At 43.2% G+C, this 144,179-nt stretch overlaps 1 protein-coding gene and 2 long non-coding RNA genes across 6 annotated transcripts; 2 read left to right on the top strand and 1 right to left on the bottom strand.

The window, feature by feature from the left end:
* Positions 1–22,873: 22,873 nt before the first annotated feature.
* On the bottom strand, positions 22,874–40,230 carry DYNLRB2 (dynein light chain roadblock-type 2; the record flags this gene model as incomplete). The annotated part of the gene is made up of 4 exons (XM_083625845.1): positions 22,874–23,147; positions 23,871–24,038; positions 32,429–32,576; positions 40,030–40,230. 4 exons carry the CDS (start codon positions 40,228–40,230, stop codon positions 23,104–23,106), a joined length of 561 nt encoding a protein of 186 aa, XP_083481971.1. The 3' UTR covers positions 22,874–23,103.
* Positions 40,231–41,815: 1,585 nt separating this feature from the next.
* Positions 41,816–142,848, top strand: LOC310769995. 2 transcript variants are annotated; one of them, XR_014551914.1, is made up of 4 exons: positions 41,816–42,020; positions 94,749–94,870; positions 96,103–96,150; positions 97,252–97,571. It is a non-coding gene; the product is annotated as an uncharacterized lncRNA (long non-coding RNA). The 2 variants fall into 2 exon arrangements; XR_014551913.1 differs by lacking the exons at positions 96,103–96,150; positions 97,252–97,571 and adding an exon at positions 142,691–142,848.
* LOC310769992 lies at positions 105,850–116,566 on the top strand. 3 transcript variants are annotated; one of them, XR_014551907.1, is made up of 4 exons: positions 105,850–106,014; positions 107,597–107,689; positions 114,022–114,575; positions 116,220–116,566. It is a non-coding gene; the product is annotated as an uncharacterized lncRNA (long non-coding RNA). The 3 variants fall into 3 exon arrangements; XR_014551906.1 differs by lacking the exon at positions 107,597–107,689; XR_014551908.1 differs by lacking the exons at positions 105,850–106,014; positions 107,597–107,689 and adding an exon at positions 109,032–109,281.
* Positions 142,849–144,179: the final 1,331 nt, after the last annotated feature.

Raw genomic sequence — 144,179 nt, 5'->3', positions numbered from 1 at the left:
GGTGACTACTTTGCCATATCCTTCTCCTTCCTCTTTATCCAAGGCTATGTTTATTTAATTGAAGTATTCTTACTCTTCAGCTGAAAAAGCCTCTCCTCCTCTTGGAGGGGAAGGATTGTGATCTGGAGCCGTTCCTGTGCTCTGCAGGGGGCGTTCCCACCCCTGCTTGCCATCACCGCTGGCGCGCCGCGCTCCCCGGACAGCCTGCCAATCGAGAAGAAGCTTGGGGCGGGGTTTAGCCGCTCAAATGCGGCCGCGGCAGCTCCTTCCCCTCATTGCGCTGCCGGCTTTCAATGGGTCACCCACCCACCCACCCTTCCCTTTAGTTCATCATTTCGTGCTTGACCTTGCTATGGACCTGTGGTTGGTCGCCTTGGTTGCCCAAGGGGCCTGGTAGGAATTTTTATCCAACTGGCAAATTGGCACCAGCCACTTGGTTTTTCGTCTACCTCGTAGCAAATCATCACAACTTTTAGGTATTGGCGGTTAGGCATTGGAATATGTTGTTGGTGTATGGAAGGGCAGGGTGTGGTCATCGCCTACCCCTTCACTTTATGGGTATTCCGTTAAAGGAATCCGGCGGTCATGGATCCTGTCCCATGCCCTGCTGGTGCTAGGGCCATGGCACAACCCCCGGTGACATCAGGGGTGAGCTTAAAGTTGTATTTGCATCAACAGGCTCCCCCTACTGGTGGTTAACCCTTGTTAGACTCACCCCTTCCTGAGAGGATGGAGTCAAGCTCTGAAGTTTATCCAGTGCGTAAGCCAATACCTCTCACATGCTGTAATCAATAAAGTTGTGGCCTTTTTTAGCCCATTAACCTAATATACTGCGTCCAAGTGTCTTTCTTATCCTCAAGTGGGTGGCGGGTCCTTGAATCACAAGAGCTGGTGACATAGAATCACTGGGTTGAATCTACACTTAGTCACGCTAAGTACAGACACAATGAAATGAGTGGGATGGCTACTGCTTTCAGTGGGTGATATCGAATGCTACTCATGCCCAGGGTATAACCATTGAAATTAATAGAATAGACAATGGGTGTAACTCTGACTATGACTTACATTGGAAATCCCCCAGTGGGTTTACCCTGAGCATAACTAAAACTGCAATCCTACACCCACTGATCTGGGAATAAGCCCCATTGCATTAATTAGGATAAATTGTGAGTAGACATGGATTTGTATTCAGAGCAGACCCACTGAAATTAATGTATCTCATTTATGCCCATCATTTCCATTGTATCTACTCTGAGTAGGGCTAAAATGGCATGCAATCCATAGTTAAGATTGTACCGTGAGCCAATACACATACTAACAACCCTTGTCTGCAGGCATGCAACTGAGAAGACATAATGCAAACTGAAGAAAGGGCAATGAATACAAATTCTGTTTCCCTCCCTACACCATCTGATTCAAATTAAAAGAGATTCCAATTAAGCATTAGAATAAACTTTTTGACAGTAAGAGCTGTTTGACAGTGGAATGGACTACCTTGAAAGCTGGTGAATATTCATTCCTTGGTGGTTTTTAAGTAGTGGTTGGCTGGCCATCTGTCCGCATTGCAGGGGCTTGGATTAGATGACCGTTTAGGTTCCTTCCAGTTCTATGATTTTAAAAACTTCTGTTTTTACTGCTCTGTAAACTGCCCTGAAAGAGAAACATAGCTGATACACTTCCCAAAATAAAATAGTATAAGATTTCAGCTAATTCTTTGGCATATATTTTTTAACTTGTTCCACTTTGGAATGTGTGCTTTTAAATTTTTTGTTATTATTGTTGTTACTGTAAGTCAGAGGAAAGGGGATTTCTCAGGAAAAGAGGCACAGCTTCTCAAGAATTGCTTGCAGCTCAATCTGATGCTGTGATGATGAAATTTCTAGAAACTCCATGACAGAGCTGGAAATTTCAATGCCAGGCTAAGGGCAAATGCTGTGACTATTGTGGTAGTTCCCAAATAAAAATAATAATCCCAGGGCAATGCTGCAGTCTCCCATTTCAATGTTTGGACTGGAAATAGTAATGGTGGTATTATGGACAGATTTTCCCCAAAGTCAATGGACACAAGTCCATTAGGGAGATTGAGCCACTGCCCCACCACCTCCCAGTCTGACCACAACCAGCTGCCACCTACCTGCCTTCTTCCTTGCAACTAGTCCAGGCCATAGCTATCAACGTTTCCCTTTTTTTAAAGGGAAATTCCCTTATTCCGAATAGGATTCCTCACAAGAAAAGGGAAAGGTTGACAGCTATGGCCCCGGCAATGCTCGTCAACTTCCTTTCCTTCCTTAGTCAGAGTGCTGCCCTTGTTGAACAGAGCTACGGTCCTTCCCAATTATTATATCCCCAATTATATTTTAAGGGGAGAGACACTTGACTAAGGACAAGAGCAGAAGTCTCAAGTGAGTCAGCCCGAATATCAGTCAAAGTCAGAAGGCAAGGCAATAGCTCAGTGGTAGAGCATCTGCTTTCCACACAACAAGTCTCTGGCTCCACCCCCAGCATCTCCAGGTGGGGCTGAGAGAGATCATGGTCTGAAACCTCGCAGATGCTGCTGATCAATGTACACAAAGTGAGCTAGATGGACCAACGTTCTGACCCAGTATAACCCAGCTTCCTGAGTTAGGACCAGGAGGCAGAACCAAAGAGCAAGATCACACCCACCCAGGGCCTGCCTGCTCATGAAACAGGATGAAGCAGTCGCCTCAGGTGGTGGCTCTGGATGCCCTGGGAGGGGCAGCAGATCCACCTGTTCTTGTCTCTGCCCACTCCCACTCTTCTTTCTTTCATTCTGATGCTGATATTCACTTCACCCTTTTGTTCTGAGGCCCTTTTGTTCTCCCCCTTCTCATTCCGATGCTGATTTTCACTCCCTGCGCTCACCTCAACTGTCAGGGGGAGCACCATTTTGTGGTTTGCCTCAGGCACCCAAATGCTGGCCTTAAACCCACCAGAGTTCAGGTAGAACTTGTCACTCAAGCATTGCACCCAGATAGCAGGAAGATACTTTCTGCACAGGAAAAGCCAAAAGCCAGCCTGGCAGCTGGAGCTAGTCTAGAGATGGCAGTGATGGATTGCACATGGGGCAGCAATCTAGCCAGATTACTGCTGGCTTCTACGTGGGCGGGGGGGGAGGGGAACCAGCCCTTTTTATGGAGGGAATGTTTACATCAGAATAACAGCAGTTTTATTCTTAAGGTACTTCACCACCTGGAATTTTAGGATAACAAATCACATATTTAACTTTGGCAAGGACCTCCCCCCACCCCAAAAATGACATAAGAGTCTAGCTAAATTGAAGGGCCAGACAGCTTGGCAGCATCTGCAGTCTCTGTCTTAACTATCCCTCCCTTCATCTCTTGTTGCTGCTTGTATCTTTTTCTCTCCCCACCCCCTCAAGCGTAGAAGACTGATGATATCACCCATCTGGTCATCTTCCAATGTAATCTACACACACAGCATTATAGAGAAGGAAGTTCTAGTATGAAATAAGAGGAATCCAGACTTTCACCCCATCTGCTCTATACATTTAAAGCAGGGTCCTACCACTTCAAACAGTCATGGTTTTCCTGAAAGAATCCTGAGAGTTGTAGTTTGGGAGTTACAGTGGTACCTCTAGTTGTGAACGGGATCCATTCCAGAGGCCCGTTCGCAACGTGAAAAGCCCGCAATCTGAAGTGCCGTATCTGTGCAGGTGCGTGGCATGATCTGGCACTTGTGCGCATGCATGAAGCGTGATTTAGCGCTACTGCACATGTGCGAGTGGCGAAACCCAGAAGTAACCCTTTCCAGTACTTCTGGGTCACCGTGGGACGCATCCTGAAAAAATGTAACATGAGGTATGACTGTATTAAGAAACCCTGATTCTCCCCACAGAGCTAAAATTCCCAGAATTCCCTGGGAAGAGGAATTGATAGTTAAACTACTCTGATAATTGTAGCTGTGAGAGGAGTAGGGGGTCTGCTAATAACCTACTAACACCCTTAACAAACTACAATTCCCAGGATTCTTTCAGTGGGACTACTCTATGCATGACTAAGGCCCCATCTACACTATACATTTAAAGTACTCTCATATCACTTTTAACAGTTCTGTTTAAAACAATTCTCAGAATTCCCTGAAAAGAGGAACTGATTGTTAAACCACTCTGAGAACCAATAATCTCACCTTCTTGGGAACATGTTCCTAATACTCCTGACTCTAATACTCCTGACTGATGCTTGCTAGGAAATTTACTTGTGAGACAAGAACATTCGGAGTGTCACAACTAATTACAAAAGCCATGGCCTTGACAAGAGTACACAGTTTTCAGCTTGCAAGGCTTAAAGCTAAACAAGAAAAATAAAGAATGCCAGTAACTATCACAGTAAGATTTTTAGTTACATTGGCTATCCCTCATAAGTACAATTTTAGACCTTTCCTCCAGTTCAATTCAGACTTTTTCATTTATTTTATTTCCCAGTTTTAAAGTATTTTAATCTCCACCATGGGATTTGAGGGATTTATATTTATATTAATGTTTTGGTTTTTGTGTTCTTTATATTTATAAACTGGGCGTTTTGATAGTCATCTCTTAGAACATTGTTGAAAGATGGAATATAAATATCCAGTGTTCATATATAAAATGGAATAAACTGTATGAATAAAGAGGTTCCTATGGGATTGTTTTTCCCTAAGGAATGCTGGCTGAGAGTCAGGCTGGGGCGGGGGGGGGGGGACATGTCTCCTGTAGCCTTCCTAATTTTGCTGGACTCCAACTCCCATCATCCAAGTACAACAAAGCAGCACGGTATATCTGAAAGAGACAAAATTAGGTTGGTAAAGTACTTGAGTTGGTAGTTTTGATCTGTTTTCCAGTAACAATTCTTTTTTGAATCTGCCTTAGTTCAGTAACTAACAGCCACAAAAAGGAGAGTCATTTAAGGGCATGACAAAAGCATTACCTGTCCAAAGATGAAGGTGAAGAAGATGTGGTTTCGGCCAAAAAGAAGGAAGTGTTTTAATATGGTTTGAGCAATTTGTTTTAAGCATGTCATTTTATATAATTGGTGAACATGCTGCCCCTGTATTTGCCCTACATTGTTAATAGTGCTTCATAAATAAGTGTTTAATACAGTGGTGCCTCGCAAGACGAAATTAATCCGTTCTGCGAGTTTCTTCGTCTTGTGGATTTTTTCGTCTTGCGAAGCACGGATGCACCCTGGTACTGTATTATAATGGGATAGCGGGCAAAGCACAAAGCGGGTCGCTCCCCAGCAGGAGGAGTTTCCCCAGCCTGGAGGATCTGTTGCCGGGAATAGGCAAAGACACCCCCTCCCACCTCCCCACGAAAACAGCCCCCCTTCCTCTGTCGCCAAGCCTTGCCGCGTCTTCGCTCCGCCAAACCGCGTCCCACATCAAAGCCCCAGCCCGCTCCTCTCCCTCTCTCTCCACAAGGTGCCAAAGGAAGTTCGAGCCCAGGAACCGAGGGCGGACGCACGAAGCGCCCGGCGCGGACTCTCCCTTGCTCCCCCCGTTACCTTGCGCCACGCCGCCGGGCTCCCCACAGTCTCGGCAGCTGCTCCCGGCTTCTTCCCACCCCCGCAAAGGCACCTTCGCGGTGGCCCAAGCGCAGTGGATGCCTCCTCCTCCTCCTCCTTGGTCCCCCTCCTCCTGCCTTCGCTCAGTTAGGGCAAAAAGGAGCAGCCACGTGGGGAGGGGGAGAGAGAGAGAGAGGCAGAGGTGGCGGCGGCGCAGAGACCCAGCCAGATCCGCTGGATCCCAGCCCACCTGCCTCCTCTGTGCCCTCTCCAGAAGAGGATCCCTCTGGAAAAGGTAGGTCGCTCCCTCGCTCGCTCCCTGCCAGCCCAGTTCCCGCTTCAAAAGGAAACAAACTCGCAAGACGTTTTGTCTTGCGAAGCAAGCCCATAGGGAAATTCGTCTTACGAAGCACCTCAATCCCAGCCCCAACTGTGCACTCTCCCCCGGTAATTTACCTGGGAGGAATAGGCAGAGGCAGAGCTAGGTTCTTCGGCACCTGGAGTGGCGCACTGCACCTGGGGGTATCCGGGGGGGGCTAGGCTTGCATGTTCCTGGGGGGCTAGCCACACACCTGTGACTCTCCCCTAAACCATCGGGGAAAGGGGGGAAGCTGCTCCGCTTTGCCGGCAGCCTTCCCCCTTCGTTTTGACAGCTCGGGCGTCGAGGGAGGCCTGGGAGTCGCGGGCAGGCGGTGCACCAAATGTCACACCCCTCAGGATGACACCTGGGGCAAACCGCCCCCACCACCTACCACCTTGCTCCGCTACTGGTAATAGGACTTCTTTCGGAGAAGACATGGTTAGGATTGTCCTGCTAAGCAGCTGCAACAAACAGATTTCCCCTCCCAATTTTGGTGTTGCAGCAGCCAACCTGGGTGAGACAGAGTGGTGGCCATGCTGGGGCTGTGCAGGGAGTCAGCGGGAGCACCTGAATGGCTTGATCAGTGTCCCTGCACAGGCCCAGACTTGCTGCCCCCTGCTCTCTTCTGGTGCCAGCTAGGTAAGCTGCAGGGATGCGAGTGTTGGGAGGGTGGATTCGCCCCAACACAAGGACAGCTACTGGCTTCAGCCATCCTAAAACATACTGTACTTTTCCATGTATTAGACGAGGGTTTTTTCCTCCAAAATAAAGTAAAAAGTGGGGGGTCGTCGTCTTATACATGGGCGGTGCAGAGTGGGGGACGGACGATTGGTTGCATCCGCAAGCAGGATCTAGTGATTGGGTGGGTGAGTGGTGTCTGCTGCAAGGGCTGCTTTGTATTGGCTGCTGCTTTGTCCATTGGGTGGGCTATTAGCGGATGCGGCAAGGGCTGCTTTGGATTGGCTTTCACTTCAGCAATTTGGCTTGTGTCACTTGCGATTGTGAGCGCTTGCCAGTTGGGTGAGTGATATTCAGTTTGGCATTTCCCCCCACAAATTGCTCAACAACTCTGGTCAATTCCCCCTCCCCCAAAAAACCCAACAACTCTGGTCAATTCCCTCAACAACTTTGTGCCATCTCTCCCCATTTTCTTAAATTTGAGCCCCCTAAGATAGGGGGCGTCTTATACATGGGGGTGACTTAGAGACGGAAACGTACAGTACTTCTTGGGCATAGGGATGAGCACAGCTGCCCTTTGCTAGGCTGCCACAGATATCTCTCCCATCCACTCACTTGTGTTGCACTGAAAATCACGTTGGATTAGAAGCAACCAGGATGGATGAATTAGTCAATTTTGGTTGTTCTCAGTTTCTCATGTTGTCTCTCAGAAGTTCAGTTCTTAGTTTCCACATCAATTTTTGATCTTTTTGTTTGTTTAAGAAAGTCCTTATGCAATTTCATTAGCATTTTTAGTGCAAATTTCACCTGCTGTGCATCTGTTTCTATGAAAATTTGCCTAACGTTCATATCTTTGCAAAGCAGTTTCACCTGATGTAATGCATTTTGTTTGCCATTTTCACTAATATATGCATTTTACGCACACTTTCCCCTTTTTACACGTTGCTTGGCTGAAGAATTGCACTGCAAGATTTGTAGAACTGATAATGTTAAAGGGCAGCTGTGTTTCAGTTCATGTCTCATTTGGGAAAGTGTGCACCCCCCCAAAAAAAAAAATTACTAAGGAGACTGCCAAAATGAACTTAGAGGGATTTCTGAATAAACTGGTGTAGGATTGCACAGGACAAATCAAAGGTCTTGAGAGGTATTCAGGTGAAATGTTTTTCTTGGCTAACACAAACTGTTCGCAAAGAATCAAATTTAATTTGGACACTTGGAAAAGGGTTAAGTAGAATGCTAGGGTGTCTATATTTGCCAGATTATTTTATTATATTAACCTAACAGAGTTTGCCAGAATTCTGCAGATTTAAATCTCAAAGACCTGTCAGATGGGGGTTCTAGGCCTAGCGGATGAAGTTTTAGAGAGATGCTGTAGTTTACTTTTAAGTTGAATTCACAGATAACAGTGTTTGTGTAGCAAAGTTGTGGTTATAATATTGCTGGACTTGTAAAGATGACTAATACTCGGGGGTGGGATACCCTGAGAAGCTGCTAAGATTGGTTTTCTCCAGAAAGTCCCATCAGGAACATAACTATGCCAAAGAGAAGCAAATATATACCATAATCCTCAAATAGACAAATTCTTAACTTTCATTATTGAAATACAGTGGATGCTCGGGCTGCAAATGAGATCCGTGCGGGATGCACGTTCGCAACCCGCATCTGTGTGTCTGTGCATGCGTGGGTTGTGATTCGACGCTTCTGCGCATGCACAAAGCGCTATTTAGCAGTGCTTCCCCCATCGCCAGCCCCAGAGGATGGGGGGCAGCAGGAAGGCGCGCGACGCCTTTCCGCTACTCTCCAACCCGGCTTCGAGGCTGGCGGTGGGGAAAGCAGCGCTTCCCCCATCGCCAGCCCCAGAGGATGGGGGGCAGCAGGGAGGCGCGCGACGCCTTCCCGCTACTCTCCAACCCTCCTGTGGGCTTTTGCGGGAGATGGGGGAATTCCCCCATCTCCTGCAGAAGCAGGCAAAAGCCGCGTGCTCTTTAAAGGGGCTCCGTGGCTTCTGCTGGCTTTTCTAGGAGGTGGGGGAATTCCCCCACCTCGCAGAAAAGCCTGCAAGAGCCGCGCAGCCTTTAAAGAGCGTGCAGCTCTTGGGGGCTTTTCCCCAAGGAGGGAGAAGGGACTGACTGGCCGAGTCAGTCCCTTCTCCCTCCTGCAGGCTTTTGCGGGAGATGGGGGAATTCCCCCACCTCCCGCAAAAGCAGGCAAAAGCTGTGCGCTCTTTAAATGGGCTGCGCGGCTTTGCTGGCTTTTCTAGGAGGTGGGGGAATTCCCCCACCTCGCAAGAAAGCCCGCAGGAGCCGCGCAGCCTTTAAAGAGCGAGCGGCTCTTGGGGGCTTTTCCCCAAGGAGGGAGAAGGGACTGACTGGCCGTTCCAGTCCCTTCTCCCTCCTGGTCGAAAAGCCCGCAGGAGTCACGCGGGGCTCCTGTGGGCTTTTGCGGGAGGTGGGGGAATTCCGCCACCTCCCGCAAAAGCAGGGAGAAGGTCTTGGAGTAGCGCACAGGCTGTGTGCAGCCTGTCCACTGCTCCCAGAGCTGCGGGGGGGGGGGGGGGGGAATCATATTTTTTCCTTGATTTCCACCCCTGAAAACTAGGTGCGCCCTATGGTCCGGTGCGTCCAATCGTGCGAAAAATACGGTAAGTCAGACTGAGAAAAGACTTAATGGAATTGTTTAAGGCCACTGATTTCAATGGGTATACTCTAATTAATGTTGGATAACATCCAAAATGTTTGGCAGATGATTAGACATTTGAGCCTGTAGGGCAGAACTTTTGGCTGTTTAATACATATTAAAGTATTAAATTAATAATAATTAAAGTATTAAATTAATAAAATAAATTAATAATAGTTAAAAGAAGAGCAAAAACAACTCCCTTGAATTTAGAAGCTTTTAAAACCGATTAGCTAAATACTCCTGTTGCTTGTCCTTGATGTCTGGTGGTTTCATCAGTGCTGCTGAGGTAATTATTATTATTTTTTGGCCTTTTGTACACAGAGCAATTGTGGAAATTTCCAGTATAGCAAAAAAATAAATAAAAAAAATACAAGTATCTAAGGTATACAAGTCTTCTATACCTTTACTTGAAAGAAAGTTACTTTTAGAACAATGAGACTTACTTCTGAGGAGACATGTGCAGGTTCATAAAGTGAGCAGAGCCAAAAAAAAAGGGTGGGGGGAATAAGACCATTCAGCACCAAGACAAATGGTAAAAAGTCAGGACCACCAAGAAAACTGTACACTTTACGAAATATATAATTATTTACAAAAATAATAATAGTAGTCGCTTTTTAACACAATGGCCAATCTACAACATATATTGAAGCACATGACTTCTCCCAAATAATCCTGGGAACTGTAATCTGTTAAAGGTGCTGGGACTTCTAAGTCTGTGAGGGGTGAACTACAGTTTCCAGGAAGACACATGTTTTAAATGCATGGTGTAAAAAGATGTATGTTGTGGATGTGACCAATAATAAAATTCCTATATAAAAACACAAATAAATTCAGCTTACATCCTAACTAAAATAAACACACTGGTTGCCAAACAATAACATAAAATGTCTTCTAAATGCAATAACAAGGCACAAAATAGATTGAAAAGCAAAAGAATAAATAACTAAATAGCCCATGGGGGGGATACCACAACCCAGCATTTTCAGTTGCCAAACATAGTTCAACCATATGGTCTTCTTCAGCAGCACATATTGAAAGGCTGGAATATTTATTTGAATTTGGCTGCAAACTGCATTTACATGTGTATTATACTATTGTATCCAGAAGGTTTTTAACATTTTTTTTGAATAATTGCGTATTGTAAAACTTTTACTTTATTATTATTATTTTATTTTATAATTCATGCAGTTGACATTATCACAGTCATCTAAAGGAGCACCATTATTAAGTCATTAAAAGTCCCTAACATGAAATTATTAAATACACCATACAGTTATTTTGTTAGAATAAATATTATAAATAAATAACTATAAACACAATACTTGATAACAACAAGAAAATACTGTTAGGAGTTTGTGGATTGCCTGGATCCCTTTTCTAATTCCTGGACCCTTTTCTAATTCCTGGGTACCGGACACTGGATTTAGCATTTTTAAATCAAGCCAGTCTTGCTTCCTGTCTCCGGAGATTGCCTGGGATGGGCCACTAAGGAGAACAAAAAGAAGGTGATGAGCCATTAGGAATCTGCTAGAGAGAGGGGCCCCTGCTTTGGCTCGGGGTTAGTTAGCAAGACAGAGGCCAGAGTTGGAAGGAGAGTTGTTGTTTAGCATTGAATTTGGCTGTGTTGTGTTCTAGGGGGAAAGGCTTTCAGTCTATAAAATGCAGCAAGCTGGAGCAGAGGGACAGAGGGCCATGGCTGATTTCTGCTGGCATCCAAGGCCGTGGGCGTGGGAGAAGCAAGAACCTCTTGTAATGCTGTGAGCCCCTCCATCATAGGCTCAGGGGTATATATATATATAAATAAACCATATATCATAAAGACACCACAGTCTTGGGTGTGCCTCATTCTAAAATGAAACACAAGCTCTGGGTAAATGCCTGGAACCCCTGGCATCTCACACTGCCTGTGGTGATTGGGGTACTGTGCAACAATACTTTGACTGCTGTCTAACTTGTTTTCCATTTAATTTAAACCTTTCTCTGGGTATATTATTGTTATTTCTTCACAACTGTATAGAACAATCAATTCCCTGGCCTGAAAGAATAATAACAATTATAATGTGCATTTATTCATTTCATTATATATAAAAATGTCTCAAAACACTTTGACGAGAAAACAAAACATAGAACAAAATTCCTAAAGTGCCCCATCTAATGATACCATGAAAAGGATAAATCCTGCCCAACCCCACTAAAAGGGGTGCCCTGCTGGTGCTGCTGCTTTTTATAAGATGGCTTACACTGTAAGTGATATTGACAAATTCATTAGCTGCTTCTGAGTGATATTTGAGTTACACTTGTGCCCAGAGGAGCCCGGATGTAGTAGTGAGAGAGAAAGTTTGTTCGACTTTCAGCGGCCTTCCAAAATGTTTTTGTGACATCATTAGATTTCTTCCCCTCTCTTTCCCATAAAGTACAGAAGGACCCACCATTAGAGAATGAGGATAGGTGTGTGATTAAAGCAGCTGTCTGTGAGCTCAGTTTCCAGATCCTGAGAATATTGAGGATATGACTGAAAACTCTTAGCGAGTCAGTGAAAATTGTTTTCTTTTGCTTGTTGCTGAAAACTAAACAGATTGTGGAGCTAAACACTGTGGGTGGTATTCAGCTATGTTTTACTCAGAGTATACCCATTGAAATCAAGGAATTAATTCCGCTGGGCTTAATGTAAGGAAAACATAGTTGAATCCTGTCTTGCCTTGTACAGAACCAATGGTATAATGACCATTTTAAATAAAGCTTTCCTGAATAGACTTGGATTCCTCATTCCTTCCCAAACACAAACCAAATTGTGCTGAGCAAGAGGAACACAGCCTATTTTTGGCATAACAATGTGCTGCTACTTAGCATCAGATTAGGGTCAATTTACACTAAGTCTGCTTTCAAACTGTTATGTAACTGAGTCAGAGGTAGGTCACTGTGTCCTGTTCTGCATGTACAGAGCTTGCAGATTTTGAAGAGGGGGTGGGTGGGTTAGCGGAACAGGTGGCAGGATGCGGAGTGACCGGGGGAGGGAGCGAAAGGACTGGACCTTGGAGGTCCAAAGTCCAAGCAGTTTCTTGCAATGTGTTTAAAAACCAGGCACCGTGCCATTGGAGAATTAATGGATTTCTACAGTTCATGCAACCCTCTATCATTTCCCTCCAAATAGAATTTTGCTTTAAAAGATCAAAGCAACTCATATTAGCTCAGTCATCCTGGCAATAACTCAGCAAAGCAGGAAAGTATTGTTGGTCCCACCTAATTTTGGAGCTCGCCCAGGTAGCCTGTTTATGGAGCATCCGTCCTGATTTGCTTGCACAAAGCTTGTGCAGAATGCATTTATTTAAATTGTTTTTATACTACAGTGGTACCTCGGGTTACATACGCTTCAGGTTACAGATGCTTCAGGTTACAGACTCCGCTAACCCAGAAATAGTACCTCGGGTTAAGAACTTTGCTTCAGGATGAGAACAGAAATTGTGCTCCGGTGGGGCGGCAGCAGCAGGAGGCCCCATTAGCTAAAGTGGTACCTCGGGTTAAGAACAGTTTCAGGTTAAGAACGGACCTCCAGAACGAATTAAGTACTTAACCCAAGGTACCACTGTACTTCACATTTCCAAAGGAAACTCCAATTGGTTTACAACTAGCATTAAATAATCAAATAGAAGGTAACAAAAACAACAACAACAATTTATTACTTATATTTACTTCCCCAGCCACGCTACAAATGAGAATCGGAGACAAACTCATGTAACATTGCTTGTAGGTTTACAAGAAGTTTTGTAAGGAGGACTATATAAATTATTGTAAAATCATTTAGGAAGGAAATAATTAGGAGACGAAGTTTAAAAGCATTGCCGGTAATTATAATAATAAAATGCAAGATCAGATAACAAATTTGAAAATCACTAGAGAGGATTGACGGAAGTCTCAGGGTATAATAGCCAAAATGAAGATGATGTGATGTGATGTGAAGTTTTGTTTGGAGCAAAAACTAATAAAAATGATTTTTTAAAAAGAGAGAATTGGAGACAAACTCAATGATCCACATTTAAAGCAACAGAAAAAGCAGGTAAATAAAATATTCTCTTAGACATGAATAAATACAAATAGAAAGCAAGCACAATATTATAATAACAATTGTACTTCTAAACATGACTAAACAAAAAAAAGGAAAAGGGAGGTGCACACATAGCTCCTCCCCACAGTTCAGTTCACACAGTGTTATTAAGCAACTTTAGAACATGCAAAAATGTTACAAACCAGACTCTCGCTCAGGGCCAGATTTAGGTTTGATGAGGCCCTCAGCTACTGAAGGTAATGGAGCCCTTTATACGTCCAGCTGTCCTTTGTCAACAACAACTTGTTGCTTTTGTGTGTGTTGAATATATGCTATATAGTAATTTATTGACCTAATAGGTAACTAAAGCCATTTGAACATAACTTATTTGTTTTTTATCTTATATTTTGGAAATGTACATCCAGGTTTTTTTCCTTTATTTTTTTGGGGGGCCCCAAGAGAGTGGGGCCCTAAGCTATAGCTTATTTAGTTTATACGTAAATCCGGCACTGCTCTCACTCAAGGCAGCAAAAAACAAAACAGACACAAGCAATTGCAGTTACCACCCAATCATACATCACTCACTTATTCTATAGGATAATTAAAATTGAAAGTAAAAAATTAAAAGTTTTGCCTTTTCCATGCCTCTACACACTTTTAACTTGTGCTTTTAGACAAAACACCTGCTATTTTCTCCTTATATTTCGGGCTTGTAAATAAATGAAATGCAGACATCCGAAAACCTTGTTATATAGAGCAGTGTTTACCAAGAGCTACTTTATGCTGCCTGTTTGCTACAATTTACCTAGTTGCACCATATGTTGCACACATTTATTATCTTGGTAAGGCGTTGTGATGACATCCATCAACTGCAAAAGTCAAAGCTTTTCTTCTGTTAGTCATTGAGATGATTCAGTAATGCAGCAGCAGAACTGTATTTAAAATTTTGTAAAGACTGAATAGCATCTCTGCAGCAAATGTTAAGGGTTTTGCCGCTTTGAGTTGTATCTGTGTGATAACCAGCCTCAGACAACCGACATGCTTAAGTCTAATGAATGCATGAAGGGGTTAATGCTGTAGAGTAAGCTGCCAGGCTTAGCCTAGCTCACTTCCCTTTACCTTGGGAAGAAATAGCTAATCAAGCCCAGTCCACCCGAGAAGCTCATTGTGTGCAGAGGTGTGAGCTGGTTGTTCCAGATTGGCTGCATGGGTTCTCACAAGCTACTCTTGAGTTGATATACACAGAATTTAGGAACTTTCACCACTTTGTAACTAAGCTACGTTTTCCTGTCTGTGCAACCTTCTGAAGCACATAAATCCTAACCTTTGGAGAGTTTGTAAGTAAACCACTTTTCAATTTACCAAACACGTGCTATTTCCCTATCCCTTTAGATTCCAAGCCTACATCGTGAGATGGGGTTTCATGTCTGCCATATGCAGGAGAGACAGCAAGGAAGCAAAAGCGCAGGAGGTTGGGGTGGAGCTTAGATGTCTAGTGGGAAACCACAAAGTGTATTTTCCATGACTATCTGTTAGTCATAGAAAATACACTATAGGAGTGTCAGAAAGGGTGAGCCAGTTCCAGCAGGAACTGAGCAGGAAGAGCAAACAGTCTCATGTCCATTGTGGGTTTCTGAGGGGCTATTTACTGAAACCTTTCATAAGCACCATAGGTGGTATTTGTGAGCATATTGACTCTGGTGGGTGTCATGATGGTAACCCCTGGTCTTCTCTGCTTCAGCAGCTCCTCTCTGTCAGAGAGGATCTTTTCCACTCTCTGCTTCCTGATCCTTCTAACTATAGATGACAAACATTGAACACAGTCTGTAGGTGACTGTGGAGGCCAATTCTGGATCTCTTCTTGTACTGCATTTCCGAAAGCTTGAAAAGACATTACTCCTCCTTCTTTAAATATCACAAATAAACTGGGCTCACTCTTAAGTTGCCACCAACTTAGACAGCTTTAAAATAAGTTTTAAAAAATCCATGGGGGATAAGGCTATCGCATTGGCTATTGGTCATAATTTGTATGCTGCCTCCAGGATCAGAATACTAGGGAGCCACAGAGGAAGAAGGCCGTTGTCCTTATGTCCTACTAATTGGCTACTTTCAGGAAGTGGATGCTGGCCTAGATGGAGCTTTGGTCTGATCCAGCAGGGCTCTTCTTATGCTTTTGTGATTACGTTGCATGATGCCCATTGTCGTGAATCTCGATCAAGACTTGGGATGCTGCTGCTGTGTGTGGCACTCCTTTGACCGTAAGACACTCCCTTATACTTTGGCTATTTGCCCCAGTGGCACTTGTTTTATTTTATGAAACTACAACCTTGTTTTTTGTATACAAGAGGGCTTGAAAGAACACGCAGAGGCTACAAACATGTTCCTGGACTCCGGGCATTAGTTAGCATTATACTGTAGTCATGGGAACTCTGAATCATTGTTGAAGGATTGTATCTCATGAATAATGCATCCCAAGCTATTCAGTCCGATTTCCTGTATGCTAGAATATTAACAATTTCCTCCACTTGGGATTCATATTTGTCCTTTTCTATATTTAACAGTAGCACAAGTCTTTTATTTATTAGGTGGCATTTGCCTAGTGCCGCCAAGATGCATTTGCTGATGCTTCCTCTTTGTTCTTTAACATATTCAGAGCTTGCTATCGAGATTCCTTACAAAAATGTCCCCGTCTATTAAAGTTATTAATGAAGTGAAACACATTCATATGCATTTCCCTGAGGGGTGTTCACAAAAGAAATCCTCATAAGCAACACAAATAAATGGTGGATTCTAAAGAGCAATATGTAAACATCTGTAATCAGTAGAGGCCACGTCAGGGGAAACTGGAATAAACTATTTTCTGAGTCCTGTGATGCTGAGCGTCAGATTAAGTTTGGTGGCTGGGCTCTAAACTGTTTTGTTTGTGATTGTGTTACATACTTTTGTGATTTTGTACTGTAAACTGCGCTGTGATCCTCAGGTGAAGGGCGGTATATAAATTTAATAAATGAAAATAAATAATAAAAGCTACACTGGTGTAGCAAAAGCCTAGATCACATCATTTGTGAATCTCTCCCCATCCCTAAATCCCTAATCTTGCTCCAACCTTAAAGGGGAAGGAGGGAACTGAGAAAGGCTTTTGCAAGCCTCCTCCCTCTTTCCTTTTAAGCTCCTGATCTTGGACACTTAAAAGGAAGCACGAGGAGGCTCCTTTCTCTTTAGGTTTGGAGCACAAGGGATTTAGACTGCATGGTGGCCCCACCCACCTGTCAAATTTGACCCACGAGACAAATCCTGATAAGGATATGACTAGTGGAGCCAGAAAGGTTTTCCCTCTCCTGGTTTAAATAAAGAAATAACATGTAAACCCCAGCGTAGCCACAATAAGCATGATTGCAGCAGAAAATGCGAAACTGGCCCTCCAGAGTAAACCTTGGCAGTGCAGTGCACAGGATCAAAGTGAGAATCATGGTGTTGAAAAACAAGCTATTGACTCTCTAAATAAATTGAAGAATACATAGCCCACTTACCCCTGAGCAAGTTCAGTTTTCTTTTCACAAGTTTTCTCTGAACTAAGTGGGTTCTGGCTCTCAGCCAACCTGTTAGCCACACCGTTGGTTTGACGGTAATATGCAGAAGTAATTGTTTTCAAAGCTGACAAATGAATTGCCAGCTATTTGATCTAATTGGGTGTAAAAGCGGGCAAGGGTTATGCTTTTAAATGGTCTGAAGTGTTGAATCAGTTAGCAAGAGTCCTGAATAAACAGCTTTGGATCCAAGCTTCAAAGTCTCAGAGTCTAATGACCAAAATTGCATGGCAAGTCTGGTAGCCAAGGGCCAGTTTTCACTAACGAGGGAACCACTGAAACCATTTAGAAGGGAAACCCAAGCTGCTGTCTCACAGTTATTCTGGAAACATGTATTCATGGATGATGCAATCACAGCTTAATTTATGATTACACACCACCCCAACCTGCGGGTGGTGAGAGACTCCAGGGGTTCCAAGTGCTTGCCTAGGGTTTGATTTCCTGAGTTAAGGTCAGCAGAGACTGTATGTATGTTTCCTTTACGCATACAGTTTACACAATATGAACATAGGATGGAGGGGCTCACGGCATTAACAGCCCCAAATATTTTGCTTTTCCTTTTTCCATAGCTTTGGTTTCAGCGCATGTTGTGCATGTCTCTGCCTTTCAAGCTTCTAGCCTGTCTTTTCTAGCTCGCTCTCACACACAACTCTCTAGCTCAGGCTCCTTGGGGCCTATTGTTCTCCATCACTTAGCTGTAGCCATTGTACCCTACCTCATTGTTTTAGATGCTGATCTAAAGTGGCCAGCTAAGATCTTACAAAGAAACTCGTCTAACCCGTTAACCCGCCTAACTCCTCTGCTAGATTCTAACCCTCACCAGATGCAGCATCTCAAGAACTGGAAGGGGCTCAGGGTGTAATCCAAACTGACCCCCTCCCCAAACATGGTGACTGGCAGCACACTAAGGATGGACAAAGATAGCATGCCACGTGGTACTCTCAGCTATGCCAGCTGGGGCTGATGGAAGTCTTGGGCAGAACTCATAAAGCACGGTGGCCACTGTGGCATCCTACAGAAGTTGTTGGACTCCAACTTCCTCTGCTTGAAGCAGCATGGTCAATGTCAGGGATGATGGGAGCTGGAGTCCAAGACCATTTGGATGGCACCAGTTGGCTACCCCATCATAAAGGCTATGACCCACAATGGCTAAATGAAACTTCCTTATCCAGGAGCAGTGTATCTCTGAGTATCAAATGCTGAAGGGGGGCAATAGCAAGGGAAAACTGTGGCTTTCATGCTCTACTCACTGTCTTCCTGGAAGCATGTGCCTGTGCACCACTGGAAACAAAATGGGACTAGATCAGCTTTTTCTCAACTTCAGATCCCCAGACGCTGTTGGACTGCAACTTCAAACTTCTCTGGCCATTGGCCATGCTGCTGGGGCTGGTGGGATTTGGGGTGCAACAACATCTCAAGGACTACTCCTGCAGCACTATAACTGTTAAATTGTGGGTGAACATATCAGACGACACAGCGATTCTTCAGACAGCTCTTGTTTATTCATAGGCCAGAACAGAACTGGGCTGAAGGGTTCAGCCAACCTGCTTATATAGAGCTCAACTACAAAGCAACATTAACAATTTTCTGTAACTATCCAATCACTGAATGTCACTTTCAATTCCTTATTTGCATATGCGGACCTGAGTGAAAACTATCTACAGTATCCCCCTGCTGGCCCAGGGTGAGAACTTCAGTACATAACAATAACAGGGCAGGAATGAGCCCAGGTCAGTCTCAGACCTGTATGCTTCCCTTCCTCTGGCATAGCTGCAAAGAGGAGTTTGGAAGCTTTAACTTTTGTTTTTAATTAGAGTTTAGCATAATGTCCCAATGCTAAACTGTGGTTAATCATCTTCACTCTGATGTTTTGAAACAAGCCTGCTTCAGAACCTTGTTAGAAATTTGCTTGTGTTTGTTTTTTTTAAGCCATAGTTTGGACGAAGACAGCCTGAGACGCTGATAAACCGCTGAAGTCCTGAGGACCATGCCAGAAGAGAGGGAAAGAGGAGTTCACGGCATCCAAGCACAGCACAGCCATTATTTCACATTCTTTTAGGGTTATTGTTTCACCCTATTTGAAGAGTTGTTCTTTCTTCACAGTTTCTGTTATTGAGCAAAGGGGCATATATACACACACTTCATGGAGGTTCCTCTTGCTTCTGGACACAAGAGAGAAAATGCCTTGGGTATTTTCTCTCTCTGCCAAAAAATCTACCTTTGGGGAAACTTACAGAGATTGTACTAAGAGACCAATTACTGGGAAGAGAGCTACTGGGATCAGGAAAACGGGCCATTTGGGAGTTGCTTTTCCTCATACACAGAAGCAGCTTGTTTCTGAGGGAAAATGAGAGGCATCTGGGCACCCAGAGCCAGTAGAATTCTGCTAGGGCTGATGGTGTGATAAGAATAATGATATGTTTTAGTTTAATGACACCGTTCACACATGTTAAAGGCTCATTTTGTTTACTTAATGGTAGCTTTTCCTTGTCACTAGTAAAATAAATGACTAAGGCTTGGTTGTTCCCCCAACTGGGAATGATTCCACAAGAATGAAGAAGGTGGATGAACAGGACCTCAGAGCCTGCTCCAATTGGCCTGCGCTCTCCTTTACCACCAGCAGCCCTGTGATAAAATACAGGGGTGGAAGAAGAATATCAATCTTAAAAAATAAAAATAAAATGCAATGAATTTGGCTGTTCCAACTCAGCAGAGCGCTGCCTGCATCAAACTTCCTCTGGCTTCAGGCACCCACTTATGCTCAAGCTCCTTGTTAAATATATATATATATATATTAAATATATATATGCAAAATAGTTATAATATGTATTTTAAAAGCCAGGCTGCATGCACTACTGTATTTCTGCAGCATAAATTAATATTAATATAGAAGTATCCTTATACAGTATGCATGGGTTACTTCAGGAAACCTGGAGTATATATGCTTACAATATGTGCATATTATAGGTGCACTTTTGCATTATAATTTCACTGTTGTAACTTTTTTCCAGTTTTTTTTTAAAAGAAAAGCTATGCACTTAGAACATGTTTCCAAGACTTGGTGAAACTTGCCAGCTTTTTTGCTGACATGCCTGCTTTTGTCAGGAATATATGGAATATTCAGGCATTGGATGTGAACTCAAAAATACAGATAATTAGGAGATTGGTAAGATAGTGGCAGGTTTTCAGATATGGACAATCAGAATTGCTTGCTAAGCCTTTACTTGGAGAAATTGAAATGGGGTTTGCTCTCCTGGAAGCATTGCTGAATAAGGCTGAAAAATGTTTTGTTTGTGATACATCTTTATGTAGAATACTCTAGGTTTAAGCAGCCAAGCATGTATAGGCAAAATGACAGCAACCTCTTGCTGCTAAGATCCTACGGGGAGACTTATCTATAGCTGAAACAAATAAAGGAGAAAAGCATCCTTAAAACACTAGTCATTGCTTATTCTTAAAAATTATTAGATTTGTTAGTTGCTTTTCTCACAGAGACACAAAGCAATTTATATTAAAACTAATTAATAACATCAAATAAAAATCCAAAAACACAAGTGTACAGATAAAAGGCAGGGCTTACAGATCCTACCTCACTACAAGAGGCCACAATGCCATCCTTCAAATTCAGGGTCAAAAGTCTGATAAAGTGAAGTCTTTTCCCAATGACTAAAAATAGATAAGGATGGCATCAGGTGTACCTCACCAGGAAAGCATTCCACAGGTGGAGGGGGGGCACTACAGAAAAGGCCCAATGTTGTGTTGCTACCCTCTGAAACTCCCACTGAGGGGCAGATGGAGGAGGACCTCTGATGACCATTGCAGGGTCTGAACTGGTTCACATTGAGAGAGATGGCCTTGAGGTATCTGGGGTTCTGAGCTGCATATAGCTTTATACTTACGTTGATGGTAAGAATCCAAAGTTATGTTCTTCTAATTATACCTCCCTGCCCCGATTTTCAGTGAGGGCTTTAGGAAATTACGTTTGGCATGTTTATATTTAACACTTTTACTTTAAAACTCTCAAATAATTAAGATTAGTAGTAGAAGTAAATCGCATTTCTTTAAAAAGATCAGATGTTCCAGAGAGGAAGCAAGGAGCTGGATTTTGCTCCTCTTTGTAGAATTTGCAGCAATTTGTTTAACAAGAATAAGTATGGACAATATTGAACCTGGACTTATTCTATGTACATGTTTGGAGTGTTAAAGCACAATCCTATGCATGCTTACTCAGAAGTAAGTGCATGCAATGGCGTTTACTCTCAGTAAAGTGTTCGTAGGACTGCAACTTTCATCTTACGAAGTATCGGATTTGTGTGGAAGATGTTAGTATATTATGCTGTCTATTTTATATGACCCTGAGATGTCATTACATGTATCTGCATCAGAATTGTTTCTGGAAAATAATAAAAAAATATTGCTACCTAGCAGAAACTAGTTATATGATACATAAAAACTGTGGCATGTGTACATGCTAAAAATGTGGCATGTTCAATAGGATGGCTCTTGTTGAAAGAAACTTTTAGTGTGTGTTTCTGAAATTAAGAGCTTTTAGTAGGTGGGATTTTTTCTTTTTGTAAAGTGAGTTTAAATTATTTAAATCATCAGCTAAGCCTTGAGACCATTTGACTGTGAATTATTATTTTTTCCCTTTCTAATGCTTTATTATGAAAATCACATTTGTTAAGACTTATGCTTAATTGGACTTATGTGGTAACACACATCTAGATCATGCATTTTAATGTCCCCACAAATAAACTGAATGAATTTGAAGTTAGAAGTTGACTTTTTTTCTAAATCAAAATGCAAACATATTTTTTTATGAATGCTGAAATATAATTGAAATGTTTATATTACTAGAAATGAAATATTTATCAAGGGATGAAAACAGAAACTTCAAGGAAGTTGTAGAGATTTCCTAAGTTTGGTGGTGATGATGATGGTGATAATAATAATAATAATAATAATAATAATAATAATAATAATAATATTTATACCCCACCCATCTGGCTGAGTTTCCCTAGCTACTCTGGGCAGCTCCCAGCAGAATATTAAAAACATGATAAAAGAATAAACATTAAAAACTTCCCTAAGAAGTTAGTAAGCATTTAACAGTCCCCACCTTTTAGTTCAATGAAGCCAACCACAGAAATAGCATACCTCAATATTATCTTAAAACATACTGCTTTGCTAAGTGAATGCCTGCAAAGAGATCACATTCTGTCTTGCTGCACATCTCTGTGATGAAACAGAATCTCCCTCTTCAAGCACTTCTGCTTAAGAGATCTTCACTGTGCTCAAATCCTTTGTTTCCCTCCTGCTTCAGTAATGCGCCATACATTCCTTTGAAATAATTCCCTCACTAGGTTCAGAAGTCATGCAGCCTGAACCTGCTTGAGTACTGTTGGAAGTAAGCCCCACTGAGTTCAATACGATAGGCTTGCAGCCTTGCTTTAGAACTTGTGGTCCCTGTCATATTTCTAGTAGTTTGTTTTACATTTCACTTCTATCTGTTTTACATTTCACGTCTATCTGTAAACTACTGATAAATGTTTATTTCATACAGGACAGGCATCCGAAACATTGTGAGCCACTGCACAAAGACTAACTGCAGACATTAATTAATAAGGAAAAGCATATTTAGTTTCTGGAAGTTGCTTTATGTTGTTTTTAATTAGAGCTCTATCAGGGAAAAAAAACCTCACTGGATGCTCTGTCCTTCTAAGGAGCTCACTATATTATTGAATTCACTTACTTTGGGCAGAATCAATCTGAAGTTGGAAAACTTGAGCATATGTTTAACAATCAATCCCACTGAAATCAAAGGGACTTAATAATCCTGTTTAACATCAGTTGAAATGCAACCATTATTTAATTCTGCATTCCCTGCTTCTGATTGTTTACATGAAAATGGCTTTGAGAGCTGTTTTTATGAGATTTCCAGTCATAGCCTTAGCTCTGTGCTTAATTATTTCAAAAGATTTATTTAATTTTAGAACACATGTCCCAATCAATGTTAACACATGCCTTAAGCATTTAAGTTTATTGTTCTTTAAGCAGTTAGACACACATTTTCATTAATTCAGTTACAAATGCAATGCATTCGCACACATGAGAGATTTTAGCTTGCAAACTTCCTGGCAAGTTACTGGAAAAGTTTCTTAGTTGTATGCTATGACATATGTAGTAAATGTTATTTTAAAACTGTAGCACAATTCCCATAAAATAGGTGTGGTTGGTCTATTCACAAGGATTTTGGATAACGATCAGAAGATATTCCTTATCTGTGGAAAAAGATAATAAACAATGAAAGTGGTGGCAAATGCTTACAGCTTGTTCTATTTCAGCTATTCCTTATTTTTACAATATACTTTTAAAAATAGTTTTGTTAGCCAAATATTTTCATAGTTACAATGTTTTGTTGTATTTGGTGTATCCTTTACCCAATATTGATTGTTAACTATTTTGGGGGATTCACCTTGGGCAAAATAATGAATACCACTGCTTGTCCCCACTCAGTAGACAAAATGAAACACTTCAAAAAATAATAATAGCCATTGTTTATCAAATACCATCTTGATGTACAAACACAAGTACTAAAAGCAAATCTGTCCCATGTTAGATTGGTGGTTTGGGAGTCATTTGTCACCAACAGTAAGTAGCTGCAGTTTTATGTGCTAATTGGCCAAATCCAGCTTTGGAAAAATGGTCGTTCCTCACACATAGGAAACAGTCTTATACCAGATCAAACAAATTTCTTGTCTAGCCAAGCACAGCAATCAGCTATAGTCTGGCCTTGCCACACAACATGATAGATAAATTCTGGGCCCTCTCTATTTAAGCAATTAAAGGATCTGAAGGCAAGCACATCCCTTATGCTTTTGTCTTCCTAACTGAAATAGGAAGACAGATGTTTCACAGCAGCATTGGAGTAATGAAAGGGACCTCAAAAGCCACCCACACAGCAGTTGGAGCAGTATTTTCTTTTGGAAGACAAAAGATATTACCTGGGGCAACCATGATTTCATGTTTCTTTGATCTAATCCTGAAAAAGGTTAGATCATTCTGGGGATCGATATCTCTCACTGTGCTTTTTGCTTTCATTGTGAGCTGATGAAGGAGACCCGCGTATTGTACTGTAGTTGAGTTGTCGAGAGTGGTTCTGATTGGGGTGCCTGAAAAGGAAGTCATTTGATGCTTTAAGGACACTTCTGAAAAAGCCATTTTTACTCTGGAGAAAGAACAGCCAATCAGCAACTGTTACAGGTGAGGAGAAACAATTAAACCATAAATGGGAATCCTTTCCCTCCTTTTGCTGCCCTGTACCAGAGACTGGAAAAAAGGAGAAGGGACACCTAGTTGGGAAGTAAGCTGCCACCCCTACTTCATGCATTTCAATGAGGTTTCAGAGACAAAGGTTGTAGACTAAGATTGTCAGGCTGTAATCAAAATGACTTGGGCCAACCCTATGAAAAAGAGTTTTCAAGAGTCTTCTCCATGCAGCTTGATATCCATTTCTGCTTAAACTCAGTGGCGTAGCGTGGGTTTTCAGCACCCGGGGCAAGGCAAGTAATTTGCGCCCCCTAACCCGTGGATTTGCGCCCCCTAACCCGTGGATTTGCCCTAACCCCCAGATGTTGTGCCCGGTGCGGCCGGCCCCCCCTGCACCCCCCACGCTACGCCACTGCTTAAACTGAATAACTATTATCAATGGTTACTAGCCAAAATAGGTATGTTTTACCTCCACTGCCAAAGGATCTAGGAGTCTTGGTTGACCACAAACTTGACATGAGCCAACAGTGTGACGCGGCAGCTAAAAAAGCCAATGCAATTCTGGGCTGCATCAATAGGAGTATAGCATCTAGATCAAGGGAAGTAATAGTGCCACTGTATTCTGCTCTGGTCAGACCTCACCTGGAGTACTGTGTCCAGTTCTGGGCACCACAGTTCAAGAAGGACATTGACAAACTGGAACGTGTCCAGAGGAGGGCAACCAAAATGGTCAAAGGCCTGGAAACGATGCCTTATGAGGAACGGCTAAGGGAGCTGGGCATGTTTAGCCTGGAGAAGAGGAGGTTAAGGGGTGATATGATAGCCATGTTCAAATATATAAAAGGATGTCACATAGAGGAGGGAGAAAGGTTGTTTTCTGCTGCTCCAGAGAAGCGGACACGGAGCAATGGTTCCAAACTACAAGAAAGAAGATTCCACCTAAACATTAGGAAGAACTTCCTGACAGTAAGAGCTGTTCGACAGTGGAACTTGCTGCCAAGGAGTGTGGTGGAGTCTCCTTCTTTGGAGGTCTTTAAGCAGAGGCTTGACAACCATATGTCAGGAGTGCTCTGATGGTGTTTCCTGCTTGGCAGGGGGTTGGACTCGATGGCCCTTGTGGTCTCTTCCAACTCTATGATTCTATGATTCTATGATTCTATGATTAATTATGCCTTTAAATATTAGTTTCTGAGAATCACAACCAGAGAGTGTGCTATTGTACTCAGGTCCTGCTTACAAGCTTCCCACAGGCATCTAGTTGGCTACTGTGAGAAAAGGATGTTGGACTAGAAGGTTCAGTTGCCTGATCCAGCAGGGCTCTTACGCCCTTACGGACCCTCCAAGTGTCTATATTTTCCAGGGACAGTCCAAGATTTTCAGAAGCCATCCCAATTTCTGATTTGATCCCAGAATGTCCCACTTTTCCTTAGGACGTCCCTATTTTCATCGGAGAAATGTTGGAGGGTATGCCCTAATGTTCATTAGGTACAGACATCTTGTTGGGATACTGCCAGGGAGATAAAGTCCATCTGAGCCCCCAAGCTCGGTGCCGGACGATCCATCGACCTCCCGTAGTCACGCAGTACCATCAATTTAGCGACACTAAGCCTCAGGCTTAGTGCACACTCTAACAGCAGAATTCACACAGCAAAAGTTGCACAAGCATGAGAGCATATTTACAGTTTATTTGGCGTTGGTCAGAACAAAGAAAACATGACCGTCTGCTCCGACTGCTCAGGCAAAAAAAACAGCGGAAAACGAAAGGAACAGACAACATAAACATCCTGTGAGACAGGAAACGCGCAGGCTGTTATACAAACATCCTGCTCCCATTTAAGGTGGAACGGAAATATCCTAACATCCTCCCCCTTTCCGTGTAACTTGTAGTACCTGTGGTTCAACCCAATTGCAACCTTTGTACGTAAACCTTAAGTTGTTCTCTGTTAACAACCTTAGACAACAGATCAGCAGGAATTTCATTTCCTGGCATGTAGGACACCTGAATGAGTCCTTTCTGAATACACTCTCTTGCTCGATGTAGCTTAATCTGCAAGTACTTGGTCCTTTGCTTGCAACTCTCCGAGTTCAGCAAAGCCAAACAAGATCTATTGTCTTGATACACTTGTATAGGACATTTCACAGAAACCCCAATGTCCTTAAACAGTTGCATCAACCATTCACAATCCATGAGTGAAAATGACAGAGCATTGAGTTCTGCTTCACAGGAACTTAGGCTAACTGTCGTCTGCTTTTTGCACAACCAGTCAAACAGGTAGTGGTTCTACATGTAGCATACTCCAGAAGTGCTTGTACCATCCGTGGTGTCACTTCCAAAACTAGCATCTGCAAAGATTTCAAGACCTCCAGTCTTCTGACTGGTGAACCTCAGCCTGTAGTGCATAGTCCCTTTCAAATACCGGGCTATGCGCTTCAGAGCTTTCCAATCCTGAACAGTAGGATTGTTAGCATGTCTGCTAAGCAGGTTAGTGCTTACAGCAGTGTCAGGTCTTGAACATCTAGCAATGAAATTCAACTTGCCTAGAATGCATCTGTACAGCGTTGTGTCAGAAAACGCTTCAGCAGTACTGTCTACCTGGTAACCTGTCACCATCGGTGTGTCTGCTGGGTTTGCATCAACCAAATTCAACCTGGTTAATACATCAGCAATTTTCTGTGTTTGGTGTATCAGAAAATTACCTGCTTGGTCCCTCTCCACCTGCAGAGAAAGATAGTTGGAAACCTCACCAAGATCCTTCATGTCAAAGTGCTCCTTCAGCTGAGCTAGGGTGCTTTGGTAGAAAGCCTGATTCTTCCAAAACATCAGAAGATCATCAACAAAACATACAGTTTGTTTTGCCCCTCCTTCTTGACAAACACACACGGATCAGCTTTGCCCTGGTGAAAACCTAGAGAAAGCAACGTTTCAGTGAGTTTTGTGTTCCAACACCTGGCACTCTGCTTGAGACCATATAAGGATTTCCGCAGTTTACAGACCATTCCCTTCTGTATCTGCATCCCGTCAGGTGGAAGCATGTACAGCTCCTCCCCTAAAATCCCGTACAAAAAAGCTGTATTTATGTCATGATGGGAAACATGCAGTTTCTCCTCTGCAGCGATCTTGAGCATTAGCCGAATGCTCTCATATTTGACCGTGGGTGAGTAGGTCTCGTGGTAATCCTGCCCTGGTACCTGTGAAAAACCTCTGGCAACCAATCTGGCTTTGTGTCTGACAACTTTGCCATTTTGGTCTGTCTTGGCCTTGAAGACCCATTTGCTGCCAACCAGTCTTATCCCTGGGACTACCGGTACCAGCTCCCAAGTCTGGTTCCTGTTCAAGGAATCAACTTCAGCTTTCATGGCATTAAGCCAAGGCTCAGCATCTTTTAGAGGTTAATTCCTGGACCTCTTTGAAGCTTGAAGGTTCCCACACCTTCTCTGAGCTACTAAGAACAGCAGTTGCCGTCTTAGCAAACTCATCAGCAAATCTCTTTGGAGGTCTGCCTTTGGTCGCCCTTTCAGACCTGCGAACTAGACGCAAGTCTTCTGGACTCATCTCCTCCTTCTTAGGAGAAAAGTGACCAATGGTGAACAGTGGTTCTTCCAGTTCATTGTCAGACGCATCAGATGGTCTGACTGAGGCCTTTGCGCTCTTGTAGTCTGCTGTGTCATCACTGTCACTGACAGCAGCAGCAGCGCCGCCCACTGAACTGGAATCCGAACTCTGATCATCATCATCATCCTCATCATCATCCTCAGTTTCCTCAGCTTTCTCAGCATGATCTGCTTTCTTCACATCACCTTCATCCTCCTCTGGGTAACTCTGGAAAATTCCCACATTTTCCCCCCACTTAGGATTGTACTCAACACTCCTTGTGAACTTTATGGATTTTGAGTTAGTCATCCATACTCTGTATGCACCTTTTTCGTACCCCATGAACAAACCATGTGCCCCACGCTTCCCAAGCTTGTTGCTTTGTGGGGTGTGTACCCACATGTCAGAACCAAAGATTCTCAAGTGCTTGGTGTTAGGTTTCTTACCAAACATTTTCTCATAGGGAGTGCAGCCAATAGGTGATGACAGTCTGCGATTAAAAGTGTAAACAAAATTCGAGAGAGCCTCCCCCCAAAACTTCTCAGGGAGGTTGGCATCATGCAACAAGGTTTTTATTCCTTGCAGCAACGTTTGATTTGCTCTCTCCGCAAGCCCATTCATCCATGGCGATCTAGGCGTTGACAAGTCATGCTGGATTCCCTTCTCAGTCAGGAAAGCTTCAAACTGCTGAGAAGTGAACTCCCCGCCCCGATCAGTAAACAGACAGCCAATACGTTTACCATGAGCATTCTCCAACCAAGCACAGAATGCCTTGAACCTAGGAAATGCTTGCGATTTCTGCTCGAGCATAAACACATGAATGTACCTGGAAAAAGAATCAATTAGAACCATGAAGTACCTTGCTCCTCCCAAAGAGGGCGCTAGAGGCCCAACCAGGTCTGCGTGAACTAGCTGGTAGGGTTTGGAAGCCTGCCTGCTAGACTCCTTGCCTTTTGGAGCAACCTTCACCTTGTTCTCTGCACAAGATACACATTTCATGTGAAATTTACAAGGTTTGATGTCCAAACCTTCAACCAACTCAGGCATCTTGGCTAGCGCTTGCCAAGAGAGGTGACAAAATCTTCTATGTGCATCGTGAATGCATCCTGCATGAAGAACCTTTTTAGTTTGTGCAACACAACAAGAATCAGCATTAGATATAACAGCATTGTCATCATAAGTTAGACAGAACAAACCATCCAACAACTTTGCATGCAAAATGTCCTCTTTGCCTTTTCTGATGACACAGACAGTCCTCTTGAAGGTAACCTCAAAACCACGCCCATTCAGCTGTGGGACACTAAGCAAATTGTCCGCAGCTCCTGGAACAACAAGTACATCTCTGATGGTAGTATGCAGACTTGCAAGTTTCACAGTCCCAACTCCTGCAGCTTGCAAAGTCCTTCCATCAGCCAGGTGGATCTCTCCATCTTGAGGTGTGAAGGAGATGAACAGATGGCGGTCTTTGGCGATATGGCACGTGCACCCTGAATCCACTATAAACCTCGCCTTGGCCTTCGGTGAAGCAGTGCCAGCAAACAAAACCTTGTTTTCCACTGGCGTGGGCTTTTGCTGCTTGCCCCCCTGCTCCTGGCCATCAGACTTGCCTTTAGCCTTTGGTGAAGCTGTGCCAGCAAACAAAGCCTTGTTTTCCACTGGCGTGGGCCTTTCACCCCCCTTCTGCTCCGGGCCATCTGCAGGCTTTTTCCTTTGTTTATTTCTGGCCTTCCGGCCTCTGCAAAGTTGACCTTGGCTCCCATGGGAAACAGAGCTCTCAGCTGCCGACTCCTTGGCTCCCCCTGGAGGCTGGAATGCTGCCTGGGATGACATCACAGTCAGCTCCCCCTGCAGCTTGCAACCGGTGCCCTCGGCATCCCTGCATTCACTCGCATTCTGGGAAACAGCCAGGACCTCCGATGCAGTCAAACTCTGGGCTGGGATGACTGGCAGATGGGCTATCTTCAAAGCATTCCACATCTGACGTGCAGTCGTGTTGCCAGCTAGCGTAGCAATTTCCTCCAGAGAGACGGACAAGACTATTATGTCGATGGCTTTCGAATTCTGAGCCTCCCATCTCTCTGTCAGAGGAACTGGAGGGGCTTCACTCACAGTATGCCACACTCCAAACTGACGCAGCAAACTCTCACACCACACAGCCCAGGTCTCATAATTGTGGCCATTTAGCTTTGGTGGACACGGAGCAGCTTCAGAGGATTGTAAAAGATCCATCTCAGCTATTTGCTTCAGCCGTGAGCCTTTATGCCTTCAAAAACGGCTTATCTCGGCAGCCCATAAATCACGATGCCTCTGGCTCGGCTCCCAGGCCAATTAGTCTTTGCCGGACATCAAAGACGTAATCCGCGGCAAACAGAAAAGCCTCTTCTTTCGCTTTTCCAACATACCTTTCAGCAGTCTGTCGCTGTCTTACTCTCCTGCAAGTGCCGTGAATCTGGGCCCGAAACCCGTTGTTGGGATACTGCCAGGGAGATAAAGTCCATCTGAGCCCCCAAGCTCGGTGCCGGACGATCCATCGACCTCCCGTAGTCACGCAGTACCATCAATTTAGCGACACTAAGCCTCAGGCTTAGTGCACACTCTAACAGCAGAATTCACACAGCAAAAGTTGCACAAGCATGAGAGCATATTTACAGTTTATTTGGCGTTGGTCAGAACAAAGAAAACATGACCGTCTGCTCCGACTGCTCAGGCAAAAAAAACAGCGGAAAACGAAAGGAACAGACAACATAAACATCCTGTGAGACAGGAAACGCGCAGGCTGTTATACAAACATCCTGCTCCCATTTAAGGTGGAACGGAAATATCCTAACACATCTGGAGATACTGTAAAACCTACTGCTGGGGTAGACACATGAATCTTCCCTCAAGAATCTCAGTATCTGGGGTAACTAGACAAATAGCAGCAAAAATAATAAATGGTCACAGACACTTGAGATCATTACAGTAGTTACATACTGAGTGAAACCCCAACTTCCAGTACATGGGAATGCTGACACCAATTAAACAAACAAACAAACCCGTAATTTTATCCAGTGCTTTTTTTTAATAGAAAAAAGGGTGCTGGTACTCCCCATGAAATTGTTGCAGTAAGTGCCACACTTTTAACATTGGGGGGGGGGGAGGGAAGTGCTGGTACTGTGTACCCTTTAGCACCCCCAGAAAAAAGCACTGATTTTATTCACTGTGTTAAAGTGGCAAAAGTGTCTTTAAAAACAGCATTTGTGAACTTGAAGAAAATGCTGAGGCCTCACACACAAGTCACAAAGTACCCATCAGCCTCTTGATATCAAATAAACTATTCACCCTGATGACTTCTGCAGATTAAAAGAAACCAGTCCTCAGCTTTGAATTCAAACTGTAAATTAGAAGAACCCACTTAGCTTAAAGCAAGATTTCTGCCAGGGTGAAAAACAGCACCAATCCAAGAAAATGTTTCATTAAACACATGAGCCTGCCAGGTGCAAAAGACCACATTCTTTGCTAAAATTAACCCAACTGCAAAAGTATTTTTGTTCAAGACCCCACTGTTACATAATTGCCTCAGGAATTCAGTTTATCTTTTAGTACTCTAACAATATTAAATGCTCGGAGAAGCTGCTGTTGAAAACAACTCCAAACCAAAAAGGCTCAGCTAAAGATTGAAGAATTGAGTAACTCGACCCGGAATGGAAGCATTCTGCTTGTGCACAGTCCTCCTTTCCTCCAGTACGCTACGGCAGAGGTGGGCAGACTGCAAATTTGTGGATGTACTTTGGATTTTACAAAATTCCCAAGTGCACTAACAGGAGACAGATGCTGTGGGGGATGGGTGTAGATTTAGAAAGAAGGAGCAGAACGCCTTCAAATGATGCTTAGCCCATGGATTTCTTTTCAGTACCAGAACTGAGCTCACAATCGTTTCAAGCAAAAATCCATCCCTTGTTTTTCCATTCAGCTTTCTTTATTTCAATAGCCTAATCTGGAAAGGGAAAGCAACTTTTTTGTTGTTGCTATTTTAAAACATTTGGAAGATGGAAACCCTTGCAGATCTACTGCAAATCAACCTACTAACTACCAATAGATCCCAGTCTACCTTCAGCCTATCCCTGGCTTATGATTTTACAAGAATTCAAATAATCATGGAATATGGATTTTTGTTTAATGTCCATATATGAAAATCTGAGGGAAAACCTATTTCTAATTTCATATCTTAATGTAATAAATTTTGGATGAGAATGTGGTATTGAACCTAATAAGCTGATTTATATTGTTTCAGTTCACTGCTCCAGTATTGTCAACTTTGATTGGAAGTCCTATTGATGGAATGCCAAATTGAATAAAACTTGTGAAGCACTGTGCAAGTCAGAAGAGCTCTAACCAGCTACACCATGAATTCAAGTCAGTTTCTGATGCAGAGTAACATAACTGCATAACTCATGGAACTGTCTTTAGTCGTATACCTTATACACTCTTTTTTATTAGCTTAAATATAACAGAAGTTTTTTATTTGCTTCATTGATTTCCAGTTTAACCCAACCAAGCATTCAAATTCATTATCTAGGCTTACCAGAATAAAATATTCCCTTAATTTTATCACCTTTTAAAAAAGGAGATTTCAAATATAAAAAGAAAAATTCCAAAAGGCATCTTTTTGTAAAAAGCGTTGAGTGTACTTTTGAGAACACCCAAAAGGCAGATCTTTACTTTCTGCATTTACGACAATAGTTCCAATAACTCCTTTATGTGACTGGATCCTCTTTAAAGTTTCTTCTACCTCTGCCTGTAAAAGAAGCAAAATCACTGTACAAAATGTGAGCACTAGCCTGTAACATTTTGGCAGCGGCCAAGATTTCTAACCAATTTCTAACCAATTTGGTCTCCAGCTCCAGAACATGGGATAGTATCTAACTAAATCAAAATCAGAGCAGACCCACCGAAATTAATAGAGTTTAAGTTAGTCATAACCATTAATTTCATTGGGTCTACTCTAACATTGGATGCAGCCCAGCAAACTAGCTACTGAATTAACAGCAATGGAGCACTTGTGGAGGGAGTCCTGTTGCAAAACAGCATCTGGAATCATGGAATCATGCTGAAGGCGCTAGGGAACGAAGCGGCTCTGCATTAGTGGGGCAAGTTGGAGGGGACATGCTCTTAGTGAAGCAAGAGTGGTGCTATGTTAAAGGGTAGATGGTAAGATGGAGGCTTAAAATGTCATCTATATTGTTCTTTAAAACCCAGCATTAAGACAGCCACCTGCAGCATCCTCTACTCCCACATATAGTAGTCTGCTCATGTGGGGTTTCCTGCTACCAACACCCTGATAGCAGCAATACTGAGAGCAGAAAGACACATTCAGAGTTGATAAGAAACCAGATGGGTTGGCTCCTTAAAATCCAAGTTAAACTCAAGCTCTTTGGTTGATTTACGCATGCAGGAACCAGCATACCTACTTACACAAAAAACTTATGTTCAGTTTGCTCCTGCTTGCAAAATTTTTTTACATGACTCATAGATAGAAGGATGGGGACCCCCCCCCCCCCGCATTAAGCAATGGTTCCACAAGATTTTGGAGACATTAGTCCTTCAATAAGTAATCCATCAAGTCCAGGTTATATGACACTGTTCTTATTTATAGTTTTCTGAAAGGCTGAATATCAGTTAAGAAAAGTGCCAGCACATTATAAAGCAATAGTACTAATTGTAAAAGTCTTATTCTATTTACAGGAAAAGTGTGTGTGTGTGTGTGTGTGTGTGTGTGTGTGTGTGTGTCCTAAAGTATTTTACAAGTTAAATGCAATAAAAACAGCAAATATCAAAACAATTATGTCAATATTGTCTTTAATATTTTCCCATCTTTTCTCCCAATCCCTTTTCCTTTTCAGTGAGCCTCAGAGCAGGGACTGTCTTATGATTGTTATCTGCAAGCCATGCTGAAAGCCTTATTTGGCTTAAAAGTGTGGCAGGGCAATGAGGGTGGGATATATATCCATATCTATGTATCCTTCTATATATTTATATATCTCTGTGTGCAATATGGATTTTGTTCTATTGTACAAAGTTGATTAAAAGCAAATATAAATCAATTAAATCTATATATTCTCACAATCTGTTCATCCCATTGTAACTATCTCTGCTAGCGTCTACCTGGATCTCATTAGGCACATCACCTTCACCAGCATTCCAACACATTTCTTAGCCACAGAGTATGTACTGGATTCTGCTTCATTGACTATGCAAAAGCCTTTGACTGTGTCGACCACAGAAAACTATGGCAAGTTCTTAAAGAAATGGGAGTGCCTGATCACCTCATCTGTCTCCTGAGAAATCTCTATGTGGGACAAGAAGCTACAGTTAGAACTGGATATGGAACAACTGATTGGTTCAAAATTGGGAAAGGAGTACGACAAGGCTGTATATTGTCTCCCTGGTTATTTAACTTATATGCAGAATTCATCATGCGAAAGGTTGGGCTGGATGAATCCCTAGCCGGAATTAAGATTGCTGGAAGAAATATCAACAACCTCAGATATGCAGATGACACAACCTTGATGGCAGAAAGTGAGGAGGAATTAAAGAACCTTTTATTGAGGGTGAAAGAGGAGAGCGCAAAATATGGTCTGAAGCTCAACATCAAAAAAACGAAGATCATGGCCACTGGGCCCATCACCTCCTGGCAAATAGAAGGGGAAGAAATGGAGGCAGTGAGAGATTTTACTTTCTTGGGCTCCATGATCACTGCAGATGGTGACAGCAGCCACGAAATTAAGAGACGCCTGCTTCTTGGGAGGAAAGCAATGACCAACCTAGACATCTTAAAAACCTACCTAGCAACCTAGCATCTTAAAAAGTAGAGACATCACCTTGCCAACAAAGGTCCGTATAGTTAAAGCTATGGTTTTCCCATTAGTGATTTATGGAAGTGAGAGCTGGACCATAAAGAAGGCTGATTGCCGAAGAATTGATGCTTTTGAATTATGGTGCTGGAGGAGACTCTTGAGAGTCCCATGGACTGCAAGAAGATCAAACCTCTCCATTCTGAAGGAAATCAGCCCTGAGTGCTCACTGGAAGCACAGATCCTGAAGCTGAGGCTCCAATACTTTGGCCACCTCATGAGAAGAGAAGACTCCCTGGAAAAGACCCTGATGTTGGGAAAGATGGAGGGCACAAGGAGAAGGGGACAACAGAGGACGAGATGGTTGGATAGTGTCTTCGAAGCTACAAACATGAGTCTGAACAAACTGCGGGAGGCAGTGGAAGACAGAAGTGCCTGGCGTGCTCTGGTCCATGGGGTCACGAAGAGTCGGACATGACTAAACGACTAAACAACAACAATGTACTGGATCAGGGTGCTTTGCCCCAAATTAGTGTGCAAAAGATTGCAGCTTTAATCACTGTTTTGCTGCTGCCTCTGCTTCTGTGTGCTGTCACATTTAAAATTCATTCACTCTCTCTTTAGCCGTTCACAAATTTTAAAAGGGCAGAAAATGAGTGAAGTGTGTTTATCAGGTATCACATCCAAATAGTGCTTTCTGCATTTTGCATAAAAGGGCAAGTAATTTTAGGGTGTTGTCGGAAAAGCACCTAGGAATATTAATAGATTTATCATGACAGAAGCTTTGGGGAACCATAAACCAACCATACCACTACTAGCAGTTAGTATATTACAGTCAGTGTTATTATATGTGTTTACATCTGGAGGGCCAGATGTAAGATTCTCCTAGCCTTAAGAAATGTACACTAGTTCTCTTGTTTTGCAAGCAAGTTCCGAGTTAAACGTACACGGGGTTTCAGTCTGAGGCTGCAATCCTAAACACACTAAATAGAGAGGAAGGCCTTCTTTGGTAGAGTGGCCAGGTGAAAGCAAAGAGGATGCGGCCCCTGCAGATTTTAATAGCTGAATACCTGAGCAGGTGAAATCCCCTCTTCTACGCAACTATTAAAAGCTGGAGAAGCCCCACCTTCACTGGCGAGGAAGAGGAGTGCGGGGGGAGCACACTGCCCCCGGCAGCGCGATCCCGGCAGGGTGCCATCACAGCTGCCCCCCGCCCATGCTGGCTGCCCCACCCCCGCAGGTGGTGCACCCCACACCCAGGACGCGTGCCCCGCCCCTACAAGCAATAAGAGACTGCTGCATTGGGGCATTTTTAAAATTACCCCCCCCCACACACATGTCAGCACCAAAGGAAGCTGACCACATCTTAAGATACTTAAGATAAAAAGGTAAAGGGACCCCTGACCATTAGGTCCAGTCGTGGCTGACTCTGGGGTTGCGGCGCTCATCTTGCTTTACTGGCCGAGGGAGCCGGCGTACAGCTTCCGGGTCATGTGGCCAGCATGACTAAGCCGCTTCTGGCAGAGCAGAGCAGCACATGGAAACGCCGTTTACCTTCCCGCCAGAGTGGTACCTATTTATCTACTTGTACTTTGACGTGCTTTCGAACTGCTAGGTTGGCAGGAGCAGGGACCGAGCAACGGGAGCTCACCCCATCGCGGGGATTCGAACCGCCGACCTTCTGATACTTCACCTTTACTAAGGAGAATCATAAGGATGATTATGAAAGAGCTTTTGCCATATTTGATGAGCATTTTATTCCCAAGCGTGACATAGTTCATGGAAGTGCTTGTTTCCATTAGAGGGTTCAGAGGCCTTGGGAGCCAGTGGAAACCTTTGTGAGACACCTTATGACATGGTAGAAAACTCTGATTTTGGGGACGAAAAGGAAGATCGCATCAAATACATGGTACTGATAGGCATCCTGGAAAATGGACACTCAGGCTGCAAATGCATTAAACCCTTCATACTACAATAGGAATGGTGAAAAATCAGAATAGAGATCAGAAATCATCAGAAAGTAACCTGGAGGTCTCCAGCAAACATAATGCTAAAAGGAGAAAGTACTCATCCACAGAAAGCACTACTAAGAAACTCTCCAGAGCAGCTTGGAGTAAGTCTCAGACAAGTTCAGACTTTTCTCAGTTCAGGTATACTAGATGTGGGGAAAAACCACAGCCCTGGGGTGAGGTGCCCAGCCTGAAGAACCTGATCTCACAAGTGTAAAAATCTTGGGATACTTTGCAACAGGCTGCCAAACTAAGACAATAACAGAAGTAACAAATGGCAGCCCTGATATACTTTTTCTTGGATCTATTGGTTACGATAATTAAGAGCCAGCATTGAGAGTGGAATCAAACATCTGTGGCAAGCCCATAGACTTTAAAATGGATTCAGGTGCTGATGTGACAGTCATATCAGAAGAAACACATCTTAATCTTGATCCATCTCCTATGAAGATTCTGGAGCAGATCATTAAGCAAACAGTCTGTGAGCACCTATAAAGGAATGCTGTGATCACCAATAGTCAGCATGGATTTCTGAAAAATAAGTCATGTCAGACTAACCTGATCTCGTTTTTTGACAGAATTACAAGCCTGGTAGATGAAGGGAACACAGTGGATGTAGCCTACCTTGATTTCAGCAAGGCATTTGACAAGGTGCCCCATGATATTCTTGTAAAGAAGCTGGTAAAATGCGGTCTTGACTATGCTACCACTCAGTGGATTTGTAACTGGCTGACTGACCGAACCCAAAGGGTGCTCATCAATGGTTCCTCTTCATCCTGGAGAAGAGTGACTAGTGGGGTGCCACAGGGTTCTGTCTTGGGCCCGGTCTTATTCAACATCTTTATCAACGACTTGGATGATGGCTAACACCCCAGAGGACAGGATCACACTTCAAAACGACCTTGACAGATTAGAGAACTGGGCCAAAACAAACAAGATGAATTTTAACAGGGAGAAATGTAAAGTATTGCACTTGGGCAAAAAAAATGAGAGGCACAAATACAAGATGGGTGACACCTGGCTTGAGAGCAGTACATGTGAAAAGGATCTAGGAGTCTTGGTTGACCACAAACTTGACATGAGCCAACAGTGTGACGCAGCAGCTAAAAAAGCCAATGCAATTCTGGGCTGCATCAATAGGAGTATAGCATCTAGATCAAGGGAAGTAATAGTGCCACTGTATTCTGCTCTGGTCAGACCTCACCTGGAGTACTGTGTCCAGTTCTGGGCACCACAGTTCAAGAAGGACACTGAAAAACTGGAACGTGTCCAGAGGAGGGCAACCAAAATGGTCAAAGGCCTGGAAACGATGCCTTATGAAGAACGGCTAAGGGAGCTGGGCATGTTTAGCTTGGAGAAGAGGAGGTTAAGGGGTGATATGATAGCCATGTTCAAATATATAAAAGGATGTCACATAGAGGAGGGAGAAAGGTTGTTTTCTGCTGCTCCAGAGAAGCGGACACGGAGCAATGGATCCAAACTACAAGAAAGAAGATTCCACCTAAACATTAGGAAGAACTTCCTGACAGTAAGAGCTGTTCGACAGTGGAATTTGCTGCCAAGGAGTGTGGTGGAGTCTCCTTCTTTGGAGGTCTTTAAACAGAGGCTTGACAACCATATGTCAGGAGTGCTCTGATGGTGTTTCCTGCTTGGCAGGGGGTTGGACTCGATGGCCCTTGTGGTCTCTTCCAACTCTATGATTCTATGATTCTATGATCATACAATAATAAAATCTTCCATTTCAGTGTGCATATGATTAGAGGATCAAAAGCAAATAGCCTCCTCGACTACAGTGTAGCAACCACAATGGCTTTTGTAAAGAAAGTAGGTAATATTGAAAGAGTGTATGGAGTTCTTGGACTCTTAAAAGGAGACTGTTTATGTTATTTTGAAGGATAATGCAAAACCATATAGCGTATGTTCACCTTAGAAATTCCTGTTTCATTGTACCACAAAGTAGAATATGGAAAGAAGAGAATGGAAGAAGCAGGTGTAATAAAGAATCTTACAGATACTTTTAAAACTGTCACTATTCTACTGGAGTACTAACATTCTTGAATCTGCAAGGCTGTTCTAGTTAAGTTGAACAGTAAGAATGGAAGACTCAGGCCATTGTAAAGAAGTACCTGTCATCCAGATCCTGTGTCATTTAGGCCAATTGAGGAGAATTTATTAGAAATCACAGACATCTACAGTTAATGCCAAAGACAAAACAAATATCAGGAGAGATCCCTTGTGTATGTCTAGACTTGGAATCAGGAGATCTACCTGTTGCAACACAGCCAGAGAGGGAGAAAGATAAACAGCCCAAGAGCCAAGTTGTTGCTTGTTATGGCCAGGTAGTCAGGAAGCCCCTTCTTTTTGTGGACCATTACTAGCCATGCATTTGTTTTATTTCTAAATAGAATTCATATAATAAGGACTGCAAGTAACTGAGGGAAGGAGATTTGACAATGCATTGGCCTAATCATTATGCATTAAGTTTCCCTTCCCGTTCTGAACAGTCAACCTCAGTTTATTTTGCTTTTTAAAGATATAATTTATTTGCATTTAAATTCTGCTTCATAGCCCAGAACGTGGCTTCTGATGCAGCACCCAATAAAAGGAATCATGTTTGACAACAAAGCAAAATGTATGCAACATAATGGGAGTCAACACTTTACAATATAAAAGCAATGATTTCAAAAGCCATGGTTGCTAATATATGCATTTTAACATATAGCATGTTGGAGTGATGTGAACAATGGGTTAAATAGTGTGTGGTCTCATGTCTTGAGTTAATAAATCCCCCACATCTGGATGTTCTGAGATAAGAGATTAGGTGCCCTGGGTTACTATAGCAGCAGAGGAGAGATTGAGTGTATGACTTGCTGACTCATTCACCCTCCCATTGGTTGAGGAATGTAGAGGCGAGTATGATAGTCTCTAGGACAGGGTTTCCACAACTTGGGTTTCCAGGTGTTTTGGGGCCACTGGTCCTGCTAGCTAGGGATGATGGGAGTTGTAGTCCAACAACAGCTAGAGAACCAACTTTGAGAAACGCTGTTCTAGGTCATTGCTTTCATTAAGTCATCTTGTCTTGCCCTGATGCTGTCCTGTTTGCTGTTAGAGTGAAGGAGAAGATCTCCATAAGCCACATGAAGCTCTGCAAGAAAACATTTTAGTCTTCCATGAAGAAGTGAGTACCGGTAATTTCTACCTCAAACTGCATTCATGATCTTAGCGACCATCTTCATAGCATCCTTCCATTTCAGTTGATTGACACAAAGTGATTCTTGGTGGATGATACGATAAATGAAAGGACACTTGATGCCATGTGTTTGAAGCAACCCCACAAGCCCCAAATTTTTACCTGTCCTTGATGATGCACCATCTGTTGCTACAGAACTTAGCTTGATGAAACCTCAGATTTTCTGGAGAATGGCTACAACTTCTTTGCAGATATCTTCTTTTGTCATACCAGAAGAGAAGCTATGCCTAATAGCTCCTCCAAAACAGTGAAATGGCTGGCGATGCCACGAACAAATATTACGAGCTGTGCAGTGCCCGTCACATCAGTGCTTTCGGCAAGGGCAATTGAAAAATATTGTGCGTTCAACAGTTCCTCGTGCAGCATGTCCAATACATTTCGAGATAAAGACTCTATCTGGCGCGACACCATTTGATGTGTCAAGGGCACTGATTAAAAAAGCTTTACTGTTTTTTCCTCCTGAAAGGCTTTGGCCATATTTATAGCACAGAATTTCACAAATTCACCATCGTGAAACGATTTCGTATGTTGCCCTATTGATTCTGCCACAACAGCTTCCTGTCAGTTTGTGAAAGTGTTGCATCTGATGGGTGAATTTCTTTTTGTCACTTCCTTAACAAGGATTTATCTGGCTTCATCTTTGACTTTACTGTACACCCCAAGGCATGATTCATAAAACAATGACAATTGACATTATACAGTTTGGGTACACTGACTAATGACTACCCCCGCAGGCGGCATGCCACACCCCTGCGGGCGGCGCGTCATGCTCCCGGGACGTGCGCCAGCCCCACCCCTGCCTGTTCTCCACCCCCCTGGCGCCGGAGCATGAGCCTCCGCCACTGGCAGTAAGGGTCTTTTTCTGACCTATCCCAGAGTTTTAAAAACAGTTTTAACAGTGGATTAAATCTCAACCTAATCTTTGTTGGCTGATTAATAATGCACATCCCTTTCCCCAAGTTCATTAATAAATGAACTTTCCAAGGTCTGTGTAAAGCTGTAGAGAAAAGAACACTTGTCACCCAGTGGTGGAAGCAGAAAGTGCAGAGAAAATTTAGCATACATACCCAGCATGTCACCCTCTTTTGCATGTTGGATAGAGTTGCATTCTGCATTTACTGTAACTGTTGGAATAAGTTCAAGAGCAGGAGGGTGTTTAGGGCATTTGTGCCTTCTTGCCAGCCAGCTATCCTCAACAAGGGTGCATCTGGAGATTGGTTCCCCCTAACCTATAGTGACCTCTGACAAGCATGGATCACAGATTTGGATTGGAAAGAAGGGCTTTCTTTTTGTGAAGAGGAGAGAAAACTGAAGGGTTGGCCTGGTTTCTTGCATAATGCTTCAGATAGGGAATTGCTAAGCTTTACTGGCCCAATCACTGCTTGTTGAAATCCAGTTTAGGGAGGGAAGCTTAGAGCTCCCTTAGACCTGACATAGCAATTCCTATTGGCGCAGAGCTGCAGAAGCCTCTCTGCTGCCAGCTGCTGGAGTTCCCTCTTGCAACAGACTCCGTTTGTTGCTGCTGCAGGCTCTCTGCTGTCAGCTGCTGGTTGGAGAGTTTCTTATTTGCAACACTCTTAAATTTTGCATCTGAAAGGTGTTTGCATCTGTGAGTAAGGCCTAAGAACACAGACTTCCTTGGCATAGCTGGAGCTTGAGAGAAAGTTGGGACATTGTAGACTAAAATAGATTTCCGTACTGCTCCCTATATTATTGATCTCTTGTTGACCCACTGTTGTTTGTTAGCTGAATAAATATCATTTCTTGCATGTTCCTTAGGAGCTGTTACTCAGACTTGGCGTCCCAGGTTTCCTGGGTAGGGGCTTGAGCCAGAACCTAATATAGTGTCCAACAGACAGGGTACTGGCCTTGTCCATCGAAGACTTGCATATTTATTTTGGCAGATGCTTTTGTGGATTAAAGTCCACTTCATCTCATGCACACTGTGTTATTCTCAGTTGGCTGATACAGTGGTACCTCTGGTTGTGAACGCTTCTGGTTACGCATGCTTTGGGTTACGAGCTCCGCTAACCCGGAAGCAGTTGCTCCTGGTTGCAAACTCTTTCCCAGGATGTGAACGGAAGTCGCATGCCAGAGGCGCGCGTGCAGTGGGAGGCGCCATTAGCAAAAGCGCGCCTCAAGATAACAATGGTTTCAGCTTAAGAACGGACCTCCGGAATGAATTAAGTTCGTAACCAGAGGTACCACTGTACAGTATATACGTGCATGGCTACTGGGGGTGGGGAGTGTAAATGGACACTGAAAAGGGTGTGTGTGGAGAGGAAGTAGAGCCAAAAGCAGAGGCAGCAGTAGCTGTATAACATTTTGATGAAGAGCCAAAGTATAGACTTTAAGTGGAATTGCCTATTAAAAACTGTATGTAAAAACTATGATGTGAAACCAGTTATGATAATGACTTCTTTTGTTCAGCATCTGCATAGAATTTCATTCAATTGCATGAAAAGGAGACAATTAATCTGGACACTGCAAGGCTGACGGAACCAGCAACTATAGAGAAGCTGTGGTAGATCAAAACGGATGCATCTGTGCCATTTCTCTGCAAGCTGCTTGGAGAGACTTTATGATAGACTTTCCCATCTGTGATATGAGGCCTTGGCATCCCGAGGGGGGATAAGATTAGAAGGCAAACAACAGCCATGTAGCCAAAACAAAAGTGAAAGCATAACATATTTTGGCAAGCTAGCGCTGGACGTGGAGAAGAACTCTACACTGCCCTTCCAGGGTGATTATGGTAATTCATGATCTACATCTTATGTGCCCACCTGACTAATGAAATAAGTGCAAATATGGAAAAAGCCACCTCTCTGGTTCAGCTCCTGATCAGTGTAAACGGTACACGGAGAATCATTTTGTTGTTTTAGTTACTGCTTTCATTCTTCGTGGTGGTGGTGGTGGGTGTTTGGTTTTTCTTCCTGCTGTTTGTTTTGATTTGTGTGCTTTGCTCAGCTGAACGAGGGCCTCAAGGTCTGGGCCAACAGCTTTGTATTGGTCACTTTGAACTTTATGCTAAATTAAGTTGCTAAGCAATTTAGGTCTTGTGCTTTACAACTTGATGTGCTGAAGGAAGTTAGGAGGAGACAATGTTAATAATGTTACTTACACGGATTGATTGCTTTGTCAGGCATAATTATTCATGCCATTATTAAACCATGAATTGGTTTGTGCTATTTCTATCACGTTCCTGTAAGTTGTTATATTTGCTGCAAATTCCATAATGCCATCATGCTTTGTGCTCCAATAAATAGATTGCTTTGTTCCAGTTACAAATCTTCCGTCTGTGGTTATTACTGGTTATGTTTACTCTCTGTTCCACCTGGTTGCTACTGAGTATATTCAAACTCTGGTCAAAGGCCACAGTTAATATTGGTATATTAATCAGGACTTGGCATGGTGTGCACTACCCTTGATGGGATCCCTGAATTAATAGAAACTACGTTTCTCCACTTAAAGTATTTTATGGACTTCCTGTCTTCTAATTCAGTCCCATCTGCACCACACAACTAAAGCTGTATCACTTCACTTTAAACAGTCAAAGAATCCTGGGAACTGTAGTTTGCTAAGGGTGCTGGTGGTTGTTAGCAGATCTTCTATTCCTCCCACAGCTACAATTCCCACAGTTTAACAATCAGTCCCTCTTCCCAGGGAATTCTGGGAATTTTAGCTCTGTGAGGAGAATGGGTGTTTCTTAGTAACTCAACATCCTTAAAAACAGCAGCTCTGTGGATACTTTTCAGGGAGTCATGATGGCTAAAGCGGTATCATATAGTATGTATGTGGCCTAGGTATGGCAATTTTCCTGGCTAAGCTTGACCCCTCCATGTGATGTGGTGCCCAGCTCTGGGGTTGCAGCCAACCACTACAAGCTTGTGAGTTGAAAAGGTTCAGAACTCTATTAGCTTTACCTGTTGGTATTCCAGCTGTGTATGTATATGCAGAAGTGGTCCGGCTTCCTGTTTGGACTGGAATACAAGTCCTGTTAAATTTCCTCCCATCTTTTAGCCTGACCTGTATGAATGTAGAATCTTTGAATGCCCTCTCCCTCTGTGTTTCCTGCACCATGTTTTCTGAATGCTGCTGTCCCAAAGCAGTTGTCACTAGCTCCCTGGAGCATCCTTGTTTTCTGAACACACGCAGCATTGTGGAAAGAAAGAACAAAATCTGAATTGCTTCCCCTCATCCTCTAGATGGTGCTACCGTTATGTCACAAGGAGCTGCGTGCGTTTTTGTTTTAAGGAGCGACTCCCTGCCATGCATAACTTGGTCAAAAAACAAACAAGCCAACTATCTTTGTTTGTGTGTCGATGCAACGCTGCGCTTTATTTTCATTCTCTTGTGGCTGCAATTTACAAAAAAGGCCTATGTGGACAATGCACCCAGAGTTAATTAGTGGAAAACTTTTTTTTTTTTAATAGCTCAAGAATTAATTTAGTTTTAAGAAGCGCTTGTTTGGTCAAATTCTCTGCATGTCCCTGGGTGTCTTCCACAAAGGCATCTCTGTGGCGCACCGAGACCTAGAGTGCTGATGAGGGCAGAGGTGAGGCGAGTCGTAGCCGGTGCTTCTGATTAAGTAAAGGCAATAAGCGCCTTAAGACTCCCAGCAGATGCCTCTGCTTTTGTATGCTAATGGAACTTTTATGGACCATTTTCTTTTTTCTTCTGAGAGCAGATGTAAGTATAGGAAAATCACTTCTTTATATCAAGAGCAAATTGATAATAACTGCAACTCGCTTGCAAAGCAGAAACGGCACAGTCCCTTTTTAAACAATCATGGCAATAAGGCTCATGGACGGGTTTGTGGAAATGGATGTTTCATATTCTTATAACTTCCCTCCCAGTTAAGCAGACTTTCCGTAAGGACAATGTTCTTACCCAGCACTTTTCTTTGTTTTAATATCACGAACTTCTCTTTAGGTCTAATCAGTTTGCTCTTCAGTGACATCCTTGCATGCAGAGGTTCAATCCCTGGAGCCTTCAGGTAGAGCAGGGGTGGGGAACTTCCTTTCAGCCAGAGGGCTGTATTCTATTCCCTTCTGTGGGGTGGACATGTGGCAGTGTGGGGTGGGGCCAAAGGCAAAAGTGGGCAGAGCAACAATGGTGAGTGTTACCCTTGCACGGTAGGCGCATAGTGCATGGAGACTGGACTCTCCAGTTAGCGGAGTTCTTATTGGTTCAACACATCACCCCAAGTGCAGTGACCGGCTGGATCCCAGCAGAGTTGCTTATGGGGAGGAGGCTCACTACCCTCCTTGATCGTATGCACCCCGACCAGGCTCTTGAGCAATGGCCATCCTTTTTGGTGCGGGGGTGTGCTGCTCCTGGGGGCTAACCGAGAGGCGAGGTCTGAGTCTGTCCTGACCGTGACAAAGGTTGCTTGCTTGATTAACAGCTGTTGGGAACTTCAAGGTCCCTGCTCTCCCTTCTTATGGTCTTTGTACTGGACCTGGAGACTCCAATAGAGAACATTCCATGTCAAGAAGGAGGGCAAGTGGGCACTCTATCAAATGACAGGGCAGGAATTACAGTGATACCTCGGGTTACATACGCTTCAGGTTACATACGCTTCAGGTTACAGACTCCGCTAATCCAGAAATAGTACCTTGGGTTAAGAACTTTGCTTCAGGATGAGAACAGAAATCATGTTCTGGTGGAGCGGCAGCAGCAGGAGGCCCCATTAGCTAAAGTGGTGCTTCAGGTTAAGAACAGTTTCAGGTTAAGAACCGACCTCCGGAACGAATTAAGTACTTAACCCGAGGTACCACTGTACATGGAGGAATTACACCAGCTTTTTGCTGGTGGTGCTCACTGTATACCTCGCTCTTCCCAGACCTGCTCTCTTTTGTCCTGTATTTTAGAGCTTTATAATTTAGGAAGACTTTGGAAGAACTGGTTGACAAGTCTTGCTGACATATGAGCAGATTTTATTTGCTGCTATTCTCTGCTTCTGGTGTACCAGGGTTTACACTAGCGTAATAAAGTTGGCCAGGATGCCAGAAGGGATACAATTTATGAGCTTTCTCCATTATCTGCACAGCAGGGGGTGTTCAGTAAACAGTGCAAAGGCTGAGCTGAAGCATTCCCTGCTGGTTATTTGCTTTCAGCAATAGGGGTCGCTGTTTGGTGGTAGTACCCAATTGGTTAGCTGCCAGATTCTAGAGCTCCCTTTTAGGTAATTCACAAAATGCAGAGTCCATTCATAAAACACAGTGTACATTCATAAAGCGGTAACGTAAATCTCCATTGCTACATATTGGGTGTATATTTCAGCGGTTGAACGTACAAGTTTATGGCCATGCTGTAATGTAGTGCTTATGCGACTGTGAATGAAAGGTGGCTGGGCTCATTGTCTCGGGGTTTGGGGGGGGGAAAGAGGTGACAAAACTGATTTCCAATAAGTGCCCCCCTGTTTATTTCCATAACAAGTCCTTGAGTCTGTACTCTGAATAGTGACACCAGGGACCTAGAAGGTACAGGGCTTGTCAGTCCAACCCCTGCACAGTCTCATCAGGGCTGACGTTAAGGCAATTGGAGCAATTGGGCCAACTTGGGCCCCGCGGGCCGCTCCTAAGGGGAGCCCTGCACCAGGGCAATCTAGATGGATTTTATTTATATCTATAAGATTTTGCAGATTTTGGCTGTGAACTGGGCCCACTGCTTCAAATTGGGCCCCACTGGCTAGCCCTGAGTCTAATAGTTGCTGGGCCTGAGTTGCCCTGCCCTTGCATGAAGTCTTGGGTTTATAATTTTGGGAGAGGGGAGACTGCCTGCTGGGGAGTGGGCGGGCTGGCGAGGCCCCCTAGATTTAGAGGCCCTAAGCGTCAGCCTACTTATAATAATAATAGTAATAATTTATTATTTGTACCCCGCCCATCTGGCTGGGTTTCCCCAGCCACTCTGGGCGGCTTCCATAGAAAACCAAAAATACACTAAAATACCACAGATTAAAAACTTCCCTGAACTTAGCCTATACATAAATCCAGCATTGGGTCAAGGCGGCGGCTGCCCCTCTGCCACCGCCATTGCTGCAGTATCAACGTCCCGAATGTGTACTATAGTGTTTATTTATTTATTTAGCCACGCCCCCCCAGCTGACCAGATTGGTCGACCCAAGGAGTGATGCAGCCGGGGACTCCCTAATGGCAAGGGGGCTAGCTACACCCCCCACGCAGGGGGGAGAGCTCGTGATGAGCTTGCAAAAAGGAAATGGCTTTTGTGGGCAGGCGCTTGGGGGCTGCAAGAGATTGCTTTTTCAAAATTGTCTGGGGGGCCGTTTGACACCAGCCTGGGGGCCGCAAGCGGCCCCAGGGCCGGACTTTGGACATGCCTGTCCCACAGTGATGCCAAAAGGTTTTTTGTTTCTTCCCCCACCAAACAATTGTTCATTGTTATGTATTACTGACCACTCTATGTGTGTGACCCCCTCCCCCAGACCCTCTCCCAATAAAAATTAAAATGGCCAACTTGCTTTTACACTTTGGCTTTGTGGCCATGGGCCAATGCAGCTATTTACTTGAGGGGAAAAAAGCTTAAGACACACCGGAGCAAAATGCTTTGTCTATCTCCAGCTAGCAGCTTGCTGACCAAATGTTAACGTGATATTGGTGAAGGTGTAAGTCTGGCAAATCCTTTTATCACATTTCAGAAGCCAGTAAGCTCTCAGGTCATTGTGAGCCAGTGTAGCTTTCTCTCTGTTGCTCAGTCTTGCCTCATGTTGCTGCTGTGAGTATGACATTGGCTCTCTTGTGCACATAACGGGGCAGAAGGCTGCCTGGAATTCCTTGGAAGAAAGGCAGGGTAACAATATAAGAATTTCAAAACAGTGGACCGTATACTCCACTTGTGCAGCAGAACTTTCCTCTTCTCTCCCCTGCAGCTGCCCCCTGGCCCCAAATACAATTAAAAGATGGTTGGAGGGCCTTCTGGAGTTGATTTTATGGGTGTGCGAGGAGAGGAAAATGTAGTTTTCTTGCACAAGTGGAACTCCATGTGTGCAGCATTGCATACCGAGCCAGTGTAAAACTTCTCCAGAACTATGAGCCTATGCACTGCATTGAGTTGTTCTGTAAGAAACGTAGTGTGCAGCCTCACCAGTTGAATTCCTCCTTCATATGTCATTTTAACTTAGTGAAGCTCTAAATGCTTTGGCTACCTTCTTTGACTCCTTGACAGCTCACTAACCAAATGCGTTATTCAGTTCAATCCCTCAGCAGCCTGTGGGCTGCGAGGAACCGACGGACGGCACTAAATCTACATGGAAATCTCTGGACATGATGTCAGAATAACATCCCTTTGATGGATCTGGCACTCCATGAGCACTATGCAGGGAAGCGAGTTAATAAATAACTGAAAGCGATGACATCTGAGAGGAACCAGGAACCCGGCCGATAATGCTGTCTTTTTGAGCAGAAATGCCCGGCTTGCTTTCAAGCTGGCCAAGTGCTTTCCTACTGGCTCGGGTACAAAGAGAGGCAAACGAAATCACCACTGGCACACAGGTTCCTAAGTAACGGAAATGTAAATAAGGATGCGTTTCTTTCCAGGCATGATTCATGAGGCTCCTTGCGGAATTTCAAATGGATTCCTGGATGCATTGTCAATAGCCCAGTGATCCATGATGCAGAGAGCCGTTGTTGTCTCCAAGTCTTGAATGCTAAAGGAGGGGAAAGATTGGGACTTCTGAAAGCCTTCGTTCGGCAATGAGTGGATGCCAACTTTTTCATGCCTCTTTTGACTGCTTGACCAGTTTGCCTCTGATCAGGACAGTATCCTTACTAATCCCTTCTTTTTCCTTACTGTTGTGGGGTCTGTTCTTCTTGACATAGTCTGTGGGGAAATTCTCCCCCCCCCCCCGGCGCTTACAGTGCCATCCCAAGCACGTTTACACGTGAGAAGGGGTGGGGGAGAAATCCGGTTAATTTTGCATTTGAAGGTGAGGCTGCCTAATTCATACTTACAGAAAGGCAGCCATCCTTAAAAACTTGCTCTTCTCTGAATTTTGCAATGCAGTTCTCCATCCAGATAATGTGTTCAAAAACATATACAGTGGTACCTCAGGTTACATACGCTTCAGGTTACATACGCTTCAGGTTACAGACTCCGCTAACCCAGAAATAGTGCTTCAGGTTAAGAACTTTGCTTCAGGATGAGAACAGAAATCGGGCTCCGGCGGCGTGGCAGCAGCAGGAGGCCCCATTAGCTAAAAAGTGGTGCTTCAGGTTAAGAACAGTTTCAGGTTAAGAATGGACCTCCGGAACGAATTAAGTACTTAACCTGAGGTACCACTGTATGCTAATAAAAATAAAATACAAAAGTGAATCACATATGGGAATATTGCTAGCAATAAGGTGTTGTGTGTCAGGGACTGGCTGGACACTGAGGAGTGGTGGCTGGATACTGATGAGTGGGCACCGGGAGCAGCGGGGTTGTAGACTGACTTGGAAGAAGGGACCAGTGGAATGGGGGAGCCTGTAACAGCCAGGAGAGGCAGGAGAGCAGCAGGATTGACGAGTGAAGAACCAGATGCAGGAGGAGGGAAACATAGGTCAGGCTGGTGTAGTCAAGGGCTTCCACACTTCCTCCTCGTCCTCCTCCTGCCCCCACCTCTCCTGCTCCACTGTCTCCCAGGACCAGAAGAGGACTGAAGAGGGAGGAGCAGAAACAGGCTACACGAAGGCATAGCCTTCACCTGCTTGCACACAGCTTGGATAGGGGAGATACATGAGCTGAGGTCAGGGGCGGGGCCTCTCTGTTGCGGCAACTGCCTCATTGGATGCTGGGGTAGCTGAGAGATGTAGAACTTGCTTTGCTTTCCAGTAGTTGTGTAGAAGAAAACATTTTCGTGGACGCTGGTTTTTATGTATTTGTTAAAACTGCTTCCCATTTTGAGAGTCCCCTTGCAAAGTGGTGTGCACTCTGCAGCCTTGCTGGATGTCCTTGCTTCAGTTAAATAAAGCCCAGGAGAACGCTGGAAATGGAAGTAGGGGGTATGATCCTTTCTGAGTTAGCCACATGGTTCTGTTAAGGGCATCCATCCCTGAAGATGGCTCAAGTTGGATGGAGGTTTGGCAGTAGCACTACAAGGCCTCATGTTGGATAAATGTCTTTAAGACTGTCCCAGGAATCTTTTTATTTATTTTTTGTTGTCCTTAAGTGGGCGAATCTACGTTTTATACGATCTCACACAAAACATGATGGTCGCAATAAAGCTGTTGCTTGAAATCTTCCCTGATTTCTATTTATTGTGCAAGGTAATGCCAGGGAAGTGGTGGCTTGGTTTTTATTTATTTATTTTTATTTATTTATTTTTTAAAAATGCTGTTGCTTCTGTGGGAGGGTGTTTTCATTATCTGTTGCCAGCCAGCTGCGCTGCCATCTTTATTATGCCAAGATGAATTATTTTGATGATTGGCAATAGGCTCCTTTCTTATAATTTTAAGTTCTTCATTTAGGAATTGTCTGTTCTCTCACCTCATCTACATGAATGCAAATGTAAAGCTTCCCCCCCACCCCCAGTATCCTTCCTGCGAACAGCTGTTGCAAGGGGGTGGGGTGGAGGAAAGCAACAGAAAGCTCAACAACAATTTGATGTTAAAAACTGTTTCCCCCCATTCGGTTAAGTAACTGCATAAAATGTTTCTATTTGTGAAAACTCTATGGAAACATCTCCACTATAGGTGTCATTTGGCAGCATTCATTCTGTTGTCTCAGGTGCAGGCACCAATCCTGATCCCGAGGAGCTGTTGGGAACAGCTAGGATTTGAAGTGGGAGCTTTCATCAAGGGTGTCAACTTGAATAAAATATTGGGGACGGGGGACGGGACATAAGCACTGCCTCACATAATCGATCACAAGACATGGTGCACACACCATTTGAATGGCTGTGCCCATCAATGGGGGGGGGCTATCCCCCTCAAATATTTTATTGTGGGGGTGAAGGGACCTTGGTCCTTAGGAGGTGGCTCCTATGCCTGTGGTGCAATGGGTCAGTGCATCAGAAGGCTGGTGGTGCAATGGCTGTGGGAATCCTGCATTGTAGGGGGTTGGACTAGACTCTCGGGGTTCCTTTCAACTCTACAATTCTATTACTCTACTTGAGGTCACAGGTAGGAGTAGTCGATGCAGAATTGTGGTGTGTGTACATTTCCAAGCACAATTCAGAGTGTTGGTGCTGACCTTTAAAGTCCTAAATGGCCTCGGTCCAGAATACCTGAAGGAGCGTCTCCACCCCCATTGTTCTGCCTGGACACTGAGATCCAGCACCAAGAGCCTTCTGGCAGTTCTCTCACTGCGAGAAGCGAAGTTACAGGGAACCAGGCAGAGGGCCTTCTCAGTAGTGGCATCCGCCCTGTGGAACGCCCTCCCATCAGATGTCAAGGAAATAAACAGACTTTTAGAAGACATCTGAAGGCAGCCCTGTTTAGGGACGTTTTTAATGACTGATGTTTTAATGTATTTTTAATCTTCTGTTGGAAGCTGCCCATTCTGCTGGAAGCCGCCCATTAATAATAATAAATTAATGAAATGATTTTAGAATGTTGTATTATTTTATTGTTGTTAGCCGCCCTGAGCCCAGCTTCGGAGGGCAGGATATAAATAATTTATTATTATTATTATTATTATTATTATTATGTGTGAGAGAGATCATTTTCAGCCCAAGGGTCATTGTCTGTTCTGAACCTCTTCCCGAGGGTCACATGCCAGCGGAACCAGAGGCAAAAGTCGCAGTGCTATTTTTCTAGAAAAAGAGGTGCTGGAACTCACCAGGAGTGTCTTTTTTGTTCTCTTATAATAGCAATGGTGCCCACCTGAGAGGTGCCGGAACTGAGTTTCAGTGAGTTTTGGCTGGGGTGTGTGTGTGTGGGAAAGCCCTGGAAAAGTGGACACAACAATTCACCTAAATTTAACTTTTGTACAGCAGGCTAATTTCTGCACCCACACATCCCCCTGTGCTCTCCAGCCAAGCAAGCCAGGGCTATCCTAGCCAAAAAATTATATAAAAATAGTTTATAAAGGTGGGAAATCTATGACCTCAGGGTCATGTGGGTGGAGGGAACCTGGGTGATCAGTTTAGTCCCCTGGGAAAAGCAACCTGCCCTTTCCCAGGCAGCCTGCTGAGTGGGGAAGAAGAGGGGTGGAGAAAGAAGGCCCCCCTGAACCACTTCGGGCTCCCCCCCCCACAGCTAGAGTGCTGCCCCTGGCATATTACCCTCCAAGTGGGGACAGGTGAAACTGTCAATTTCAGTTTCCCAATCTTATCCACATTTCCACGTCAGCTTGCAATTAAAAACAGAACAAAAAACAACAACTTGCAGACATTTCTCAGACCTCCAGTGTGACTTGCTTCTAATGTAAGCTTGTTTGTATGCAGTTCTGCCTCTTACGCACAATCTGAACAAGTGATGCTTCCTGATACAGCGTACGTTTGTATGTGATTTTTGTTTTCATTTTCATCCATGCTCTATAAGGTAAAGTAAGGTAATTAAGCTTTATGGGTACAGGGAGGTATACAAATTTAATCAATAAATTAAATGAATATGCATTGCTGTGCACGTTACTTGACTGGAGAACTGCCTTGCAAAATTTGAGTAAGTGAGGCTTTCTAAGGGTGGCTCTGCGCTGGTCCATTATTGTTTTGGAATGGCAGATTAACCTTAGAAACACAGACTGAATCAAACTTCAGCCCCAGCCCTGCACCTGAGGGAATGCAGCCCTTGACTGGGGAAAAATATATGTATTTCCCGCCTTTGGTTTAATGCAATGCTTCTACATTTTCCTTTATAGATACAGCTGTTGGGTGGAAGGGGAAAACTCCTCCCTCCTGAATTTGATGTTTAAATTCTCTCCCTGCCGCCTGTTCACTATATAATGTCTTTAAATACTAATTACTGGAGAACAGCAGCAGGAAGAGTGGGCTATGGGTCTCATGTCCAGCTTGGTGTCCTCTCACAGATATCGGATTGACCTCAGTCAGGAGGCCAGAATGTTGGACTGGATCAGCCTTTGGTCAGATCCACCAAGGCTCTTTTTTATGTTCACGTGTAAGGTAATTCATCTGCAAAGAGCAAAACGTCAGGACTTAATATTAATGGACAAGCTGACAGCCCATGTCTGAGAGTCAAACAGACAAGAAAACCACTACTCTTCAATCAACCTGACAAAGTTTTCTTACATATGCAACATCAGTGGAACATGGTTACAGGCCTATGACGATTTGTGGAATAAGCTTTTTGTTTAAAAACTGAATATGACTTATGTGTTTAATGTAATTAAATTGACACTCTGTGATTCTGCTGAGGGTGGGTGGGTGGATGGGTTTGCTGGGTGTTTAATGTTGCTCTTTGTATAAATAAGTGCAGTTTTTTAAAAAATAAAAATAAAACCCCCCAAAATGTTTTAACCCCCATCTTTATAAAGGGAGATTTGAACGAGAGTTAGCAGAGTGTTACTGTGATTTCCTCTCTCTCCTCCCCCCACGCCTGCCACCCTTCATTGGTAAACTTAAACTAAATTACATGGATAGTTTTAATTAAATTTGAATTGGCTGGGGCTTTACACCACTTTAAAGGCCGCTTGAGACACTCGAGTTGCACTTAAAATGTAGTGTTGTAATTAGTGAGTTCTACATTTATTATAGTGGTAACTGCACTTTAATGAATTTATTTAGTACTAAACAAAGCTACTCTAAACAGTTCTGATTACAGAAGGCTGTTAACTTCAGCTGTGTATTTATTCCTTCTCTTAATTCTGTATATCTTTTGATTTGAGCTTCTTATATGGGGACTGGGTAATTAGAAGAGATGCTGGGATGGTGCTTCCATTTATCCATTTTTAGATCCACAGCAGTGTAGAATATTTTCTTTGTGTGGGTTGGCCCCTAAATCCAGGAATGAAAATAGTTGTAATGAGGTATAAAAAAGGAAGCCACAAGTGCGCTTAAATTGCACAATGCCTCTTGTATCATTGTCTTGAATGCATGTCAGACTAGATCTTTAAACCTTGGGAAGGACCACTGCTCAGTGGTAGAACATCAGTTTTGCATGCAGATGGTCCTGCGTTCGATCCGTGGCATCTCCAGGTAAGGCTAGGAGAGACGGAAACCATGGAGAGCTGCTGCCAGTCAGTGAGCACAGTACTGAGCTAAATAGACCAATGGTCTGACTTGTTATAAGGCAGCTTCCAGTCTTCCTATGAGAAGCTTCAGTCTTTCTGTTTCTAAAATCCAGAATAGTACCCCTGTCTGTGGTGGCTGTAAGAAGAGCTGCAGAACAAATAGCAGTCATTGCTTTTATTGCCGATGCTTAGGCTGTGAATGCCACTGCTCATGATGTCAAAACGCACCGTCTGGAAAGGAGCGAGGTGGCAGTAGGCCTGGGAGAACCCCAAAGTTTTCAAATGTATAAACCCCCCCCACCTAACCTTCCCCCAGGTTGTTTTTTTAAACAATGCTATAAAGCTATGGTTTTCCTAGTAGTGATGTATGGAAGTGAGAGCTGGACCATAAAGAAGGCTGATCGCTGAAGAATTGATGCTTTTGAATTATGGTTCTGGAGGAGACTCTTGAGAGTTCCATGGACTGCAAGAAGATCAAACCTATCCATTCTGAAGGAAATCAGGCCTGAGTGCTCTCTGGAAGGACAGATCTTGAAGCTGAGGCTCCAATACTTTGGCCACCTCATGAGAAGAGAAGACTCCCTGGAAAAGACTCTGATGTTGGGAAAGATTGAAGGCACAAGGAGAAGGGGACGACAGAGGACGAGATGGTTGGACAGTGTTCTCGAAGCTACCAGCATGAGTTTGACCAAACTGCGGGAGGCAGTGGAAGACAGAAGTGCCTGGCGTGCTCTGTTGCATGGGGTCACGAAGAGTCGGACATGACTAAACAACAACAACAACAACATCAGGACTGAACATACTCCGGGGCTACAAAAAGCTGACTGCTGAGGGGTAGTCAAACTGGCAGGAAACTGGGTAGGAGGAAGCAGAAGTAACAGCTGACTGACTGGGACACTGACCAGAAGCACCCTACATATCAACATTTTGCTTCAGATCCCTTGTGACGATTACCCATTACATTTATACAGTCTGCTACAATGCTCAAAATGCTGAGCATTCGCTACAGTATATATTATTTCCATACAGAAACCCAGATCTCTGTTAAAATCCTCTCCTTGTTGCAGGTGAGGCCTGGGGTCAATTATTATGTTGCCACTGATAGCTAGATGGCTGCCTCTCTGCTTCAGAGCATCATTAGGAAGATTTGGGCAGAATAAGACTGGCAGGAGAGAGAGGGTGCTTGACTCTCCCCTTGCTTGCCACATTTTCCTTTGAAACTCCCCCTTTGTGAAACAAGGATGGGGTCTAGACACTCAGCGTGGAAAGAAAACAGCAGGGGGATGAGAGAACAATGGTTGGAAACACCTTTCGGTTTCCCCTTTACTGCTGGAAATTGCCCTCTTCTTATAATGACTTGGAATAGAGATATACTCTTATACGACTTATATTACATGTGGGTGTAAGGCAATGTGAACTTTGGCCGTGACAGAGATCCTAAGATAACCCAGCAAGTTTTATTGCTGCAGTGAGATTTTAACTACGGACTTCTCACTAATGGGTTTGGGTTGGTTATTGGTTTCCTGGCCAATAAACAACATTAGCTCTTGGTGTACAACTAACAAACAAACTATAGATTAACAGCTTCCAGGTAACCAGCTGCAGGAAAACCAGTGAAGAGGATTGTGGCATCTTAAAGACTTAGCCTATTTATTGTGGTATAAACTTTCATGGAGCAGAGCCCAATTTATCAGATGATATAGTAACAAGCTGCCTGCACCCTTCAGAAGTAAAATGAGGCTGAAATCAGAGCTACTGTGAACATATGGTACTATTTGTTATACCTTCAACAAATTGACTATTTCCTTTATATGACTCTAGCTCAGGGTTGGCATTGTGGTCTGGAAAATGCCACAGAGTTGCTTCCAATTCTCGGGGAATCTGTGAGAGCAATCAGGATGAACAAATTTGCACATGCTGTGTTACCATAGAGAAAACATGCAGACTCTGTGGTGCTCCTTCAATATCGCCACTAAATCAAAATAGTCTCTGAGTACCTATAGTGAGCTTCAGCAGTCTACTGACTTCCCCTTGCATCACAAAAGAAATAAGAATCAACCCACACCTACAGGTGATTTATGGCGTCAATACATCTACCATCATATCTCAACATCTTTCATTTGGATCTCTTGTCCTGTTGGCTTCATTTCTTGCATCCTCTTGCAGGTCGAACTGTGCTCTCTTTGTAATTTCATTGCGTTGTCACTCCTGATTTACGTTGGCCTAGGTGAGAGGAGCAACAGTTCTGGTATGTCCGTTTGCTTTTCCTGAACTGATTTATGCCACTTACACATCTATTGCTGAATATGGCTTTCTTTGCCATATATTTTTGCTACTCTTTTGTGAAATGTAACGTGGATTGTTTGTGTGCCCTCGGTCTCGCGGGGCTCCCTTGATGGCCCCTTGGTTTTGAGACAAGCAACTCGGAAGCAGCTTATTTGCATCAATCTCTATCACTTGTCTTTCCACAGCTCCAGGAGAAATCAAATCTTCATACCTTCCCAACCCCATTCTCTCTCTCCCAAGCGTTTCCTCCCTTCCTTCAGCTATCGAAGCTACACCATGCTAATCTTTATTCATAATTCATACCTATTTTTTAAAAAGCTGAGCTTTATTTTGGTTGCCTTTTTTGTTAGTTTCACAAGAAACCCTTTCAGTACTAACTGGGAATGGCATTGTGTCATAACGTTGTCAATATGAGCTGACTTTTCCCTGATAATGATTCCTGGAAAAATCTGATTTATTCACAAGACCTCTGCCTGTACGTCTCAAGTTTTTCTTTATTCTTTGCCCTGTGGGGGGTATCTCATAACACCAACTCTACAAGGAGAGATCTTTTGTCAGAAATTCTGTTTCCTCCCACCATAATTTCACATTTGTTCAAGCACCTGGCTCTGATGTCTGTGGAGTTACTTAAAATTCACAGTTCCCATGGATATAAACAAAATCCAGCTAGTCATTTCTCTACCTTACAGTTAAAATGGGGGGGGGGGGAGAGTTGAGTTTTGCAGTGACCATTAATTTTGGGGATTAAAAATAAAGCCCTGAGCCAGTATGTTTGAGTGAGAGAATGGCCGGTGTGTACTCTTAATCCTTCGATGACAGTTTCCGTAACATATCCAAATAAGACTGTGCTGCAAGGTGTACATGTGCGTTCATACATGCATGCCTACAAACATTGCATATGCAACTTTAATATCAACTGTTCTCTGGAGCAGCTAATCATGGAGGCTTGAAGAAGCAAAGCCCTCTGGGACACACACTGCGGTAGTTAAGTGTACACCTGTGTACTACCATCATCTTGGTACAAAGGTGGTGTATAAGCAGAGCAAGGCCGTAAAAGGGATAGATATTGCTGAGCCTCTTTATGGGAATATTGATAAAGCAATAATGGAGAAGAAAAATAATACATCAGATCTAAGCTGTAGATGGGAGAGGAAAGGAAACCAGGATGTTTAACAGCACTGCTTTGTGAATGGTCATTGTAATTATTCAACATGCATCTCAGCTTTAATGTAATTACCACCCTGTGCTTCATTTCCCTCCGACCTCACTGCTGTCACTTCGTTCTCTCTCTCTCTCTCTACCAATATGCATGCAGGCCTTCCAATTCAGGATAAGGTTCTGTGTGTGTGACAGAATGATCCAGAAAGCTCATGCTATTATAAACTTGTTATTCTTTTGAGGTGCCACAAGGCCGTTTAGTTGTTTCCACACTGAGAAAATGTTTCTCTTCTTTCTGTAATCAAAGCCAGTGTGGCTAAGCATGTGAACTGTTGGCTTGGAAAAGCCTCTTTAACCGTCTTCACCAATGAGCTCAAGAGGTGGCCTTAGTCAACTTGGCATTCTTCATGAGTTTTTGCGAGGGTTTTCCACATAACAGAACACATTTTTATATGATAATTTCACCAACATATGGATTTCGTGTGCGCTTTTACTGATATACACATTTTTGCATGCATGGCTCACAAAACATCTGCAGCAACCAATGCCTGTGCCATTGTGTGTGACAGAAGGACTGGCATTGTACACGACGGGAGCAGCAGCAGAAAATACCTATTTTTGCTTCACCACTCTATGATATTCTGTCGGTTGTGGTGCCATGAGGCCAAAATGGGGGTCTTGTCATCTGGGCAGCCCAGGACCTCCATGAGTAGAATTTCCCCAAATGCTCAAAGTGGTGTTACAGGCTTACTGAGAGGGAGAGATGTGAGGCAGTTGGAAGGTTGGCTCAGGGCAAATGGACCAGCAGAGCAAATTAATCCAGTGCTCCTGACATTACAGTTGCACTGTACCAACCTTCCCAATTAAGACATATTTTTTTTAACACAGGCATTTTAATTTGCATAATGGTCTCCGCCTGCTGTATGTTTCCTGCTGCTGTCCCTGATATTATTGATAATGTCGGGTTTGTATTGTATGGTTTCATTATTAGCACTTATTCTCCACTGACTTGGGATCTATTGGTTGAAGGGTGATATCTAAGTGTTTAAAATAAATGAAATTATGATCCTGCTGATGCTTCAGCCTAGACATGGACACTTTTAGGCCGTCGCCGTCTGTTGGATGATGTCCATCTGCAATGTTGCTTTCCCTATTTTATGTCTATCTCCTTCTGAAGATACAGTGGACGCTCGGGTTGCAAATGTGATCTGTGCAGGATTCACGTTTGCAACCCGCAGTGTCCACAACCCGCAGCACCACGCCTGCGCATGCATGAGTTGTGATTTGGCGCTTCTGCACATGCGCAAAGTGCGATTTAGTGTTTCTGTGCATGCGCGAGCACCGAAACCCAGAAGTAACCCATTCCGGTACTTCCGGGTTTTGGCGCATCTGTAACCCGAAACCGTGCAACCTGAAGTGTCTGTAACCCGAGGTATGACAGTACACTCCTTTCCTTTGAACTGTTTCCAGATTATTGATTACTGACCTTCTATGTGTCATTGCTGTTGCACACAACTCATTGGCTATTGATTGGTGATATTTAACAAACTGGAAAGAGTTTATGACCTTGTGTGTGTTCTTTTTCCAAACCAAAGCCCAGGGGGGGGGGGAGGGAGGGGAACCCGGACAGTACAGGTGATGGCAATCATGACTTTTCATGACCCACTGGGTTGAACAAATGAAAACTCTATAGTAAAGTCAGATGCCGGAAGCTTTTACTCTACCTTATTGAGCCCTCCCTAGTCATATTATAAGAGGTCCTTTAAGAAGATACACCAGAGATTGAAACATGGACCTTCTACATGCAAGCTATGTATGTATGTATGTATGTATGTATGTATGAATATATGTGTTTTTAAAAACCTGCTCATCGCTTCATGGGTGTTGGTGTTAAATTCCAATTTCTGTAAGGCTGAGTACTGAGCAGGGAACTGGTGCACAATTTAAGCACAAGCTAAATCCTGCTTTCCAACAGAGATTGGCCTATATAGGAACCTGGTGCATGCAGCAAAACCAGGCAGAATTGTATCACACTGGGGTGGCATCAGCTGATTGAAAGGTGTTGTGGCTTTTCTAAAAAACGGCCTTGCAATCCAGATTAGAATCCATTACAGGTTCTAGCCCACAGACCAGAGGTTCCTCACTTAGGGTCTTACATTCTAGTCCTCTGATGTTTTCTTGGTATGATGATGTCTAGAAAGGAGAGGCAAAACTTCATTAGATTTCTTCTTATTTTAAAATAAGAAGAGAAGGCTTACCAATTGCGATAGCCTCCCACCTCCTTCCTAAAGCCTAATTAGCCTTGCCCAGCTTTGTGAAAGAGGTGGAAGAGCTCTAGGACCCTCGCAGAGCACTATGCCTCACTTATCTGGCTTTGGGAAGGCAGTGTGAGGGCTGGGAGGGTGGGCATGAATGTTGCTAAGGGCCACAAAAAGGCCTGCTTTGAGGGCCACATCCTTGAGCTGTGTGGTGGACCAACCTGTTCTAGTCCAACATTCTTAACAATTACACCTCACTGGCTCTCTCACTGTGGGGTGGGGTGTCCAATTTTGACCTCAACCCCTCCCGGCATGACAAATCAGTGAGCGGCTCAAGGGTTCCATGTCAAAGTATTCTTGCAGCCCATTTGGTATGGTAAGCTGGACCACCCTGAACTAGAACCTGGGAGACCAGAGTTCAGATCACCTCTTAGCCAGTGACATTTGGGTGGTGACTGTGTTTCAGCCTTATTGGTCTCACAGGATCATTCTGAAGATGCAATGGGGATCGGGGAGGGAGATATGAATGCCACCATGACCTCATTGGAAGGAAGGTGAGAGATAAACATTATCAATCAAAATAAAATAACAACACAAATTCCAGCTTGGCTGTGTGCTTGAAAATAATCACAAGGCAACTTATAAATGAAACTGGTGAGGATGATGATGATGGAGGATTTCCTACTAAAGTCCAGATGTGACCAACAGAGGACCACTTGGAGCATCCTTTTCGCTAGCAAACCTTCTCCCGTATTCCTAAAAAAAGGGATAACTAGCACTAGGGTGCTGAAAGGGTTACACATTCTAGTTTCATAAACACCGGCATAAATCAGAAGGGATTTTCAAAAGTACACTTTGAACGGATTGTATATGAATTGATTGATTGATTATACTTGTTTTAATTATACCCATAAATGTCAAGCAATTTCATTAAGTAGTAGAGTGAGCATTTATTATGACCAAATACCTACTTGGAATGTTTTATAATTTCAGAACAAGCATTTTATATTTAATGGACATTGTTAGGGCTTGTTACGCAGGCACATGGGTAGCAGATTTCAAAGAAAAATTGGTGCTAGTCTAGAGTGACAGTAAATATATATCACTTGGAAATGGGTATATTCCCTGGGGGACCAGGTTTCCAAACATGCACATTATTATAGACAGCTGCAAAATGTGTATGCAGTCCAGCAACTTCTGTTGAGAGGAGCCCCATTGGTTTCATTGGGACTACATCAGGAAAAGAAAATGGGAAGTCATTTTTTTGAGAGTCAGCACCCACCCAGTAGGTGGGAGGTACAGCGTCCTCAAAAATCCATCCCAGGAATTTATTGAATGTGTACAGTGCAAATTATCTGGCCCACCTCTGTTGCTTCTATTTGAGTTGTCTGTTTGTGAAACAGTTCCCAAAGCCATGCTCTCACAAGTGTCATATATTTGTTCCCCTTAGCGATGGGCAAGCTCTCTGAAGTTCTCCAAGGCCCAGTGCTTTTGAATTTTTACGGTGGGGATGAAATTGGGAATTATTGAGTGGAAGAAGCCTTGCACCCATCCAGTGGCGTAGCGTGGGTTATCAGCACCCGGGGCAAGGCAAGTAATTTACACCCCCTAGAGTGAGTGAGCCAGGTAGGGGCAGAGAGCTGCGAGTGTGAGCGCGCGCCCCCGATGTTGCGCCCGGTGCGGCCGGCCCCCCCGCACCCCCATGCTACACCACTGCACCCATCCAAGGAAAATTCATTCTCGGAGTACTAAAATGAGCACCTTTCAGGTGGTGGTTTGGATAAGATGATGGTGGTAATCAATTATTTTTACCCCACTCTTCCTGACAAGAAGCCCAGAGAATCCAACAGTCTTCATAAATAAAATATGTAAGTATTATAAAAAGCATAATACTATAGCAATGTGGATGCGGGTGGCGCTATGGGTTAAACCACAGAGCCTAGGACTTGCCGATCAGAAGGATGGCGGTTCGAATCCCCGCGATGGGGTGAGCTCCCGTGGCTCTGTCCCAGCTCTTGCCAACCTAGCTGTTCAAAAGCACGTCAAAGTGCAAGTAGATAAATAGGTACCGCTCCGGCGGGAAGGTAAATGGCGTTTCCGTGCGCTGCTCTAGTTCACCAGAAGTGGCTTAGTCATGCTGGCCACATGACCTGGAAGCTGTACGCCGGCTCCCTCGGCCAATAAAGCGAGATGAGCGCTGCAACCCCAGAGTCGGTCACAACCGGACCTAATGGTCAGGGGTCCCTTTACCTTTACCTTTATAGCAATGTAGGGCTGTATTCAGTATTGGTTACAGAGCAGGCTGATTAAAATGAATGGTTATGACTAATGTAGGTCCATTAATTTTAGTGGATCTACTCTGAGTAAAATTTCGTTGGATACAGCACATATGCACTGTGATAGTCAGCAAAAGGCATTACAAAAAAAGCCAGGAGAGGGCAGAAGTTAGATTGGGATCTGTTGGGATCTGTTGCGTGACTGCAGTGGGTCAACAAGGGGGTATTTAACTCTTAAGTGTTGAACAATGACAACAAGAAAACGACCATCACACACAATTTTAAGACTGGTGAAATGGAGAAAAATGGGAGTAACCAGAACATTAAATTCAGTTCAGTTCTAGTACTTAAACCAAATTCCTGTGCTCAGCCACTCTAGTGTAGCTACACGTAGATTGATGATTTACCCCCATTGCAAAAAATAATAAAAAAAAAATAACATGTTAAATGCATGACCATTTAGAACAAGTCACACCTAGGTAGAAAAGCATTGCTTTGGGGAACTGAGGCGGTTTTTTGTGTGATGGAAGGGGAAGAGATGCAAATCATTTTTGTTGCTTATAACTGTGCTTTTCTGAGTTTGCCAGAAGTCATATAGGCAAATGAACTTTTGAAGGCATTCTCTGGAGGTGGGGGGTATACCACCTACCTCTTTAAAATTGGTTCGCTCCAGTCAATCGCTGCACTGCTGTGAGGTGTTTGCTCACTTGGCGAGACAGAATTATGTCTTGTTTCATCTGTCAAATGCTGGAAGCAATAGCTTCATACATTGTCTCAAACATATTTATCTAGCAAATACTGCCTCCCTCGCTCAACTGTAGAGAAGTACAGTTCTCCATGTTACAGGAGAACTATAGGAGTCTGGCAGCAGATGATGGATTCTAAGAGTTGGGGATGGCATGGTAGACCCTATTATCTACATTGTTCAGGTCAAACAGGTTAGCAGGTTTCCTTTCATAGCAAATCGAAAACCTACAAATCTCCTTGGAGAGGATTTTGGAGCCCAAAATGAGTGTGCATATGCCACAGGAAACAATGATAGTCTATCATATCACTTTTCAGTTAGTTTGAAAACTACAAGTGAAAGAGTGATAGAGCTCATTATTTGGATGCAAAAGGTCCCAGTTTCAACTCCTCTTGTCTGAAACCTCGTACAGCTCAGTGACTGACAGCTATAGACAGTACTAAGATGGTGGGCACCAATGGTGCAACTCGGAATAAGGGAGGCCTCTTCATAACTGTTGTCTGCTTCTAACCTGATAAACAGTACTGCGCCATGAGGACTTCTGCCTGTGCAATGGCTCCTCCCTCCCCTCCCTGTGCACCTTCCCCCCCTAAATCTGTTCTGGGTTTCCCCCCAATCCTCCAGAGCAGATTTTGGGATGAGTACGGATGTCACCCCAGAGGGGGCTGACAAAAAGCCGGGCAGCACTCACCGCGAGGCTTGCAGTGCCACACATCTCTTCTGGGAGTGACGTGGTGGCTTGGGTGCCCGCAGGCTCCGCACTGTCCCAAACAGTCCACTCGCTGCTTCCCCCTCAGCTGTAGGGTGGCTGAATGGAAGGAGGCAGGCAGACTCCTTGGAGGCCCCACAGAGCATCCTTCCCTGGCTGGCCCCGCCCATGGGTGCAGGGCACGGAAGCCACCCCAGGCGCCCAATCGGCTTGCTCCGCTGCTGAGGAGAGGGAGGGGAAGTTCCATTGCACAAATGGAAATCCTTGCACTAACAGAACTACTTCATTGCATGCCATCCCATGTTCCTACAATACTGTCTGCCTTCTGTCACTATATAGTAGTGCATTTTAACAATATGGATTTGCTGAACTTTGAAGAGTCCTGATTTTGGGAAGAAAGCTAGCTTTTTTGTTTTTTGTTTTAGGGAGGGAAGAATACATGGAAAAATAACTCAGAAATGTTCTCAGAAAAATGTATTTCTGAGAAATTTTGACTCAACCCTAACACTGAGTAAAGAAAGTGATAGCAAACTTAGTTACAATTCATCACCTGAGCTTATTTTGTACTGATAAAATTTTGCTTTATGCACATGGTGCATAAGAGGGAAACTTGAAGAAAGGAACTCTGTTTATTTTTTATTTTTTTATTGTGCTGCTTGCCACTGTTTTCTTTTCTTTTTTGGAAAAGAAGTTTAAGATTTTATTGTTACTTTCATGTTCTTTGGTTTTTATTTCTTTTAAGCTGCCATTGGGTCAAAAATCATCCTTGGAAATATTAAAATATTAATATTAATATTTGGTTTTATTTAAGAAATTTGTATACCAACCATCATCAAAAGGCTATGGGCAGCTTACAAAATAGTAACATAATAACACAATGCACATTCATAACATAATATCCATAAAATACAATATCCATAAAATACAAATGTATTTGTATAAAAATACAAATCATCATGGTAAACAATGCATAGTGATACATAATCGGTAGCAGTGTCAAATTAATCACATTGTCAACCCAGCAACTAACTCCACAATTCAATCCTTGTGAAATAGTGTTCATATTTATTAAATTTATATTCTATGCTTCCAAGGGCAGAAGACACCTCAGTAATAGAACAGAACAATATATAAATATATATATTTAAAAATCACTCTCATAGCTAATAACTTCTGAAATTGGCCCTGCCCAATAACTTCAATGAGTCTACTTTGAGTAGGACTAGCACTGGCTGCCAGGCTATATTTTTCAGCCTTTAAAATGCTTGGAATGTCTTTAAATCCCTCCTGAACTGTTAAAGGTTTAGAGAGACAGACACTTCTCAGCAGAGAAGTCATTCCACAAATAGGGAAATACAAGAATCTAGTAATGTAAGTTGTTATCTATGCATCATACGTACATATGTAACAACAGCAGCAGCAGCATAAAAATAAGTATAAGAGTAGTTTTAAACATACATGTGGAAGCCATAAAGAAATAAAATAAATGGCTAGAAAGGAGTAAACGGTGAGAGTCGCGGCTGGAGGTATTTGATACAACGTGCAGCTTGCTTCATTTGATCCTCGCTATTCAGTGCCTTGATAGATCTAGAGTCAACTAGGTGCTGTAAAACATCTGAAAGACAACAAAGGTTAAAAGATTTTTCAGGGTCTTCTCATATTGAGCTGTCATCAATTCTATTACTAGAATGGCTCCTGGTTTCTATTTGAAGGGGCCAGAGCGAACATGGCTTCTTCTCTAATTAAATTCTCATCTTTTGCCCAAGTGGTTGAAAGGGCAACTGTCTTAAACCTTTGAACTTTATTTGTAATACAAAGCTTCAATTAGATAAAAGACAATAATTAGCAAATCTTTTATCTTTGAGCATAATTAAATCTTTAAGGGAAGACATCTTAATCAATGGCTTGTAATGACAAGTTCATAAATTAATTAATCCCACCAATGAGAGTCTGGCGAGGATCGATGGATGTTAAAAGAGATTCAGGATGAGGGGACACCGCTATAGTAACACTGTAGCTCTGTTCAATGTGGTTTAAAGATTCCCTTCTCTAAAGTATTAGCTGGTTGAAAAGCATATGTATTCTATAAAGGAAGTTCACTAAATATTCACCTTTTAAGTGAAGAGTAAGCATTGATGGTTTCCCTCAATCAAACTTTAAAAATATTTCAACACACACTATTTGGTTTTTGTATGAAATGCCACGTAAGAGCTAGTTAGTGTGAGCATAGTGTCGCAGTTAGGTCAGGAAGATCAGAGTTCAGATCTCCCCTCAACCACGTCACTTTCAAGGTAGCCATTAGCAAGCAACCATATTGCAGCCTCCTTGGGGTTAGCTGCCTCCTTGGGGTTGTAGCAAAGACAGAATGGGACCATCTATGTCAGGGGTCAGCAAAGTTTTGTGGCTTCATGGTCCCGCAGACACCACAGTGGGCCAGAGTGCATGCAAACGCTATTCCCGGCGCTCCTTCTGGTGTGGAGGAGGCGTGCACAGCTTCCCATTGGCTGCAGGAACTTCCTGCAGCCAATGGGAAGCCAGCCAATGCCACAGAAGGCGGTCCCCACTCTGCTCCACACATGTTTAGCACAGCGCATGGGAGCCGACCGAGCAGGCAGCGGGGGTCCATGGGCTGGTTAAATGACCCCCATGGGCTGCTTGTGGCCCATGGGCCTTAGGTTGCCGACCTCTGATCTATGTACACCACTCTGGAGACATTGGAGAAAATGTGTTAGGCTCATTTCCATGCAGTAAAATGAGAATTCATGTTTATTTTTATGTTATCAAGTGTTTTTTATTGAAGTAAGAAGATAATCCTTGTCTACTGGAAGAGAGCTTTCAAACTTTCAGAGCTAAACTGCAAGAGGACTCTACATGTTGATGTAGTTTGTCACTTAGCTAAGCCTGGAGAAAATTTCAGATAAATTCTTATGGGTGAGGTGCAGGCTTTGTTGTTGTGCTAAATTTACTTTCATGGTGGTCAAGTAGTCCACCTGAGTATCATTTCATTCTACACAGCATCTGAAGTCTGCAGCCTTTCTGAATGCTCTCTAAAAATCACATTACACGAGGGGTGGAGAAAATCAGGCGCATGACCCTGATTAGGCCCAGGATAGAACATGTTTTGGCCCTGGTCCCATTTTTGTCCTCAAGGCTGTTTGTCACAAAGCAGGCCCACCTGTGACATCAAGGTGTGGGACGTACAAAGGAGTGGGACATACACAGCCCCCACAGCTGTTCCTACAAAGGAACTGCTTGGAGGCTTAAAGGGAGCTCCCAAGCATCACTTTGCAGGCAGAGCTTCCTGTCAGTGCCTATCGACTGACTTCACAGGCTCTGCTCTGTGCTGTCCTCAATTGCAACAGGATATCAGCAAAACCAGCCACTGCCACTGGGAAATGCCAGCTCCCTTGTGCCATTGTTGCCTCCCATGAAATGCTGTGGATGGGCATATCTGTCTGTTTCAATTTCTTTCTCTTTCTCATTTTTCCACGCTTAAGTTCAGTTTTCCCCATTTACTCACCAGTTTGTACTTTAACAACAAAACAAGTCCTCGTGAAAATCCAGCATCATTTTAATGCAAATTTCTTCTAATAATTCAAATTTCTTCTTTGTATGCAATTTTGTCTAATATATACATTTTTGTGAATCAATTTCCTCTAATTTAATGGCTTTTTAGACATTCTTTCCTAAGCAACATATTGATTTTTATGCACATTTAACCTTAATTACACATTTTTGTACACATCCCTAGTCTGGATAATTGCACTGCTAAATTTAGAGAAGTGTGAATTTTGAAGGCTTGGCTGTGCTTCAATGAGCATGCTATTTTGGAACTTGTTGAAATAGGTAGGTTCTTCTATTAAATGTGAACTGAATCTAATTCATTCCCCATCCCTGTGAAATGCAGATTTCTTACTTTTGCACTGAGACATTTGAAAATCTTTTGGCATTGACTAGCTTGGCAGGTTCACCCTCCTTGTCTGTCCTGCAGGCCTCCCTTTGACAGGGAACGCCTGTATCATCTCACACTTTGCAAACATCAGCCGCGTGACCCGTTTTAAGGTTGCAAAATAGATCTAAAGATTCCCCAGGCACTTCTGTTCACAACCTGGGCCTTTGGAAGCCTATGTTACAGATCTAAACTTCATGCCTCTTATATATATTCTCCTTCTAAGCTTGTCGCCTGTGTTGTCAACACTTATATTTTTAACCAGTTTGGGCTTTATGAGTACCTTTATCAACAGAGCAACTGTTCTTTCCACCCCATTAGGATTCCTCAGAGATGGATGTTGACAGCCTGCTTGAAGCCGAAGGATTCTTTACTTGCTAGCTTTTCATTTGAGGCTTGCTTGCTCACTTTCACAATGATCCTGCACATCAGTAGAGCAGATGTGGCAAGGCTTTGGCTCTCCAGATGTTGCCGAACTACAACTCCCATCAGCTCTAGGCAGCATGGCCTGGAATGGTGGGAGTTGAGGTTCAGCCACATCTGGAGGGTCAAAGGTGTATAAATATAAACCACACCTGGTTCACATTATCTAAGTGATACCTGGAGCATCGCTTACTCAGATACAAACTACTACTGCTGCTAATAAATGCTGCACACTGACTTGTCAGGCCTAATTTGGACAGTGATACACCCCCAAAGGGTAGCTATTAAGTTTAAATTGAGTACTGGTAAGACTGAACAGCTCCCTTGCATAGCATAATGCTTTGGCTCCCATACCAGATTCTTAACTGCTGCAATTTGAATCCTTAGGTAATAGCTTTTCGGTCACTGCAAATCACCACAAACCAAATCTGTTTACGACACTTCACTATTCCAGGCACCTGATCCTTTGCCAGCTCAGCTGAACAGCACGGTTTCGTAAAAGGAGGGAGGCAGCTCATAACTTTAAGATAAGGAACTGAAATATTATATCACTGTAGGCTGGGGAAATTTGTGTCTCCAAAGTCTGAGGGCTTTCTTTCACAGCTGCATTGATTTTGTATCTTGTAGGGTTTCGGAGGCAGACTGAATGCCCTGTACCACTTCAGGTTGTGGGTGCATTGGACAGAATCACATGATCTGGAAAGCTGTCTGGGGACAAACACCGGCTTCCTCGGCCTGAAAGTGGAGATCAGTGCCGCACCCCATAGTCAAATTCGACTTGTCTTAACTGTCCAGGGGTCATTTACCTTTTTACCTTGTATGAAAACAGTTAATGGCATCAAGAAGTATAACAATGGGGTTCATATCCTTTCCTGAGATTTCCTTTAAACATAATCAAGGCAAAAGGACTCCTGACCATTAGGTCCAGTCGTGACCGACTCTGGGGTTGCAGCGCTCATCTCGCTTTATTGGCCGAGGGAGCCGGCGTACAGCTTTCGGGTCATGTGGCCAGCATGACTAATCCGCTTCTGGCGAACCAGAGCAGCGCACGGAAACGCCGTTTACCTTCCCGCCGGAGCGGTACCTATTTATCTACTTGCACTTTGATGTGCTTTCGAACTGCTAGGTTGGCAGAAGCAGGGACCGAACAACGGGAGCTCACCCTGTCGCAGGGATTCGAACCGCCGACCTTCTGATCAGCAAGTCCTAGGTTCTGTGGTTTAACCCACAGCACCACCCACGTCCCTAATGGCAAAAGCTGAAAATGCTGATGTTCTTGCTGGGGTACAAATAGAAGGGGCTCTTACTGGCTGCAGAAGAATATTATGTTTTAATTTTTAAAAATATGTTCACCTCACACCTGTGTGTTGTAGCACTTCAAGGTGGCTCTCTGCATCATTCCACCCCTCCCATAACTTCCTTTTAGTGAATCTTGCTGATGCTAAATATGTTTGCAACTATCCTATAACAAGTGTAACCAGATCAACACTGAGATTCAACAGTCAATTAAATGTTATTGCATTTTTTTTAAGGAAGCTGCTATGGTTTCTTTATTAACACACCCAATCTCTGGGAGATAGCAGAATGGGCTGTTTACAAAAGGGGGAAAGGAATATAGCATATAGCAGGCTGAAAAGATGCTTTTATTCATGTGTAGTTGTGTGTGCTGGGGCTAAGGGCTCAAGAAGCAATTTGAGCATAACAAGAGCCCTGCTAGATGAGGCCAAAGGCCCATCCAGTCCAGCATCTTGTTCTCAGAGTGGCCAACCAGTTGCCTCTTGGGAAGCCTGTAAGAAGCAGCCAAGTGCAACAAGGCTCCCTTCATTCCCAGCAACTGAAGAAAGACAAAACCTCTCTGCTCTTGTCTTCTCAACTGATACCCTGTTTTTGTTCAGGAAAAGTCTTTCCATGGTTTATTTTCTCTCTAGACGATGCCTGCGTTGTTACAGTGTCTTTGCTAACATGGGGGAATGCCTTCTTCTTCATCACATCCCAAAGGACACAGGTGCAAAATGGCTAGGCGGTTGGACTGTAGTGCTGTGGCAGAATACATATTTTATAGGAGGAATGGCCCAGATTGCCTCTCTGCCATTTACAGTTACATTTGTCCATTACAGGTGATGGGAATGGCTCTGTCTCTGCCTCAGACCCTGGGAAGATGCTGTCATTCGCTGCCAGACATATTAGGTAATAATGGACTAGATGATATACATTCACACCTTGCCACTCTAAGCAGTTATTTATTTAAAATGTATGCACCCTTCAGTTTTACAGCATGAAGGGCAGCTTGGAAAAACCATTAAAAACCACCCACAACTTTAAATATCAATATGAAATGCATTTAATGGTAGGAAGAAGCAAAGGTAGTACAAAACAGAAGAACTTACGCAGTTCACCCACATTTAAAACTAGTCTAGAGGAATCTTTACTTGGTGTTAGAAAGACCATGGACTTGGCGCTAGGGAGCATTTTGGATATGTGTGTAAATAAGATGGTCATTGACAGGTCGGCTCAGAGGACTTGGGCATCTACACATTCCAAAGGATTCCAGGGAAGACTTTCAGATACACACTCAGCACGTGACTTGTTAGGTCTCATGTCCGTTTACCTGATTCACAGATAGCACTAAGCCATGGTTTATGAAACCACTTGGGACCAATCTCAAGGTTAGCCCCACAAAGAGTGCACGGCAGTAATCCATACTTGAGGTTACCAGTGCACAGACATCTGTGGCCAAGCTCTCCTGATAAAGGAACTGGCATAGCGGTCATAGCAACCGAAGCTGCTAAAAAACATTCCTAGCCTCTGAGGATGCTTGTGTCTCTCTAATGACAAGAGCTCAATACCAGAGTTCCCTCAATCTACACACCTACTCCTCAAGGGAGAGGGCAATCCCATCCAGGCAGGCAATTTACTGACTCCGGAGATCTGCTGCCACCATGAACCAATTGTCTGACTTGGTATCAGGCTACTCCACGTGGTGTTAGGAGCTTTTATTCTGAGACTTCTCCACAAAAGCTCTGCAAAACCAAGGGGGAGGAGTGGCTTTGGGCCAGCTGTCTTTCAAAGCGGTTTCTCGACTGCTCCTGGTTTTCTCATTAAGGGAACCTCTGATAACCTCCTGAGAAACTGCAGGGTTCCTTCCCAGAAAACAATTTGAAATCTCGACTGAGTCAAAGAGAGATTGTGCTACTTACTGGGAGTCAGGTTAGCCACCTGAAGGTTAGTCATTTGAATAAGGGCATGAGAAACTTGTCTAAATGCAGATCCTAAATTGCCTAAAGAAAAGACACAGGGTGGTTAAGTAGCCCTTAGTGTTAAGCTGTGAAACAAATACTTAATGTTTCTGTCAGCAGTGGGGAGTGGCATCAGGAAAGTGTCAAAACAAGTGGGGAAGATCAGATTGTAGATTAAAACAATTTTTTTAAAAAATGGAAACAGGCCACCAGATGGCAGTGTTTCATTTGCAATTAATGTCCCGAAATGACAGGCTCAACTGTTTTCTTTTGACTTGGGTCAGCCAAGGTCTGTTCAAATAAATAGCCAGATTTAGAAATGTGAAAGTGAGGAATAATATTAGTTAATTAAGTAAAAAGCAGCCAGGGTAGCCCATCCATAATCACAAACAGACTGAGGCAGCGGGAGCTGGAGGGGACAACCGGCTCACGTCCTTTAGAGACGAGGATTTTCCAGCTGGTGTGAAACCTCAGAAATGGCAGCGGCCAGAGAAACTTTGTTGATTATGGGCTGATTCACACACGTGTGCAACCTCATGTCTTTCCCCAACACTTGCTGAGTGGAAGCTTAGTGTGCTAACCGAACTCCGTGGAAAGTGAGAATCACAATAGAAGTGTAGAAAATTATCCATGAAGGAAGTGGACAGAGAAAAGTCCCCCCCCCTCCCATGACACTAGAACTCGTGGACATCCAATGAAACTTTGGGCAGTTCAGGACAGAGAAAAGAAAGTACTTTTTCTACACAGCACATGGTTAAACTATGGAACTCTCTGCCACAGGAGGCAGTGATGGCCACCAACTTGGATGGCTTGAAAAGAGGATTAGACCAATTCATGGAGGAGAAGACTATCATGGGCTACTAACCCTGATGGTTATGTTCTTTCTCCTCAGTCAGAAGCAGTATGAATAGCAGTTGTTGGAAACTGAAGGCGGGAAGAGTGCTGCTGTTTCGCATCAGGTTGGTCACTATGAGGACAGGATGCTGGAGCAGATGGGCCACTGGCCTGATCCAACAGGCTCTTCTTGTTGGGTCTGAGATGATTTGAGGCAGAGCTGGCTCCATCATTAGGCAGAGTGAGGTAGCTGCCTCAGGCGGCCATTGCTGAGGACATTGGGGGACAGCAGCTGTTTGGAGCAGCGTGCAAGTAGAAACCGGGTGCTGGAGAACAGAGCTGTGTGTCTGTGCCCCCTAAGTCTGCTGTCCTCAGCTGAAATAGAAGATATTGTCTTGCTGCCAGCAGAGAATTAGATGGCAACTGCCAGCCCAGTTGGCTTCTGTAGCTGTAACTGTGCCATCTTGTTTTTCACCTCAGGCTGCGAAATTTCTTAAGCCAGTCTAAATATGTTGCAGTGTAAAATCTCCGCCTGTTAGATGTATTTAAATAGGACTATACGTCTTAAATAGACGTATTTAAGATCTTCTATTCCAGGGGTCGGCAAGGTTTACCTCACCTGGGCTGATTCACTCCAGCAGAGATCCCTCTGTGGCCCGGATTGTGCATGCACACCTGCGATTTCTGGCGTCTGTGCAGACATGATTTTCAGCGCCGCAGAAGCGAGTCCTCACTCCATGCTGCGCCAGTTTAGCGCAGTGTGCGGGGACTTGACGAGCGGGCGGCTCAATTTGGGGGTGGCTTGTGGGCCAGTAAAATGACCCCCCATTGGCCGCTTGTGGCCCATGGGCCTTAGGTTGCCTACCCCTGGTCTATTCACACATTCCACTCATCCCTTGTGACAAGTTCAGACTTATCTCAGTGGAGACAAAAGATAGTATTTCAGGTTTGGGGGATGTAAATTTTTCTAGAATGTTATGCCCGGTTTGTTTGCACACAGCTTGCTGAGCTGGCAGTATATGAACGCGAGAAGAAATAAGATAAGAAGTTATAGTGAAATATTGTCTGCATTTATGGATTATGCTGTGAATTAAATACAAATGGGGAAGTTTAGTATTTATGGTTAACAAATTGTATGTATTGATCCAACGATTATGCTTTGGTTTAGATCTTACGGAATTATTTTATTGATGAGCATGTTATATACAATTTAGTTTTTTGTCTGTCTCTTTGTTTTACCATGCAAAGTACCTCTTTTACTCAACTGGGATTATGGTTTTATATGTATCGTGTACTGATATATATGTGCAATTTTAAGACTGGGGGAGGAACAGGATCCACCCAGTGGCCAATAATACTGATTACACAGATGGCCGATGCGGTCCCCTTCAGATATTGCTGGGCAATGGCTTGTATCATCTGTGAGCATTGCTTATGAAGGCTGGGGTTGATGGGAGTTGTAGTCCAAAAGCAGCGGAAAGGAAGTACATTGGCTACCTCTGCTGTACAAGGTAGGTGTTAGGATTATAACTAGATCACGCATATGGCATGGTTAGAACACCTGAAAGTTGTATACAAATTGTATTATTATGATTATGATTATTAGCCATTGACGACTTCAGTATGTGGAACTGGCACTTTTTACAAGTGTCATATCATACTTTCCCCGCTCTTCTGCGCTTTTAGTGTGGCAGCCCCTGTTCTTTGGAATTCCCTGCCTATTGATAGTTCATTTGCTGTACTGTTTCCAATGCCTGCTAAGACGTTTTGTTTAGGCAACCCTACATGTAATTTCATCATGTATATTTGTTTTCAAACTGCTGCTTATATTTGTATTTTGATAAGTTTATGACAGCTTCAATATTTGATTTTTATTGGTATTCTTTAATTTTTAATATATTATTTTATGCAAACTGCTTAGAGGTCTTCGTTGATTAGGCAGTATATATCTTGTTAAATATTTTTAAATTTTATACAAGAACATCTCCCCTATCAATGGAACTGTCTCCTGATCCAACTAATCAGTGGAAATTAGAACATGCAGATATTTCTGTATTACTACCAGCATATCATCTATCCCAAGATAAAATCCCTGCCCTGTGACCTGTCTTGAATTTTAATTAATTGATTTTGGCTCTGGAGGCTTTCTGTTGAAGTTTCAAAAGACACACTGCAGCAACAGATTTTGGGTGTGTTCCATTCATTCTCTGAGTAAGCTGCAATATGTTTTCAGAATGTCGCTTGCTTAATGTTAAAATGTATTGCACATACTAATTAAGGAAAATAATTTTCAGAAGATCTGAGCACATTTGATCTAGTAACTTAACTGCTGTGAAGTGCATCTCACTTCTCCAAACATTTTCCTATTTCAACAAGTCTTCCAAGTGGAGATTTTTATCCCAGTCAATATTTATATTGGTTATGAAACTCTCTCTCTCTCTCTCTCTCTCTCTCTCTCTCTCTCTCTCGTTTTAACTGTTTTTGTACATGTAATGGTTTTTAATGGTTTTTGTAATTATTTATTGTATCAGGATATCACGTCAAGAAGCATCATAGGAAGCGATTCATAAATCAAGCAACAAATAGTAAACACGAATACCTTAGCTACGGTAATAGAAAATTCCCGCAACAACTTTGGATAATTTTTTTAAGCATAGGTGGGGGAAACATCAACTTGGTGACCAGCAGCCAATTTGATTTCTGCTGGTTTTACACTGGAATTGACAATTTCTAGATTTTAGGTTTTTTTTTAAATATTCTGTTTTTGCCCATTGTCCATGGGTTCTGAATAGTGCTAGAGACTGATGAGCATTTTAAAAATGTTGTTGTTGTTGTTGTTGTTGTTGTTATTTGCAAAGGGAACAGATTCTTCCATTAGTACTCATGCTACCTTTACTTTTTAAAAACAATCTTATTAATGTGCCACATGCTTTATTATTTATTTGTTTGTTTGTTACATTTATATACCATCTTTTCTTCCAAGGAACTCAAGCTGGTGCACATACTGTATTTTTCACTCCATAAGACGCACCTAGTTTTTAGAGGGGGAATGCAAGAAAAAAAAATTCTTTAAAGGGAGCGCTGAGCAGAGCCTGTATGCATCCCAGGCTCTGCTCAGCTCTCCCTTTCACGAGCTGCAAGGAGCGTATGTTCGGCTCTTGGGGGCTTTTCTCCCAAGGAGGGAGAAGGGCAGCCCGTCACTGACAGGCTGCCTTTCTCCCTCCTTGGGGAAAAGCCCCCAAGAGCCCCACACACGCTCCACACGGATCTTTAAAGGGAGCATGGCTCTTGAGGGCTTTTCTGGAAGGTGCTGGAAGGGACAGAGCTGTGCGCTCTGTCCCTTCCTCCACCTCCTGCAAAAGCCAGGGATAGCCCCACAAAGCTGAGAGATGGTGACTGGTGCCAGGTCACCCAATGAGCTTCATGGCTGAATGGGGATTTGAACCCTGGTCTCCCAGGTCATAGTCCAACACTCTAACCATTACACCACACATAGAATCATAGAATTGTAGAGCTGGAAGGGACCAAATGGGTTATCCATGTCTAATCCCTTGCAATGCAGGAATCTTTTGCCCAATGTAGGGCTCAAACCCACAACCCTGAGATTAAGAGTCTCATGCTGTACTGACTGAGCTATCCTATGGAGATGGTGTTCCCTAGTTCTTCGTCTTCCAAAGCAACTACTCTATTCCAAACTTAAAAATGGAAAGCGTAATATTGGTGGTCAACAAAAGAGGTTTGAAGACTGTCTTAAGACAATATGTAGTATGTTGTTGTTGTTTAGTCGTTTAGTCGTGTCCAACTCTTTGTGACCCCATGGACCAGAACACGCCAGGCACTCCTGTCTTCCACTGCCTCCCGCAGTTTGGTCAAACTCATACTGGTAGCTTCGAGAACACTGTTCAACCAAATATGTAGTATAAACACTGACAATTGGGAAACACTGGCTTGCGAGTGCTACAGTTAGAGAACAGCCTTTACCAAAGGTGTCATGGGCTTTGAAGACACTCGAACTCAGGACGCAAGGGAGAAACGTGCTAAGACGAAGGCACGCTTGGCAAATCCACACCGTGATCAACTCCCACCCGGAAACCAATGTCCCCACTGTGGAAGGACATGTGGATCCAGAATTGGCCTCCATAGTCACTTACGGACTCATTGTTAAATCCGTGTTTATGAAAGACAATCTTACTCGACTATGAATGATCGCCAAAGAAGAGAAGAAGAATCTCTGCAAATGGTGAGACCGACATAGCCATTTCTAGAACATTTGGCAGACGGCTGAACCTGGTGTATGAAAAGAACAGTGCTAGCAATTTAGCAATAAAATATTTCTAGATAAATGAGAATGCTTTCAATGGATAGGTTCGTTGGTTTGCCATAATCAGAAGTGTCAATTTTCCACGCCACCTTGGCACTTGCGAAAGTAGGTCAGTTGAAATGCTAGTCTATGTCTCCCTAAATCAGGGATGGTTAACCTGTTTTGGGCTGAGGGCCACATTGTCTCATGGCCAATGCACCAGGGGCCATGTATGAAAAGTGAGTGTGGCCACTTTTTAAAAAAGGGAAGTCTTGAGGGATGATGAAACCCTTTGGTGTCACATAAACACTGTGGGGGACCCAAGGGAGTGATCCTAAAAATGAAGTAAAAAATCAGTTAAGAGTTGCATCTAGTCCTACTCAGAACAGACCCATTGAAATAAATGGACACGACTAACATAGATCTATTAATATAAACAGATCTTTTCTGAGTAAGGCTTTGTTGAATATAACCTAATGGGTTTACTCTGACAGGACATAGTTGGATTTAGCTCTTTTTTAAAAAGCCAACTTTTGGAGAACCACAATTCATATCACCTATAGGAGCAGTCAGTAAAAAACAATAATTTTAAAATGTAAAAATTAATGATTTTTGAAGAGCTAAATTTGGGGGGCTAGAGGGTGCACAAAAGTGTTATTGCTCTCATGGCACCATAGCAGGGAATCCACTTTTTAAAAAAGCATTGTTTGAGTGTTTGACAAATTTTGGGGGAACCACAAAAATGGTTTTATGGGGCACCTATAGAAGCAGTCAGAAAAAAATGTATTTTTTTCTGAAAGGCCCAATTTGGGGTATCTGAGGGGCACAAAAAGTTTTTTGGCATCAGGGTGTTTCAGTTTCAGTGGTAGGCTCCAACCCTAATATCACAGAAAATATAGCCCAGTTTCTTGCTGTACTGCCATCAATACTAGATCACAATTATTAAAGGGAGGATGAGTTCTGAGTCAAATGATCTGTATTTATGGATTGTCTTATGTTTTCATTTTTAAAGGCCCAAATTGTGTGCATATTGTATTTTCTTTTCTCGGCTATGGTCTTCTTGATAACCCTATGATTTATTTGATCTGTGTGGTCTGTAGACCAAACAAACTGAAACTATTGCTGATATGGGGAGTAATTACTGCATGTGGCTTGGAAACTAGAAAAAAAGAATAGCTTTGAAGAGAATTGACTCGAAGTGGTTTAAATGAAGTTTCCCTTCCTGTGGCGCACAAACATTTTCCCTCCCTCTTTTTCCTTCTGCACAACAGGTTTTACAGGGATTTCGAAGGGATGAAAACCCGCTTATGTGAAGTGAAAGTTCTATGAGTGTACACACTTCTTTTCAAACCGCTTTCGGCAGCCTGCAAAAAGTAGAAAGCCTTATTTTAGGGCTCCAGTCAACGGGGGAACAAAGTTACCCAGTTACCATAGGAATAGAATCCTATGTAAATGGTTGCTGCTGTTCTTTTTTAGGACTCTTTAGATGACAAAGATAAACAAATCTTTTGGCCATTATCTAGATGTCTAGGCTATTCAGACTGTGCCCAGCCCCTGGGACTGAGAGTAAAGATTTACAGCATCCATTAAGAAGATTCAAAAGGAAAAACAATAGCAGCTGCCCAGTCAGGGTGGGGGTGTTGGGGGCTAAATTCTTGCTGGGAATGTGCCGTGTGCCCTCTGTTTATGACACTCACCCTGAATTACAATGCAAGACACACACACACACACACACACACACACACAGTGCTAATTCTCTACCTTGCTACATTGCTTTTGCTCCCAGAGTCAGCCAATTTGTGTACGGACAAGAATAAAAAGTGCATTGGAATGCATTAGGTTTATTGCAGACCCAAACAATGCTTTGAGCAAAGCTGCTTTTAAGCGCGTTTTATTAGAAATGTGTTTTTTAACTGTGCTTAGGGAGTCCATTGCCAGGCTACAAATGATGTGTCTCTGCGGTTTTATTTATTCCTTGCGAAGAAGCTGTAGTCTTGTGTGCGTGTGCGTGTTTTACTGCAACATGCTTTTTCTTCAATTAATCATTTTGATTTCCTCACGCTGTGCATATGTCATTTTTCCTTGCAGTGTTAAGACTTTATCAAGTATCTATCTTGTAGTGTTTAATAAATCATTTGTTGGTTGTACGTAGTACAGGGTCCTTCAAGTGAGTATTAGAACATTGAGTTGCTGCTACATTACTTTCTTTTGACACTTCGGCTTTTTCACTTATGGGCTGTAACTCAAAGGCTGAGACAGCCGCTGCAAAAATAGAAGGCAGCATCTAATCGCCTAACATTTGTTTCAATAGTCATACAAACTTCAGCTAATCATATTATTTATCATCATTTCTTCTGTTTTTGAGAAAATAGGGGAAAGTGTGAGTATCAACGATGGGAGAGGATGGGGGGGGCTGGGGATAATAAATACAAGCAGTAAAATATAAGCTGAAGATGACAGAGGAGTTATAGGAGGTGATATAATACACCCCGAGTTTATATTCCTTAGTTTACAGTCAGTGCAAAGGACTCCAAATCTCTCATTAAAATGTCCTTAATCCATCTGATAGGCTGCTCAAAGCCTCATAACTCTACCTTTGCCAATTGCATTTCTCTTTAGAGCCTTACCAAGAGGCTTCCCGAAGCAGAGAATCTCTTCCCCTCAATTATCGCTGCTGGGGCAATAATTTAATGATTTGTATGTTTCTGTTTGGAAGATTTCTCACCCACCTTTCACCATAGGGTCCCAGGGTGGGTTTCAACACTGTACTATATACAATTATGAAAACAGATAAAACTGTTGCAATTATAAAAAAAATACATAAAACCCTTCCAGCCAGAACAGTAAAAATATGTATATCAGGCCAAATTGTAGAGAAAAAAATGTGTGCATTAAGGGAAAGCGGCACTGAAATGCTGCTAAATTTCCATGATGACTTTAAAAAGAAGAAGCAAACTGATGTGGAAATGGGAAAAATCTGAACTTGAAATTCAAAAAACGAGAAACTGAGATAAACGAAAATTCATTTCCTAAAGGTAGGGATGGTTTTGGACCATGTAAGGAAAGGGCATGGATTTTAGTCAGCATTCAGACTAAGTGCTCCTTCGTTGGAGACGTTTGAATTTTCTCATTGCTGTGTCATAGTATCACACAAACTAGCTTTGCGGCATTAAACAAAGAACCACTTTATAATGGGAACTTTGTGGTGTCAGAAGCTGCATGTTTGTGGGGCTTCCAGTTGTCTCTGCCAGAGTCACCAGCCTCCAAACCCTGCCTAGAAGTGATGTGATGCCAGCAAATCTACAGGCCTGATGTGACCTAAGAGGACACTTGAGTCTTGGGTGGCCAGAAGTTGGAAGGGGGGGCAGATGTTGGGTGTGCTGGGATTGGAGGAGGTGGGAGGAAGCCACCCCCCCCCAGTGTACTGCCTCACCAGAGCACACCAGAGATGAGGAAGTCAGCTCTTGCAAGGGACAATGGAGGAAGTATGGCCCAGCAGGGCTCTTTGATGATGTCCAACCAGTAGCTCAGGAAAGAGATACCAGAACTAGGAGGGGCTTTGACTAATAGCAATAATGATGAAGTGGACCTATGGATGGGCGAATTAGGGAGTTTCAGTTTCTCTTAAATTCAATTCTCTACATTTTCAATGAAAGTCCACCAGCATTTTAGTGTGAATTTTTGCTACTATATACATTTTATATGAACTTTTGCCTAATATTCATACTTTGCAAGCAATTTCCTCCAATTTAACGTATTTTAATGTTATTTTCACTAACATATACATTTATATCCACATATTACCCTAGTATATAGGGACACAGGTGGCGCTGTGGGTTAAACCACAGAGCCTTGGACTTGCCGATCAGAAGGTCGGTGGTTCAAATCCCCGTGACGGGGTGAGCTCCCATTGCTCGGTCCCTGTTCCTGCCCACCTAGCAGTTCAAAAGCACATCAAAGTGCAAATAGATAAATAGGTACCGCTCCAGTGAGAAGGTAAACGGCTGTATGCCGGCTCCCTCGGCCAATAAAGCGAGATGAGCGGCGCAACTCCAGAGTCGGCCATGACTGGACCTAATGGTCAGAGGTCCCTTTGCCTTTTTACCCTAATATATACATTTCTATATACACTGACTGGCTGGAGAACTACATTGCACAATTTGGAGAAGTGTGAATCTCAAAGGATGGCAGTGGTTTGGTTTGTGTATTGTTTTGTAAAGTTCTATTGCAATATATCATTGATGCAATAATATAGGATTAGTGGTGAATGTAGTTGTTCTGTGATGCTTCCTTAGCATTGCTGCAGTATGGCCCTGTGGAGGTGCGCTCTTGCACTGCAATGCAACAACAGCAGGGTGGGAGACCCAGAACATGGTATAAAAAGTTACAGGAGTTCAGCAGGAAATTACTGATTGCAAACAAAGTAGTACCAGGGGGCTCATGTTCCAGGGATGGCACTTATATGCAAAACCACATGGACTCAACCCACACTTTTAGAAATGCTCCCATGGAAGTATCTCTAGACTTCCAGAGCCAGTGCGCTGAGAGGGCCTTGCCTGGCAAGTGAGGCAGAGAGCTTAAATGCTCTTTTCACTTCTTCTTTTTTTAAGTCACTAAAGAAAAATTGCATATCCAATGTATACATTTAGGAGAAATCTGAACTAAAACTTATTTCCATGAGTACTTCTTAAAAATAAATAAATCCACAAACTGATGTAGTAATGTGTAGAACTCAACTTAAGACTGGGAAAATGAGAAACAGAGACATGAAAACTGATGGTCCATCCTTAGTTGCAGTGGACAACCAACCAGTGGCGTAGCAAGGTCAGGTGGTACCCAGTGTGGAAAATTTCTTGTCAACCCCCCCCATTGATTTTTTTTTTTTGCCTGCAAAAATGGTTTGATTTTATTTTGTCACCCACCTTGGAGGTGACACCCGGGGCGGCCTGCACCCACCACACCCACCTTGCTCCACCTCTGCAAGCAACATGCTTTAATGAACTATGACGCCTCTACTGCTGAACACTTGGTGAAGGATTTAGGAAACTCGAATAGGACAGGTCTAAACAGTGTGTGAATTTCAGAGCAGATGCGCATTACGGTAACTGAACTTCGGATATGATATTGTTATTACAGGAATGTGCTAGTGTCATGTTTGGTGAAATGGAAAAGAAAGCCCACTCTTGGTCAAGTTTCATGAATTTACATTAATTAATTTTCCTGTTCATTCTTTTTTTGTAAGTTGCTCTGGCTGTTTATTGTAGAGGAGCAGGATATAAATATTAAATAGCAATAACATTACCCATGGAAGTTGGCCAATGGGGCAGGATGACTCTTTTGGAGAGGGTCAAATGGCCTATCCCAATTGCCTTTGCAAAACAGTGAGCTGGCGTTTTGTTTTCGGTTTGAAAATAATCTCACGATTGATGAGGGAGAACTGAAGCAAGGCACTCGCTTGCTTGCATCTCCTCGCTTTGCCACCCATCCTGCTACTGTCAAAATGACGGCACTGCTTTCCCATAATAAAATGTCCATCAGCAGCCTCGGGGTCTGACATGCCAGTTTTAATCAACCCAACCCCCTTCTATTTCTCAAATAAGTTCCAGGGATTCCACACACCGTGAGTGGTGCCTCTTTTTTCTCATAATGTGATGCTCAATTGGTGTAATGGGAACACAAGGCATTAATAAAAGATTAAAAGAGAGTGTGTGCGTGTGTATGGAAGGGAGGGAAGCTCTAAGATTTTTAAATTCCAAGTGTATCTCCATAGATGTGTCTTTATAAAAGGCAGTTTCCTAGACAGGTGTTGAAATGCAGTTCTCTCTACATGTTCAATTATAAAATCAGACATGTGAACTTTCAGATTGCTGTGCTGAGCAAAACAGATGCAGGCTTTTAAAGACGATTAAATTAAGGGAATTCAGAGTTGTTGTTTTTTAAAGAAGAATCACAATCTCAGTCGAGCACAGTTGGAAAACTACAACATGTTACCCAAAAACCTCATTAAACTGTCATAAACTTTCTGCTATTTTTCCTTTTCTCAGCCTTGCTGATTGCCAAGATATTTATGTTTCAAACAGCAGCTTCTCTTTGAACTGGACTCCTCATAGGTCCATGTTTTGTGACAACAAAGCGGTTTCCATGGGGATGCTGGCATGTGATGTCACAGAGAATGGGACTCTCTTTTCTGCTGGAGGAGGACATTGAGAAGCATGCAAAATATTTGGAAACAGGCCCCCATCAGGACTGAAATATGCCCAGTAACTTCATGAGCTTGATAAAATACCAGCTTGCATTAAATAAAATAACATTGCAGTGCGGCATGCGCCTCCTCGAGGTTTCTGCTAGCTACACATAGTCCCTTCCAGGACACCCCATTCTATTCCCACTCCTCCGCCAGTTTTCAATCCTGCCCCCCAGCAGACACTTTGCATTGCATGGCCACTGAGGATTCTCAGTCCTCATTTGCCTTGTTTGTTTGCTTCTTCCTAAAGCATTTTTGGTTCTTCTGCAAACCTTGGGAATTTCCTTAGGCCGCTGTTACATCTTTGGTATCAGCACTGGCAGTCAGCCCCAAACATCACTAATAGAAGGAATGATTATTTTAAAAGCAGCTGTTTGTGGAAGTATCTCTAAAACTTCTTGTATCTTTTCCAACAGTAAGTGGTGTTGAAATACCAGATACTTATACGTTGCAGGGGGGTGGGGTGAGGGGAGTGATATTTTCCAAAGTCCACCAAAGAACTAGATTGCATGATTACTTTTAAGTAAAACCTACTATGTTTAGTGAGGCATACTGTCAGTAGCGATGAAACGACCTGTGGTCTAAACCACTGAGCCCCTGGCTTGCCGATCGGAAGGTTAGCAGTTTGAATCCCCGCGATGGAGTGAGCTCCCGTTGCTCTGTCCCAGCTCCTGCCAACCTAGCAGTTTGAAAGCACGCCAGTGCAAGTAGATAAATAGGTACTGCTGTGGCAGGAAGGTAAACGGTGTTTCCATGCACTCTGGTTTCTGTCACGGTGTTCTGTTGTGCCGGAAGTGGTTTAGTCATGCTGGCCACATGACCCGGAAAGCTGTCAGTGGAAAAACGCCGGCTTCCTCGGCCTCAAAGCAAGATGTGTGCCACAACCCCATAGTCACCTTTGACTGGACTTAACCATCCAGGGGTCCTTTACCTTTTACCTTTATGTTCTCCACATTTCTGCAGCATTTTATGATTTTTTTTGTTTAATGCATATGAAAATTCATTAGCATCTTAGAGCAATTTCCCCCTAATAAATACCGGTACTTTTTAAAAATGTGTGCAATTTCCCCTATTTCTTCCCCATAGCATTCTCACAGATTTATTCATTTTTACGGAGCTATTGTTTTTGTTTGTTAGTATGTAATGTAAAGGTAAGGGTAAAGGGACCCCTGACCATTAGGTCCAGTCGTGACCGACTCTGGGGTTGCGGCGCTCATCTTGCTTTATTGGCTGAGGGAGCCAGCGTACAGCTTCCGGGTCATGTGGCCAGCATGACTAAGCCGCTTCTGGCGAACCAGAGCAGCGCATGGAAACGCCGTTTACCTTCTCGCCGGAGTGGTACCTATTTATCTACTTGCACTTTGATGTGCTTTCGAACTGCTAGGTTCGCAGGAGCAGGGACTGAGCAAAGGGAGCTCACCCTGTCGCGGGGATTCGAACCACTGACCTTCTGATCGGCAAGTCCAAGGCTCTGTGGTTTAACCCACAGCGCCACCCGCATCCCAGTATGCAATGTAGTTTTGTGTTTTTATATTGTAAATCACCCTGTGACCCTTGGATGAAGGGTGGTGTAGAAATTTAATAAATAATATTAATACAAATACTTTCCCCTAATATATGCATTTTAATAAAAAAATGGTTGGAGATCTGCATCACAAAATTAAAAGAAGTGCGAATTTTGGAGGATGGGTGTGTTTCAATTCCTATGTTGTTTCTTCTCTTCCAAAAGAAGCACACCTGCTTGACTCTTAAGAGCTCCCTGTTATCTGTCCAATTGGTTCATGAGATCAGGAAGGGGGATATAAGAGACAGGGCCTTCTTGGTGGTGATGCCATGATGGTGGAGTTCCTGCCTGCTAGGGGTCCATCAGGCTCCCTCTGTGCTCACTTTTAATCAGTGAGTTTCTGACAAAGCATCCCCAGCAGTCCCTCCTTTCCCCCTTTTAAAGCCTGCTCAGAAAGCCACCAGGGCGTGGGAAGGTGAATGCGTCAGTCTTGGCAATGTGACAGCTGCCCTCACCTCCCTGCCTCTAGACCCCACCCACCCTTTAGCTGCAACAGTCCCTGCATCAGAGACCCTACATCAGGCACAGTAGCAAGGCATTCCTCTGGCCATTGGCAATGTTGGCATATGACTGTTTTGCTTTGCTGATATCTCAGTCTGTTCTCCTCTCTGCCACTTTTTCAAAAACTCCTAATTGAACAGAATATGAAGGGGGAGGGGAATTGAGCCTTTTGACTCCGACAGTCAAACGCAATGATTGAATTTTACGGCTGGCTTTATAATGGCAATACTTACAGAGCCAGACAGGTAGCTATTTGAGCACAATGTACGATCCTCTATATAAAAAAATATGCTTTACTGTCAAGCTGTGTCACATAGGCAAGAAAGGAGTGATGCTCTTCAGTTCTCCCGTTGTAAACATACATGGTAGAGTCAGCCTTTTATTCCTAGCAAGGAAAAGCCATTTGACAGGTTAAAGTCATTACAGGCAAAGAAACCTGCATTGTAATTGTTCAAATTAGAGTTGACATCAAATTTTCTAAGCACTCAAAAGCGTAATAATTTGTACCTAGAAAAAATGTGTTACGTGGGCTGGCATTCAAAAGGTCTGGATAACCAGATGTTCAGATAAATGAAATAAAGTGCTATGGGGTTACATGGGAGACACAACTGGGATTTTGAATCCATAAGAATTTTGGCTAATGAGGCTTAGGGTTGGAATAATGTAATTAAGAATATATATATATTGGACTTATTTTTGTAGATAGGGATGAGAAATGAAATAATCTCCTCAAAAACAGTAGTTTTGTATATGCATAAGAACATATGCAGGGTGTGTGAGCTCTGTTTTTAATTATTTTATTGGAAAAAATATTGATTAGTAATGCAACAAATAATGCACGTATTAGGGGAAAGGTGTGCATAAAAATGGAAATATTAGTGAAAATAACAAAATTGTTTGCGAAAATGTGCGTCAGGAGAAACGGTTTCTAAAATACTGTACATGTTTTTAAACAGAGTCCCTTCAGGAAGAATTAAACAAAGAATTAAAGCATTTTAAGCAAAAATTGCAAGCCTATGTGGAAATGGGGCAAATTGACTGTACAGTTGGAAAAAAATGACACACTGATAGAAACAGAAATCTGCAGATTTGTCCATCCCTAGATGTAGACTATCCAAACTTAGAAGTAACAGCACCATGATACCCATTGTACCCTATGCATTAGGAACTTGCACAGCATAGAGCTTTCAATAATTTCTCAGAAACAGTAAAATGAAACCTTTTCCTCACTTAGTTCTGACTTAGGTCGCTTGCTATTGCATTTCTGACAATATTCAACATAGCTTCAAATCTGAGCTAGCAGTCCTTCTGCAAGCTATAATTAAGCAGTGTTTTTGTTTTCAAATTTAGTTAAGGGCCTATATCTACATAAATTTGCTCCAACCAACTAATGCTTAGTAAATCTTATTTTATTTTATTTTAATGAGAAAAATCCAAGGGCTTGATTACTCCCCTCGCCCCCGCCAATATCCACACCACTTTTGAGGAATGTGGAGTTTTCCTGTTGAAAAGGAAAATGGAGGGGACGATATGGGTGGCTTGATTCATAAACTGTGCATAGCATCCTGGAAAGAGGATTAAGGGAAAACATAAACCACAAAGTTAAAAATAAAACCTCATACTACGAGGGAAGATTTCTAGAGGGGTAAAAGAAAAGGGTTTTTCCTTTGCCACCCTGCTGAAACTTTCCCCCTCTGCGCTTTATATAAAGTGCTCAGGTCAGAGGCAGGCAGTACTGTGGTGCTCACTCTGTAACCCATGAACAGCATCATAAGGCCCCTGTTCCAGACTGGCCAAGGGATCAGTGCTGGTTTGTGGCCATTGAGACCAGTAGGGCAGAAGACAGGGAGAGCAGAGCCAATGATAGATGGAGTGAACGACTTCTACTTCTGTCCACATTCTCCTTCCTGAGTTCTACAAGGACCACTGGTGAAGGAACTGGGGGGGTGCGGGGCGGGGGACACACACCACCCTTGGCACCAATGGGGGGTATCACCGCAGCCACCCCCGGACATGCGCCGCATGCACCTCCACCATGCCGGGCACCATGCCCCCGCAGGCAGCGCACCATGCCCCCGTGGGTGGTGCGCCACACCCCCAGGATGCCCACCAGCCACGCCCCCGCCTGCTCTCCACCCCCGGTGCTGGAACATGCAGTTTCGCCACTGACAAGGACAACTTTGAGACTAAGGATAAGGCAACCGCCATGCCGTGCCACCTCATGGACTGGTTGCAAGAAAGAAGGCAGGCAGGTAGGGGATGGCTGAGGGCAAGGCTTGTCAGGCATGGTGCAGGTGCCCCCTTTGTCATCACAGAGTAGCCTTCACTGCCTTCACCACATCACTTTGTTGCCGATCCCCATTTTCTTAGCTTCTTGCTATGCTTTCTTCCCAAGATTACTCTCGTCGGCGACAAGAGTTGCATCCTGGCCTGTATAAGAGTAAAATATTTATGTGCTGCTGTCTTTTTACTATGATCATTGTGACGTTGTTGGAATTGTTCTGTCCTGTCAACCCTGCTATGTTTGTCAGCTCTGTTGTTTAGGTGTCAGCCGTAGTTCTTATATTGAAACAGTTCATGCCGGAGTGGAGGAAAATACGTTGGCTTGCAACATGATGGAAATGAGCAACAGGACCTTCAATAAATAGGTTTGCATTTCAGCTCAGAACTAAGCAATTAGATTTTTCAATAACACTCTTGGCGGAGTTAATGGATATCTGCTAGAGGGAACGGAAACAGATTATTTGTATTGAATTTATAGGAACATGGAGCCGGAAGTAGGACTGCAAGGCTTAGTCAATCAGTTGGAATGATCAATTAAAAAAGTTTTGATCAATTAAAAAGGTGGCCATGTTTACTCAAGGGCACAGACTTTTAAAAAATGTTTGTAAATGCAAGGGATTCTTTTTTTAAAAGCACCACAAGGTGCCAGATGGCTGCCATTTTAGAAAGGACATTCTCCCTTATCTCCAAGGCAGACATGGACAGCAGATAGCAAGTGCAATAATAGCTGAGGCACTTCCTTCTAGGGAGCAGGTGTGGTGTGGGGAGACTTCTGGGGGTCAGACAGAGAGGCCTGGAAGCCCCACCCCTGCTTAATAGAAAGTAAGTCTCACCATCTACCACAAAAGGATTTAAGAACTATGGAGGAAGAGAGTTTAAGTGGCATTCGTCATATTTGAAAGATTACGAATGAGCCACAGAGACTGGATTACAAGAGACAAACTTTACTTATTTGTGTGCTGCTACCAAATGATATACAAAACTCGGAGCTAGTCAGCTCTTCTTGGCTTCCTTTCCCTGCTAGTGTCACCCAGAACTGATTCCCCCTAACTTCAAGCATTTCTAAATCACATTAGTTCCTGCTCCCATTACAGTATTTGTTGGTGTGCTTCAGAGGGACTAGCACAGTTGCCAAGGGGAACACTCCTACCCCACCCTGGGCAAGTCACCATTTCCCCTTTCTTTTCAGGGCAAAATGAAGAGACTTGTACCAGAGATTCCCTGTGAATCTAAAACTGGAGATTAAAATGGGATTGAATCATGAACCTTTTATATGCTCTACTGCAGGCATGTCCAACAGGTCGATCGCTATCTACCGGTCAATCATGGGGGTGCCTGTGGTTATCGCGGGTCGACCCCCCAAAAAACTTTGGTGACTGCCCCCCAAAAAAGCTCGACAACTCTCGGCAATGGTTAGATCACTGCCAGTTTTTTTATACTGAGAGTAGATCGCAGTCGCTTGGAAGTTGGATGTGCCTGCTCTACTGCATGACTGTTCCCATATATCCTCTTGCTACTTTTAAACATCACCCTTAATCTGGAAGCAGAACTGCATGCCAAGAAAATTTTGCAGCAAGAGAATCCAAATTTGATTTCATTTTTTTTGAGGTGTGTGTATTGGGAAAGGAGCAATGTAAGTAACAATGTCCGTTCTTCACAAATGAAGAGATGTTAATGATTTCCATTGCAGACTAAGACATTTCTGCAGTGTAGGAATCAACTTATTCCTAAAGAAGTTCTGATGGCGGTTGAACTATCCCTTCAGTTCTCAAATATTAAATCTGCATTTGATCATCTGCATCTCAAAATCCTCACCCAATATTTTAGAAAATGTTCCTATTTGCACAGTTGAATATAAACTCCCTACTTTAGGCAAGCACTCCATGTTCAAGGCTTTGTCCTGCCAAAAAACCCCTACACATTCATTTTAATAATATTCGTGCAAGAGCTTTCCATGAACCCCCACTGGGGAAAAAAAGATGGCCCTTGGCAAGAGTTGATTGTGTCAAATTGTGTCCTGTATTAGCATTTAAGGTGAAGAGAAGATTCAAAATGCCTTTGCTAATTTTATCTTACTTCCTCATTTAAAAATACACTAAGTTTAAACAGTTTTCCTAAAAAAAAAATAACACACACAGTAAGAGCACATATGCCTGACATTTTGAGTTACTAATGTTGAGGTTCATTATATACCCTTCAGGGTTATCTCCCCCAGATTTTAATGAAGCAGCAACATTTGGGTTGGTGTCTACCACAACGTTAGTACTGTATATCTATTTTGCAGACTCCATGAAAGTTCTGAAACTTGTTTTGCGGAAATGTGCTTTTAATAAAAGGAAATGTGTGTGTGTGTGCGCGTGTATATATCAGCTTTTGATGCAAAATATAAATTGGATTTGGGAAAGAAAAGAGACCCCTTTAAGCCCTCACTTCTCCCCTATTAAGATTTTTTACTTGTAACTTGGCCTCTTTTAAACTCCCATCTCGTGAATACTCGCTTCTAATCTGATACCTCAGTGTACATATCTAAACATGATCAGTGACAGTTTTAGCTGCGGGGTGAGACTTTCTGTGACAAGGGCAGTGAGCTCTGATTGGAGACCATTCATTGCAAGTGACTTCAGCTGTCTCTTCAACTGACACTTGGTGACTTGAGGAAGGAGGGATGACGAAAGCTTTTTGGACAGAAAACTTCCACTGACAAGAACGTGACAGCTCCTTCCACAGCTGGTTTCTGATATGCGTTGCAAGGGGCCCACACAGTTGCTAATTTAAGTCGGAGCGGTGCTGTGCAGTCATGGTGCAAACAAGTTCTTGTAGATTTGTAGCTCATCTGCGAGGAATGGCAGAGGAAAGGAGGTCCCTTGATGGGGCTGGTGCAGGTCCATCACATTCTCGATAGGCCATGTTTATTTAAAGCAAGGTAAACTGAACCTCAAGCAATTCCTAGGTCTCATTAAGTCTTAGGATGTAGCTGACTATAGTGTATTTGGTTTATTCAAAGCAACTTTTTCCCCCTCCCAGAGCCTGTTTAGTCCAGTAACAGTATCCTTGGCCTCCAGATATAACTGTCAGGAACCAGACTGACAGGTGGATTTGACTCAGAAGCAGTCTGGAGGCTTGCCGGTAAGTTGGGGCAATATGACCCTCCTCCATTTAAGGGATAAAGTGGCTTCCAGAGATGAAGTGAGTCTGGCCCACTAAACTACACATTATAAGTAAACCCATTTCATGGTAAACTATGGTAGTCCAGAGAGAAAAGTCCTGACAGCATTTTACTGAGCAAGCTGAACAAAAACAGTGTAGAATTTGAGGAGAAAGGAAGAGAGCGGTTTTGTCTTTCTTAAGTCAGTTCTACGCAGCAGGAAGGCATTCAACCAAACGTACACAGAGCACATGCTACCTCAGTACACATCACAACACACTCTCTTGCTGTGAAGCAACACTTGCCCCTTGGTAAGCTGACTTCCTGATAACAGAATTAACCCTTAATTTGCAAACCCAGTGATCCTTGCTGCTGCACTTTCCCAGAATGACGATATCAAGTTATTTATGGAACCTATAAATATCCAGGTGCATATTATGACACCTACTGTCTGAGCTGGTGTTGCACAATGTCTAGGAGACTGAGCTACAAGTCAAAAGCCCCTTTGAAATTTCACCCTCTTGAATATTAGACCGTTGCCAGCTCTTTGCCTTTTCAGCACCTACTGACCTTCCTCTTTCACCAAGCCTTTCAAGTGGAGATCTTTCCAGTCTGCAAGTGTACTGGAATAGCTTTTAGATGTTTTCATCGGTTTATCATTTGTGTGCTTGCCACCCGGGGCTCCTTTGGGGGGAGGGAAGGGTGAGATATAAATTTAACAAATAAATGAAGAAACAAATAATTATCCCCTTTCTTTATTTCTTTATCCACTTCATGTATCTGATGAAAGAGTCTTTGCTTAACAACAAATGAGTCAACTCTTGGTCCTTGTGTTTTTGTTTTGTTGGTTTTGCTGTAATGGACTAATGCAGCCTACTCTATCAGAATCTCTGAGCAGGACAAACTCAGTTCCTGGGGTGCCAATGAATCCAAGGCGATTAATATAATGGTTGAAGAGGCTTGCTCATTCCCATAGTGTTTTTCTCAACACCGCAATGGCATCCAGTTAGATAATTTGCCCACGAGGCAAATTGGAGTTCACCTCTCATCGTCATCTGTCTATGTGCTGTTTACTCTCTGCAAGAGAGACAGAGAGACTAGATCCGTCTTTCAACAATACTGCAAGGACAGAAACCAGAGCAGGAGATTTTAATAATGCTGTGGAAGAGCAACAAGCTACCCTTCTGTACATTACACAGGTGGGACAGACTTGGCGGGGTGAGAATTCGCTTAGAGAGGTAAGATTCAAACCTTCCCCAGAGAAATAACTTTGCTTCCTTTGTCTCTTTTGATTATAATCTGCCAACTCCAAATAAAATTAAGACTTTATGTGTGTGCAAAACTATAGTTAGCTTCATTTTCTGGGTCTTCCTCAATTGAAGATAAGGGGGGAAATATGAGGTCTATCTTTCAATAAGATTTTTTTTTACATTTTTCTCCAAAAGTCAGAAGTAAAGCTCGCATAGATCCTATTTAATGCTAAACTTAAAAAAAAGTTATGAAATAGATCTATACAAATGCTTTTGAGATAACAATAGTGGAATGAACTTGAAGCTGTAATTTTTTTGGGATGTGCATGGAAAAGCCCTGTCCCTGGTGCTGTGTTCTGTTCCACTTCAGCATAGCTAGTGTCAAGCTGCCGGTGAATATGTAGCAAACTTTTACAGCAGCCAAAGAAAACATCTGGTTTCTGGCTTTCTTTCTTAAAGCAAGAGAGCTGCATAGATCAGTACCTTGCCTTGTCTAATTCCATTAATGTGATCTCTTGTCCATCCTGTGGCAGTTTAATGGGCGTTATTTGTGGTCCTCCATCAAATAAAGCCATAGCCATAAATCCCACGTCACGTAAATGAAGGTATAAACGTCAATCTGCATTACCGAATAATATTTATGATTTTAATTAAATGAAACTCACTGTGACGTTTATTAGATCACAAGTTACATGTTAATGGCAACAAAATGACTTGGGCTGATATGAGTATCTCTTAGAAATGCTCTTAATAATGAATGTGTTGTGGGTGGGTGGAGGGCCAGTTCAAAATAACACAATAACATGGGGTATGTTTGATGCAAGATAAACACTGAATCTAACCTTGGTTGGTGGTTCATCTACCTAGAATGCATTGTAGTGAATGGGGCCTGCATAACAGCATCTTGCTAGCCATGGAACCAACAACATTCAGTCAAGATGCTGAAGGCTTGTCTGTTTCCTTGGTTTCAGGAAGGGTCTGCACTGGAACTTGGAGCTCTAAGGCATGGCTGGGGAACCTTTCTTGGTCCGTTCCAGACAACCCTCCAGGGGCAAAAGTGGGTAGAGTAGAGTAACAAATTTTACCTTTGGTGCAGTAAGTTAGTCTCTCTGTGCAGTCATACGGTCATCTCTACCCTTTGTCTAGAAAAGCAACATTGTCAGCCTTCAAGGATGCATTAAGTGGTGTGGCCTGCGGTGGGGAAATGACCTAGGGAGAGTCCTGAGGGCTAGATAGAGGGATCTGGGGCTGCATTTGTTCCTCAGGCACAAGGTTCTCTACCCTGCATTCAAACAGCTGTTGCTTCAGCAGTGAAGCGCCTCATGTTGAGAGTTTAAATAGGAGCTGCAGGCTCCATCCCTTCCTGGCTCTCAGGCAGGCCTCGATCCAGGCAAGGTGCTTGTACACATTTACACCACCTTCCAAGTAGCTTCATGTGCAGCTATTATCTCTACCCTGCATTCAAACAGCTGTTGCTTCAGCAGTGAAGCGCCTCATGTTGAGAGTTTAAATAGGAGCTGCAGGCTCCATCCCTTCCTGGCTCTCAGGCAGGCCTTGATCCAGGCAAGGTGCTTGTACACATTTACACCACCTCCCAAGTAGCTTCATGTGCAGCTATTATTTCATTATATTTATTAGTTGCCTTCCTCACAAAAATGGCCTAAAGTGACTTAACATTAAAAATACAAGGGGAAAATACTGGAAACCTGTTGCCACCTTGTAAGCTAAGGAAGGTAAGTAGCACTCCTTTCCTGTGAATGTTTAATGCATTTCTGCACCCCGCTTGTTTCCTGTAGGGTTTCATTTCATAACTGCAGTTGCTACCCAATGGTATGTATTTGACACAGCTCTAATTTTAATTGACTTGTTTTTAATTTTCCATTCTTTGATATGGGGCAATGAATCCAGTCATTGCAGCTGATCTCATTTTATTTGCAACCCTGATATTGAAACTACTGGGCAGATTTTTAATGGCTGAAATCCTTGTCTTGGCAAAATGTACAGTGTTTTAATGAGTTTAGGAGGGGCAGTTTGGCAGAACGGCCATTACTTAGGTTTCAAAGAATAAGATTTTTATCAAAATCTTGAATTTCTCTAAGCTATTCCCTGAAGTTCAGAATACTTCCATGGAGTCAAGGAAAGTTCAAGAACGTGCCTCTCACTACTGTGGTTACAAAAGAAATATAACAGCATGTGGAAAAAAGATCCATGCATTCATTTAGGAACCAGCACACCTGAGTGGAATTGTCTAGGTTTTTGTTAACAAAGCACACTGACCTTGTTTCTGTTGCCTCTTGAATTGGTGGCAAACATTGCATGAGCATCTGCTGGGACCTAGTGTAGCACATAAAAGACGTCCAGACTTTTTTTGTTCCTGGAGAATTTCACTCTGTTACTTGTTCGATAAGGCTTAGGGGATACTCTCTACAGTATTATTTGAAAACCTATTGTAATGGCTTTAGGGGTTGCTTGTGCGTAAGTTACCGCCGCTCTGGGCAAGGTTGCCTGGTTAAACCGTTTCTCTCTGGACAGCCATTCACTCTGTGGCTGTTCAGTCGCTGGCAGAATCCGTCAGTGGGCATTTCTTGAATCTCTTCCAGCAAAGAAGTTCTTTGACGCCAAGTCGCCGCCTACTTTCCCTGCGCGGACGTCTTCTGCGCAGGGTGGGTGTGGGCAGCGGAGGACCTGTGCTCTCCTCGCTGGTCTCCTGCGAAGAGTCCTGGAGCCTCCTCTCTGCTTCCCCCATCGGCCCCCCTCTATCCCTGGTGTTGCACTGATTTTCTTCCCCAGCTGGAGACCTGCCTCTCTCCCTGCTTGGCCCCTCTCCAGCATCGCTGTGGAGCCTCGCCTCCTCTTCTAGTTCCGATGGCAGTTCCCTGACATCCATCTCCCCCCCAGAACCCCCTCCACCCCGGCCCGACCTTTGGATCCAACTTCGTCCCTGTCCTCGGCCGACGATGCAGGGAATCCCCGGAAGGAGCTGTCGCCATCCTCAGAGGATTCAAAACCCGCTTCCCACCCGCTCCGATCTCTCCCCGCGGGGTGGGCCTCCCAGTCTGAATCCTCCCTCTCCGACGCTTCTCCTCCCTCCTCTTCGGAGGCCGGAAAACCCTCAAAGTCCTCCTTGTCGTCAGTGGTGCCAAATTGCTCCTCCCAGAATCTCGCTGGTGGTTTTGGTTTGTGTGAGAACCGACTGTGGAACTCTTCCACTAGATACCCGTCATTGATTGCCTCCGCGGGAACCCACGTGTCTTCTGACCGGGGTTCTCCCTCCCAAGCTACCAAGTACTCTACCTTGCGCCCTCGCTACCTGGAATCGAGTATTTCCGTGGCTTGGTTGTGGTGTTCCCTCTCTTCTACCTGCCAAATCTCATGCCAAAAAAGAATACAGCCCGAGCCGCTGCCAGCCCGAGCCAGGAAAAGAGGCGCACCCGAGCTCAAAAAACCCAGATGTTTCCTTTAAAATGTAAGAATCCTCCTGGATGGCCATGTTGGCCCCCCAAAAGAGGACATAGCCGGGTTTTCCCAAACATATAGCAACAAACCAGCCAATATATACACACACATTCATAGAGAGGTATTTGCTCTTCTTAAAATAAAATAAAGAACTCTATACAGTGTGTTGTCAATTTTGCTGCCAGAGATGTCCACACCCAGTCCCGGTAATAAGATGAGGAATGACGGATGAGAACCAGACAGCAATAAACCAAATGAGGCAGGCCACCTGAGAGATGCTTTGCTTGTAACAGAAAGAATGGAAGAGGTATGTGCACTCAACATTTAGAAAATGGTACCTAAGTTATTCTCCATCTATCATCGCTTGTTTATAATGTACAAAAAAACTTCCAAGATCGTTAAGGTATTCAATTCCAGACTTGCTATTTTCTGAAAGAGATCATGTAGCTCCATAAAGGGAGTGGAATATACAATGAATTGTCCATTCCCTAGCCAGAATCTACACCTAGCAACCCTATTTGGATGGAAGTCACTCATGCAAATATGCAATAATTATTTTTGTCAGACTGGGCCGCTTAAGATCTCATTAAGAACTGAGCTCCATAGGCAAAGCCTGTGGGGATTTCAAAAAAGACTGCTTCTCACCGTCTTCTGGTTTGCCTTGGTCCATGGCTGGAAGCTTCCTGGATCAGTGCAAAGCAAAGGAATGCCTTTGGATGGGAAGTCTGTGTTTGAATTCAGCATGCCTGAGTGGCCAGGGGTTCAGCAAGGCTATCATGTGTATTTGGCTTATTAAAAACCTACAGATCTCAACTGAGCCCAAAATTCAAGTGTGCAATGTTGAATTGCTGCAAGTGTGCGTTTAAATGGCCAAATCAGCCTCATTCAGATAAATGGGGTTTTGTGGTCTTGACCTTTTTATAGTGACAACCTGACACTAATTTTGAAGGATCATATATTTATGTCAGCTGTCGTTGGAGGGCATGCAGTGTGACTGGAAGTAGGTCTGCACGTTCCAAGACTATACTTTGAGTTTTAACATGCTGTTACAAATGTTAGAGGAGGCTCCCCCTCTTAAATATTATATATATATATATATATATATATATATATATATATATATATATTCACCAGCTTGACAGTTTTTCAAACATATTCACTGTCAGCCCTAACAACCTGTCAACAACTGCCGTTATGTGAAAATTGCAGAAGCTGGTTTGAGCACTGTGAAAAGTGACATCCATGCCACAAGGATAAAGTTCCTCAGAAATGGAAGGCAAAAACTTTTGAAAGGTGCTGTAGCCCTTCCAAGTCAAAATGAACAGTCAGATATCTGGGGGAAAACATACAGTTGTCACATCTGATATCTATTTCCCCCTTCCCCTCCCTCCAATTGAGGTGTATGGAAAAGAACATAGATTAGGACAGAATATTGTGGGTAACTGTTTTGCTGCTCCTGATTTGCAATCTCTCTCTCTCTCTCTCTCTCTCTCTCTTTCTCTCTCTCTCTCTCTCTCTCTCTCCCTTCCTTCTCAGCAGCCTTCTTGGGTGTTCCTTCAATTAAAGCCCAGGGGAAGACATTATGAGGTAACTCCTCCCACAAGGCTTTTTTAGATCAGGAAGTATAGGCAGCCAGGCAGGCTGCAAAACACAGGTGACATGCTTAGACAAAATACACACCATTTTTGGCTACCCGGCAATGATAAAGTATGCTCAAAACTCTGCATCAAACAGAACACTGGAGAAATTCTGAAATGTCCTGCGAGTGAGGCAGAAAAATGGGTGCCTCTTTCACAAACGAAGAGAGCTTTCGGAACAACACCAGATGTTACGGGAAGACAGAAAAATATGGATGGAATGGACTAGAGACTCTAGATCTCATTTCCTCTCTGGATGTTCGTTCAAAGTCAGGGGTGGGGTACCTCAGGCTTGGAGGCTGAATGTGTCAGGAATTAATGTGCAGCCCAAAAGAATCCCTAATCCCCAAATCCCCAATACTCCACACCTGTACCAGTTGAACAGGAAGCAAAAGGTTGAATTTCCTCCATGACCTCTCAGGTCTGCTCTTGCACTGCATAGAAAACTCAGGTGGGCATAACTGGTAAATATAAACCCTTCCCTGTCCCCACACCCAGGTCTTGGTAATGCAAGCCAGGTCAGCTCATCCAAGATAAAATCATGACCCAGGAAACTCTTATTTAAAACTGACCTTGCATTCAGAAGCTGCACCTACAGACTAAAGGGCTGGCAGGTAGACTAACTTCTATGTCCCTGGCAAGGGGAGGATCCAAGATAGGGCACAGAGTGCAATTGAACAAAGACGTGATCCAGTTGGAAGACTGAATGCCAAACTTGGACTCTCTTTGTGGGACAGTCATATGTAGTGCAACTAGAACACCAAAGAGCCCAAGTCTGCACAGATGTATGCTAGAAGCTTTGAAACACTCCAATTATCTAGCTAGTCCTCTCTCTCATTTTGCAGCATGAGTCTCCTAATCCCTCTGTGGAGTTCAGGTGACAGGCAAGGCTTGTCTGCCTTAACTAGTCATGCATTGACACTGAGCGTACTTGATCTGGGGCTGGTAGTTTGCTTCAAACATTGTTCGCGCAAATGGGTCTGGCAGCTGGGAAAGTACAGGGGTGTGTGTAAAAATGCATGCCTAGCGATCCCGACTTCTCTCTCTTCAGAACAGATCTGCTGTGCTGTTCCTGCTGGCTGTTTGAAGAGCCTTCTTTGAAGCCCAAAGAGAAATTCATTTCCCAGGCTTTGCAATTCATTGAAAGATGAGGCTGATGACCACAGAAAGGGTCAATCAGATTAGCCCTTGATGACCCCTGTGTTTGTGTCTTTAATGGGCATCTTGCAAAATGATATTTCCAGTTTTTAATGCTGTGCCTCGTATGTGAGATCATACAGGATATTAGTTTTGATTGTCTGGTGCCACAAGGATTGCAATTGATTCCCCCCCCCCCGACCCCACATATCTCCTTTCTGTCTTGGCTTCCTCTGCCTTATTGCATACCTTCTAACAATATATTCATGCTAACCTCTAAGAATGTCTTACAGTACTGATCTCAATGCCACATTGGGCATATTTATTTATTTTTTTCTTCATTCAGTACGGAGGCTAATATCTTGTTGTCTTTTGTCTGAAACCACAGAGCATGAAGTCAGGAATTGTTCCGCCCTCTGACAGTTGTGATGCCTAGAGAGAGAGATGAAGAGAGAGAAATGATAGTCTCTCTCCCTCTCTCTCCCTCTTATTGTGCAGATCCATTTTATTAAAAGTTCCATTAGTATTATCGTCTCCACCTTGTAATTCCAAAATGCTCAGCATAGACAGGTATGCATTATTATCCAGATCTACCCAAGGGAAGGACCATGGCTCAGTGGTAGAGCATATGTTTGTACGCAGGAGGTCCCAGGTTCAATCCCTGGGAGAGACGTTGGTCGGATACCTCGTGTCAAGGCTGGAGTCAGATGCAAGTCAGAATGAAGACACTCAGTTGCCAGCAAAGTTAACTCTTTATTCAAGGAAAAGGCATACACCTCATCAACACTTCCCAGCAGGTTTTGCCCCTATAGAGCAGTTGCCATGACTGAAGGTTCCTGCCTTCCACACCTCCTAAGGCTCCTCCTCTCCCAGATGTTTCCCAAACAGTCTCAAATTGCATCTGCGCACATCTGGTCTCTGTTCTGCCCTCCTCATTATTCTGCATGTTCCTGGAGGCCAGCAGGGAGGGGAACTTGTTGCAGCTGGAGAGGCAGTCTCTTGACCTCCCTCCTCTGCTTCAGCCTCAGAGTCTGAACTGCTCCCTGTCCCAGGTTCCTCCTGTTCACTAAACCCTGTTGTCCCATCAGTATCCAGCATCTCATACCAAGCTTCCCCCTCTGACCTCTCCTCAGTTGTCCCACCACCAATCCACAGACTCTGAGCCTTCCTCCTCTGGGATTTCCCTTGGGGTTTCCCTGGCTGGCACTTCCCACCACTCCTTGTCATCCTGCAGGACCTGATGCCATGGAGAGTGGCTGCTAGTCAGTGCAAACAGTATTCAGTTAGATCAGGAACTTTAACCCTTTCAGACCCAGGACCCACTTTTAACCCAAACATAAATTTGGGGGCCTATTTCTTAATTTTTTATGATACATTTGCATCCTGTTGCAGCCCATCTTGGATGAGGCCATGAACTACTAGTGGGTCCAGACCCACAAGCTGAAGACCAGTGAACTCGATTGCCCAATGGTTTGATACTGAGCCAGCTTCCTATGTTTGGTGAAATAGTCTGAATGAGCAAATGGGACTGTTTAGTGTCAACCACAGGATCAAGATGGCTGACAATCACCTTGTAGTTTTCTTTGGAAATATGCCAAACTCACTGATCCAGTAGCCTATCTATCAATTGCTATTTAGGTCAGAGAAAAATACACATGGGAAAAATTTAGGGGCACTTGGGCAGTTCAGGTTTATTAAATTCCTTAGCACCTTTGTGAAAAGTTTCTGGTCCTGCGCTAGGCAAATTAGAAGAATGATGATCAGGACTGGTTCAAGGAAATTCCACAATGCAATAAAAATAATTGGTTTAAAATAATGATCTTTGGTTCATTACTAAAGTATCTTAATGATCACTTTAGGACTTCTTTTCTTCTGTCTGTTCCTCACCACCACCTTAATCAGTAATTAATTTTAAGTACAACAAAATTAAGCCAGATTCATATCCTATCTGCAGATAATTATCCAGGCCTAACCTCACCCCTAGGATGACATTTAGTTTTTAATAGTTTTTTTCTTAGAAATAGTCATGGACTTCAATTAACTGGATGAGACAATATATAGGCAAGAATTGATTGATGACAGCAGATTGGCTCCTGTGTAGCATGGATAACTCTTTGCTCATTGTATATATAATAAAAACTGAGGTCTCTCAGTCCACCCCTTTCTTGCAGTGAGCAAATTGGATAGGCATTTCTGTAAGATAGAGCTAGTTTTTATTTTTTTATTATGTTTCACACAGGGTAGGAGAAGGTGAAGAGCTCATAGAGCTATGTGGGGAAAGGACTACAGCCCAGTGGTATAAAGTATTTGCTTTGTATGCAAAAGATCCTAGGTTCAATCCCTAGCATCTTCAGGTAGGACTGGGAGAGACTGCTGCCTGAAACCCTGGAGAGCCACTGCCAGTCTGTGTAGACAATACTGAGTTAGATGGACCAATGGTCAGACTCTATATAAACAATGAGAGTCCCCAGAAACCAAAGCATAAATAATTACAAGACCTGGAATGGGAAAAGGCTTTATAGAATAAACTACATCTGTGAAGATACAGAAACACAAAAAACCAAAAAGTATGAATATATAAGGGACGCGGGTGGCGCTGTGGGTTAAACCACAGAGCCTAGGACTTGCCGATCAGAAGGTCGGCAGTTTGAAACCCCGCGATGGGGTGAGCTCCCGTTACTCAGTCCCTGCCAACCTAGCAGTTTGAAAGCACATCAAAGTGCAAGTAGATAAATAGGTACCGCTCCAGCAAAGCAGCTTAGTCATGCTGGCCACATGACCTGTAAGCCGGCTCTCTTGGCCAATAAAGCGAGATGAGCCCCGCAACCCCAGAGTCATCCCTGACTGGACCTAATGGTCAGGGGTCCCTTTACCCTTTATGAATATATAAATATAATTTAATAATTTAATAAATAACAATACTGTTGGGGGGTTATTGCCTTTGTTATGTATTTTTGTGTTTTTATATTGTAAACCACACTCAGATGAAGGGCAGTGTAGAAATTTGACTATTATTAATAATGAAGATGATGCTAAACCCTGAAGATGGCACACTGGTAGGCAAAAACGAGCTGCAATCGCTCAGTCTTTTAAAATTCAGTCTGTTTTCTCAATTGTCTTTTGAGAGAGTGGTAACATTCAACTCATGAAGAGACATCCTGGCTCTGCTGGTGCTTTTCTGGCCAATAAAGTGGTCCCCCCCCCCTTTGAAGTTGCATTTGCCATGATAAATTCTTTAGCCAAGATGAGCCATCAAGAATTTCACTCAAATATGGTAAGGTACATACACTTCTCACAAGGAAAAACAGGATGACCCTAACTCTAACCCTGTTTTTGCCCCCCGGGGAGAAGCGTGTGTACAATATTTGAGTGAAATATTTGATGGTTCATCTTGACTAAAGATTTTTGATTGTAGACTCAAACCTTAATCTGTTCATTGATTTTTCTTCTTTCCCCATCACAGTCCAAGAACCATTTCAGGTACAGCAAGAAAGGAAAGTGTAACTATCAAGAAAATGAATACCCCTTGCTCTTCAGCACACAATAAAGTTAAGTGTTTTTGACTTCTTGAATAATATATCGAATCTTTTTATTACTTTGGAAAAATCTAAATGTTACTTTCCAAAGAACAAAGCACAACATTAGCATTTTAATACACAGTGATGCATTTTTTCCCAGGGGTTTACAGAGCCTTGCCTTATGCAACTGAATCTTCGCTCAGCCTTATGATAAATTTCAAACAGGAGGCGGTAAACTGCATAATTCAGATTAATGCCTCACTCGCATTCAGATTTTCCCCAGCACTTCACTGGAGAATGTTAAGATAATAGAATCATAGAGCTGTAGAGTTGGAGTCATCTAGTCCAACCCCCTGCAATGCAGGAATCCCATCCAAAGCCAGCCCTGGGTGGGTTCGAACCTCTAACCTTCTGGTTAACAGCCAGACACACTGACCAATAGAATGGTCTGGGACAGAGGTGAGGAACCTTTTTCAGCCCAAGGGCCTCATTCTTCTATGCACATACTTCTATGCACATACTTTTGGGAGGCTACATGCCAGTGACTTGGCAGGGAAAGAGCAATGAATTTAAATTCAAACTTCTGCACAGTAGTCAAGTTTCTACACACACTCAAATATCCCTCTCCATGATCCATCCAGGCAAGAGGTGTCATCAGAGTTCAAGGATAATCAGCCAGACAAAAACACTCAAGGGAGGTGTGAAACTGCTAGTGAGGGGTGTAGCCTGAGGAGAGGGGCTGTGGCCCTATTAGTTTTCTGGTTTACATGCATAATTGTTTTTGTTTGTGACCTAGAAAAGTCATTTCCGGTTCAGGGATGAAACGTCATTGAAGCTAAGCAGGTCTGGTCTGGACATTGCCTGGATAGAAGACTACCTAGAAACTCAATGACTGCATTCAGATGTAACATCAAACCATAGTTTAGCATTCAAAAGGCCTAGCCTTTTCCTAGGCTCATGTGCTTCCCCCCTCCTCTTTCTGGCACTCTTGCAAGGAGGACATCTAAAGCTTCTGCTTCTGCTTTAGATTGACCACAGTTTAGCATGTTGTTCAGAGCCTAAACTGTGGTTAATCTTAACTATGGCTGGTGAAAACAAGCCAACTTCAGAAATTATGGCTTGAAGTTGGCTTGTTTCCACTAGTCATAGTTAAGATTAACTTGTTTGTTCAGGTTTGGATGACGTGACAAGCTACAGTCAATCAAACATGGAAGACGAAGTGCCTATACTTCTCCTTGCAGCCACACTGGATGAAAAGGTAGTAGAAGCCACCCCCAGAAGTGTCTTGCTGGGTGTGGCAAAGCTGCTGTGCCAGCTCCCCAGCTGGTGGGTCCCTGTTGCCTCCTGGGAGGAGGAGAGATGAGGCAGTAAGGGGGTTAGCATGAATCAGGCATATTTGCACAAGCACTGGATTGCCTCTGCTGGTATGTTTCCACCCCCCAACCACCCCACTGCCTCACCCCTCTTCCACCTGGTAAACAGCAGTGACCAACCTGCTGGGCAGTGAATGTAGTTCTCCATTTAGCAAGCTGCTTCTGGCCACCTCTAGTAGTCTTATTTGATAAAAGCAGTATATGAATGTAACAAATAAAATCCCTAGACCATAGGGGCAGAATCCAGTCAAAATGAAGGTCTTTGAAAGTTCCAGCTGAGATCAGTGCTTAATGTTGGCTGAATCAGAACCTAGATGTCATTGATATGCAAGCTACTATCAAACCTCGTATGGAAGAGCTGTAAACAAGATGTACGTTTCTTTTACCTCTTTTGAAGCCCTGTAGGATAACAGCAGTGAAGCTCTCAGGACCCAGGCAGCCGCTGGATAAGTCAAACAGTATTTTAAATACCAGAACACGGAGCTTTTCAGGAAGAGATGACAGAAGCATATGTTAGGGGGTGCCCTGGGACTTCCATAAAACATCAATGAACACCGGGTTTGAATATATTTTGTACTGCTCATTTTATTGACAGGCTGTCATAACCAAGCAAGAGAAAAACATAAAACCATAAACCACAACAGCAAACCGAAATAAATTGCTGCCAGGCTACTAGGTCAATACTAGTCTCGCAGTGTTCGGCTAATACACACACTTGGCTCTTATAATGATGGAGAAGGGTACTCTAATTCAGAGTGGTGGCTTGGTGGGGTGGGAACTGATTCACACAGGCAACATATCCTACTTCTGAATAGCTGCAGTCTATCTGTCCCTGGGTGCAATTGCATAGGCAAACTTTAATGGGGCTATGTCCAGGTAGCATGTTGATCATGTGCAAACACCTGTACACGTGTCACAAAAGGACACGTGATCTCCAAGATCTTGGGCCTTGTAGTGTCCCATGGGAAGTTTGCCTTGCAGACCAATTATGGGGAATGGTAGCAGAGCACAAATTTTGCCCAGTCGTGGTGCAAAATCAAGATCTGATTTTATTACAGAACTGAAAAATGATCAGTATGTTTAAATGTACATGGAAAGGCTATTCTGACATCACCCTGCCTGGACCAGTTGTATGGGGAAGGAGGGAAACAGAGAAGAACAGGCAGAGCTAGAGGGAACTACTTTTGCTGTATATGCGGTGAGGACATAAAAAGAGCCCTCTTGGATGAGACCAAAGACCCATCTAGTCCAGTATCCTGCTCTTGTTGTGGCTGCCCACAAGCAGGATATGAGCACAATAGCTTCTCCCCACTTGTGATTTCTGGAAACTGGTATCCAAAGATATACTGCCTCCAATAGTGGAGATAGAAAACAGCCATCATGACTGATAGCCCTATCTTCCCTCATGAATTTGCCTAACCCTCTTTTAAAGACATCCAAGTTGGTGGCCATCAGTACATCTTGTGGGAACGAACTCCACAGTGTGCTGCATGAAGAAGTGCTTTATTTTGTCTGTCACGAATCTTCCAGTATCCGGCTTCATTGGATGTTGCCAAGTTCTTGGTATTGTGAGAGAGGGAAATGTCTCCCTATCTGCTTTCTCCATGCCGTGCTTAATTTTGTGCAGCTCTCTCGCGTCTCCCTTACTCGCTTTGTTTCTCAGATTAAGAGCCCCAAATGTTGTAACCTTTCCTCACAGGGGAGCTGCTCCAATCCCTTGATCATTTTGGTTGCCCTTTTCTGAATCCTTTCCAGCTCTGCAGATAAGGGAAAGAGGAGGTGGGCTAGAGATCTGGCAGGCTTCTGTGGCGAGGTTCGTTTGACAACAATGGGAAATTGAGTCTTCAGGGTCGTTGGCCCAGTCCTGTGGGACACCCTGCCAATCGCGATTTAGCAGGCTCCTTCTGTGCCAATGTTTAAATGCCCACTGAAAACTTTTCTTTTTTGCCAGGTGTAGGCAGGCAATTAAGAGTACATCCCACACAATGGGGTGTGTGGGTATGTCTGTTTTCAATTTCTTTTTGCTTTTAACTAGTTTTTAACTTTCTGTGATTTATTGTTTGGTTTTATGTTTTTATCTTGTTGTAAACCATTGTGATACGTCTTTATGCTGCAGTAGTATATAAATATTTTTATAAATAAATAAAACAAATAAGCCTAGTTGCAATGAGGACAACGAGGGATGAAAACTGTGTGAGTGTCTGGAGGTGGTTGGAGGATGGATGGCGGCTTACAGATTGAGGTTGAATCCTGACAAGACAGAAGTACTGTTTTGGGGGGACAGGAGGCGGGTGAGTGTGGAGGACTCCCTGGTCCTGAATGGGGTAACTGTGCCCCTGAAGGACCGAGTGTGAAGCCTGAGAGTCATTTTGGACTCACAGCTGTCCATGGAGCTGCAGGTCAATTCTGTGTCCAGGGCAGCGGTATGCCAGCTCCATCTGGTATGCAGGCTGAGACCCTACCTGCCCGCGGACTGCCTCGCCAGAGTGGTGCATGCTCTGGTTATCTCCTGCTTGGACTACTGCAATGCACTCTATGTGGGGCTAATCCAGAATGCGGCAGCTAGACTGGTGACTGGGAGCAGCCGAGACCATATAACTCCGGTCCTGAAAGACCTACATTGGCTCCCAGTATGTTTCTGAGCACAATTCAAAGTGTTGGTGCTGACCTTTAAAGCCCTAAACAGCCTCAGCCCAGTATACATGAAGGAGCATCTCCACCCCCATTGTTCAGCCTGGACTCTTAGGTCCACCTCCAAGGGCCTTCTGGCGGTTCCCTCATTGCAAGAAGCGAAGTTACAGGGAGGGTCTTCTCAGTAGTGGTGCCTGCCCTGTGGAATGCCCTCCCATTAGATGTCAAGGAAATAAACAACTGTCTGACTTTTAGAAGACATCTGAAGGCAGCCCTGTACAGGGAAGTTTTTAATGTTTAATGTTTTATCACATTTTTAATATTCTGTTCGAAGCCACCTAGAGTAGCTGGGGAAAGCCAGCCAGATGGGTGGGGTATAAATAAATTATTATTATTAAAACATTGCAGGTTTCAGCTAAACGAGGGAAGAGCAGAAAGTGAGATGAGAGAAATGAGAGACAAGGAGTCCAAATGGTTCCTCAAGACACATGGACACGACACATGGACAAGCCAGCGCATGCAATCCCAGACTCCATTCAAACCCCAATTCCATTGGTGGGGAACACTTGACTCTCCAAATATTGTTGGACTACAGCTCCCATCATCCCTGAGCATTGGCTATGATGACTGGAGCTGATAGGAACTGGAGTCCAACAGTATCTAGAAAGCCACAGGTTCTCCACTCCTCATTTATATGATTTTATGAATGCTTTTTTGGGTATTTTGCTGTTACATTTGTGCCATTAGCACTTATTGGCTAGGGAAGGAAGAAAAATACCAAAACCAAAGGAAAGCTGAGAATAAAATCTGGAAAAGGCAATTAAAACATAAAACAAAATTTTGCAGGCGACTGCAGAAAATAGAAGGAATTCTTAGTATGAACCATACTACTTTCTCCCACAGAAAATGTACCCAATGTACCTGTACAACATGAGGAGAACTTAGCTGTGTTTCTTTGGTTAATCATTATCCCATTGAGTAATTTGATTTTAATTGATGTCTAGCTCATGAATAAATCTATTCATTCTCTTTAACAAAGAATTCACACAGGTGGATTTCTGCTCTCCCCCTGCTAGAGAGCAATCCAACACTGATGGTCTCAACAGATAGACTAAGTCTGGCAGCTGATGGGAACTGTGTATGCCAATAAGTAAGGTAAATATTAGCATACTTGATAAACTTACTGTGGCCAAGATCCAAAGGAGGACTGTGCAGCAGGTGCAGGAGAGAAACTGCATGCATCTTGAGTAAACAGACCAAGTGAAGGGACTAAGGATGGAGGAGAATTTGAAGTCATTTTGTATTTTTATTTTTATTATTCTTTATTAAATTTATATACCACCCTTTATCAAAAGGGAGGTTCACAGACTAAATAATGTAAAGAAATGCATGTATATAAAGAAACATGAGCCTACCCTAATTTGCACTTTCCAAAACAGGACATAAATCAAAACTGAAACACAACTATCCTTTGAGAACTGCATTACAAAATTTGGAGCAGTGCAAATTTTGAAGGATGGCTGTGTTTTGGATTGCACACTGTTTTGGAAAGCGCAGTTTAAGCAGGCTTGCCCTTAAATGTGAACGGAATCAAATTTCTCCCCCATCCCTAAGGGATGCTTGAATTTCCTCTCCTGTTGTCATGCTAGGATTGGGTAAGAATCTGTCCCCAAGCCTCAGAATGGAGAGAGCCATCAAGAAGCAATGCCTCCTCCATGAAGACCACTATATTGAATCAGCATGTTAGTGTAATTCTGCGTAATGGGCAGAATGCATATGTTTTACTGCAGTAAGTCTCCTGCAAGTGCCAATTTTATCAGTAAAGATTTGGAGTATTCCCCCCACATACACACGCACAGATAAAGTTAGACAATTTTGAATAGATTTCTTCCCTTTCTGTTATCTGAACATTGTTGTCATGATACCATACAGCGCCTGTTCATTCTAAACTCTGCTAGAGGGCAAAAAAAATATTTATGGCATACTTTAAATAAAACATATTATGTGTTCGTACGAACATATGTATCATTGTCCCTCTAGCTGAAGCAGATATAATTTCTGACAAGGTGTGCATGCAGCCTCATGCAGAATTCATGACTTCGTGTTGCATAAGAATGAAGGCGCTCCTTTTGAAACACTTTTCTAGCACAATAAGTACTCATTTTCTAAACCAAAAATGGGGGGTGGGTGGGGGTGGGATTCTTCTTGATTGTTTTGGGCAAATGCTATGGAAGTGAGGAGTCTTTCTTTCTTTTTCTTTTTCTTTTAAAAAGCATTATATGGGATTGAGATGGAGAACCTTGTCCAACCAGGTTTCCCATCAAATTCAGCTGAATGTCTCAGTGCAAATATGACATGAATTTTCTCTCAGGCTACTGGCAGTCCAGGTCAATAAATACGTGTCTTGAGTTATGGGTAGTTGAGCATTTTCCTAGGAAGAAAAAAAAGTAGTATCCATATTAATGTCCCAATGTCAGTTAACTCCTAGAAAGACAGCAGTCCAGATGAATTACCTTGGGAAAAGCAACTTTACAACGGGGTGAGTTTTCCATTACTATTTCTGTGCTGTGTGCAAAGCAAGGCACGAAATGTACGCTGCCCATGGAGATATCTGGTTGGCCAACGGATGCTAGACTAAATGGGTCTTTGGCCTGATCCAGCAGGAATCTTTATATATTTTAATATATGCTCCATAGTAAGCTGAACTTGCCCATTCTGCCCATATTTATGTCTGTAGAGCATGAGACCTGAAAGAAGCACATTTCACTCATGCTCTGCCACTTTTTCTGATGAACACCGAAGACATGCCTGTGGTGGCACAATCTGAAGGGTGAGTATTAAACTCATTCACACTGTAATCCAAATCTCTGGCTGGCAGCATGGGAGTGGTGTAGCAGGGCGGATTTAGGGCTGTGAGATAGATGCACTGAGTGCTGAGCCTGGTGAGCCTGGTGAGTGAGGCAATGGGCTTTGGGAAAGAGGTGTGAGGCTCTGACAGGGTCCTCGAGTCCTCCTGTCTCCTTCCCAAAGCCTAGTTAGCACTTACCTGGCTTGGGGGAGGAGGAGGGAGGAATCTAGGACCCCGTCAGAGCCCCCACGCCACCTTCCCATAGCCAGGTATGTGCTTACTGGGCTCCCTCTCCATTCAGTGCCCAGTGTGGGGGAACCAGTCACATTGCCCTAAAACTGCCTCTCTGACTGTCTCCCGGCAATGCAATTATCTGCAAGGGATTCCCCCAAAGCTTGGTTAATGTTGCCAGTCTTCATGCCATGTTTGCAGAGCACAACACTATTTAACCCTACTTGACTTAGCTACTTACTTGTCTGTTTTTCTTAGAATCCAGTCACTCATATCTCAAGGTGCTTCTCTGTGCTGGGCAGATCAGAGATGGGGATGACTGTGTAACTACCTGTTCTCTACAATAACTGATAAAGAGGTTTTGCTCTATAGCAACTGATAAAGAGGTTTTGCACCCCGCTGGCTAGTGATAACATGTGGAGGGCTGGCGTAGATCTAATTGTTTTACAGGTTAGATCTATAAGCTCCCTACAGAGCTCCCTGTGGACTGAGAAGTGCAGTCGTATGAAAGTGGTGTTGATCTCATCTTATGGCTTAGACGCTTGGAAACATCTCGGCTTTTTTTTTTTTTTTTTACATTCATATCATACCACAAACAATGTTTTCTTAGAAATTGTGATATAAGCCTCAGCAATAAATCAGTTAATGGTTTCCTTGAAATGCAGGAAGAAAACAGGCAATCAGCTGACCCATCAGCGAACTCTGTTATGCAATGTGTTCTACACTTTCCATTTTGATAACCAGTTATTACAAAGTGGGGGAAGTGGACTAGAATAACTAATGCAAAATATGATAGCTTAGAGACTTTCCAGGGATTTTTTTCTTTCATTAATTTTTTTTTTAAATGTTGCCAGTCCATATGGATTTGTCAAATAGACTGAAGATTCTTGTGCAGTTTCCTCAAGGATAGTGGCTTTAAAAAGAACTCAGGGGGTTGTATCCAATTCTAGTAAACTCACAGAAGCTAATAGACAAAACTTACAAAGGTAAGGACTTGTGTTGGATACAGCTCAGGAAAGCCAAGCAGGCATTTTAGCATTATACAGGGAAGCAGGCTTAATTTTAAATGGCGTAAGGCACTGTCAGAGCTGTTTGTCCACCTTTGGTCCCCATTCTGCACTCAGCTCTCACTTGTGGCTCCTAGAAGCTGTCAGCATACAACAGTGGCCACACCTTGGGAAGAGCTTCGACTGGCCGGCTAAACCAGGTGAGGGTAGACGATGAGTCTCAAATCCTCTGTTAATTAGGGACTTCCCCTGCAGGTGAAGACAGGCACTAGCAGACTGGATGAGACCAAGAGTGGGTCCAACTGTCAAGAAGGCAATTTCTGCACATGCTGTGAAGTGAGGGGCAGAAGGGGCTCATCAACTGGGGAAGATAGTCCATCTAGGAGAAGCAAAACTCTTATTCTAAAGCTCTGCTGCCTAGCAGGATATCTCTGGGAGAAGAAAAGGCTAAGGACTAAACCCTACACAAATCCAGAGTGGTGTCCCTACAGCGGTTCAATGGCGCCTTTCACACCTCCTTCCGACAACTTCTGCAGCCAAGCTGGTGCCAGACATATTGCTTTCTTTTCCTTTGGACCACATCACTTAAGCCAAGAGGGGATCTTGTCGTCTGGGTGGCCCAAGACACTGCCCAGGCTTGCCCCCTGGGGAGGTCACTTCGGTACTGCGAACCCAGTGGTTCCACACCTGGAGGCACACTTCATTGTCTCTCAAGACAGATGGATGCCAACAGCAACAAATGTCTCTGTCTCTGTGTTGTTACTACCTGTGCAATATCCCATTTGGTTACACAGACACAAGTGTGTGGGCCAAGCAACCATCTCCCCTTCCCCTCACAGGAAATCTGTACAGAGGACCCAAATGCATGCAGCTGGTGAAGGATGCACATCTGCATCCATATTGCAATGCTCTCCCAGAGCTATTGAACTGCAGAGCAGCACTTTTTGATGTCCACAGGGATGTGTGTCTCCATCTGGGGGCTACCAGTCTTTCCACTCAGCTAGTTACGCATGATGAAAACTTAGCCAGGGCTATTACTATTGTCCAGAAGGTGGGATTTAGCTACTGTGATAGATCTGGCTCCATTCCTGTATCATTAAGCAAGCATGCACGCACACACACGCACGCACGCACACACACTGCACAGTATTTCATAATAAATATGTGTCTCTTTTATTAGCATAACTGGCTCTTTGATTTGTTTCGGGTTTTATGATGTTTAGACAAACGGATTTGGACAGTTAAAATTCCACTTAGGCTTGATGCATTGTATCTGCCTGACACACAATAACATTGATTTATAAGATGCAATGAATCTCTAATTAGATTTTGGCAGGATAGTCGCAGTCAGAAAAGTTCCTCTAAGTGCTCCATTGGAAGGTGTAATGAAGGCCATCTTTTAATTAACCAGTTCCCCTCCAAAGGACTATAAACATCACACCCTTTTGCCTCTGCCCTTTGACCTGTGTCACATCAGCCTTCTCAAACACACTCTTCCAGTGTGTGATTTATAGGGTATATTTAAAGAGTGATCATTACTACAACATGTGGTGGATACCAGATCTCAGCAACACATCAGCAACCCCTTTTTTTGGTTAGTAAACGAATGAAGCAAAGCTTCAGGTTGAAAAATGAGTTTATGATTACACAACAGTCTTAAGTGTTCTGTAAATTTCAACTTTTATGACCGCCTATTGTAAAAGCAGAATAAAAGGGACCATTAAATAAATAGGAAGAACTTATTTTCAATCAAGTTTAAGTGAAAGACTTGGAGAGAGATTCAACCCAGAGGTATGGCTCCACTTTTGTGATAAATGGGTACAACTTCATTTTATGTTCTTGGGAGATCATTGGAACTGGGTACTTCAGAGTCAGGCCCTTTTTCATTTCTGTAGACCTGGGGTGGCTAGATGACAGATTGTTATGCTTGATACTGAGCAATCCTTGACTTTGACTGAACCCCCTAATGTTTTTAGCGTTAAGGTATGCACTCTGGCAATGGTTTTTCATTGTGCGGTTAAAACATACCTAATTGTGAAGGCATTCCCGAGCAATGATTTTTAGTAATACCTCTACAGACAATTCTTGATATTTGTGGTATTTTGGGGTGGGGTTTGGTTTTTTTGAAGTATTTTATTCTTATTTTCATTTATGAATCAATTCCTAGGGGACACCCAGAATCATTCAGTTTGTAACTTAAAGGTCATTTCTGTTATTCATAAGGTCCACTATCCAAAAGGAGGATGGTTGGGAATGTTGCTTAGCCACCAGGCAGAGTGGCATTATCTCTGCTGAGGTAGCATATGGTTTGATTGGCTGAGTAGTTCTGAGGGAAATTTTTCCTGTGTATGTTTGGTTGACTGTATCCCTGCTATGTTGAAAGCCTGTCCTAAGAAAGACAAAACCTATTTGTTCCTTTCTCAGATTATATACTGTTTTTTGTTCAGTTTGCTGAGCAGAGTGTTATCAAGACTTTTCTCTCTGGACTGTACATTCTTTAAGTAACTCTGCTAACATGAAGCATTTCAAAGCCATTTCATATTTTTCACTGTTCTATTGTATTTATTTTGTGCTGTAAACCAACTTATTGTGTTTTTTTAATGAAAAATGGTATACAGTAGTACCTCGGGTTACAGACGCTTGAGGTTACAGACTCAGCTAACCCAGAAATAGTACCTCTGGTTAAGAACTTTGCTTCAGGATGAGAATAGAAATCACGTGGCGGCAGCAGGAAGCCCCATTAACTAAAGTGGTACCTCAGGTTAAGAACAGTTTCAAGTTTAGAACGGACCTCCAGAACGAATTAAGTTCTTAACCTGAGGTACCACTGTATATAAATGTTTAAATAAATAAATAAATAAATAACATTTTGATTGTCAACATTGGCTCTAGTCAGGGATAGGCTTGAAAGATTTGTTCCTATGAACTCTTACTCAGCTTCAGTGTCCAGGACATCTGTCTGTGAAATAATTATCATGTCATTGTTATGTGAGCTCTTTGCATCTTAGAGGCTTGTTGTTGACTCAACTATCTGCACAGGCTGATAGTTTGAGATGATTAACTGATGTCATGGATGGTGTGTTTTGTCCCTGCTAAGGGAATAGCGAGTGGGACTGACATTTAAATGGCTTTTCTTTAAACATTGCAGCAGTGAGAGCAGTAAACTGAAAGCAGATGCAAATTCTAGTCCAGAAAAGTCTTTAGAAGCAAAAAAAATTTTTTTCTGCACTTCAAAAAACAAAACAAAAATGAAGACACAATATTGACCACTCCCCAGGAAAAGCTGAGGAAAAACTACAGAGATAAAGAGTCATAGCTTTGAGCTTCAAGATCATTTAATAGGAATGCCTATAAATTTCTCTCGGTTGCTGCCTGGATGCTTTGGTTCCAATTTATGCCTCTTTTACAGATGTAATCACAGTATTATAGAGTTGGAAGGGACCCCAAGGGTCATCTAGTTCAACCTCCTGCAAGGCAGGAATCACAGCTAAGGAATCCCTGACATTTAGCTATCCAATCCCATTTTAAAAACCTCCAGTGAAGGAGAGTTCACCACAGGGAGGGGCATATCAGTATATTTCCAGTCGGTGTAATATTCATATGTGTTCGCCCACGACTCAGGTCCATCCCGTTTCAGCAGTAACCTGCCATTTCAAAAACAAAACAAACAAACCAAACCAAACCAAACAAAACAAAACAAAACACCACCACCACCTGCATGAAGATTTGTTGTTCCCTTTCTCAAAATATGTGTTTCTAATAATGCTTGGAAAGTTCATTTAAAAATAGATTTCCATAGGACTTACTCCTGTGTCGACTTACAAAGGATTGCAGTCTTAGGGTCAGGTTTTTTGTTTTTTTAACCATCCTTGAATGATGTAACAAATCTTAATGATTATTTCATCTTCACAACAACAGAGGCAATGCTAATTATGCCCATTTATGGGTGTAAATCCACAAAACACCAAGAGTTAATGTTGTTGGCTTATGCATTAACCAAAACTCAGCTCACACCCTGTGCAAACTTTGGCTGCAAGGTTTTCTTCAAATAGGCAAGAAGCGAACTTAGTTCCAAGACAATCTTAAACATGACACATCTGTTGATTTTGGGTCATGGTGGGGTGGCAGCTCCTTCTACAGCCAATGGTGTAATGGAATTGTTAGTTGCTTAGGAATGCCTGCTGACCTCATTTGATGGCCTCTTCTCCCCTGACTGCCCATATTCCATTCTTTCCTTGCATCCGATTCACTTCTTCCATTGGGTGAATTCCCTTCCCTGTCTTTACTGGTGGGGTAAAGCTGGAAGGGTCAAAGGACATGCATTACCCATGCTTTGAGTAACACCCCCCCTTGATTATTGCAATGAGTGTACATGAGTTAGTTTATGACACTTCATTTGGTTAAGAATATGGCAGACAAATTACTAGCTGAGACTTAATTAAATATGTATTTTGGGGGGGCAGGAGGGGAGTGCAGTGGGTTGTATTCATCTAAGTCCTACACAGAGCAGACCTGTTGAAATTAAGAGGCCATCTGCCTGTGGTGGAAAGGGTAAGAAGCAAAAAGTAGGTGGAACAACAAATGTAAGTTTTCCCTTGGCAGGTTAGTTTCTACACACACTAACATCTCTCTCTCTCTCTCTCTCTCTCTCTCTCTCTCTCTCTCTCTCTCTCTCTCCAGGAAAGCAAGAGGCACTCTCAAAGGACACATTTCATCTAGGGATCCTCTCAGGATACAGAGCGGTTCCAGTAAGGGATGTGCTCTGAAGAGAGCTCAAAGGGCCAGATAGAGAAGCCACATTCAGCACTGGGGTTGAGATTCACCATTCCCGATTTTAAGTGTAGCATTGCTAGGTGGGAGAGGGTAGCTGAACCCTTCCCCTTCCCCTGCAATCCTTTCCCAAACAGCTTCTTTGCCATTTGGTCACTTACAATTATGAAACCCCACCAAGAGAAGAATGGCAAATAGTTTAGGGGTGTGAGGAGGAGTTCACAGCCACAGGTGTGGGGAAAGTTGAGCCTCCCCCCCTTTCTATCAATGCTCTGATTTAAAGCCTTTCCCCTCCACTTTTTGCAGTGATATAATTCCAACACAAAAAGCTATGGTTGGACCATAAAGAAGGCTGATCGCCGAAGAATTGATGCTTTTGAATTATGGTGCTTGAGAGTCCCATGGACTGCAAGAAGATCAAACCTCTCCATTCTGAAGGAAATCAGCCCTGAGTGCTCACTGGAAGGACAGATCCTGAAGCTGAGACTCCAATACTTTGGCCACCTCATGAGAAGAGAAGACTCCCTGGAAAAGACCCTGATGTTGGGAAAGATGGAGGGCACAAGGAGAAGGGGACGACAGAGGACGAGATGGTTGGATAGTGTTCTCGAAGCTACCAGCATGAGTTTGACTAAACTGCGGGAGGCAGTGGAAGACAGGAGTGCCTGGCATGCTCTGGTCCATGGGGTCACGAAGAGTCGGACACGACTAAATGACTAAACAACAATAACAATTCCAACACACTGATCTACTGCCATCATATCAAATTTCTGTGCCATGGAATGCTTGAAAACTTACTTTGGAGTCAAACTGTACAGGACTAGTCTTCACACCCTGCCTCCCTACTGTACAACTAGAAGGTACCAAGTTCACTTAACAGTTATGAGTTTTATTGGAGACTTGCAAAAGGCCCATCAAGTCTGATGGGAAGGAGAAGAGAGGAAAGTAACTATCTTCCAGCCTTCTTGTATGTGTGTGTGTGTGTGTGTGTGTGTGTGTGTTTGTGTACATATATAGGTTCACCTAATACCATCCTTTTAATGCCAAGTGAAAACCTAGGCCTTCTCAATAATTCATGGAACACAGGAATCTATTATATACAGAATCAGACCACTGGTCCATTTAGCTCAGTACTGTCTGCACCAGGGGTAGTCAACCTTTTTACATCTACCACCCACTAACGCATCTTTCTTGATGGTAAAATTTCCTTACTACCCACCAGTGCTTGATGAAAGGAGGATTCAGCTTGTGCCGTAGAACCACCTACAGCCCACCTAGAATCTTGAAACGCCCACTAGTGGGTGATAGGGACCAGGTTGACAACCCCTGGTCCACACGAGGTGTCGGCAAGGTTTACCTCACCTGGGCCGGTTCACTCCTGCGGAGATCGCTCCGTGGGCTGCACAGACGCAGTTCCCACTCCGTGCAGTGCTGGTTTAGAGCCGTGCGTGGGGACTCGCCAAGCAGGTGGCTTGGTTTGGGGGCGGCTTGTGGACCGTTTAAATGACCCCTATGGGCCGCAGGTTGCCGACTCCTGGTCTATACTGACTAACAGGGTTATACGTAGGAGCCTTTTCCAGCCCTATCCAGATATGATGGGATTAAGGTAGATGGACTAATAGTTTGACTCAGTATAAGGCAGCTTCCTATGTTCCTATGAGTAGAATGAATAGAATATAGTTTAATAATAATAATAATAATAATAATAATAATAATAATAATAATAATTTATTTGTACTCTGCCCATCTGGCTGGGTTTCCCCAGCCACTCTGGACGGCTTCCAACAAAGATTAAAAATACATTAAAATGTTACACATTAAAAACTTCTCTAAACAGGGCTGCCATCAGATGTCTTCTGAATGTCTTTGACATCTGATGGGAGGGCATTCCACAGGGCGGGTGCCACAACCGAGAAGGCCCTCTGCCTGGTTCCCTGTAACCTCACTTCTCACAGTGAGGGAACCGCCAGAAGGCCCTTGGCACTGGACCTCAGTGTCTGGGCAGAATGATGGGGGTGGAGATGCTTCTTCAGGTATACAGGACCGAGGCCGTTTAGGGCTTTAAAGGTCAGCACCAACACTTTGAATTGTGCTCGGAAGCTTACTGGGAGCCAATGAAGATCTTTCAGGACCGGTGTTATATGGACTCGGCGGCCACTCCCAGTCATCAGTCTAGCTACCGCATTCTGGATTAAAGGCAGTTTCCGAGCCACCTTCAAAGGTAGCCCCATGCAGAGTGCATTGCAGTAGTCCAAGCAGGAGATAATTAGAGCATGCACCACTCTGGCGAGACAGTACGTGGGCAGGTAGGGTTTCTGGTAGACAACTGCCCTGGATACAGAACTGACCTGCACCTCTCTTATAAAAGAGAGATATAAATAAATAACATGGAGTTTGCAGAAATATCAAAACAAGACTTGCTTATATATTTTTTGATACCCATTGGCTTCAATGTTTGATTGAGCTGGGTTTTTTTTGCTTTTGTTTCATTTTTCGTTTCTCAGGGAAACTTGAGACAACTCACTTGTATCACGTTGGAATGCTGAAATAAATTGAGATGCTAATGTTCTGTCTCAGAATTGAAGCAGTCAATAGAAATGAGCCACCAGGTACAAACAAAGGAGAGAAGAGCCAAGCTGTCAGCAGTGCGAGAGAACTTTGTACTTCTGGCTATCTTTTAACAGATTCCAGTTGTGTCCACATATGGAATATTCTGCAGGACATTTAAATCAAACTGTTATATGTACTTGTGTGCCTTGTTTCTCTTTCTTTCCCTGCCTCCTTCCCCCTCCACGTCTCAGAGTTGAACTTGATGCTGGTTTTATTGGTCATGTGTTTTATGTGTTGGGGGGTGGCAATAAAACTCTCTCATATAAAAAGGCAAGTCTTTGGGCATCCAGAGAGCTCACGGGGCAATTGAAGCCAAATGTTTGGATCCCAGGAAACTCTCCAAGGCTGGCTATTTACAGTGTCAGCTTGCACGTAGAGTACAGAGTTTAATTTTATATCGGGAACTTCGCTTCTTTTTTTTCTTCCTAAGATGTTTGCCATTTCAGCTCTATGCACAATCAGCTGAATCAGTTAGAAATGAAATCCCTCTTGGCTCCATGAGGCTGGACCCTTGCCCAGCTGAGAACCTCAAAACTGGGCTTTACAGGGGGATAATGCGTAGGTGGAAATTCTAATAATCATAGCTTTCTGAATGCACCCTTGCGGAGTTACAGGAGGGGATGGAGAGAGAGAGAGAGAGAGAGACTAATGCTTTCTCAGCTATTGTGATCTAAAAGTGTATGTGTGTGTGTACGTGCATGAGTGTGTGTGTGTTTCATGCTGGGTCAAAATCAAAATGGCGAAAAGTTCAGCCTCAGTTGTTGAGGGAGGAGTGGGGTTGTTTAGTTTCTTTATTTAAAAAATTGGTTTCTCTGTTTAAAACATTTAGATACCGCCATTACCCTAAAGATATTCAGGGTGGGTAACAATAAGATAAAATAAAATACATATGTATAACACAACAAAAACAGAAGATTACACCCATATACCCAAGTCTTTCAGCTGAGTGTCAGTGATTCCTCAATGCCAAGTTCCTATATATAGGAACTATAGTTCCTATAGTTTGTGGGGATGTTTTAAGCAAGCAAGGAAGGTGCCAGTCATATTCCAGGGGAAATTCCAATTCTGAGGTGCCACTGCTAAGAAGGCCCACTCAATGTATGAAACCCAGCAGAAGGACCCTGCAGATTGCAACTCCTGGACAGCAACATACAGGGAGAGGCGTGCTTTTAAGTATTTAGGCCCTAACTGAAGCAGCTCACTGGGTAGGGTAGAACCAGGGTTGTCAGGTTAGGAGTACCCCATATTCTGAGATGGAGTGGAAGCAACAACAGCAAATGCCAATCATATTTGCTGGATTGATTTCCCTTCCTGACATGGGTTGAATAAGAAGACACTTCCTATTTCCATTTCCGTTCTTATCATAATTCTCCAACATCCTTATCTGTGAATCAGAACAATTTGCAACCCCTTAGATTAGTCAGTGCAGTTCAACACAGTTCTTGACTCTTTATATCTATGAAAGTGGTGGGTATGTTGCCCATTCAAATGCAAAACCAAGCAAATAGCATTTCAGCCTTGCAACACATGACACGACAGGATTGTTGTTTTAAAAAAGCATGTGTGATACCAGTGTTGACACATATACAAGGAAATGTGCACGTAAAACTTGCAGTATTCATCATGTGTAAAAATACATATTTTGAGAGCCTTGATGACGAACCTCACAAGACAATGGGAGGTAATGATGGGCAAAGAAGTGTGAAAAGGGAGTGCTCCCTCCCTGCCAGTAACCACACATAGGATAGGGCTGTTCAACAGAGATTAGAGGGTCAATCATCTTCTTTGGCTACAAAGATAGGAATCCCTTCTTTTTTTGCATTGCCACAAAGTCTGAAGCTTTCAGCATGCTTTGAGAGAGCCGAGTTGTATTAAACGGTAGACTGAGAGAGGGAAGGAGAAGAAAAAGCCCTCTGAAGAATTGGTGCTTAATTACAACTTAATTAGCATAATTATGCATGCTAATAGCATCTCAAATGAATAACAGTTGTCAGGAGGTTGGGACCATCTGTAAGAGTGTTGGATTAATACATCATTTTTTATTTCTAACAACGCTGTAACCCTTTGCCTGAAAGTGATTTTCATTAATCAAGTTCATTTTTATTATATAGAAAATTTGGCATTTTTCATTATGGGCCATTATCTTTTCCCCCATGTAGTCCTAATACAATACTAATGAGACCCCATGTGGCTACTCCAGGCTGACAATGGTAGTACAGGTGTATTATTATAATTGTTACAAACAGCATGTTGTACCTCGGGCCTAGTAGAGTTCTCGTCCCAAGGTACCCGGGTTTCTGGTTGGCATCATCCCCAGGGCTCAGCAGAGTTTCCAGGGCTTTATAAAAAAACACACATGTTTGTGATCACGGGGAGGGAGATTTAAAGAGACAGAGCTGTGTTTATTTTCAAGATGGCTAACTTGGAAGCTTTCGCATGCAGCTTTTCAGAATGCCCACCACTACTCTGCCCTCAAACGCTGGGCTCAGGAGAAATTGTATGTGCTCTTCTCAAGGGATTTTGCGGGGAAAGGGATGGTGCAATGGCAGGGCTATTTTAATGACACCAATATTTATTTCATGAAGACTTGGGCGGAACAAATAGTCTGAACATTGCTCACTGCAACATGTCAGCATAAGCGGAGGGGACATTGTGGTATCGGATGCCTCAGAGTAGTAAGATGTGTGGCAAACAAATAATGACAGTGTATGGTAAGATTTCCAAATCGAATATGATAGGAAATCTGGTATTTATTTGACAGGGATCAGACAGCTGATTTCGATTTTCTGTGGAGCTGCCCAGAATTCGAGAGCAAATTTATTTACAACTTTTGGAAAAACAGCTGTCCTAGTCTGTTGCTGTTAAAACAAAACACAAGTCTCCTTGCACCATAAAGATCAACAAATTGCTCATGGCAAAAGCTTTCAGAGTCAAGTTCATCAGAAGGAGGAACTGTGACTTGGTGGTAGAGCACATGCTTTTACATGCAACAGGGTCCCAGATTCAATCCCTGTCACAGCTAGTAAAAAATAATATCAGATAGCAGGTGAAGGAGCTGTGCTGGAGAGCAGCTCCCGGCCAGACTAGCCAATGCTAGGAACTGATGAATCATGTTCTTTCTGGTACATATTACCATTGCAGGCATCTACCCACCGCATAAGTAAGCTTTGATCAACACAGATATTGTGTGTTATTTTTCGTCTATAGCCAATTTCCAGATATTGTAAGTCTTTTTGTTTGGGGACAACACATATGGGGCTGTAGTTAAAGAAATTAATAGCACTTTTATTTATTAGCAATTTAAATATAGATAGGTAGTTGAAGTTATGCCACAAGTTCAACAAATCCTTTTCTTCTTTGGTATTTCAGATCCAATTTTATCCCAAAATCTCTTAATTTGGGGGCACTCCTACCAAAGCCTTAAAAAATATTGAGTTATTTTAGTACCTAGAGAAAAATGGGTCGTAGATGACATCTAATATCCATCATCCCCTCCCCTCTACTATCTTAGAAGAGGAATCACCCATTCTCTCACACACATAGAATCATTGATGAGAGGATGCCTCTTATAAGATGGAGTTTGAATGTGAATCATCTAAAATTTATTTAATTAGATGACAGCCCTAGAATTCTGACATTGGCAGCCCAATGAAAAGCAGTCCCACATACCTCACTGTATATTTCTGGTGTGGTCCTGCATGTGGAAATAAGTTTCCTCCTGCTTTTGAATTGGCTCTTAATTTATTTAAAAGGGTTGTTTAGGCTTTTAATTGGCCCATAATGATAAACTGATAGCAAGTTAGATTTCCATCAACTTACTCATGAATTGCTAGTATTTTAGTAATAAATTGCCAGCTAATAAACTTCTTGTAGCTTGCCTTTGTAAATGCCAACGTAAAGGCCTAAACACTCCTCGTTGAGTTAATTACACATTTAGTGCTTGTGTAATTTTGAATTAATTGCAGACCAAATGGATTTATGGTTCATGTACTTAATAAGCCTTGGCAAGTGCCCTTTTAACAATCCATTGGTATTTAGGATCCTGGCGATTTTATTATTGAAGAACAACCAACATTGTTCATGGGTCAGGATCCTTTCCCCCCGACAAGCCATTCATGTGTCCGGAGAATAAACATATTGTGTATAACCAGGATCGGCTTATGTCGTGGGGCCAAGCCATAGCAATTGCCTCCTGGTTGTGGTGTCCCAGCCACATACCAGGCGGGGCAAGGCAGAAACAAGATCAGGGCCAAGTTGACACACAAGTGGCATCACCTGGCTGAATCTACCATGTGTCCATGCAATGCCAGCCTTGCCACTGCCTTCCCTCCCAGTATGTGGGAGTGACTTTGCTCTTGGGAAGCTGTTACTGTAGCTCTGCCCCACCAGATTATGGTGTCCAAATGCATAGTGAATGACTTTCCAAAATAATGAGTAGATGAGTTGGACAAATTTGTATTCTGAACCATGCCATTGCAAACTGGGTGATGGTCTCTGCTAAGCATCAGGAAAAGAAGAGTGTTCTCTGGTCTTTGGTGTTACATCGGTTTCGTGCAACTCCCTCTGCCCTCCCAAGGTACATTTTTGTCCTGGTTTTCTGAAACAAGAGCATCAAAAAATAATATGACAGGTTTTCATAATGAATAGAACAGAGTTTTAAGCAGGCTCTATGGAAACCCAAATGTGATGCATCTACATCAACCCCTCTCTAAAAATATAATCATACTCTCTTCCCTTGCTGATTCTGTCACCTTTTGAAAACCATTTTAGTTTCATAGGAGTCTTAAGTACTGACTCTAACTCTGTAGCCTTCTGCAGAAAGCATATGCAATATGTATGTATCACAGACCAAGCAATCATGCATTTCAGGGAGAAGATGACGGTCAAATTGCAGTAGCAGCAGAATATCTTTTGTGCAGGAAATACCCTTTCAGCTTGGAATAGCAAGCTGGTGCCCTCTGTACAAGAAGAGAAAGGCTGAATGGCTGGGGAGTACAAAGGTAGGTCAGGGTGATGGGAAAAGGGCAAGAGTAAAATGAAAAAGGAGATCCTTGGGGGGCTGAAATGGAGTTTGACGCAAAGCAGAACCGCCTAAGTCCCCCACTCATATAAGTTGCTCAACTGTCTGATTTCCCTTGTTGTTGAGAGGTCGGAAAGGTAAATTTACAAGCCATACATAACAGATGTTGGCCTGTTGCTAAAAGATGTTTCTTTTTGGGTGTGTGTGCGTGTGTGTCTTCTGGTGTAAGCCATTTATTCCACATTTACAAATGCACCAAGTCAGGAATAGCCATTGGAAAAGAATAGCAGTTCTCTTCCTAGGTTAAATGCCTTCATGTGGCAGAGACTTTCATGTAGCAGTGTTTATTTTGTGAGTCTGCAAATTTTTGCTCTGGGCTGAAAGTTCATTAATTTTGAGTTGGGTTTGAAGTGAAAGAGGAAGGGAAACTGTTTCCCCCACTTTCAAATTTTGGGAAGAGGGTTGCAAGGGTTGGGGCAGCAGGCAAAATTCAGAATAATACTGCCTGGCTGGCGCCTATCATTCCCACCACCCAGAATAACCATTATATGTACATGGTATGTATTTCATAAATTTATTAATTGTTTTCCATCCCACAGCAATGAAAACATCAATAATAAAAGTGTATTTAAAAGCAATTTCAGGTCCAAATTAGACAACACTTGCAGATTTTTCAAATGTTAAGTGGTAGATAATAGGTCATAGAACTGTAAGTTAGACGGGACCTTGAGGGTCATCTAGTCCAACCCCCTGCAATGCAGGGCTCAAACCCACAACACTGAGATTAAGAGTCTCATGCTCTGCCAAATGTGCCGGAGCTTGTGGACAATAAAAAGGTAAAGGTAAATGACCCCTGACAGTTAACTCCAGTCGCGGACAACTCTGGGGTTGCGGCACTCAGCTTGCTTTACTGGCCGAGGGAGCCGACGTTTGTCCAGAGACAGCTTCCGGGTCATGTGGCCAGCATGACTAAGCCGCTTCTGGCGAACCAGAGCAGCGCACGGAAACATCATTTACCTTCCTGTCGGAGTGGTACCTATTTATCTACTTGCACTTTGATGTGCTTTCGAACTGCTAGGTTGGCAGGAGCTGGGACTGAAGAACGGGAGCTCACCCCGTCGTGGGGATTCGAACCGCCGACCTACCAATTGGCAAACCCTAGGCTCAGTGGTTTACCTCACAGCGCCACCCGTGTCCTTGTGGAGAATAGCTGCTTTTAAATACATACATACATACATACATACATGCAGAATAAAGATCTCCACTTATAAAGTTTGTTGGGAAAGGAAAGTCTTCAATGGGCACAGAAAATATAATAGAGATAGTGCTTGCCTGATATTTAGAAGGAGGGAGTTCTGCCATAGGTAAATACCCAATTTCCACATTGTGTGGAATGTACTCCCTGATGAAACGACTGATGAATCTGCAGGGGGATCTCTGCTGAAGAGCACAGTGATTGGGTATGTAAAGGAGGGGATATAAAGGGTGGGAAAATCTTTTAGGCTTCCTGGTCCCAGGCTGTATAAGGTTTTGTACACTAGTACCAGCAGAGCTGGCCCACACATGAGGCAAGGTGAGGTGACTGCCTCAGGTAGCAGGATCCATTGGGGCAGCAGTTCCTGATGTCAAACTTTCTTCCCCCCACCTTGTTCCTGATGTAAATCGTCCCTCACTGCTTCCGGAATGCCATTTTGGGGTCCACCTCAGGTGCCAAAATGTTTGGGGCCGGCCCTGAGTACCAGCATTTGAATTTACTTAATTTGCTGCCAGTGCAATTATTTCAGCAATGACATTAACTGCAGTTTCCAGGTCAATCTCAGGGGCAGTCTAAACGTTAGCACTTAGTAAGAACAAGTTCTGCCTCTCTGCTTTATTGAGATCAAATAATTGTTTGTAGTAACCTTGTAGATCCCGAGTGAGACTCCATGGGATTTGGGAAGATGACAGTCAGTCTGCAGTTAAGAATAGTAAGAAGTGGCTTAGCTGATTTTTATACAAAATTAGCTGCAGTGTTTTTGTTTTGTTTTTTAAAATTGCTTACAATACTTCATTGGCCTTGCAGAGCAGTCGCATGTCCTGTGATGGAAAAATAAAACACTTTTAATCATCTCCCAAACTCACCCATATGTTTCTTTTAATTTCTGAAGAGATAGAAAAAAAGAAGTAGTAAAGACAAAGAATAAAGGGAGAAAGAAGATAGCATGAAAGACTATGCTGGCTGAGAAAATGACAGAAAAGAGGTGAGGGAATTGAGAGGTGGTTGAAATAATGTAAAAGTGGCAAAACGGCAAGACAGAGGAGGAGAAAAAGAGGGGGAGGGAGGGTATCTCATAGTCACAGTTTAAATCCTACATTTTCTACAAATGCATCTGTGCTCAGTGCAGTTCACTTAAAAATAGTCTAAGTACAGTAGCACAGTATTCCATGAAAAATGGGTTATAAATTTTAAAATAAATACAAGTTACAACCTAACAGTACAAGAATAAACTATGAGCTATACCTACAGTTGATGCATTCTGCCATGTTGGATGGCAGATACAAATGGGTTCCTGTTTCCCAGTGGCTCTGCATCTGTTCTCTGAATCAGATGGAGAATATAATATGTTATGTACCAAAATATCCCTTATATGAAGGGCCAAAGAGTGGGGAGTATCTTAGAAATCCTAGAAATCCTCTAGTTTGAATTAACAACCTCTTCAGATCAGGAAACAATTTGTTATTTTACTGCAAGAATCTGACCCTTTTGTGACTTGCAGAACAGCCTTGTTTGTTTTAGCTTCAAGGAAACTTTAGGCAAAAGAAATGGAAAGTATCACAGTTAGATAGTCCTTGATTTAATAACACATATATTTATTTTTAGGACTTTATTGTACTGCGTAAATTAAATTTTTATATAGAATATTTATAATAAAAATATTCTGTATAGTAGATTTTATTGCCTCTTTTTTGTAATGGCAATTTTATCTGGAAATTGTCAAAGCCAATAGCTAGCACAATAAAGTGGTTGATGAGGAACTGCGATGGATTGTGTGTGCTTCGAAAACTGCCTCCAGGTGGAGAAGAAAATAGGTGTGAGCATCACTGGCCTCTGTGATTGACAGATTTATTATTATTATTATTATTATTATTATTATTATTATTATTATTATTATTTAGACCCCACCCATCTGGCTGGGTTTCCCCAGCCACTCTGGGCAGCTTCCAACAAAAGATAAAAAATACATTAAAAGTATGATGTCTTTGGATTGGCTTGTGGTGGGGGAACAATGCAGCATCATTCTGGAAAACGCCAGCCATTCCATTAGGAAGATGGTGGAATCTTTTTTTAAAAAATAAACAACAATGACTAAGAACTCCTTTTTCACAATCTACAATTGCACTTAACATTCACTCTCATATCTGCCCCCCCCCCCAATGCCTTGGGCACAGTGTCGTCCTGGGGCATTCTGGGGAAAATAAGGCAGAGATGTGTGCCATTTTCTATCTGGAATTCTCCAAAACAGTGCATTGTGGGGAAAATAATGGTGATTGCTAAACTGGAGCTCCTCATTGTTGTAAAAATGGAAAGCAAAATGTTGCTCCAGCGCCACAGGGCAACCTGGGTTTTTAACCTCCATTCATCTGTAAAGACCATTGGATAGTCAACCTCACAGACATGTCGCAAAGATATACGTGAGTATATATAACTTTCAAACACTGCAGAATATAAATACCCCCACAACACACACACACACATGCACACACACACTTGATGCCATACTCAATAAAGTGAGGATGTGGAACTGAAACTTGCCCCTCAGCTGGGCATAGCTGCAGAAGGGCTGTAACTCACTGGGAGAGCATCTGCCTCATATGCAAATGGTCCTGGGTTCAATCACCAGCATCTCCAGGTAGGGCTGGGAGAGGCCTCTGCCTGAAATGCTGGAGAGCCACTGCTAGTCAGTGAAGACAGTACCAAGGTCGATGTACTAATGGTGTGATTCATTCCAAGGCACCATCCCATGCTGCCATGATATATTTCTCCTCATTTAGAGACTGCTCTTGAAGGGTCTTTCTCAACTGTGGCTTGAGCATGCTGGCAGTTTTCATGCTCCTTCCAAGCCACATGGATTTGTTCCACCACATGTCAGAAGCCTGTGGTGACATCACCTGGGGCTTCAAGGCCCACCACGAGGACTCTCTTACTCATCATGGTGTAGCTCACATTGCCAGCACCAGCCAGGTATGTTCTGAACCCATCACACATGTGTGTGTCTAAGGTGGGAGAGGATGGCTGCATTAGTTTTACTTCCTTTATGGGCCAAATCAATAAGCAAACAAACAGTAATTTCCCCATAAAGCACAAAAAGTGTTTGATGGCCTTTGATGAGTTGGAATAAAATAAAGCCTTGATTTTTAAATTTTATTTTAGAATTCTAGTGAACAGTGAAATCAGCGAGCTAATCCAACAACCCAACTTTGACTAGGATAAATAAAAATAACTATGTAATCCCCTATTTCTTAGGACAGCACTGTGCTGCTGGGAAATCAGCAAAGCAGTGAGTGTCATAAGAGCTGTAAGAAGTACCTGGTTCACTTGTTTCATAAAGATTTACTGCATTTACAGGCTAAATCTCCATAAGCCATAGAGAGCTTTTAAGACAATTATACTGCAGTGTCCTCTTTCTGCAACAGGCACTGCCATAATCTCACTAAACAGCATTGGAAGAGCAGGCTTGTTAATTAACCTGCAGCATTTGCCTTTCATTCATAGTAAGTTACACATTTGTAAAAAAAAAAGAGCGAGAGAGAGAGAGACAAATAAATAAAACATGTTGCTGTTTTTCCTGGGTCTAGTACTTTGTTTCTAAAACATTCCGGGAGGTTTATTTTATTCTATTTATACAGGCAATTATACTTCATCTTTCTAATGCATACACATTTAACAGGGTGGTTTGTTAACCAACTCCCCTTTGGGCCAGGCTGGGGAGCCCATTAGATTGGGCAGAGGTGTCCCTCCACTCAGCTTTGCCAGCCTTCAACAGCCCCCCACTGGTTACCATCAAAGATGAGATGCCAGTGTCATACCATAGGTACAGAGCTTCCCCTCCTGCCCACCAAATAGGTGGATGGAAATGCAGGCAGCCAGAAAGGTTTTTAGAAGCAGTTTATTAACCGCCTCTTTCAGAGGGTCTGGGAAGGCTCCCTCACAGAGAGAAGCATTCAGCACCCCGCAAAACCCGTCGCCCAGCCCTTCCCAGCTAGCTTTTATAAGCCAGGATGGGCAAGGATCAAGGAGACAGGTGGTTTGTTCCACTCGTCCAAGCAGCCTGTCCACATCCTCAGAGGTAACAGATTGGAATTGATCTCACACAACTTGACTAGACAGGGCTGTAGCACTCTCTCGCCCCGGCCCTGCTCCCACGGTGGAGTCTACCTCTTCCTGAATTTGAGCGACTTTATCTGCAAAAAACTTTGCAAAAGCATTGCAGGAGATCATGTGGCCCGTACTGGGCCCTGGTGGAGCAGGTGGTTCTTCTAAATTGCGAACCACCTGAAAGAGTCTCCTGCTGTTTTCCGCAGATGCAATAGAGGCAGTGAAGAAGCTTCTTCACCGTTGCTATCGCCACTTGGTAGGCTCGACATTGAGCTCTAACCCATGTCTGGTCAGTTTCAGAATGAGTTTTCCGCCACCGGTGCTCTAGCCGTCTCAGCAATTGTTTCATTGCCTTCAGATCCGTGGAAAACCACAGGGCTGTCCGAGCTCCATGCAATCGGAGAGGGCGCTTCAGAGCCAAACAGTCAATGGCCCTGGTTAACTCCACATTCCAGCGGGACCCCAGGGAATCAGCTGAAAGGCCATCCACATGGGATAAAACATCCCCTACCACTCTCTGGAAACCATTTGGATCCATTAAGTGGCGGGAGTGGACCATCCGAATCGGTCCCACCTCCCTGCAGAGGGGAAGGGTGCAATCCAGTTGCACCAGGAAGTGATCTGACCATGGCACTTCTTTCGTTTCGCTTTCATTTAGTGTCAGATCACCAACATTCATAGAGGTGAACACCAAGTCTAAGGCATGCCCGCGGCTATGAGTTGTGCCAGACTTATTCAGGGACAGCCCCATGAAGCAGCTCGGGCAGGGAATCCTTGGTGCAGCGGGGAGGTCGGTACAAATGTGTTTGCTGTGTTACTTCGCCACCAGACTGGGCAGAAAGAGAATTAGGATTTCTCTCTAAGTTTTCATGCAGAGCAACATAAGTGTATCCTTCAGCCAAATAGACATATGCAGTCTAGAGCTGCACCAAAAATGGCAAAAGCATTCCCCCCCTTTTTTGCCACTCAATGGGTGGGTGAGGGTGAAATAAAGTCCTCTTCATTTCCTGTGTTCCTTAGTTTCCATAACCCCTTTAGCTACCCAACTAAGGATCACCGTGACCCTCTGAGAACAGAGCAGCTAAGCCAACGAGAGGCAAGGCAGACAGAAAAGCCTGAGTTCAGGGAGGAGACTGCAAAAGGTCAGAGGGTCTAGAGGCTGTGCAGCTCCCTCTGGGTAGAATTAATGACAGTCGCAACCACAGGCCTGGAAATATGTAAGGCTTTAATAGCATATGGATAGCTAAAATTATGTCATGGTACAAATTCCCAATATTTGGCTCTGCGTCTGGATTTCAGGCATTCCAAATCTGGTTCTTTTCAGATTTAGGTTTATGGTTTGGCTCCCATAAAATACGGGAGCCTTTCGCTGTGCACACAGCTATATAAATAGTACCCAGACATAAATTGCATGAAACTGATTTGAAATTCGAGAACGCTTTTATGGTACCTATGGACTTTGGAGAGCTTCCTCCCTTTCCCTTCTATTACCCTAATGCTTCTAATAAATTTATAACTCTAAGGACACTTGGATGCCAAACCAACCGTTATTTTTAAATTTCAATTCTTCTCTTCATTTAGTTTGCCGCCTATCAGACTAGCTGTGGTCAGAAAGCACTTTCAGCTCTGCACCACAGTATGTTTCCCCCCATCATATTAAATGTTGCATCTCTGATTATTGTCATATCTTTCATAAGCTGATAATTCATATTTAGCATCCAATGAGAGGGTAGGATTGGGGAAAATTGTGATATAATATCCTGCCTTCATGTCTGTGTGGATTTGTCAGTGCCTGTGGCTTCATTGGTTTGGAGTGCCTACAAGTTTGGCATAACGGCATGACACGTCTTTCTGCTAAAATTTCCTTTTCATTCTGGATGACGAGGTGCCGGCAATTTTTTTATTTTTATTTTTTGTAGGCCAAAACAGCAGAAGGATGGGCATGAACAGTTTGTTCTGCAGTGCTGTTGAATATTCAGTGGCTGTGAACCCATTGAATGACTGAGTATGTGAACATGGTTCCAATGTTTTATGATTGTTCCCTCAATACTGGACGTTTTGAATGCTCTTCAGATGTACGAAGCTGTGTTATACAGAGTCAAACCACTGGCTAATCTAGCTCTGGGCCTGGTGCCCATTGGGATTGGTAGTGCCGAAGGCAGGGAAGGCAGTAGGTGCAGCCAGAGCCAATGACAGGCATCCAGTTCTAGTCATTTGTTATGGACTGGTTTGATGCAGAAAAATGGTGGGAGGAATCAGCTGAGGAACCAACAAGGGAAAAAGGCTCAGAACCAGGGGCGTGGTGGTGAGCCAACAATGAATAGTCAGAGGGAGAAGGCAAGGAAGAGGAGATGTAAGAAGCTGAAGAGATAACAGGGCTTAGGGAGCTAGGAGAATCTGTGGTAGAGAGAAGACTAGTCTCAAAAGCAGAAGCTGAAGTAGTAGTGTGGGAGGAGAGAGGCCAAGAGGCAGAAATGAGTCAGGCTAGTGAAGAATCAAAGGTGTTTCCCTCTCCTGCTGCGCCAAGCTCCCTTCACCTCTGGTCTACCAGAACCAGAAGAGACATGAAGTGGCAGGAGCAAAGGCAAACATGCAGACACAGTCTCTGATTGCTTGGAAAAAAACCCTGGGGAGGTAGAGACATAGACAGCTGTAGGGAGGTGGGGGACCTTTATCTCAGCAGCTGATCCATGGGGACAAGACCTACTGGGGATGAGTTCCTGTGCTCATTAGGCCTGACAATCCATTAAGTTGGTGCAGATCTTGCTCTTGCTAATGCAGAGTTCACTCCAATGTGCTTACTCCTATCACTGTGTCCCCATCCTCCTCCCTGTTGAGTTCTACAAGGGCAGGACAAAGCCGACAGCCAGGTCTACCCCCTTAATAGGGTGTAAGTAAGCAGGTGGGGGCTGGCTGAGGGCAGACCAGGGGCAGTGCCCCACTTGCCCTAATAGACCAGCCGCCATTGACCCAGAAGCGGGAACCAGAAGCTGCAGGACAAACTAGTTGTCAGGATCAAATAAGAAGCCAGGAGCAAGGAGTGATCAAGAAGTAGGGACCAAAGAAAGAACCAGAGGACTTTCTGCGTGCAGAATAGGTGCTCCTCCACTGAACTATTGTCCTTCTCCAGCTCCAGAATCTCCTGGGAGGCAGGGTCAGGGGGCATGGTTGTGCTCCACCTTCCATGCATTATCCGTACATATGGAAGGGCATGACACAAATGGGCCTATTCAGTCCTGATGTCTGTCTGTCTGTCTGTCATATATCTATCTATCATCTATCTATCTATCTATCTATCTATCTATCTATCTATCTATCTATCATCTATCTATCTATCTATCTATCTATCTATCTATCTATCATCTATCATCTATCTATATCTATCATCTATCTATCTCTATCTGTCTATCTGTCTATCATCTATCTATCTATCTATCTATCTATCTATCTATCTATCTAATCTATCATCTATCTATATCTATCATCTATCTATCTCTATCTGTCTATCTGTCTATCTATCTATCTATCTATCTATCTATCTATCTATCTATCATCATCTATCGCTACCTTGTTATTGCTTTTGTATCCCACCTTTTTCTCTAAGGAGCTTAAGATGGAGCACATGGTTCTTCCCCTCCTCAATTAATCCCCACAACGACCCTGCAAAGTAAATTAGGCTGAGAGGAAGTGACTGGGTCAAGGTTACTCAGGAATCTTCATGGCTGAGTCGGGATGTGAACCCTGGCCTCCCAGGTCCTAGTCTAACACTCTAACCACTACACCACATTGGCTGTACCTGGGAGTAAGTCAATGGTGTATACTCCTAAATAAGTGCATATGGTTGCAGTTTCAGAATGCCTATGAAAAATATTAAACTTTATTTGCTAATGCGTTTAGCAAATTAATATATAGCTAACCAGCTTCTTTAGAGCCTTTTTCAATTATTTGCGGGGGGGGGGGGGAGGGGAGGACACAATAGTTCCCATGTTTTGTTTTGTGATTTACTGTTTAATAGTGCCACAATGATGCAGCCTTGGCACATTGTCATGCCACAGAAGGGAATTCTTTGGACACGCTAATAGTGCTGGTGCGGAGATTGTTTCCTCTATTTAGATGTCACAAGAGCTTTCTTTTCCGTCTGAAATTTCAAGTGTCATATACAACTGTTACCTTTTCCCTGGATTATCTTGTACAAAGCTAATAGTTTTGGAACGGATGCAGATATTTTAATGCAATGCTATGGTTCTGGTTTATAGAAAAAAGGATCAATTTCTGAGGAAGGCTTCAAAGAGGGAGACTGCCCAAAGTTATAAATGGCTCAGTCCCTTAATTCTATCATAATCCTATTTGATATATAGTTCTCAGTGCTGCTGAATGCTTTTAGGGCTCTTTGATCAAGCCAGCACTTTCAAACATGATGCCTCCTGTCATCTCAGCCCCTAAAAATAACACAAATTGCCATTTAATTTCTGGAACCATCCATTTTCTCCAATGTTTATTTGGCAGAGAAAACAGAACACCAGACTTTGCACCCATTCATCATGCCTCATGCCAGTCCTTGAAAAATTAGCAGATTGTCCGGAGACCCAGCATATTTGAGGAACCTTATGATGGCGCTCACAAGATTGCATGCCCCACTTTATCACTGGACATTGCTGCCATGTATGAAGAAACCACTGCCAGTGGCTCCAGGAGTGTGCTGCAGTTACAAAATGCTTCCATCTCACCTGGCAAGCAGGGTCTGGCTTTCATTGGCCATGTGTAGCTGCCAGTGTGGGAAGGTGAAGAAAGATTGAGCAAATCAATGGAAGAGACAGCTATCAATGACTACTAGTCATCATTGCTGTGTACTACCTCCTGTGTCAGAGGCACTGTGCCTCTGGAAGCCTGATGTTGGGAATCACAACCAGGGAGAGTGTTGTTGCACTCAGGTCCTGCTTGTGGGTGTCCCAAGGGCATTTGCTTGGTTTCAGGAGTCCAGTCTCTGGCTTGATAACACAGTGAGTGTGGTTAATTAAAAGGATGCTTTATTGTCAAAACTATGGGGTGAGCTCCCGTTGCTCAGTTCCTGTTCCTGCCAACCTAGCAGTTCAAAAGCATAAAGTGCAAGTAGATAAATAGGTACTTCTCCGGCGGGAAGGTAAAAGGCGTTTCCGTGCACTGCAGCGGCTTAGTCATGCTGGCCACATGACCCGGAAGCTGTACGCCAGCTCCCTTGGCCAGTAAAGCGAGATGAGCGCTGCAACCCCAGAGTCGTCCATGACCAGACCTAACGGTCAGGGGTCCCTTTACCTTTACTTATTGTCAAAACAAACAGATAGCTCTGGACGGCTTTAACACAGCCTCCAACCTCATCAATCAAGATGACCCTTCTGAAGGCTACTTCCAGCGTGCCCAGAAGCAACTGAACTTTCGCTTCCTACACCTTTTGTTTTGCTTCCTATCTTGCAGCCTTCCCACTCGTTGAGATCTCAGACTGAGTGGGTTCACTCTCTCCTCTTTCCCATTCCCTGAGAGGCTGTCTCTTAACTCTTCCCTACCTGTTTGTGCTTCCGGCAAGCTTTGACTGCGTTCTAGATTGCTCCCCGCCATTCCCTTATCAGCCAGCATTCCAAGGGGCAGGGGAGTTGGCACTAGTCAATGCTCATCCTACATCACAATTAACCCTCTCTGTTCTTGGCTGCTTTCTTCAGTTGGCAGCAACCTTTCCCTGGGAGCTGGCTGCAAACTTTCCCTGGGAGCTGGCTCATTCATGACACTTGGCCACTATGGGAACAGGATGCTGGGCTAGGTGGCTCCTTGGCCTGATCCAGAATGGATCTTATTATGTTATTTTCTTCTCTTGTGCAATGACTTAGAATGGTACAGTACCAGCATTCCTGTGCATTTTGAAGGGGTGGTAGTGGTCAATAGCAGTGTGACAAATGGAAGGCCATGGTGAATTTTTGTGCCTTCCTGCCCTTAAAATTAATCCCTCCCTAAACTGTCAAAATGGTCCTTTACCTTCAGGGTGGAGATTGATGATCATGCAGTAGAGAGCTAATAACAAGTGTATGTAAACCAGGCAGAAGCTATATCCTGCTCCATTCAAAAGCAGCCCATGTGGTGCGGCAGAAAAAAATCCTTGTGGAGGATAGGGCTATCAGTGGCTACTAGCCAAACATACACCATTTTGTTTGTATGCCATTTCCCCATAGTTATAACCATGCTCAGCAGCTTATAATATGAAAACAGTACCTAATTACAAATGTAACGAAAGTAGCCATAAATAATAAATAAAACACATCAGAAAGCATATAGCCAAATTGAACAATTGCTACATAAATCATAATAAGTTCTAGAAATAAAATAGCAGCAATCCCTGCCCCCCACAATAGGGTTGCCATACATCTGGGAATTCCCAGATATGTCTTCTTTTGGGAGTCCTACATGCCCATCAAACATGAGTCTGACCAAACTGCAGGAGGCAGTGGAAGACAGGAGTGCCTGGCGTGCTCCGGTCCATGGGGTCACGAAGAGTTGGACACGACTAAACGACTAAACAACAACAACAACATGCCCATCCGGGGGAATTTTACATTTTAAAGCAAATGTCCTGGATTTGGGTTTTTTTTTTAAAAAAAAAATGTGGGTGAGTGGCTCTCACATGGGCAGCTCAGGCTCAGCGGTGATAGGGCTATCGGGCGATTGCCTTAAAAAACCTCAAGAACTTTTGTTTCTGGATTTTTACCTCTTCAAATATGGCAACCCTGCACAACAATTCCCCAACCCAAGAGTCTGTTCAGCAGCCTCAGCTTTCGTAGCAGGAGCCAGACAGGGCCCCGACCTCCCAGGTCAGGTGGACAAAAACCTGCAAAGGAATCACAAGTGAAGAGAGTATTGTTGTGCTCAGGTCTAGCTTTGGGGCTTCTCATTGAGGCATTTGGTTGGCCACTGTGGGAACAGGATGTCAAATTAGATGGGCCTTTGGCCTGATCTGACAGAATTTTCCTTATGTTCTTAAGAAATAGTATTTGTAGAGATGTACCCTTTGCTGTATTTCTGGTCAGGATGGGATTTTCACTCAGGCCTGCTCCTGGGGTATTGTGTCAAGTCCTGTTAGCTTGTTTCCCTTACAGTAGCCTTTAGGAGCTACCTGGAGGGTAGTCACTTTGAGAGGCCTGCCTTTTCCCACAGTGTAGCAAACTGTATATTCCCCATTGTTTAAGTCAAGGGTAGGAAATCAGCAGCCCATGAGCCAGAACTGGCCTGCCAAGTGTTCCCTACTGACCTCCCACCCACCACTGTTTCACAGTGGGAGCTGTTGCCTTGGTCTCCCTGGTGTTCAGACATGAACAGGTTTTGTCTTGTGGCTCAGAAGTCAACAAACAACCTTCGACTGTCTTCTGATCTGTTGTCTGCCACCAGTTAAGCAGCGAGTGTTTTTACCTCCTGACCCAGCCATTGCTAATTTGAACCAGAACGTCAATGAAAAGGGAGTCGAGTGCATTGCAAGACCAAGCCACTAGACGGAACCCTGCCAATGAATATGAAATATTAGTTGCGGCATATTTTTTTGAGAAATGCACCTTTTTGACAGCTTGTGGGTTCATGGGCCAAGAAAGCTCCCTAGTAACCCCCCCGAAGAGCTGCATTGCATTCTTCATGGCAACGGGGTTATTTATTTATTTATTTATGGGTTCTGATTGCGTTTTCCAGATCCTATACAAACCCTGATAAATTAGCCAATCAAATTTAGATCTGAATCCAATCCAAAAGTTCTACTGCCAAAGGTCGGTTCCATCATAAATAACATCAAAACTACAAGCCACGGCAGAAATGAAACCTACTAAAAATAAATAAAGCAATCAAGTGCACTGTTCTGCATCAGTCTGAATATAGACTCTTTGATTCAGGACAAAATCTCCTCTGGTGCAATATTGCAAAAGTAAATTAAGTGACCCTACAGCTGTTCAAATGAATCGGTCATGAGTCCTTTATTTTTAGTTGGCTAAAGTGTGATATTCTTATTTGCATCTTATAAAAGCTTGGAGATGTGCATTATCTCGTTATGTTGAATAGTCCCATGAATAAATTTGTGATGGGGTGGGGGCTAACACAGTGGCTTACAGGGGAATAATAACATGTTTATTCAATGGCAAGTTCAAATGAAGTTATTTGTAGTAGTATGTTTAGAATTGCAGCTGTAGACTAGTGGTAGCTAATCTGTGGTCCCCCAGATGTTGGATTCCATCTTCAATAAACTGCACGCAGTGTGGCTGCTAGTCAGGGATTATGGGAGTTATTGCCCACCTGGAGGTCCACAAACCCGCCATCCCTGTGAGCATCCATGAGTTGTGAGGTGGATAGGACATGTTAAATTCTCAATTTGGCTGTAAACTTGTTGAGTATCCTAAACCAAGATAACCCCATGCAGAGTCCCTTCACACACACACACACACACACACACACACACACACACACAGTTAATGTGCTAAAAGGATAATTCCCTATGAACAAATAATATTTTACTTATTCATTTATTGAGACTTTTCAACCTTCCCTTCACCTGAAAAACCTCTCAGAGTGATTTACAGCTTGGGGGACGGGGGACGGGACGGACGGATGGACGGACTAGATAGTCCCTGCCCTCATGCTCACAATCTAAGGAGACTGGGGAGAGAGAACAAATTCAGGCTACATTTCTTAAAATTACAACAACAACAACAGCAGCAGCAGCAGCAGCAGCAGCAGCAACTACAACTACAACAACATAATTGTTACAGCAAGCTAAGAAGGAAACAACTGAGGGAGAGAAGGAGCTAAATACAACCTCCAGAACTGACAGAGTATCCCTGCTTCCATTCTCTCCCTCTGCTGCTCACAGATGGAGTGACAGACAGTAGGAGGAAGGCTTCTTGTGTTCCTTTGAAAACAGTGGTTTGCCTAAAGCCTTCTTGGCCGACATGAGCTTTGAATAGGGATTTTATGTATTCCTGGCTACTGCATTAGCTTTCTAGCAGCTTCATAGAAATGATGGGCTGTATCAGCCTCTCTCACCCAGGTGCTCTCCAGATGTTGTTGGACTATAATTTCCATTAGTCCCAGCCAGCATGGCCAAAGATGGATGTGAGCTGTAGTTCCAAACATCTGTAGGGCAACAGGTTGGGGAAGCCTGGGCTTACATACTCAGTGAGAAGCACCCATCTCTTAGCTTCTATGCAGAGTCCCCCTCTAGAGGAGTGCTTAGAAGCTGGCCCTCCTAACTCAAATGCTTGCCCGTCCCTCCAAAACAACTCCCCTCGAGCCACTCATTCGCCTTTCTGATCAAAGAGCCGAGTGGCTTAAGCTGGATAAAGTCACTGTTTGGTGACAGACTTCATTACTTGGGCCAGCTTGTGCGTTTCTTTCATTTATCCAGGGCTTTGGAGGATTTCAGTTTAATTCTTTGGGTCTTAAACGTAAGCGCAACATTCTTACTGGTAATCATTCATTTTAATTTTAATTACAAAGCTGGGCAGGTTTTTTGTTTTAAACCCAGCAACAGCCACACAACTGTGCAAAACAAGTGTGTTCTGTGAAACAGTCCTAGCAAAACATACTCTGTTCATAGTTATATTACACTGCTCTTCAGGCTTAATTCAGAAAGTCTGCCCTTATGCACACAACCTCTCCAATGAGCAATTATGGTTTATTTACTTGTTTCTAGCGGAATATAGGTGTTTGTTTTTTTTAAAAAAGGAAAATTTTATGGACTCTCACAATTTTCCACCATATTTGTTGGTGGAGAAACTGGAGAGACCATTTTATGGTATATTCACCAGGGGAGGGAGAAATTTTCCCACCATTTCTTTGGGGTTGGCAGAGTATCACACCTCCCCCCCTTTTGCCTAAGATTCCCTCCACCCACTGTTCCCTTGGGTCCAGAGACACCTGGAATAACTAATCTAGAATAAACAAAAAATTTTTTTCCTTCCAGTAGCACCTTAAAGACCAACTAAGTTAGTTCTTGGTATGAGCTTTCGTGTGCATGCACACTTCTTCAGATACACTGAAACAGAAGTTGCCAGATCCTTCTATATAGTGAGAAGGTGGGGAGGGGTATTACTCAGAAGGGTGGTGGGAACGGGTGATTGGCAGATAGCTGTGATGAGCCTGTTGACGACTCTTAACGACTGCAGTAGGTCTTACAGGAAAAAGCAAGGGGTGAGAAGGTGAAAAATGGCTTTGTCATGCATAATGAGATAAGAATCCAATGTCTTTGTTCAGACCAGGTCTCTCCATGGCTCATCACAGCTATCTGCCAATCACCCATTCCCACCACCCTTCTGAGTAATACCCCTCCCCACCTTCTCACTATATAGAAGGATCTGGCAACTTCTGTTTCAGTGTATCTGAAGAAGTGTGCATGCACACGAAAGCTCATACCAAGAACTAACTTAGTTGGTCTTTAAGGTGCTACTGGAAGGAAAATTTTTTTTTGTTTTGACTATGGCAGACCAACACGGCTACCTATCTGTAATCTAGAATAGAGACCACTGCACTTCAATTTTTACCATGGTTAGTTCTGTTTCAGAGTCACAACCCTCTGCAGTTCTATTCAGAAGTAAGCTCTGCTGGGTTACTCTTAAATAGGTTTACAGGACATTTTTATAATGTAAGAGCCCAATACAGCCATGGTTCTAGAAAGCAAGCTGAAGTAATTCCTTTCTGATTTTAGTGTGCTTTCTATATGCACACGTATTCACAGCAGAAGCCTACCAATTTGTTCATACATATTTTTTGGGGGGTGGGGAACTACCCTATCAGGATTTTTTTTTAAAAAATAATCAAATAAATACTGACCCTTTCAGTTATTATGGTTATGATTGCATCACTTCCCATGAGACATCTTGAAGCAATTTAAAATATAATGACATATATAAAAACACATATTTAAACACAGTTAAAATAATTGTATATAAAAACCATTTTTAAAAACAACTGTAAAAAAATGAAAATGAAAGCAAGAACACATACATCTAATCAGTTCAGATGCATAACAGATACCAACTGGCATAAGGATTTTGTAAGTCTTGTTGAAAGAGGAATGTCTTTAGCAGGCTGTAGAGTCTTGAGAAAAGGATTGTGGGGGCTGCTCTAGCACTTGTGATGTCACATGTTTGACATCATGATGTCACATCAGGACGTCACTCGTGGTTGGAGGAGCCAGGAACTTGGGGGCAGTGCAGCTTTAATAGCAGGCAGCTCCTCCTGCCACCACCATGGACTGGGGGCTGCTCAATCTGCTATAAAACTGATGGACGTGACTGAGACTCACTACTTTCAGTGGAACACAGAGTAAAACGTAGCTTGGGATTAGAAGAGAAAACTGATAAGAACAAATCATTAGTCTTTTTACATGCGGGAGAGGAAACACTAGACATTTATAATAACTTTGCTGGAGGTGAGAATATATTTCAAAATATTTCACTTTAGCAACGACTGAACACTTTAGCAACTCCTCCCTTAACATCGCTGTCTCTCATTGCCAGACGTCTAAAATCACCCCCCCACAACCAGCTCATTCTTCACAATGCTACCATGCCAATCCTTCCTGTCACCTTGCTTGTTAACTACTTCTGCACCTAGAGGCATATTGACAAAATGTGTAAATATATTAGCTTGGTTCTCCATAGAGATGAAATATGTACAAATAGTCAAATGATATACGTAAACATTCAAAGCTGTCTGTCATTTTGCATGCATGAAATGTTTAATTCAGCGTGTGCAAATACCATGCTTTAGACTTGGCAATCTTTTGTTGTTTTGATAGGCATCAAATATAAGCTCTCAGCTGCCTAATACTGCATGCCAGATATCAAATGCTGTCAGATATTAAATACCATTTTATACACCAACTGTCAAATATGACATGCTATTGCATGCCAAGTACCACATACTTTCAGACTCTATGCATCATTGCATGTCAGCTGTTGAATAGTCAAATATTAGATAACAAATATTATGACAATTAACAAATGCAGTCAAATATCAAATATATCATAGGATGTCAAATACAGAGATGGACTATTCAGATAATACTGAGAGGGTAATGTTTCAGATAATTCTAAGCTGCCTTTCAAGACTATAGCCTTCTCAATGTGGCTTACTTTAATAGCAAATATATAATATTACACCCAGAGAGAGAGAGAGAGAGAGAGACATACACATACACAAATACAAATGTTGCTTGCTGCGTGGAGATGTGAGACAGAGCCTTCTCGGTGGTGGGGCCCCAGTTATGGAACTTCTTCCCCCACGTAACTGAGGAGTTTCCATAACCACCCACAGACATTTTTATTTGTTCAGGCTTACAGCAGATCTGGTTAACTGCTCTGATTTTTTATACTGTCCTATTCTGTAGATTTTATGATGTTTTGATATTGTAGGATGTCAAATTTCATTTTATTGCTTCTATTTCAGTAGTTTTTGAAAACTGCTTTGTGATCTTTACTTATTCACTTTCATCTCTATCATCTATCTATCATCTATCTATCTATCTATCTATCTATCTATCTATCTATCTATCTATCATCTATCATCTATCATCTATCATATATCTATCAACTATCATCTATCTATCATCATCTATCATCTCTCTTTCTCTCATCTATCATCTATATCTATCATCTATCTATCTATCTATCTATCTATCATCTATCTCTATCTATCTATCTATCATCTATCTATCATCTATCTATCATCTATCTATCATCTATCTATCATCTATCTATCTATCATCTATCTATCATCTATCTATCATCTATCTATCATCTATCTATCTATCTATCTATCTATCTATCATCTATCTATCTAATATCTATCTATACTTTATTATTTTGTAACTTAGATTAGTACTGTATGCTCCTTTTTTAAATAAATATGCTGCTTGAAGCTCACAACAGAACAATTAAAATATACAGTAACCATTTTAAAGTCAGTGAAGCCAAATGAGGTTTAAAAACTTTCTATAGGATATCAACATTGTATAGGAAAATGGTTTGGAAGCAATTTGCTTTTCTGCTTCTCCTCCTCTGTAGGTAGATTTGGGGACAAAAGCACTTGAAATTTCCCAACACGCCTCTCCTACCCTTGGAGATCAATGGCTTGATAGATCACATTTGAACACGCTCAACATCTCCTGGAGCAAGTGGCAAAAGAACAACCAAATCACTTTTAATCTATCTATATCCATTTTGTACCACACTTCATGCTCTATGAGTATTGGCATGCCAAGAGAAACATTTCTTCCCAAGGTCAGGGAAGAAGACAGAAAAGGACCACTATCAAGATACAGACATTCTGGCATAAGAACAGTCAGGTGCTAAATGCCATCTCTTTTATGTAGCCTATTGCTAATTTTGGGATTTACATGGCTGTCTGTGTTTGTGCCCATGGAATTGGTAGGTTCCATAAATCTATTTGGCTCTTGCAATAAAAATAATAATAGTTAATTGGGTATGTAGCATTAATTTGTTGTCACAGTAAGATCAAACAATGAATTCACCAAGTTCAAAGGATAGGCTCTTTGAAAACACACTTGCATTGGAATTTTGCAAATTATACCCCCCGCCTACCGCCAATGACTATCAGGCCTCTTGACAGTGGGGCCAACTTGAATAAAATATGGGGGGGGGGCAGGTAAGCCCCACCCCACATAATTGATCACAAAACCTGATCCCCCCATTTGAATGGCAAAGCCCATCAACCTTGGGGGCCCCTGACCCTCTCAAATATTTTATTGGTGGGAGCTGAAAGGACCTTGGCCCCTAAGAGTTGAGTACTCAGGGAAGAACTTTGTTAACTTTGTCTCTCCCATTCATAGAATCATAGATTTGCAGGGTTGGAGGGAACCCTGAGGGAGTCCCACTCCCTGCAGTGCTGGAATCTCACCTTAAGCATCCATGACAGATGACCACCAAGCCTCATCTTAAAAACCTCCAAGGAAGGAGAGCCCACAACCTTCTGATGGAGTCCATTCCACTGTCAGGCATCTCTTACTGTCTGCACAAGTAGGGCCCTGCAACAAAATATTTTAGTTTATAGAGTGCTTCTGTCCAGCATTTCAGCCATTCCATCCCCATTCCCCCCCATTCCCCCCCTTTTCTTTCTCCATGAATTAGCATTCCATGCTCACTAATGCTCAGCCCTTATTGACATGTTTTAGGGTTGCCCCCCCCACCATTTGTGTTTGTTTTCCTCCATCTGAGATTTTTAAGGAGGTGGTCCCAGCTATATTAATACAAGCTACATTTAATCTAATCCCTTTTAATCCCACCTGCAGTAAAAGGCTGGGTTTCTTCATTGATGCATACGGGCAGCTTGTACTTCCACCTCTGGGGATATTAAAAAATAGCTTTTCAATATACAGACAAAGAAATGACTCTCCTGGTATCTTTTTGATATTGATATTGTGTCTCTTTCTTCTTTTCCATTCACTCCTTTCCATTCCCCTTGCCACCTGGTTTACAGTCCCCCCCCCCCTTCTCTGTCATAATTCCATGGGCTCTTCTAGACGACTCCTACAAACCTCAAGTTACCCTAAACTATCCTGGTACTTCTGTTTTGTGCATGAGTTTGGATACATTCGCATGAGCTTACAAATGGTTGAATCAGAAACCGAGGGAATCAGTGTGACCCTGCAGACAGGGACCTGTGTCTATTATTCATGTGCAGCTCACAAGTGTACCATACGTTAGGGGCTTCTATAAATAACACATGATGGTAGTGAAAGTATGCATAAGGCCAGACTACACAAATAATTCCTTTACAACTGGTCACAGCTAGACTGTACAGTGTAGCAGGGCATTCTGTGAACTGACGCTGACTTTCATTGCAACATGGCTTTGCAAGCATTGGGCATTAACTTACGATGCACCAAGCCAGTACGGCAGGGAAGTTTCTCTTCTTCCCATTGGTAACATGTGTAGCCAGAGGTGACCATGGAAGCATGTACAGCATCATTCTGCACCTTGCTTGTCTGCAGCTTACACTCTTGAGAGCCTTTGGCTTTCCCGAGCCCTGAAAGTCAATATAGATTAATAAAACGGATCCCAACAGCCCATAAACACTGTGAGCGATGGAACTGTTAAAAATGCAAGCCATCAGCATGGATTTAATCCAGTGCATGCTGATGCTGCACAAGGGTGCATACTTGGAATGTGGCAATTAGATTGGTTAACAGATGCTGCTCTAAAAGAGCATTAATTGATCAGGAAGCAGAAGTGAGGTGGGGAATTACATGCACACATACATAATATTATTTGCATGCTGCCTTTCCACAGTTCAAACTATGGTCAAGGCTGCTTACAACATGAAAAAATACATAACTACATAACTGCAATCCTAAACAATAAGTAAAACATTAAAAATACCCAACGAAATGGAACAATTTCCACAAAAATCACAAGATACAAAATAAAGATAGAAAAAAGCAACAGCAACAACACACCCCAACTCCTTAGCCCAAGTCTGTACAGTAGCCTCAGCTTTTGTAGCTGGAGTCAGTCGGGGCCCCACCCTCCTAGGCAAGATGGAAAAATTCCTGCTGTTCTTCAAAATGCATGAGAAATATGCATGAAAATGCACACAATTTTTGGTAGGACTTTAAGAAAAAAAAATCTTACATTGATTTGGAAAGGGGCAAACTGGATTTAAGCTTTGTCTCCAGTGTTAGTTCTACTGAGTAGACTGATGGAAATTAAAGAACATGACTAACCTAAGTATGTTAATTTCTATGTGGCTACTCTGAGCAGAATTTAGTTGGACACAACCCTTAGACTGGAAAAATGAGAAGACAAAATTGACAGATTTGTCAATCCCTACCATTGATAGCTTTATCCTCCCTAAATTTGTATAATCCCCCTTCAAAGCCATCTGATCTGGTGGCCATCACCACATCTTCAAGTTCCATAAATAAATGCATGCTGTGTGATAAGAGAATACATTTGCCTTTGTCGCCACTCTAGGTTTCCACTGCATAAAAAGGACATACGTTCTTCTGACTCTGGCAGTGCCTACTTGGAGAACCACATTTGCAGCAGAAATCTCCACTCTTCAATGAAGGCCACCCACAGAGCAATAGCCTGCAGCTCTCTGCATGGATCAAGGACCAGAGTTTTTCGAAGCTGGGATTTACTGCAAAGGATTAAGGTGCTTAAATATAGATTGAGTTGCTTAACATTACTCACCCGGAGTAAAAATTTCAAAAGTACCGCATGGGAGAACGTGAGTTTTGTTTTGAGAAACAATGTCAGGATCCAAGACAACACGGCACTTGTCCAAAATAATTCATTGTGCTAAAAACACAGAAGGACTTGCTCTCGACATTGTGGTTGGGTGACTCCCTTCGGATCAGTCTGTGTAAACAATATGCATGGGAACGAGAATGCTATACGTCTTTCTCAACTGCACCTAGTGCCAGACTCCAAGGTTGTAAACACAGGAGAGTGTGACCTTTCCATCAGGGATATTCCAAGTTGCCCCTTGAATTTTCAGGTTACATTAAAAAAAAAAAGACTATGCATATGCTACAACCATTCTTATTTACAGGGTTAAATCTCTGTTTCTAGCAGTGGCTGGTCCATCAGGCCCTACGGGGCATTGCCCCACCAACCTCAATCTGTGATCAGCCACCCCCACCTGCCTGCTGTCCTACTCATGACTAGTCTAGGGAGTGTCACAGGCTGTCAGCTTCCTCCTTCTTAGTCTTTGTGTTGCACTTTTGTAGAACTCAGCAAGGAGGAGAATGGAGACAAACTTAGAATTAGTTGATTATGTTTGCTGACTGGGAACAGTTGTGGACCACCAGTATGAAATTTACAGCATGTAATGCCTTAAGAGAGAATATTATGAAAATGATATACAGGTGGTACATGACACCAGTCAAGCTTGCAGAAATATATCATTTGCCCGATAACAAATGTTGGAAATGTAAAGAAAATGAAGGTACATTCTTTCACCTTTGGTGGACGTGCCCAAAGATTAAGGCTTTCTGGGAGATGATCTATAATGAAATGAAAAAGGTATTTAAATATACCTTCCTGAAGAAACCAGAGGCCTTTCTCCTGGGCATAGTCGGCCAATTGGTGCCAAAGAAGGATAGAACTTTCTTCATGTATGCAACAACAGCAGCAAGAATACTTATTGCAAAGTATTGGAAGACACAAGAGTTACCCACCCTGGAAGAGTGGCAGATGAAGGTGATGGACTATATGGAATTGGCGGAAATGACTGGCAGAATCCGAGACCTGGAAGAAGAGTTGGTGGAAGAAGATTGGAAGAAATTTAAAGACTATCTGCAGAAACACTGTAAAATCAATGAATGTTAAAATGATGTTGGATTGAAAATAAGTGGCATTAGCAACAAAGTTAATAAGAATATGCAAAAATGAATTGATAATGGATGAAAATATAGAGTTATAATATGTTAAGATACAGAGTTAAGATAAACGAAAG

Source organism: Podarcis filfolensis (genome assembly GCF_964270895.1).
Source record: "Podarcis filfolensis genome assembly, chromosome: 8".
Classification (NCBI taxonomy): Eukaryota; Metazoa; Chordata; class Lepidosauria; order Squamata; family Lacertidae; genus Podarcis; species Podarcis filfolensis.
Note: the sequence above shows the minus strand (reverse complement) of the source record. Positions and strands in the feature narration are given on the sequence as shown.